This window comes from Idiotropiscis lumnitzeri, chromosome 8 (genome assembly GCF_059441095.1).
Source record: "Idiotropiscis lumnitzeri isolate Australia: NSW breed Sydney's pygmy pipehorse chromosome 8, RoL_Ilum_1.0, whole genome shotgun sequence".
Lineage (NCBI taxonomy): Eukaryota > Metazoa > Chordata > Actinopteri > Syngnathiformes > Syngnathidae > Idiotropiscis > Idiotropiscis lumnitzeri.
Genome location: NC_142398.1, coordinates 3,653,329 through 3,767,333, shown reverse-complemented (window position 1 = coordinate 3,767,333; position 114,005 = coordinate 3,653,329). Strand labels below are relative to the sequence as shown.

At 43.9% G+C, this 114,005-nt stretch overlaps 4 protein-coding genes across 5 annotated transcripts; 3 read left to right on the top strand and 1 right to left on the bottom strand.

Moving 5' to 3' along the window:
- The first annotated feature begins 1,347 nt into the window (after positions 1 to 1,347).
- myo15ab (myosin XVAb) lies at positions 1,348 to 67,201 on the top strand. The gene is made up of 63 exons (XM_088302272.1): positions 1,348 to 1,424; positions 1,498 to 1,561; positions 1,646 to 1,755; positions 2,833 to 2,907; positions 2,999 to 3,089; positions 3,199 to 3,204; positions 3,281 to 3,384; positions 4,003 to 4,066; positions 5,322 to 5,435; positions 5,780 to 5,941; positions 6,784 to 6,900; positions 6,971 to 7,029; positions 8,394 to 8,517; positions 8,644 to 8,739; positions 9,254 to 9,385; positions 9,461 to 9,586; positions 10,326 to 10,403; positions 10,480 to 10,631; positions 10,706 to 10,751; positions 10,827 to 10,951; positions 11,463 to 11,580; positions 11,686 to 11,861; positions 11,963 to 12,047; positions 12,860 to 12,892; positions 12,955 to 13,036; positions 13,147 to 13,277; positions 13,357 to 13,452; positions 14,332 to 14,460; positions 14,545 to 14,651; positions 15,395 to 15,576; positions 16,305 to 16,377; positions 16,535 to 16,726; positions 17,963 to 18,045; positions 18,116 to 18,189; positions 20,078 to 20,180; positions 20,252 to 20,595; positions 21,111 to 21,201; positions 21,277 to 21,372; positions 21,765 to 21,825; positions 21,955 to 22,048; positions 23,710 to 23,827; positions 23,903 to 24,018; positions 24,285 to 24,344; positions 25,234 to 25,309; positions 25,419 to 25,534; positions 40,585 to 40,703; positions 40,955 to 41,208; positions 41,325 to 41,399; positions 42,892 to 43,097; positions 43,381 to 43,496; positions 43,913 to 43,979; positions 44,148 to 44,220; positions 44,694 to 44,767; positions 44,878 to 44,960; positions 45,188 to 45,318; positions 45,626 to 45,720; positions 45,799 to 45,973; positions 46,933 to 47,093; positions 63,671 to 63,804; positions 64,262 to 64,395; positions 65,655 to 65,788; positions 66,700 to 66,840; positions 66,912 to 67,201. The coding sequence occupies exons 1-63, from the start codon at positions 1,360 to 1,362 to the stop codon at positions 67,011 to 67,013; spliced, it is 7,020 nt and encodes a 2,339-aa protein (XP_088158398.1). The 5' UTR covers positions 1,348 to 1,359; the 3' UTR covers positions 67,014 to 67,201.
- Positions 67,202 to 67,587: 386 nt separating this feature from the next.
- On the top strand, positions 67,588 to 72,594 carry alkbh5 (alkB homolog 5, RNA demethylase). Of its 2 annotated transcripts, XM_088303564.1 has the most exons (4): positions 67,589 to 69,383; positions 70,190 to 70,270; positions 71,394 to 71,516; positions 72,123 to 72,594. In XM_088303564.1, exons 1-4 carry the CDS (start codon positions 68,686 to 68,688, stop codon positions 72,280 to 72,282), a joined length of 1,062 nt encoding a protein of 353 aa, XP_088159690.1. In that variant the 5' UTR covers positions 67,589 to 68,685; the 3' UTR covers positions 72,283 to 72,594. The 2 variants fall into 2 exon arrangements, with proteins under 2 accessions (XP_088159691.1, XP_088159690.1); XM_088303565.1 differs by lacking the exon at positions 71,394 to 71,516 and having other exon boundaries at positions 67,588 to 69,383.
- A 2,503-nt stretch (positions 72,595 to 75,097) lies between these two features.
- On the top strand, positions 75,098 to 81,937 carry smcr8b (Smith-Magenis syndrome chromosome region, candidate 8b). The gene is made up of 4 exons (XM_088302449.1): positions 75,098 to 75,571; positions 78,475 to 78,878; positions 79,745 to 81,142; positions 81,304 to 81,937. The coding sequence occupies exons 1-4, from the start codon at positions 75,356 to 75,358 to the stop codon at positions 81,683 to 81,685; spliced, it is 2,400 nt and encodes a 799-aa protein (XP_088158575.1). The 5' UTR covers positions 75,098 to 75,355; the 3' UTR covers positions 81,686 to 81,937.
- A 2,574-nt stretch (positions 81,938 to 84,511) lies between these two features.
- LOC148331764 (uncharacterized) lies at positions 84,512 to 111,458 on the bottom strand. The gene is made up of 25 exons (XM_088302448.1): positions 111,326 to 111,458; positions 109,155 to 109,292; positions 108,975 to 109,083; positions 101,976 to 102,066; positions 101,080 to 101,230; positions 100,924 to 101,008; positions 100,726 to 100,851; positions 100,407 to 100,469; positions 99,262 to 99,384; positions 98,651 to 98,806; positions 98,040 to 98,093; positions 97,730 to 97,953; positions 97,571 to 97,650; positions 94,601 to 94,690; positions 94,432 to 94,509; positions 91,368 to 91,472; positions 90,622 to 90,727; positions 90,447 to 90,516; positions 89,998 to 90,221; positions 89,833 to 89,912; positions 88,249 to 88,335; positions 87,444 to 87,530; positions 87,259 to 87,363; positions 87,033 to 87,135; positions 84,512 to 84,852 (listed from the first exon to the last, which is right to left on the bottom strand). The coding sequence occupies exons 1-25, from the start codon at positions 111,372 to 111,374 to the stop codon at positions 84,782 to 84,784; spliced, it is 2,655 nt and encodes an 884-aa protein (XP_088158574.1). The 5' UTR covers positions 111,375 to 111,458; the 3' UTR covers positions 84,512 to 84,781.
- Positions 111,459 to 114,005: the final 2,547 nt, after the last annotated feature.

Here is a 114,005-nt window from a genome sequence, read left to right as displayed (position 1 = left end):
CGGAAGCCCGTCTCTCCAAGTCTTTCCAATGCTCTTCAGAACCCAGCCCTCAGGAATGCCTCCTTTAACCTGCCGGAGGGAGTTCGAGACCCCAATACACCCATCCCACCAGACTTGTTAAAGGTTTGCTTTCAATCCCGAATTATAATGCACTGACATGACAAATTAGTTGGTTTCTCTTAGGACTGTAAAACCTCAACCTATCTGAATCTTGCTGTCAACCAATTCTGTCAACCAATTCAACAGGCTCTTAATAACCCAGCCTTGAAGGGGGCAACCCTGACCCTCCCTGATGGAACCATGATCATCGACCCAAGAAAACCAAAGAGTCCCACCCTGACTGCTGCCCTTCAGAACCCCTACCTTCAGGGTGTATCGTATGCCCTGCCTGACGGAACCATCATCATTGACCCGCGCAAACCACTCACTCCTGACTTGTCAAAAGTACATAATCCTAACCCCATTTGTTTTCACGACTTTGCAAGTGGTTTAAAAAAATTCAAATGGTTTCTTGCTATTTCTGCCCGGTAGGCTCTTGCTAATCAAAATATTCGGGATGCTTCGTATAAACTTTCTGATGGTTCCCTGGTCATCCCTGGTCAGCAGCCCGCAACTCCAAACCTCACTGCTGCTCTGAGGAAGAACATGGCCCTTCGTTCTTCAGATCTCTTCCACCTCCCTCAAAACTCTGTGTTCACGGGAGCACCAAAACCCGATAGTCCGAATCTCTCCTCCGCCCTGAAGAATGATGAACTGCGTGGCATGCGTTACAGGTTGCAAACCACAGACATAAATCAGGGCATGTGACATTGTTAGCTTGTGACATGAAAGTTTTAACTTCAGCCACGTTTGTCCCGCAGGCTGCCGGACGGCTCTATTCTGACAAGACGATTTCATAATCCCAATCTGGCCAACGCCATCCAAAACCAGCAGCTTCGCTACGCTTCGTATAGACCCCCAACAGCACTATATGGCATGGATAATCGCTACGCTGCCATTCCACCTTATGGTCCGCACTCAGGCCACTGGGCCCGGAATGCCAGAGGTGGCGGCAATACGGGGGAAGACGTGTGGACCGCTGAGAGAGTTTTGCCCCATGGCACGGTTAAGCACCTGACCAAGTGGTCCATGTATAGAGAGACCGGTGTATTGGACGACTATTTACCCATGCCCAACGTTGAGAAGGGAGAGCTTCGGGATACAGATTGGATTCCTGTCCGAGAAAGGGTTCTTGGGCAGAGCTGGTATGACAAGGTAATAGATAGTTCACAGAGAATCATTTCAAATCTGGACCATGATGACTAGATCCTTTCATGCTAACTACACATCATTGCGTTTTAGATCTACTCTATCCTAAGCATGCCAACAACCAGCCACAGGGTGAAACGCTGGGCTGAGGGTATGGAGGACTTGACACAGCTGCCGTAAGCCTCACAATTGTAATATCTTTTTTAGACTCATTCAAGACATTATCAAGATCTTACCCATTTATTTCAGTGAACTGAATGAGACCACCGTACTGATGAACCTCAAGAAACGCTACGATCAAGAGCTCATTTATGTAAATTTTTGACCCTATGCACATGTAATTCCTCAAATGGTTCAAGTTTCAAGAGAATGTCCCTTTGATTTTCTCTTCCAAAAGACGTACATCGGCAGCATCCTGGTCTCCATCAACCCCTACAAGCTGCTCAACATATATGGCACAGACATGGTACTGCAGTACGAGGGACACGGCCTGAGTGACAACCCTCCGTAAGACCCTAATTTTGGTGTACCCTTCTTACAATGGCATTTTTATGTGTTAATATTTTCTTCCGATTTTGAAGTTTGTTAAGGATAATGAAATGCATGCCCAAAAACATCACCTGGCTAGTTTATCAGCGAGATTTATACCAGCTGTCTCAGAGTCATATTGTCGGGAGCCCCTTTTCAATCTGCAATATGTTTCCCTGCTTCATCACACATGATTCAAAGAATCAGCTCATCATCAACCTTTGCAAAAGCCTGTTAACAAACCCCCATTTGAATCAGGTGTGTGAGAGTGAAGGAAACATCGAAAACAGGCTGTATAAGGGCTCCGAGCACCGGACTTGAAGACTCTTGTGTTATACTGTATTTAAAATTCCACCCTTCTCAACACAGTCTGCACTGTTGTTTTGCCAAAAGTACTTACAACCCAACCTACTTCATGAATGGACCGTGTCATATGTTACTAAAACCTTCAACCGATGAGCCAAGTCTCTCTGTTACTAATGTATGAATACAGTGTTGCTCCCTTAGCGGCTACAGTAATGTTTTACGGTAATTTGTAGTCCATGCTGCAATTTTAGCAAGTGATTTAATACATTACATCAGAAATGTATACTCTGCTTGTCTATTGGCAAGACCACACACCAAAGTCCACCTTGTTAGATTGCCAGCTAATGGAATACTGTATTTCACATAACAGTCCAAGCAATTTTAGAAGCTAATGTAATACGAAAAACTCCAGCTGTCTAGGTTAACGGTTACTGTACCAATTTACGTAAAGAGACCTCCATGATGGTTTGGTGGCTATTGTAATATAGTTAAGAACCCACCTTGCTTGCTTAGTGACAAGTGTTGTTCTGTAGTTCACCCTTCGTGACTAACGCATTTTATTACTCCCCCCACCTAGTCGGTGACTATCGTAATAGGTTACTGAAAGGTCCACTAAGCTTGTTGAGTGACTTATGTAATACCGTACTTAAGAGTCCACTTTGCTTCATGTCATATCAATCAAATTATGTTATCAAATAGTCCAACCTGATTGAATGACAAAAGATGGAAAAATGTGTGTCTGTTTTGCAGTCATCTTTTTGCCCTTGCTAATCTCTCCCACACCAACATGATGGATGCCAAAAACGACCAGTGTATTGTGATCAGGTACCAAGTTTGTATCCTTTTTGTTCTAGAATTTGACGCAAATGTTTTAATCGGATATGATTTATCCCATTTTTGAATGACATGTTTGCAGTGGAGAAAGCGGGTCTGGGAAGACGGAAGCCACCAAACTGATCCTGCGCTACCTGACAGCCATACATCACAAGCGCAACATGACCCAACAGGTTCATCTGCCATTTTTTATACATAATTAACCCATGTACTGTGAATCTAAGCAAAAAAATTAGGCTAACTCCATTGTCACTTTTATATCTACTGACCGTGTGCCGCCAGATAGAGGTAACGTATTCAACTGTATTGTTGTCTAGGCTGTTGCGGATTGCCGTGGTAACAAGTGTATTTACATATTCATTAGATCCTGGAAGCCACGCCCCTATTGGAGTCCTTTGGCAATGCCAAAACAGTACGCAACGACAACTCATCACGCTTTGGCAAATTCACACAGATCTACATGGAGGAGTGAGTAGTTTGCAACTAATTTGAAAACATATTCTGATAAAATTCCTACTTTTCGACAATTCCAAGAAAAATAAAATACATTGAATGAATGGAGACATTTTCCCAATTCAACTCATTCTTCTATATTTCTCTACACACTCAAATATTGTTGAAACCAATCCAATTTCAAAATGGTTAACTTGCGTTTTCTTCACATTTCCAAAATTCCTACATTTTACATGATAGAATTCCTAAATTAATGCAAAACTTGTTAAATTTGGACCACATTTCGTAAAACTCACGTTATATGTACGGTATTCTTATTTATTGTTCAACAGACTTGAGCTATTAGGCTAACGAATTCCTTAGTGTGTTTTTTTTTTTTTTTTTTCATATAACCATGAGCTATAGTGAGTCCACAGTAAATACGATACTACACACTCGTAAGGGTAACATTAACGCACCTAGGTGACAAGTTGACCTGTGTTAAAGAAGACCCAAACACATTACACATGCATGGCTTGTTACTTAACTCTCAACTGTATTTGTTTCTGTGTGTGTGCGTGCATGCGTGCGTGCCTGCGGGGGTGTGCGTGTGTGTGTGTGTGTGTGTGTGCCCACTCCCACCTAATTAACCAGGGGTGTAATCAGCGGTGCCATAACATCTCAGTACCTGTTGGAGAAGTCTCGCATTGTCTTTCAGGTAAACTGGACACACACGCACTCGCGCGCACCCCCGCACACCCACCCACACACACGCACACACGCACCCACCCCCACCTACACACACGGCATCTTCTTACAAGTGAGTCATAGTGTGAGAAAGAGGAGATTCATGAGTCAGTCAACATGAGGTGTCAAACATGATGCTGTGTCTCTTTAATCCTGATGTCCATCAAACATCTCCATCAATAGCGTCTGTCGTCTGCAGGACTGAGATGACCTCACACTATGCACACACACGCGCAATGTCTCTTCTGAATCAGATCACACAGATGCACCTGTCCTTCTTTTCCATGTACTTGTCTGATTTCTATTTTTCATGGCGCATTCATCCCATCTTTATCAGCTCTGAAAAGTTCTTGTTGGGGGGGGCGGTTATTACAGTGCACCATGCAAAGTCATCATTCAGCATTCTGAAATTCACTTTGTAGCAGATTTCGTTTGGAACCTGTCCTCTGTTATTTGTGGAACCCCCCCGGTTATTTGTGTTTTCTTTTACCTGCTTATTACCCAAGTTCAGACATATTTACATTTTTTTGGAGTTTTTTTTTTCATGGCAAATGATGATTAACCATCCATTAAAACCTAAATATTATCACTCAGTTGGAGCCTATAAATACCATTTATTTATTTTTAATCATAAAATTCTTGTTATCCTAATTATCTTGTCTTTTTTGTCTTTTTTTCTTGTCTTTTTTTCTTGCCTGCTTTTCTGCTTTGGGGCAAATATTTTCTGTTCTTTTTTAAAATTTTTATTATTATTATTATTTATTTATTTTCTTTACTAAGCGTCCTTTTTAAATTATTTAAACTGTCAATAATTACATTTAAAATTATTATTATTATTATTACTATTACACTGGTTGCAACTACTACACGTTATCCACAGTGGATGACAGGGGCAAGCACCTGATTTTGATGCCCCTAGAGGGTGGATAAACCCCCAGCCCTAACCCCAGGTGGATGCTTGAGACCCCGCCCCATCAACCGTTCCCATTCCACGCCCCTCTCCATCAAGGGCCTTCACTACTAATACAAATATGAAACTTAGTACCAGAGAAACTAAGTTAGCATTTCGCTTAAGGTGAAAAGTAAAATAGCAGTTGTCCACTTCTCCTTAACAGACATGTTTTTACATAACACACACTTCAATGTATTATGCAGCAAGCACCATACCGTTTGTATTCAATACTGAAATGTTCTATATCTTTTTTTATTTTCTGTGTCGTGGTCAGGCCCAATCGGAGAGAAACTACCACATCTTCTACGAGATGCTGGCGGGCCTTCCACCACACGAGAAGCAGTCGCTCTATCTGCAGGATGCTGAAACCTACTACTATCTCAACCAGGTACACACACACGCACACACACACAGAGCATGGCTAATCAATTTCTGGGTTCGCAAATGACTTGTCATCTCTGTGCCAAGGTGACATTTATTCTGCAGACGTTGATTAATGGCCACAAATGTAAAAGTGGCCTGTGTAACCTTTCACTCTGTTTGAAGTAAACCCATTGACATAATGAAAGCCATTCCGGGATGAAGTTAGCCTTTCATCCTCGCTGACTTCGAGAGCGCGTTCTCACATTATTGGTTACCTTATGCGCAGCCATGCAGCACCCAGTGTGAGTTAAGTATTTGTTGACTTTTTTTAGAGGCTTTTTTTTAAGGCTTGCATGCACGTGAGTGCAGGGAGGGGACTGCAAAATCGCAGGAAAAGACGACGGCACGGACTTCCGCCGCCTGCTGAATGCCATGGACATCCTGCACTTCAGTGCCGAGGAGCAAAAGGCCATCTACCGGCTCCTGTCCTCCATCCTCCATCTTGGCAATGTTTACTTCCAGTCGCACCAGGTCAACACTTCACACACGGACTTATCTCAGGCCTACATTTTTGTTTTTGAAACAGAATGAAACGCCAGGTCGTGTGTTGTGATATAAAAACATCAAATGTGCAAAATAGTTTAGTTTCATGATTAAATCATAATACATTATCTTTTTTTTTTGGTTAGCCATTATTAATTAAGGTCTAATTAATTTGTTGAACAAAATAAGTCATTATGGTATAGAAAACGGTTAAAATGTGTATTCAAGTTCTATATGCAATTGTGAGTATTATTAATAATGTAATATTTAATTCTCCTTACTAATTGATTTAATGGTAATTTAATTGGAGTTAATTAACCAATTGTTAATTAAAATACATTTAAAATGTCTCAAAAAGTAACAATGTATATCTAAAATAACACAAATGGTTTTAATTATCAAATGCTGCACTCTCATTTTTATTCATATTGCACTGAAATGCGATTAATTAACCAATTTTTCAATTAAATAAAAAATTTGATTTTTCATCATAAAATCATTTTTGATGTTACTATTTACAATGAAGTACAACGATACTTAATCAACCATTTTTTAATTGTTCATTTTAATTAACTTTTTATTTGATTATTTATAACAAAAAAAACTATTATTGGGTAAGATAAATTAATAAATAGTCACTATCAATACAAATGAATAATTCCTATTTATCAGTCCAAAAATATTATGGCAAAAATTATTACAGGACTCTTGATCATGTAAACCTTCACTGGGCCAAATTCAAGAAGGTAGAGCATGACCCGCTGGCTATACGTTACCCACCCTGTGTTACACTCTTATTAATGATGCTGATGGATCACGTCCCCTTGCAGGCTGGCGTCAATCAGGAGGCGGCAGCAGTCATGAGCACTCAGGAGATCCGAGTGGTCGCCGAGCTGCTGCAGGTGTCGGCGGAAGGCCTGCAAAAGTGTGTCACCTTCAAAGTTATGGTGAGCGCTACACAGCGACTACACACAACCACCACAACGAGGCATGATGGGCAGCATGTTGTGTTTGCAGGACACAGTGAGGGAAAAGATATCAACTCCGCTCACAGTGGAGAGTGCCGTGGATGCAAGGTCAGTTCACGTCCAATTTTTGTATTTACAATATTTTAGGTTCTATTTTGTTCATTTTTTTTAACCATTAAGCATGTCGCCGTTCACCCTTTGCTTTAAGTCAGCAACAAAACTTACAGAGACACTTGCATGAGCTTAACTTGGGCACTTATATAATAGGTTTGCTTGCAAATATGACATCAGTACTAAAATGCTCCCCTCGAAAAGACTCTGTCGTGATTTTTTTTTTTTTGAGTTGAGCTTTACGACAAATTTGCACACCCCCTTTTGGAGTTCGAGTTATTTTTTTCTGGTTTCAGCGTCTACGTTGCAGCAGGGAGGTAAGCGAGGTAATATTGCATGAGTTGTCAGTTTTGGTGTCTAAAACGATGACCAATCGCCACCGAAATGCAAATGCACTTTACAACTCTTGTCCACTGTCCACAACCTTTGAAAGTATAAAAGCATTCTGCACAATAGTTTGGATTTATTGACACCAAACATGAGCTCATGTGATCACCTCCACAAAATCGAAAATACCATCCAATCGATTCTCCATTTTCACAGATTGAAGCCAACAAGAGCATGACTGAGACACGAACCCCGACTGGTTATATTTCGGATGTTTAGCTTCACTAAAGTTGTGTCGACTCGCAGGAGGCTGACAGCAGCCAGCAGAATGGCAGCAGGCGGCCAGCAGGCGGCCAGCATGGGTCTTGATGCATTTTATTGCCAGAAGTTCAGCCTCAAAATGGAACCTGCACCCCATATACCTAAATATTAGAGGTGTGACAATTCATTGATTAATCGACAACTATCGATTATCAAATGGATCAACAATTATTTTTGACAATCGATTAATCATTTGGATACTTTTTTTCAAATTAAGTTTGTCCAAATGCTCGGAATATCAGATTCTCAACAGTAAATATCATTTGATTTCTGAACTTGTGAAAGCAGACTAAGTCATCCAAATAGTTGTTGAATCCAAATGAAACATTTGATTGTCCATTGGAAAATACAGTAACGATCAAGTTTATTGCCTGTTTTCGGACAGATTATGGACCAAAACCGAATTATATTTAATTTACTGTAACTTTGTGTAATTTATATTATTAATATTATTTGTTGGGAGGAACAAAAGTTTTCAAACTCAAATAAAATTGGTCCTCCTAAAACACCCCAGGGGAGTAGATTCCTTCTGATGGAGACCTGTTTGACATTCTCTTCCCATCTTTGAAGGGAGCATGTAAGGACAAAGTATGTGAAGACAGGGGTCCTCTGAGAAGTTGGGGCGCGAGTAGTATCTTTTCAGATGCCCTCTTGTTTCCATAGGAACCAGTTTCTCCTGTTTCCATAGCAACCCTGTTGTGCGTGTCTCGTAGAGATGCCGTTGCCAAGATTCTCTACTCGTTGCTCTTCAACTGGTTGACGGAGCGTATCAACGGACGAGTGTACCCTCGCAACGAGGCACTCTCCATTTCTATATTGGACATTTATGGATTTGAGGTGCTGTTTTTTTTGTTGTTGGTTCGTTTGGTTTATTTTTGTTTGTTTGTTTTTTTTTATTGAACGTATATTAGTCAAAACGAGCACTGACGTTAGCGCCCCTCTCTTATAATAAATCCTTTGCAGGAGCTACAGGTGAACAGTTTTGAGCAGCTGTGCATCAACTACGCCAACGAAACTTTGCAGTTCTTCTTTAACAAAGTCATCATCCAACAAGAGCAGGTCAGGGAAAATCTTGTTTTTTGTACAACTTCTGCTACTTCTATTCTTATTACATTGAACCCTCACAATATTGAGCCTTCCCACAAATAGCCACAAGTAATTGACGCCCTCCTGGACATGTTATACTTGTCTGTATTAAGCCTAAACTCTAAAAATATCACACTCTAGGATCCCGGAACAGTATTGTGTACTAAGAGCCATCTCCATTCTAAACTCTCACACACACACACGACCACCCTTACTTTGCAGAACAGCAACGTGATGTGTTTTAATATATCCTATTCAGTATTATTTTCCATTGCACTAACTATTCTCTTATTTATCCAATTTATATATTTATCTGAATTATTGTTGTATTGCACTGGAGAGTGGAGCTCTCTAATCTCGTTGCACACTTGAGTACAATGACAATAAAGGGATTTCTGATTCTGATTCTGATTTTGATTCTGAAATGGACATTGGTTGACAGTGCAGTAATATAACCAAGATTGTGCTTATGCTGTATGTCTTAAAGGAGGAGTACATGCGCGAACAGATCGAGTGGCAGCAGCAGCCCTTCAGCCACAACCAGGCCTGCCTGGACCTCATTGCCGCAAAGCCTCACGGAATACTACGCATACTTGACGACCAGTGTGGTTTTCCTCAGGTAACCTTTTGCCACCAAACACACCCAAGAACAAGAATCAAATGAGCACTGACCACCTGCTCTTGGGTCAATTAGGCCACAGAGCACACGTTTCTGCAGAAGTGCCATTATCACCACGGTAACGACCCCCTTTACGGCAAGCCAAAGATGCCGTTGCCTGAGTTCACCCTCAAACACTTTGCTGGGAAAGTCACCTACCAGGTACTTTTTCATTGCTCAGAATTCTGGTAACACTCTGTTTACTGTCATTACTTAGAAATACAGTATTGAGACCTAGTAATCTTAAATTTTGGTTGGAAGGTAGCTAGGTTGCCCTGTGGATGACTTGGTAAATTGGAAACCTGATAACCAGGAAGAAATATATAGTTTGGACAAATGATTAAGTACTACGGTGGATTGATACAGCAGTGGTTTGGTAGGTGGATGGGTAATAAAGAAGGTAGGGACGTATAATTGCAAAATAGGTAGGTAGCTAAGTCGAATAAATGGATATATTTATTTAATTGGAGGTTGGTGGTTAAATAGGCAGGTAGGGTACATAAAAGGTATCAAGGGGAAGTTGATCGGACAAATGTATAAGGGGGTAGGTAGACAGGCCGGTACCGAAAGGTACTGGAGATTTGTAGGATGACATCTAGAAAGATATGCAGGGTAGTGGAAAGACACGTAGATGGGTATGTTGGTAGATACAGTAATTACTAGATGGATTAAGATTAGATTAGAAGAAATAGATAAATATGTTGGGAGGTAAATGTAAATTCATACATGGGTGGGTAGGTAAAGCAGATAGATGAATGAAAATACTTTGTAGGTACATACAGTAGCTTAGTCAAAGAATAAGAAGTAAGCAGAAAGGTAGGTCGGTTGCTAAATGACGAGTAGTAGTTAAGTTGGTAGGTCATGCATGTTTAGTTCATTTGTCTAATGTTTTGGGTCCGAGGTGAACAAGTTTCTGGACAAGAACTTTGACACGGTCCGCCAAGATGTTCTGGACCTTTTCATCTGCAGCAAAAACAGAGTCAGACTCGGACTAATTTTACGTCTTCTCCATGTCATCTACCACCGTGCTTACGTGTGTGTGTGTGTGTCACCAGATGGTGTCTGACCTTTTCCTGAAGCATTCCGAGGCAATGTCGCAGAATCGATCCATTGCACGGCGCAGCAGCGCTGCTCGGCGTATTCAGGCGAGCACGGTCAGCGCCAAGTTCCAGAGCAGCTTGCAGGAGCTACTGGAGAAGATGGAGAGGTGGAAATGTACACAAAGATCACTGTCGCTCCATTTTCTCCATTTATTCCCTGTGTTATTCTTTCATTTTCAAGGTGTCACCCTTATTTTGTTCGCTGTATCAAGCCAAACCAGCATAAGGTATCTAACTATGAGCCCACTGCGTGATGTTTTTTAATGAAAAGTGGTCATGTGGGGATTTTTGTGTTGCTTCAGGAACCTGTATTGTTTGACATGGACCTGGTGAGCACACAGCTGCGTTACTCTGGAATAATGGAGACCATCCGGATACGCAAGGAGGGCTATCCCGTCAGATTGACTTTTCACAGCTTCCTAACCAGGTAAGTAGGTCGCTCGGTAGGGAGATGAAACGGGATGAGATTCATGGCTGGTGAAGCACTGGCCGAGTCAGACTTTCAAATTTGTGAGCTTAAAAGGGTGGCTTACTTGCCATTAAATTCGGCAGCATGACATAAAATACTGGTCAGCATTTTCATCACAACAATCACAACTGTGCCAACATATCTGCTCATGCACAGTATGAAGATGAACAAGTCCATTGCATAAGTAGTGAGGTGGCCGTGGTTTATATGATCGGAATAGATTAAGCATTTTGATGCGTTTTTAAGTGTGTAAATTTAGACTTCAATAGTATTAACAGCTTTAAATTAAAGAAAAGGTTAGTATGGGTAGGTAGCCTGGTATGTGCGTAAGTTATTCAAAATTTGTATACTGTCGATCATACAGTCGATGCACAGTATGGCTCCTCAGAGCATCTCAAAGTGGACCAAACAATGCCACGTTATTTACGATGGATATTGAATGATGTTTTATCTTTATCTTTGTCTGCAGGTACAAAGCGCTGCTCTGCTTGAAAGACCCGCCCATGGCTGACGGAGATAACTGCGTTATCATGCTCAGAAAACTGGGACCCATCAAGGTCGGCTCCTACCAGCTGGGAGTCACTAAGGTCCGCTGACACACACACACACACACACGCACACCCCCACACACACGCACACAGGAAGAGGAAGCAGTTAAATGCTTGTGTGTTACCGAATGTGTTTTTGTGCAGATATTCCTGAAGGAGGATCTGCACCAGTTCCTGGAGGGTAAGCGGGACCGCATGCTCAACATTGCTGCCCTCACGCTGCAGCGATACGTGCGCATGTACTTCATACGCAAGAACTTCGTCAAGTTCCGACACTGCATGACGCTGCTGCAGGCCAGATGCAAAGGATTCGTTGTCAGGTGAGCGTTCATGCAGCTTTTGTTATGAATCGCTCCATTGACATTGTCTAATATCAAATAACTCCTATTTTTGTTGTTTTATTTTTCATTTACTCGGACAGAAAGAAGTTTGCTTGCAGGAGGAGATGTCGCATCAAGTTAGGCACCACAATACGAATCATCATCAACCGGCAGCGTTACATGAGGGTATGTATGGGTTTGGCCCGGTTAGCATGGAGGTCGTGGGTTCAATTCCAGCTCCAGCCTTCCTGTGTGGAGTTAGCATGTTCTCCCCGTGCCTGCGTGGGTTTCCTCCGGGTACTCCGGTTTCCTCGCACAATCCAAAATCCTGGGCGGCAGGTTGATTGGACACTCTGAATTGCCCTTAGGTATGAGTGTGTCAAGATGCTAAATGTTTTGGTCGCATTACACTCATTTTAAACACACAAACTAGCAAAAAGAGTAACAAAGCAATGAACGCTAACTTTTGTACTGGTAAGTAATTTAAATTGAATACAAATTTCACTTAAAAAAGAAATAAACAGAATAGATTACAATATAAAATATTAAAATCAGTGTAAATTAACATTTTTTGATGTTAGCTTTTATACAGGTTAAGAAATTCATATTTAAATATGCTTCTTCTAGCCCTTATCCACATATTTGCCAAAAAAAATTAGATTTTCTTTTTTGCAATTTTTCCTATTGTGAAATATTGATGCAATTTCATAATGTTTTAAAAAATAAAAAAATAGAATCTAAATATAAACTTTTAAAATAACCTAATCAAATACTGAAAAGAAATGTACGAAATTACATTGAATCAAAATGTACAATTTAAACTTTAGCCAGATCTGCACCAACAATTAATTAATTTTCCCTTTGCTCATGCTGCTCTCTAATATGAAGTTCCGTAGAAACAGCACAATGCTGCCTACTAATAAACAAAGGGCCATGGAACAATAATTATAACTCATGAACAATCATTTTGACTTTGGATTGTGTTGTCTTTTTGTCAGACGGTGGTGGACCCGGCAAGGAAAGCTGAGGAGGTGAGTGAAAAATATGAGGAGGAGGATGGTCACATGTTGAGACAAAACGTATGTGTGTATAGGACCGCATCAACCGAGAAGTCGTGAACGTGACAATGCTGCCCATCCCCGCTGAGTTGGCGGCGCTGCTTCAGGCAGCTTCAGGTATGCATGGGACAAGACTATAAATAAACATGTGGAGTTTATGGATGTGCGTGGCGTGTGCGTGGCGTGTGCGTGTGTGTGCGCGTGTGTTTGTGCGTGTGCGTTCGCAGGTGGCACCGAGCTGCACTCAGACTGCCTGGCACTGGTCCAGGCTCCCAAAGTTCAGGTTGAACCACAGCTGACCTTGCCCCTGGACATCAACAACTACCTAATGACACATTACGTCCGCACCATATTTAGGGTGAACACACGCACGCATGTGGAAGAGGCAGTGTTTATAGGTTATGTGTATTTTTATTTATTTATTTATTTATTTTTAGGACCCCTACTTTGGGATGCTGACAGTCCCGCTAGAGAACTCGCTGACCCGATTGGATCAGAACTTGAAGCGAGGAGCCCTCAACATCTTTGTTCTGGTACCACACACAATTAGAGGCACCATTCAGAGCAGTATGCACACACACACACACATGCACACAAACAAAAGCATAAAAAACAATCAAACTAGTTTTATGTAGCCGTGCTAACTGATACTTACTGAACTAATTAACCAACCAACCAACCAACTAACTAGTGTTTATGGAACTGACCCCAAGGTGAACCCTCGACTCACTCGCAGCAAATCATACAAGTAATTTACCCTCCAATTGACCTTTTTACTACTTTTCACATATCTATGCTAAGTGACCACCATATAAAAATCACCTATCTAAATAAATACATATATAAATTATGTTTACATCACCATTCAATCTAACAAGCATCTACCAAACACTAACTGAGATGGACACTTGATCCTAGTTTGCCTATCCATCCTCCATGCTGCGCCCGCTACCTGGGCACCCTTCCGTCCTGCGTTCCCGTCCGTCCTCATCGTTTTAAAATGCTTCCGTCCTTGCATTTCTACAGTCCCAAGGGTTGATTACAGGGATGGACGAAAACATTGCTTAGTCTGTCCTATTTAAAAACGGCCCTAAAATGGGACAAACCATTCTCTCCCTTGGATGGAATGCCAATCTCTGCAAACTAACTCAACACGCTAACAACCTAACTACCTTACAGTCAACCAACCAACTAACCATAATACTAACTAAATAGCCAACTCACAAAATCAAAAACTAATTTAACTGTGCTAAATTACTGGCAAAGACATATAGTACTAGCTAACCAACAATACAACTAACAAAAAACTAACTAATGTTTACAGAACCCTAGTGACTAACTGACCACCGATGTAACCAACCCCATAACTAACTAACTCACTAACTTGTTTTAATATAATGTGTCTGTGTCAGATTCTACGTTTCATGGGCGACCCAGAGCTCAACGGCTCTCAGGAGAACCTCTTTGGGAATTACATCATCCAGAAAGGCCTTGCCAATGTCGAGCTCCGAGATGAGATTTTTGCTCAAGTGACCAATCAGGTCCAGACGCCATTCTCTGAACTTAAATGACTGTCGACATCATCTTATAAAATCACACCATGGTCTTTCTTTGTCCTCTTGCAGGTTTGGAGGAATCCCAATATGCTGAATTGTGAGCGTGGTTGGCTCCTCATGTCCTCCTGTCTTTCCGCCTTCCTACCGTCCCCAAGGCTGGCAAAGCACCTGCTCAAGTAGGTTCATCACAGCAACGACATTCAGCAGAGTGCAGACCTCCACTAAAAGGCAATCGCTCGCTTTGACGTGCCACTGGTTGTTCAACTCCAGTCCTGTAGGTCGTGGTAATGCCTACAAAGCTTTTTTTGTCTTGACTCATGACTGGATATGAGTCACTGCCCAATGCATGTTTATTATAACTACAAAAGTTACAATGCATCAGAATTGTGGTCACCACTCAAAACTAACTAACTAACTAATTAACTAACTAACTAGTGTTAGAAATCATGCTCTCTCACCACACATCTAGTTAGTTTAGTTGGTCAGTTTCATGGTTGGTTGATTAGTTCATAACTAACTTACCAGTTCATAACAAATGAATCAACCTGTCATACAACTAGCGGACCGGAGTTTATCATGTCACTCAATACAAAATGACTAATCAACAACCAGCTATTTTTGTGAAATGGTTAAATTGTAGTTAGTTAGTTAGTAAGTTGGTTAGTTGGTTAGTTAGTTAGTTATATGTCAGGTTGATAAGCTAATCGACCAAGCATTCAAATGACCAATAACTATACCTAACAAAGCAACTTGTTTTTATGTAATTTTGTTCACTGACTACCGAACTTGCAAACTAACAAGCCACCTAATAAACCGGCCTTGATATTTTTGAGAATTTAAGTAATGTGTTGTCTGTGATGATTAAATCATTATGTTGTTGTTTTATACTGAGCTGTGTGCACTTGTGTCCTGTTCTCAGATTCGTGTCAGACTACGGGCCCGAGGGTTACGACTCTGTGTGTCAACATACTCTGCTGCAGGCCATGCAGCGGTGCGGCGGCGGCGGGCCCGAGTACATGCGCACCTACCCACCGTGCCTGCTGGAGTGGACCGCCAACCGCAAGAGAGCACACACCCTACTCCATGTACACTCCTTTGACGGTACCAGGCTAATTTATATTACACCATCTGGAAAGTGCTGTGTTACAGCACCAGCTGTTGTGAAATGAGCTATATAAATAAGTTGCATTGTATTGTATTGTATTGAACAAAACTATACCATTCACTTCAGAGTTGGATCATTTGTAACACACACAGAGGGACATTGTCACATGGGCACTGCAGCGGAAAAATCTTTCAATAAAGAGTTCTTCGCTCGCTGGACCAAAGTATTGTCACATAACCCATTAATTAGCTGTGTGTCATGATTTACTGTTTATTATTATTATTATTATTACAGTTTCTAATTAGTTTTTATGTAAATATGTTTGGGCTATTTGATACAGCAGAGGTCTGTTTGTTAGTTTGGTTGTATGTAGGGTAAGTTGTTTATTTTTTTGGGGACAAAACTAACTACTTGGTTGGGTTTGGCTGGCAAGTTAGTTGTTAATTAGTTGGTTAGCTTAATTCCATACAATATAGATACTTTGTTGGCCTGTTGATTAGTTGTTAGTTAGGTCAGTGTTGGTTGATTAGTTGGTTTGTTGTTAGGTGGCCAGTTAGCACAATTATGCGAACCCATATGGGGGGTTGATCAGTGGTTTTATTGGTGGCGAGACGTTTAGTGAGAGCATAACTAGCTAGCCGTGTGAAATACTGAATTTGATGTTGTAGCACAATTTCATCCAAAAGATTATTTAGTTAATTGTTCTACTTGTGTGTTCATCCAGGCGTGTCCGTCCTTTGTCCTGTACACTCTTGGAGTACAGGGGAAAACATGGCCAAAGACATCTTGCAACACAGGTAAAAGAGTAGATTATGGGTTAGTCAATATTATTAAACACCCAGGAAGTTGGTGGTAAGTAGTAGTAGAACAAGTGAGTCATAATGTGGAAGTGAGCATGCGGTGTGTGCGTGTGTGTGTGGGTGGGCGTGTGTGGGCGTGTATGTGTGTTGTCAGGGGCGTAACAGAGGGCCGTCGGGGCTGGTCAGTGCTGCTGAAGGAGTCGGCGCAGTGGGTGGAGCTTGAGGGCTCAGACTATGTCCTAGACCTAATGTCGGACCTGGAGTTGCCTGCCCAATTCCCTAAGCACAGCAGCTACTTCATCATCTCTGCACAGGAACCGGGACGTGTACGGGCCAATGCCAGCATGTAAGAGATGTACACACATTTAAACAAATGTATCCGATCACTTTTAGTTAGTTAGTTAGTTAGTTAGTTGGTTAGTTAGTTAGTTAGTATGATTGTTTGCTTGGTCAGTTACTTGATCAGTTTGCGATTGAATTGGTTATTCACATGATTACATTGGAATTAGTCCGTTAATTAGTTAGTTTGCATGTTATTAGTTAGTCGGTTAGTGTGTGAGTTGGTTGGTTAGTTATTCTGTTGGTTAGTTAACCCCTGACCCTTTATGTTATCAGTTCGTCAGTACTATTATAAACAAACTAATTAGTAAGTTGAGTGGTCTGTTTGACAGTTGGTTGATTTGTTAATTTGTCGGTAGGTCTGTTGATTGGTAGTTAGTTAGATAGGCAGATAGATAAGCAGGTCAATTTTTGTGAGGACTATGCATACTGAGGATGTAGCGTTGCGGTCACCCTCTCTGGAACTCCTCCACGACAGGTCACACGCTGTCCATGCAGTCGGCAATACAGCCGTGTTGCATACAAGTGGGCTGGCCCGTGTGCGTCAATTTCAGATAAATACAAGCCCAAGATGTCAGCTTGTCCAAATGTCAAGGTTGCACATGGAAACATTTGGAGCACCGGACTTCCAGCAATGCCGAATCTTTAGCCGAGCGTAGCCGATAGGAGATAAAGGGGTTGACTTGGAGGGAAGAATACATCAAGCCAACACTTACAGATTTGAATGTAATCTACCTGACCTATGAAGCAATTTAGCTCTCGGAGGCAAGAATAAAAAACGACAGACATAACAGAAACTACACCTGAGCTGCAGAGAGACTGCTCATTTCCTGCTCTTTTAAGTCAGCCATGGGATGGCTAATCGTTTTGTGACGTTTTCAGAGGTTGAAGTGGGCCCAAGTTGAGATGTCCACAAACATTCCCGTTATTTTGACGTTATTAGCAATGTATTTACCATGGACAAATTGTGATTGGTCCCTGGCGTGACTGCCACCAAGACATGGAAGGAGAGGAGGGGGGTCGTGGCCATAATGCTCATTACCAGGTGGCGATTTTGAACTCCTTAGTTTTTCATTCATTTCTCCGAAACAAATTGATAAAATTGTAAGTCCAAGCTACTATCATTTTCCTGATTAAAAAAAAATATACATAAATTTAGCTAGTAGAAAAATTAACCATCCCAACTGAATAACTGCTTTAATCAGAAAAAGTCGTCATGATGTTTTTTCTCTTTCTTCTGTAGAAGTCTGCTGAGTGGCGGCTTTGACGGCGATGACAAATTCATATCATCGCCTAACATTGCCAGTGAAGGCTTTGCTAGCCAAGGTAAGTGCTCATGTGCAGAAACATGCTCACACAAAAATGTTTTTGATACAAGCAGGCATCTTCTCCTTAGACTGGGAACCACATCGAGGAATGGATCGCTACTTGGATAGCTTGTTTGACCCGGTTCTGTCCGACAATAGCGCAGTAAGTTACATACATAATCATAATCCCTTTACGCAGAAACCAGCCAATGTGGGATTGTAGTCGTTGGGTTTTTAAGATGAACACACAAAGGCTTTGAGCCACACTAAAAACCCAAAGATGCATAGTTGCCATAAAAGCTCCCACTAAAAGATGTGGAAAGATTCTTAGTCACCTTGACACCTCAACACTCGATGACTCAAAGATGATTAACTGCCTTTAAAATGCAACTTCTCCGTGGCTCCATCATTCACTTGCTATCAGATGTAGCCGACAGGAATTCACGCGTATCAGATGTGTCGGACAGAGCTCTCTCGGGCCGATTACGTTACCCAGTTACCGCAATTGGCACAGACACCAGATGGCCACGGTGATTTCACTAGACTGGCCAGGCAACGGTGGCAGTGGATCCGCTTACCTGGCGGGAACTGACACTTACCTGATGAAGGGCACACTCACACACACGTACACACACGCACGCACACACGCACACACACGCACACACTACTTCAGTACTTACTGACGCATGTATGCTTTGATTGAAGATGGAAAACAATGTGTCTCATGGTTGGATGATTTTTTTTGTTGGATTAGTACTCATGATGACATACTAACTACTTTGTCTGTTGTTTGGTGGGTTTGTTAGCACAATTACATGCAAGCTAGTTATTATGTTATTTGTTCAAGTCAGTCAGTTTGTTTGTTTGCTTATTAGTTAGTGTATTTTGTCAGTCAGACTTTTTGGTTAATCAGCATGAATATGTAAAATATTTATTGTGTTGGTTTATTAGTAGGTAAGTTAGTTTGTTTGTTACTGAAGGTGATTGGGATTTTTCTGGTTCTTAAACAACATTTATAGTTACATATCTTAAAGTATGTACACAAAAGCATTTTCATCATCTACAAAGTCCACAGGGTTAGTGTGGATTCCCAACAGCACATTTCCACATACAGCACTTGTATTTTAGTCTCCTTTATTATTTATTGCCCTAGTGCTTTCCAAAGCTTTCCCTCAAGTATATCCGACCATGTTTTATTCACGGCGCTGTGCTCTGAGACCACCGCAATACAGTCATAGGATTTGGCCTCCAGTGCGCGCGCTCACCCCGATCTACTTGCGCTCCCATCTGCTTCACAACAGGACCCCTATTGATTTGAAATGATATCTCATGAATGTTGGTCAAGTCATATTCAATTTCAGTCATGTGCTAGCTTTCTGGGCCCATTCTTTTTTTGTCAAGGCAAGAAAATCATTGATGCTATGATCCATTTGAATCAGTACCTTGCCCTTTTTTCCGACCTACTTATTTGTCTTACTGGTTGTCTGTAAGCTACCTTTGTAACCTACTTACCTTTTAATGTTTCTTTTTTAACTTATGAGGGACATGACTTTTTTCTAGACGGCAATCAATTCTGTTACATTTATTATATTTTCACTTTTTGAAACATTATTTTTCTCAGAAACAACACAAATACACAACTTACAGTAATCAATGGTAAACACTTGTTACACTCAACAAATGTAACTTTTAAGATGGAAAATGTAAAATAAATGCTGAGCTGCTGATTATAAGGGACGAGCTTTCTAATTTTCATGATGTCTATTTTTGTAAAACGAATTTCCCCTAAAAAAATATATATAACAAGAAGAATAATACACTTTTTGCAGGTCCAATTAAGAAGGAAAAAAGATATCATGAAAATGTGCCGAATGAGCAAGGTAAAACTCCAATACATGTGGTCATGGTCACGAATCAAAATGCACGATGTGTGAATCCGCAATAAACAACCCGCAAAGTAGCGAGGGAACACAGTTTTTCCTTTTCTTGGCATTTTTCATGTATTTTTCCTCCCTCACTAGAGACAACTCAATGTTTGTGGCCCCTGACAGGAAATGGACTTGGCCCCACTGCTCTCCAGCAGGATGAAGGGCCGTGGAGGAGTCGGATGGCAAGACCAGCGCCCTTCTGGCAGGCCACCGCCTCCACCTGGCGGTCAGACCACCTCAAAATAACTCCACCACTCATTATGTTTTGTGAGACAAAAATGTTTGTGTGTCCTGCAGCTGTGCGAGTGCTTCCCGTTGGGGGTGTGATGTCACTTCCTGTTGCCAGCGTGGCCCCTGTGACGCACACCCTGTCCAGCACCCCGGCCTCGCCCATCATAAGCCCCCCTACCAGCCCTCTACTCCAGCACCCCCCCAGCCCGTACGCTGCCGACATCCCACCGAGTCCCTACGCCAACATCCCACCCAGCCCCTACGCCAACTTCACGCCGTCTCCTTACGCCGCCGCTGGCCTGCCGTCTGGTTCGTATCCTCCGACGTACGAGCCCGAGCCGGACCCTCAAACAGGCAACGCCCAAACCGACAGAAGCGGGTCCACCTCGCCGCCACAGGCTGATGCACAGGTTTCTGCATCAAGACACTCAGTCAGTGATTCCTTCTGAAACCTTAACATTCAGATCTTGAGTTGCCTTCAAAAATCAGCACTCAAACAAATAGGTGACTCGAAATTGCAACACTCAAAGACAGTTTGATTCTTTGCCGCTTTTAATGGTCAGCACTTGGAGATCCTGGAAGTCCTCCTAAAAACTCAATGCTCAAAGATACTTAGTTGCTTTAAAAACCAAACATTCGGTTTCATCGACTCAAATACACACAGTTCCTAAATCATCTTAAAAACTCGTACAACAAATTAAACATTTTTTTTTATTTTTGTTAAATATTCTACTCCTTCCCTAAAAATATATAAGAATTAATTTTCTCCAATATTAGAATGAAACATTTTGTTGATTCTGATATTACATTTCTTTGTTTTCTAGCATTCAAAGTGCTACTTTTTCTACATTCAAACAATGAAAATAGTTTCAATATTTATTATCATGCATTTTTCTAATGCCAATTTAAATGTAATCCTGCACAGGCTGTCTTACATAATGACAAAAAGGACAGCGGTCCACGGAGGAGAGCTCCTGGAATTCCCACCAACAAGGACAAACAACTCAAAAACTTTGGTAGGAATCACAACTCGACCCTCTTCTGTCGGTTCTTTGTAAACGTTGAAAACTTTTGTGTGTTTGTATGACTAGCCCCTGTGGCTATGTCTTCTGCCCCCTCTGCTGGCGAGGTGGTGAAGTACTCAGCACAGATTTCAGAGCAGATCGTGCCAAGTCAGGATATTCAAGGTAAAACTTTTTTTTAAGTGAGGAATAACTCATACATTTATATTTTGTTAGGTTTAAGAGTACATTTTTCAATAAATAATCATTATTTCTTTTTTTTTTTTTTATTAATTATTATTACATTAATAATGACGTCACTGATGGTGGTACATTCGCCTGACTTGTGAGCGGGCAGCGTGGGAATGGTTCCCGCTCGGGGACAGTGGTGTCTGTGTGTGCCCTGCGACTGGCTGGTGAACAGTTCAGGGTGTAGTGTGCCTTTCGCCTGTAGTGGGCTGGGATAGGCTCCAGCACCCCCCATGACCCAGAACAGGTTAAGCGGTGTGGATGATGACACATGATGACGCATGAACAATGCATTGTGATTGTTGATTGTTGGTACTTTATATTCCCAGAAATTATCAGGCGGTACAACTCTCCACCTCCCCCATTGGAGCCAATTCCACCTGGAAAAAGGTACCTATTGTTTATATTATTGTTACACATTATTATTATTATTATTATTATTATCAAAGGAGGCAGAGTGCCTTAAGGGTGTGTGTGTTTACAGTACAATGTAGTGCTTGTCGGGTATTTATTGTTTAGGAGACCGGAGGGTAAATTTAAAAAGAAGCAGACGCCTCGTGATGAAGCTTTGAAGATCTTAAAACCACAGATGGACAACCCTCCTGCTCCACAGGTGCGTGTGCACACACATACTCAAAGACAGTAAGTTACCGAAAAACTTCACATTCAAAGACATTTACTTGCCTTCAAAACATTGGGAGGATTATTGGCCTTGAAAACGTAACACTAAAGGTCAGACACTCAAAGACATTTGGTCGCCTTAACACAACACTCAAAGATGTGTAATCACATTAAACAGTCATCATAGAAAGACATATAGTCGCCTTCAAAGACAACAAAAGATGATTAGTCGTTTTCGGAAAGCAATACTCAATGATACATAGACACATTCTAAACGTTGGAAACTCAATACAGTGAACCCTCGCTACTTCGCGGTTCACCTTTCGCGGGTTCAGTGCTTCGCGGGTCTAAAAAATATTCGGGGGCATTGTAGTTTCGCCGAGCGGCACGACGGGGCGCTGGAGCGGTTAGACGGCCGGCGTGCGGCGAAGAAGAGCGTGGGCGAAGAGGAGAGTGGACGAAGAAGAGCACGTTCCCCCGGGCACGATTTGGGGCGACGTTTCGCGCGGTTCGGACCGTACCAGAGCTCCGGAGGAGGCCGGCCGGCGTGCGTGACAGTTACGCCGAATAGGAGCACCTTCCCCGGGCACGGGCGGTGTCAAGCGGCCCCTAAGTTTAACCGAATGGAAGCTCCGGAGGAGGAGGGCATGCTCGCGTCACAGTTAAGCCGAAGAGGAGCACCTTCCGCCCGGGCACGAGCGCGGCGACATTTCGCTTCGCTCGGGACCATGCGAGAGCTCCGGAGGAGACCGGCCGGCATGCGTGGCAGTTAAGCCGAAGAGGAACAACTTCCGCCCGGGCATGAGCGGAGCGCGAGGCTGTCAGTTATGAATGAATAAATAAATAAATGAAGAATGCCACCTTTCATTTCACAGGGCACACCGGACGGCGTACCAGCAGGTAAAAGTCGAAGTAATTAAATAAATACAAAAAGAAGTAATTGAATAAATACAAAAATAATGGCTGGGGAATAAAAAAATAATAAGTTTTAATAATAATTTTTTTTTTTTTTGTTATAACATGAATTTCACTCTCTCTCTCTCTACCCGTATATATATATATATATATATATATATATATATATATTTTTTTTTTTTTATTTTTTTTTTTATTTATTTATTTATTTTTTTTTAAGCATTTTTGAAGGTGCGCCGCTACTTCGCACTTTTTTTTTTTTAAGCATTTTTGAAGGTGCGCCGCTACTTCGCGGATTTTCAGTTTTCGCGGGTGGTCTCGGTCCCCATTAACCGCGATAACCGAGGGTTCACTGTATTCAAAGACACTTCATCACGTTAAAAACTCAACACTTAGACTCAGATATACTTTTAAGAAGCATAGTCCTGTTGAAAATCCAGACGCTTACTAAGTCGCCTTCATAACTGAACATTGAATGACAGTTAAAACTTACCAGTGAAAGACAAACGCCTAAAGACTTACCACTCACAGGCTTAGAAAAATAATAATCCACACTCAACGACAGAGGTACTCAAGGACACTTTGAAACAGCAGTCAAAATGCTTAGTCACCTTTAAATCTCAAAATTCAAGGACACTTGGTTGCCTTACAAACTCAAAAAAGCTCAGTCTCCTTGAAAATTCAACACTTAAAATAAGTGAACCACTGTCCCATGAAAACATGTCGCTGAATGTTTAGCTCAAGCATCCTGTGGTCCCCCCACCTTCTGCATCTGCCATTACGGAGACCACCTTGCAGCCCACCAAGAGCACAAAGAGCAAGGCGCCGCATCGTCCAGTACCGGTACCGCCATCAGGTCCTGACACCCCCAACCACACCTTGCACTTACACTCCAGGTCACGTGGCTCACGTGAATTTTGAACTACCGTAGTTTCTCGAGAGCTTCCGGTAGAATCGGAGAGCATCCAGACTAGTCTGCACCAGATCCCCAACCAGGAACACTACACCTACACGAACGTTCCCTGGAAACTCTACCTCAGGAAAGAGGTGCATACACACACACGATCAAGCCTTCATTTGTTTGGATTGTCTTTGATGCAATTTCCATGTGACGATTCAAGCAAAATGTCACCATGATATTGTATGGTGAGTTATTCTGGTATCTATTGTAAATGTATTTGCGTTTTAATTTGTGTTCTAATTACCTGCTAATTTATAAGACGCCATATGGAAAGCGCTTTGTTAAAGCTGAAGCTGTTGTGAAATGCGCTACATAAATAAAATTGTATTGTTTTATATTCTCTGTTTGCCAGGTCTTCTATCCCAAAGACAGCTTCAACAATCCACTGGTGTTGGACCTCATTTTCAAACAGGTGACGCAAAACATGACACTCAGACACTTTCTCGCCTAAAGTACCCACCACTCAAAAAAATTCATACACTAAGAGGGGCACCCTAAAAAGTCCACACTCAAGGATGCTTAGTCACCTTGAAATTCAAGGCACTTGGTCAGTTTGAAAACGAAACGCTCCAAGACCTGTAGACTTAAAAAATGAACACTGTCAGTCATAGACACTTAATCACCTAAAATAAACCTCAAGACTCAAAGACTCTCTCAGGCACTTAGGTGCCTTAAAAACGTAACACTCAAAGACTCCAAAATAGTTGGTCACATTAAAAGTCAACACTCAAAGATGCTTTGTCACCCTAAAACTCTACATTCAACCCACTCAAACATGCTTAGCTGTTTTAGAAACTCAGCATTCAATGATGCTTTGGCCCCTTGAAAATTTCAAATTCAAGCAGCGCTAAGTTGCCTCAAATTGTCAAGTTTTTAGGCAGTCTGTCAAAGATGTGCATTTGTCATTAAATTCAACAAGCAAAAATGCTTAGTCACCTTAAAACACTCAAAGACTCTTAGTTGCAGTAATTTTGCCCGCAAAGATGCCTAGTTTGCTTGAAAACCCCAAAAGACCCAAGTACACGCTTGGTTCCATTCAAAAGTCAGTGTTCCGTCGCAACACTCAGTCACTCAAAGACACCTTAAAAACACAGCACTCCAAGCAAAACACCTGCACATAACTACTCCTTTGATGTGGCTGAACGAACCTCACTCAACAGACTCTTTCCCCTATGCTCATCAAACCATCTCCAAATATTGTTTTTATGCGCTCCTTTTGGCTCTGCTTTTTTTTTCTTTCCCCGGCTTGTCGTCACCGCTTTCTCGCCAATGACGTGGTTAATTTGTGCGCTCCTACGCAGATCGTCAACGACACCCTGTCAGAGGCGTGCGTCCGCATCCGGCGCGATGAAAGGCAGCGGATGAAAGCTCTTTTTGGTAGTCCCTCTCATCATCTTCCCACGCGCCTTTTACACACGCTTACCAAGATGACACACTTGTGACACTCAGCAGTGTGTGCGTGTGTGTGCATGTGTGTGACTCACAGATGAACACGGGGTACAACAGAACACGGATCCAGTGGAGGAACACGTGAAGAAATGCATCGTCACGGCCGCCAGGGACACCTGGGAAATCTACTTCTCCCGACTCTTCCCGGCATCGGTGAGAGTGTCTGGAAACGGGAGAAAAATGTGATTTGGAAAAAAAAATCAATACCTATTAGATATTATTTTGAAATCAAAAGGATTTCTGCAATAGAACCATTCACTGATTGGTTAAAAAACATGGCTGTATGAGCTCCGAATATAAAATCGACTTAGAGACACAGTTTTTTCAAGCGTTGTGTGCCTGATATTTCAAAATCACTCCGATCCTTGCTCGAGAATGTATTAAAGGTTGGTTTAAAATCATGGCTGCTCGAGCACTGAATAGAAACTTGAATACATGAATATATTGGAAAAGAGGATGTGCCTACTAGAGTCCTTTAAAAACAGGGAGTTTTTGATAGAGAACATTTTAAAGTTTAGTTGAAAATTGTGACGATTTGCACACAATAGAAACACACAAAAAACTATTTTATACTAATATTTTTGTGAACTGGGTCCGCCCTCTGACCTTTTGACCCAGTGCGTGCGTGACTTCACAGACCCAAATGGGGTCGTCTACAGACTCTGAAGATGGCAATGACAAGCAGGCATTAAGTATTGGTCACTCTGTTTTTATTGTTTTAATTAAAGGAGAAATTAAATGTCTGAAAGGAAAAACCACGACAAGCACACTTCACAGCCAGAAAGTCAGAGATGTGACTCGATGACACCATATCCGCCTTCTCCATGCTTTCACTGTCGCGCTGACCGCGGCCAAAGGATTTTCAAAGTGTCATGCTTAGGGATGTCACGATTCACTCAAGCCTCGATTTGATTCGATTTTAAGTATCAGGTATCGATTCGATTAATTGTTTGTTTTTTTTAAACACTTGCCATGCTTGTCTCAGTCCGCTTGTGTGGTGCTGCAGCCAAAAAATCGGATTGATGTAAAAAATTCAGTGTATTTCGAATTGATCCAAAAATTATACACAAAATATAATAATACACTACTTCCCATGAATATTAAAATAAATACTGAATCATACTTCACTTAACTTGGGCACCAATCCATTTTTTTATGTAGACGGGACTGAAATCATATGAATACATTTAGGGTAATGTACTGTGCTAAATAAAACTAAAATAAACACTTGAATTAATTTTTAATTTAGTTTTTATTGAACCGTAATACAAAATGTTTTGTTTTGCTTCTCTAGTATGCATAATATAAACTACACATACAAAATGCGGTATTACCTAAAGGCCAAAACCTCCCCCAACCCAATTATTATTTTTTTTTTAGCACCATCCCTTAGTATTTTCTAACGCCCTGGGGAGGTACTGTTGTATTGTTAGGTGTTGCCATTAACGGCTTGTGGCAAATGGGTCGTCATGTTGTGTTTATTTCAGTACTGACATTTCCGAATTTATAAACGCAACACATGGTACGTGGTCACCGAGTGACCGTAATAGCATCATAGCACATGTGTATTTGCTGTTCGATAAACACGGGTATACAAAAACTGATTTTTGGTTTTAATAAACGTGATTTTGCTCACTAATGCCACCATAATCCACAGTAGACACTACAATATGTTAGCGTACCACAACAGGACATCGCATGCGGTGTTCGATGAGACGCACACGGTTTATCACCGCCGTGCTGCTATGAAGAGGAAGGTTTACATTGTATAAAGTAATTTGGTGAAATGCACCCACTTTCGGATTCTGTTCCTAATGCTAACGCTAACACTAATGCGGTTTAGTCATGAAACTACACTACCCACAACGCTTCTGCTTTGCATCACGGATAACTCGGAAAACCACTAATGCGCATGTGCAGTCTTTTTGCAGCAGAGGCATGAGAGTGTGGCGCTGGTGAGGTAAATTTCCGCTGTTGATGTGCGGGTCTGGCTCAGCTCCCCTCCGGACAGGTCGCCAGGCAAGGTTGGCTTGGTGATGGAAAAAACTTCTGACACACACCGGTGGTTGGAAAAATAGTTTATTGATCTCAGCTGATGTCAGAAGTTCCCAAAAGAAAAAGGTGTCCCCTTCTCGCGCCTTCCCTTCTTATAGGGAAGGCAAACAAAGGACATGAATATCTAATTTTCCCTTATTGCATATGCATTTTATCCAGCTGTCTCTTAGCTGACTCCTCAAACTGCCCCCATGGCTGCGGGGCACAGACTCTGCGAAGGTGCGACTTCCCGGCGCCAGACCCCTCTTTTGTAAACCCCCTCCTTGGTACGCAGATAACCCCTGTTCTGCTTCCTGACCCCCCGTAGATAAAGTTAAAGTCTCGTGCCTCTCAGGGCGGCAATCTACGTGTCAAAGGGGGAGTCAGGAAGCCCTGAGGGAGTTCAAAGCAACAGTTGTCATGGCCATAAAATAAGTTGTCTATGTCAGACCTTGTGAAAATACACTACATAATCCCCCCTTCGAGGCAAATCCAGATTGCCTCGACACTTAGTTAAGATGAACCAAAAACGACATCAGCATGAACCCAAAAATCTCAATCCAACATTTTATGCCAATCCCATGTCTACAATTTGAAACCCTATTTGTCCAGATCCTAAATGATGCTCAAGGCATGTTACTTAAGGTTAACTTTAGACTAGGAAAAGCTAAACTAATAAGGCCAAATCACTCCCTGATGGCACCCTAACACCTCCCACAGGACTGCACACCACCGCAAAAATTTAAAAGATCTCATATCAACCACCCCGGTCGCATCAAATTTACCCCTTGACTGGTAATGCTTTTAGCAAACCGACATTAACATTAAGCAAATTTTGATGCAGTCCATACGGAAGTGTGAGGGACCCACCGAGCCTCCGTCGGAAAAAACCCCCTCGTGTAGAGAGTGGGGAAAAAGAGGGAGGCCCATACTAAGCAACAAACAATGTTTACAGATTGCCACAAATACAAAAGCCATGAACATGAAAACGGATATGAAGGCTTCGTATGACATGCTGAAGCACCACCGATATAAATGAAAGAATAGTCATGCAGCAAATACAAATGATATCAAAACACAGTAAACATGTTCCACCGTTCCGTGCCTCCTGTGTGCGTAGTTGCGTGCTTGTGTATGTGTTGTACAGTCCATTGCACTGATAGAGAAGTGCGCCAACAAACAGGACAATACTGGTAAGGGCCCGCAGCCCATAGTCATCGGCCTCGCACCAACGTTTACAGTCCCCTCAACGGTCTGCAGGACCCTGGCCAGTTCCTTAGTGTCCTGTAGCAGTAAAAGCATCATAAATCTCCTTTGACCCCCCTTGGATCCCATCCAACCTCACAGCCATATTCAGGACATGATTGACTTGCTCGGGCAACACTTTAGGAAAAAACAGATCTGATGGTCGCATCCTCCAACACTCATAGGAGTCCTCCATGTCACTTGCTCCAAGCGGGGTTCCAATCTGCATCCACCTCCAGTTACACTCCACCTGAAATACAACAAGCAGAAACACTCCACACAAAATTGAGCACCTGAGGTGCCAAATGAAATAATTTTCAACAAGAAAAACAGGCACATTCCAGGACATGGATGGCTCCAAGGCCGCTGCAGTCTTCAACACAGCCATCATCTCCAGAATGTCCCCCTTGGCCCCCAAACTGTACCAACACTGACTCTGTCAAATAGGGGAGGGTGCAGAGACAGAAAAAAATTGGGGAAGCCGCGGAGCGGAGCCCAACATCAGTCGAACTCCGGGTCCACAACCCCTCCGGCAGAGATGCAAACAAGACTTTCGCTTCCGAGTGACCCATTCCCTGTCCCGCATAGTGTCGAGAAATTTGGTAATGTTCCAAAACAAATGAATTTGTAATGGGGCAGAAATACGCTACCCTGATAGTGAAACAGAGTATTCAACATCTGAACTGAAAACCCGTCAGTCGTCTTCACCATGGGGCCTAAGTCTTTAGTATGATAATGCGCGCCGTCAGTTAACGTGATTTGTGGCAGGCGAACGTAGACCATTCATACTGTCTCCTCTGCTCCGGAGCAAGGCGCACATGCAAGGCAACGCCGGTAGACATAACAAACACATAATCATCATGCAAGATCTATTTCTCACCCTCGATTTTGGGTGAATGCACACTGGCAAACCAAATCATCATAACTCAGTGTTCAATGCAAAGTATCAATCGGTGGTTTGAATGAGTGGCGGCGGCTACGCCACACAGACCTGAGCAGAAGCAGGACGTACAAACCGCGGGAGGATGGAGACCCTGGTTTCAGAGCTGCCCAGTCTACTGGAATGGAGGAGAGCACAACGTATGCGTCCCCCGGCGGATGTGCATAGTCAAATTCAGTCCCATCTGGTAATGCCACTCAAATACCAGTGTCAGTTTCATTTGTGTGGTGTCGGTCCACTGCAGTGACTCGGGCAATCTCCAGAAGTCCACAAGGGTTGACAGTCTTGTTGCTCACTGCGATGTGCAGAGGGAGCTTGTACAGCCGGGAATATCTTGTCCCACCATCAAAAACTGTTGTCCATCTACCGTCACCGGAATGCCGGGACCTGCCAGTCCTTGAACTCTGAGGCTCCTCGGGCACCCCTATTGCGGAATTGGGGTCCCGATCTGGTTGAGGAGTCAAGTGTACTTTGAGAGGCCATGGAAGCGTTGTCATAGGAGTGGGTAGCGGTGGCGCCCCCTCGCTGGTGGAGCTCTTTGTGACAGGCATGGCACTGGACCACAGGATGGCACCTTTCAGGAAGTGTCTCAGTATGGACAGCTCATCACCCAGTGACCCAACACCCCACAGCAAGGGCACGTCCCACTCACAACCCATGTCTATAACCACTCCTACTTTTGTTACGTGACCTTGCTGACCGTCTGGCGCGGACAACAAGCCTGCTGTGGCGCTGCATCACCAGAACCTGGCGCAGGAGCAGCAGAAACGGAAGGCGCAAGCGCAGTGGGAGCTGTCTGTATTAGCCGCAGCATTCGCTGCCCCCCCCTTTATTTATTTTTCCTCTTTTTTTTTTTTTTCCTTTCCATATTCTTTATCCTTTCCCAATGAATTTGCACTCTTGGCCCTCTGGACCCGCAAATGTAGCAATTCTTTTTCTACATCCAAGACAATATTTTCTTTCATCGATGGCGTACAAATTGACGCAAAAATGTGTGCACTACTCAAACCGATTAGCAGTTTCTCATTGACGGACTGTTTCGCATGACGTCAGTAACGGGAAGGGGCACGCCCTTAAGGACGGCCACCTGGAACAGCTGTGTGGTGATGACACTATTGGACGGGTCACTGGCGGAAGTTTCAATCCATTCACGTCTCGCCCTGGCAACCTGTCTCCCATAAGAGCTCACTAACCTAATCCCTCATAACTATGACTAGATGTAATCAACTCACAATTAACAGCACGTGTCATCTATAAATTATTTTAAATTATATTGAATCCCCTAAAGGTCTGTCTTGTAAAAACAAAAATTCCTGGCTATTAATCATCCAAACCTAAATTATTTCTCCCAATAGGTATCCTCATCATATTTTACCTATTCCGATGCCAATTGGTTTTGTCTTCTATTTATTATTCCCTTTTAATTCCCATGAACACATCAACCATAATTTAGCTATTCTTTTTCAGCTAACTCTTATATGACCCCGTTTTCCTCAACCAATGAGTCACTAGCCTTTAAACTGGATTATCTGCAGACTAAAAACTTCTACTTTACTGTATATCAAAAGTCCCCTCATAACAAGACAATTCGTCATATTCCCATATAATTACTATCTCAAAATGCCGTTCCATTCATTGAATTACCTCAGTACAACCGTCACCAAACTGGAGCATGCAACATTAGACGTATTTTGTTTGGCATGACCTCTAACCTTGCGTGTTCTGTTTTAGCTCAATTGTATCTCTTATCAGTATCGCTGTTTCATTAGTTGCTGCCGGTCGTAAAAAGGAGGGGTTCAGAGTGGAATTTCACTCTCAGGGGCAATCCCAAACTTATGTTTCCAGTACATTGTGACACTCTAAGCTGGTTTATTATCCTTCTTATTGCAATTTTACTGCATTCAGTTTTCCTCAAGACTGAATACATTATAGTTTTTCTCTCATAGTTAATCGTAGTTTGTCACTTTAGCTTTTGCGCTTTTCATATTGCCAAGTCAGATTCTACGCATCATGCCTTTATCCTTTTAAGATCTTGGATTTCTCTCTTTAAAACACCCCTACTTGAATCTAAGATTAATTTCACCCCCATGATTTTGTAGCCAATTATCTTTTTATCATTCTAATTTTGCTTTAGTTATTATCCAAAATTTTAAATATATTTTATGCTGCATCTTTCAATGCAAACTACGACGCACACGCGTTAGCTTTTTTGATAAACTGATGACACTGCTTAATAATGCAATCGCCTAAGGACACATGGGTTTTTTAGAAGGGGCACTTCTGACTACAAAGGACCTTGCACTGGTTTATAACTAGAACCCCTTATCTCCTGCGTGGGGGCTGCCTGACGTCCTGGTCCCACAGTAGATTGAGGTGAGACCCCAGCGCTCTGCTTGCATTCTTCCTGCTGGGCCCAATCTTCAACTCTTTCACCTCAGCATGATCATTGTTGATATGTCCTGTTAACACTTAAACATCTTTACAGGCAAAAACAATTATGTGAACAAAATACTGCATCTATCTCCCCCCTTTGACACATGCCCCACATGTGTCAACACAAATAACAATAAAAACCGACAAACCAGCAATTCCAGACCATCCTACCCGTGACGAACCAGACTTAATTCGTTGACCAGCCATCTCTCCTTCTGGAATGGACACTTACTTGAATGCTGAAACACAACTGGAAACAACTCACGCAAACAAATTCACTTTCCATCCAGTAGCTGCTCCCGCAACGTGCCTGACATGGAAACGGCTCTAACAAAACACACCTCAATAAACAAACACCCACTTACGACAACAAACCACATCATACAAATCAAACACCACACAATCTCGGAACTGGAATCAGCAGCGTCCATCCTGCAAATCAGCCTGAATTCATCATCAACAAAATCAATCAAACATGAAAAATAAAGGGTTAGGGTTAAAAAATCAACAAATATAGCATATCATCCTCTCAGAAGGTGATCCACAACCAGCAAAATTAACATAAATCATATAACCAACACAGCGTCTGTTCCTTTAGCAACGGCTGAGCATTCAAGCTGAAAAGAAAAAGGTTAAAAAACAAAACATTTCATGAAGTCACAATTGTCTTATGGTCTCAGTCTCTGGCACGAATGCCATATGTAGGGTCACTGTCCAAGTTACTTCGTCCCATTGTCAACATCTGTGTCACCCCTCATACAGTCCAAAGTCATTCACAGCTGGTATAGTTGTGTCCAGCAATATTTCCGCAATAGGCCTTCTCCATTTGACTAATTTGGTTGTCAAATGGTGCCATAAGATGTACCACTCCCAAATTATTCGTCCACACAGATTTGGTCAAGAACCATCACCGATCAGTCGGTGTATCCCATTTGTTGAACCGCACAGTTCATGCAGTATATAGTTCCAGGTGAGAGGAATTTATCCTCTTAACTTGATCACATCATCTCCATCTCCCAATGAACTTGAACATCTTCACACATGCCTCTTCAAGCATGCTACCCTTTATCAATTAAACAATCCCCCATGTGGTTGATTGACTCCCATTCTCAATATATAGTCTAAGTGTATTTCAATGGTGGCCACCCACACACACACACACACACACACAGCGCACTAGTGACTGACACATTTCCATCCTCTCACAAAACCTGCAATCACACGCAAATGAGTTATTTCACAGAATCAGAGCTAATTTTCTTCAATCAACAGCTCCAATCCTCCATTACCAGTATTATTGCTTTCCCCAACTCCTTTCCAACTAATTGTAGTCCAATAGATTAGATGGATATCAATTGCAAGACCTAATTTACCTTGAAAACAACTCCGCCTCCTCATTGGCTCTAATCTCCTCAAATTAATCCTAAAATGAACATTGAATTGTATGTTAAAAGTTATTCCCATAGCCTTCCAAATTACACCTATAATCCTAGAACATGGTTCAAATCCCCTCTTTGTTTGCTTCAATTGTTTAAAAAAACCTTCACACCTAAAGTTGTGCTGTACCTTCAAGTTCTTCTGTTTAATACCTCTTGGATTACAACTGTTCTTTTTTCTTCCCACGTCCATGTGTTTATCTTCTCATCTGTTGTCATCCCGAACCTCTCTTGCAGGTTGTCAAACTCTATTTTGTTTTGTCTTGATTACTTACTCGTTTATTTAATTATTTGTATTTCCTCAACGCCAATTTACTACGTTCATGCCTCCCCTTTTTCTAGTTCATTTTATTGTTTTCTGTGTGTAATTCCTTGGTGTCGTCACATGATCTTAATTACAGTAGTTAAATGTATATAATTTCTTCCTGTTTTGTAACCTCCTATAAGATTTCTCCGACTAAAAGTTTGTGGTCATTCAAATTCACTGTTCGAGCTGCAAATTGTTCATTCCTAATCAATCTACGAATGCTTATTTCCTCAAGAATTAATCCGTCTAGCTAACTATGGGAAGCCTACAATACCCCCCTTTAATGATGCCTCAAATGAACAGTTTGTTTTGTTTTGCTTTTTTTTATTTTTATTTATTTATTTGTTCATTCTTTTCACCAATTCAGAGCTTTGAGGGTGGTAAGCACAATTATCCTTTAAATCAATGTGAAACATCATTCCTATCTCTTTCACAAGTTAGTTAACAAAATGGGTACCATTTTCACTGTTTATTATTTTCAGGAATACCATATCTCGGAATGATATCCTTACAAAGTACTTTTGCCACTGTCAATGCATCTGGATTTGTTGGTTAGAAAAGGTTCTAACCATTTCGAATTCACATCTATGATGACCAAACATTTATTTTCTTCTTTTTTTTCTTTTACTTTGGTTTAGTTCAAATAAGTCCATATGAATAATTTGAAATGGATATTGTGGTGTAGGAAAGCGTCCTCTGCGTGGACTCAAATTACCTTGTGCATTATGTTTCGCACACGTTAAACATGTCCTACAAAAATGTTTCGAATAAGCATTAAAGCCGTAAGCCGTATAATAACGTAATATCTGATGCACCATTTCCCCTGTGTTATCCCATGACTCAATATAGCAGCCCATTTGTAAAGATTATTGTTTGGTCATACACAGATCACGTAGCGATGTTACGCCATTTTCCTCCAAAGCCTTTGCCTAACTTTGGGACTTTGTTGTCGCTCATTTCATCATGTGTCGTTATCAAAATTTGCGTTATCATCTAGTACTAGCGTATGTGTCTGGCCTGCGACTGCCGCTTTAGCCATTTTGTCTACAAATGCATTCCTGAGGGACACACTGTCCGTGCGCGATGTATGTGCCGCACATTTTAAAATGACTATATGTGTAAATAGTAACACAATTTACTCTCTTTAGTTCAGACGGTTTTGTTAAAGTTACTAATTTTGCTGCAAGAGCTGAGTAATTTGAGGGCTAACTGCTTGGCTCTTTTTCAGTGTCATTCGTTACAACTACAGTATTTTATTCATTTATTTTATTTATTTCTCACAGATGAGCCATCTACAAATAGTACTTCTCTGTTTTCCGAAAGCGAATCTTTTTGATGCCTTTACTTTTGGTTACTTTTTTCTACTAACTCCTAACAATCTAGTTTTGTACCATCCTCCTGACATAATAATGACAGAGCCGGGTTTAATGTTGTACATCCCTCTATAATCAGATGTGGTTACGATAACAATGTATTCATACACTATAAATGTCCCGCTGGTGACAAAAACTTCATGTTCATCTGCAAAAGCAATGCAGAAACCGCACGTGGTACTCTCAAAACCAGAGGATGGAACAAAACTATGGTTGCACTTGTTTCTGCAATTTCCAGATTGTGGGACTAATAAAAGACCATCTTTATCTTAATCTTACAGCAGTAATTTCTGCATAATTTGGAACTCAGATTTTGCAATAATTTGTTAAGCTTAAACATCTCAATTTTATTTTATTTCCTATTTTTATAACTTTATGACTCATTTACTTCAACCCGTTCTACCTCAAAGTGAACAAGTATCCATCAATATTATTTGTGGCCTCTAATTTCTTCTCTGCTTTAATGTAAATACTAGCCCTTCTAATCAGATTACCATCTTTTTACCTGTGTCATTTCTATCTGTGAATTTCATTCCAATTTCTGGTATAACTTAATAAAAAGATCATCAACTGAAGTATGAAACATAAAATATTTATTTCTTCAATTCATCCTTACAGCAGAACCTAATTCTTATCCTTATTCATTTGTTCAAGTCACACCTTCTTCAATCACCAAACTCTCTCTCTGACTTCCTCCCCCTACTTGGGAACGAGCATCTAACTTCAAAGAGCTGTTAAGTCTTTGTTACAGCACACTCATGATTTACAATCACACCTGTACATATTGCCTTCTGTCAAATTTTCCTCACTCTTTTTTTTTTTTTTTTTTTTTTTTTTTTTTTTTTTTTTTTCCCCCATGCCGCTGTCAACCGAGAAAGTATTGATAGAAATGTATCGCCTAATCATCTGATCAAATCTGGTGATTTATCATTTACCACTGGCTAATTTCCAACTCTGCTGCATTAAATCCCTCTGTTAGTTGTCGCCACGTATATATTTTCCTTCTATTTTAACTTAATTCCATATGACTGCTACTCTTCTAAGATGTAACTCACAAGTATTTTATAAATCAGTTGCCCTATACAAATAGTTAAATAGTTTCCTCTTACTAGAGTTCGTATAGTTGGATTGAGTGATTTAACGGTCCATCCTCCGGCAGACTGAATTGAAGACCGCTCAATTTCCATTACATATTCTGAGTTTCCCAATCAGGCCATTTGTACTCTGCTTCTTGCACCCAGGCTTTATGAACCCACCTCGGTGGGGGAGGCTGAAATCCCCCCTTTGAAACTCCTCCTTGTTCACTACCTCAAAGCAAAGGCCGAAGACATCTTCTGTTGGGGTCGGAAAAAGGAGGTGAACGCAGGATTCTGGATCTGCCTGCTAAAATATTTAGACACAATGTTAAGTAACATTCTATTTATTAAAGTCATTAGTTATGGCTAGCCTACTTGTAACTGTATTTTCCAATTCATGGAATTCCATGTTGTATACTCTAGTATTTCTGTAGTGCTGTATGGTTCTGGCCATATTTATCAAACATCTTCCTGCCCCCGACCAATTAAATCTCTTGACACCACACGTAACTTACTCACTTCCCCAAATTCCTTTTCTGACCGTTCTCACTGTCTGTCAAGAAAATATTTCACTGAATCCCTTCATTAAGCATTAATTTTCTTTCGTTCTTCCTTAAAACAGTTCCTCATCCTTCATTTTGCACTTCCTCATTCCTTCATTTTGCACTTCCTCAATCCTTCAAACGTCATACATTTTCCCAATCGTACACTTCCTTAAAACAAGTTCTCAACCCTTCATTCATTAATTATGTAAATTACTCGTCTTCTCCTTGGCCGCCCTCGTGTGCAAGCCTATCCTAGACGCTCACAGCAGAAAAAGAAGGGAAGGGGGGGCGCCTCACTGTTCATACGCCGATCACGCGGCCCCCGGGTTACCAGGGGTTACACCCCCTACCAAAGGCTCCAGTTTACCGGCCACTCCTCCCTGCCAATTTACGAGCAGGCAATCTCAAGCCAATGGCAACAGCTCCTTCCCCCTAAACTTTCCACTCGTTCCAATTCACTTACGTTTTTCTTACTCAACCTACCTTGCCTCTCAGTTAGAGAACCAAATTCTGCCCCCGCACCTCAGGTTTGACACCCCTTAAAATTTCACATTTTTTGTTTTTCAAGGCACAATTTTGATAGAACATTCCTTATCGATCTCGTGATGCCCCCCTTTAACCATTTAATGACTCTTTCCCCACATTTTGACACACAAACAGACGCAGACAGACACAGACACGGGCCCACTCCATAGAAGACAATGTTCACGAAAAGAACAGACACAAACAATAAACTGACAACAATTCAATCTATTTCATTTTGGCTTATGATAATTCTCGTTTTGATGGCTATTTTTCTCGAAGCTATTTCATGTACACAACCCTCTAAGGTTGGCGGCCAACGGCCACGCGTGCACGCGTTCACGCGCAGCGCAAGGACGTGTGCGCGTTTTGGATTTTCCTATATTCAATCATTTTTGCCATCCTTATTTTCTTCATCCTTATATTAATACAATCACATTATAGTTAATATTATTCTCGGTACGTCTCTATTGATTTTCAAAGCGCTTGTATATCATTATCAATACTTCTGCAGACTTTCAAACATTTCTATTGTGTGCCCATATCATTCATATACTGGTATACCATTATTAAACCCCCTAATTAGGCCTAATTTCCACGTACCCATATCACTTCATAAACCCCTGCGTACATCCTTAGCCAAACGTGGACCGCAGCCAGGTTCTTGATTTTGCGTGGCCTTGACCAGAGCGCATTTGATCACCGGATATGTCTCAAACAGCGGAATCGAACCGGCTTGACAAGGAACCTCCGTAACATACCAACCACAACGACAGCTCCTGGCTCCGCGCCGTCAACACTGAAGTGCGTCTCGTGCCTCAAATGCGCTCCATGCCTCGCTTGCCCAAACGATACGTGATAGCGCGCGTCTCTACTTCTGTTCGGATTTCTCTCATGCCAAACTGTCCGAACTTCTCATTTCATCATCTCTTCTATTTCATATCTTCTCTTCTTATCTCATTAGTGGTCTTTTCCGCTCATAATTTCCTGCAAAAATTTACACCCTGGCCAGGGTCTGTACTCAAACTAAGCCTTTCACGACTATATAATCCATAGTTCGCTTCTTAGCTTTTCAACAGCAGTCTCGGAGCTTTCCACTTCTTGTTTCTCATCTCTTTGACCACTCCCGCACAAGTCTCTTTACTTAGTTTCTTTCATCATTTTTTTTATACTTTCCTAATGTTATTGCATAGTGGGTTACTCCGTGTCCCCTCACTAAGGCTCCATTTACTTAGTTTATTTCATCATTTTTTTATACTTTCCTAATGTTATTGCATAGTGGGTTACTCCGTGTCCCCTCACTAAGGCTCCATTTACTTAGTTTATTTCATCATTTTTTTATACTTTCCTAATGTTATTGCATAGTGGGTTACTCCGTGTCCCCTCACTAAGGCTCCATTTACTTAGTTTATTTCATCATTTTTTTATACTTTCCTAATGTTATTGCATAGTGGGTTACTCCGTGTCCCCTCACTAAGGCTCCATTTACTTAGTTTATTTCATCATTTTTTTATACTTTCCTAATGTTATTGCATAGTGGGTTACTCCGTGTCCCCTCACTAAGGCTCCATTTACTTAGTTTATTTCATCATTTTTTTATACTTTCCTAATGTTATTGCATAGTGGGTTACTCCGTGTCCCCTCACTAAGGCTCCATTTACTTAGTTTATTTCATCATTTTTTTTTATACTTTTTCTAATGTTCTTGCATAGTGCGGTTACTTTGACCTTTTCTCATGTCTTAATCCTTACAACGGCCTTTCCTACTCCAAAAACCAAGACATAGGGACAGCATTTTCCATGACCAACCAACCAGCAGACCCACACGCACAAGCTCTCTTTAACTGCCCCAGAACCCCCGACCGCTCAGACACAGGCGCCCAACATCCATTGTGAGTAAAAGCAACTCACCTCTAGTTCAGCCGGCCGGCTGTTGAACGCCTGCACCCCAGCACCCGGAGGCCCTCACTGGAGCACGAATCCTGTTCGTGACGCCAAAAATGAGGTAAATTTCCGCTGTTGATGTGCGGGTCTGGCTCAGCTCCCCTCCGGACAGGTCGCCAGGCAAGGTTGGCTTGGTGATGGAAAAAACTTCTGACACACACCGGTGGTTGGAAAAAGAGTTTATTGATCTCAGCTGATGTCAGAAGTTCCCAAAAGAAAAAGGTGTCCCCTTCTCGCGCCTTCCCTTCTTATAGGGAAGGCAAACAAAGGACATGAATATCTAATTTTCCCTTATTGCATATGCATTTTATCCAGCTGTCTCTTAGCTGACTCCTCAAACTGCCCCCATGGCTGCGGGGCACAGACTCTGCGAAGGTGCGACTTCCCGGCGCCAGACCCCTCTTTTGTAAACCCCCTCCTTGGTACGCAGATAACCCCTGTTCTGCTTCCTGACCCCCCGTAGATAAAGTTAAAGTCTCGTGCCTCTCAGGGCGGCAATCTACGTGTCAAAGGGGGAGTCAGGAAGCCCTGAGGGAGTTCAAAGCAACAGTTGTCATGGCCATAAAATAAGTTGTCTATGTCAGACCTTGTGAAAATACACTACACTGGTTAAAATGGTGCTGCAAATCTTTTCAGCAGTTTAAATCGAAATATCAAATTTTTATCAATCTTTGCATTCTTCATCCGCAACATGGGCAGCGTTCCATCATGACACCTCCGTCCTTATTCATAAAAATGAGTGCCCTTGGTTGTTGTCTGTCTTTGTCCTTTTAAAGCGTTTCCATCCTTGTGTTCTTGCTAGGGAATGGCTTGAAAGTTGGTTACAAATTTGGGCTGCTCTAGCACTGATTAGAAACTTGTAGTAATTAGACTCCAGCTGTCAGTATTTACATTATATAATTATACTTGACTTGGGTATCTGGTAGAAATTACATTTTTGTATTTTTTAATTTGTAGTGTCTTGATAGAGAACATTTGAAAGTTTGCTCGAGCGCCGAATAGAAACTAGGACCGTCATTAAATGGAAACTGTTTTGTTAAAATGCCTAATTTCCAAATGACTGTAAAATGTTTTAAAATCATGACTATCAGAGTGGCAAATAGTGTCTGACGGCTATCATTTGCTCTCAAACTCGTTCGCGGTTGTTTAACAAAAATCACAACGGTCCAGCAGTGATTACAAAGTTAATGATGTACTAATTTGACGCCGCCAAATTCTGGTTGTGACCAAAATAAATTTGAATTGATATTTCTACTGTGTGCAACACTGGAAAAGTGGATACCATTTGGTGCTCCATGATCAACGACCCGCAGGTCCGATTCCTCTCATCTACTTCCGTGTGTGTGCAGGGCAGTGTGGGAACAGGCGTGCAGGTGTTGTCGGTATGGCAAGGCGGCATCAAGCTGCTGAAGACGGTGAAGAGCAGTGCTGCAGCACCAGACTACTTCAGAGTACTCAGAGCATACACGTATGGATCCCACTTCTGGCACCAAAATTTGGTAGCCCAATTTTCAATTAAATTGATCACATATCGCCTCTTATATGACTGATTGAGGTCGCAAGATGTCCCTCAATGAAAAAGATAACTTCTGACAAGAAAAAAAAAAGATTTACACCTCTCATGAGGTTGAGCAAAGTTTGAGGTCATGCAATCTCTCTTATTGGTGGCGGTATTGCCTGCGGGATTCCACTTCTGACACCCAGCTATAACTGTGTCAGTTATGCAGACATCTTGTTTGTGACCATCACCTCGGAGAACATGCTGGAGTTCAACCTGAGCCAGGAGAAGCTCATCTTATTCTCGGCCAAGGCGGCGCAAGTGAAGCACCTGGTGGACGCTTTCATAAGCGAGATCAAGAAGGATTCGGAGTACGTTGTCGCTGAGTGCAACTTTGTGGCGGAGCAGCGCCAAATGCTCAACTTCCACAAGGGTGACATCATCCGGTTGCAGGTGCTGGATGGCCTAGACAAAGGTGACTGCAAGAACTTTCACGCTTGTGGATGAGGGAGGGTGTGGAGTTCATGTCTGTGTGTGGGTGTGTGTGTGTGTGCGTGCGTGTGTGCATTTGTGTGTATGCGTGAGAAACAGGTTACAGTTACGGCTGTGTGGTAAAGAAGAAGGTGATCTTCTTGGAGGAGCTCAAGAAGGACTCGCAGGACTTTGGTAAGTGGTGATGATCACCATCAACCTGTCAACTGGTTCTGTTTTTCCCTCACTGACATCCATTCAAATCATCCTCCATATGTCGACTAACCTTGATCCATCCTTCCCCATATTCATCCATCACCCATCCGTCCATCCCTCATACATCTATTCCCTCATCATGGATGATGATGATCGCCCCTCCATCCATCCATCACCCATCCATCCATCTCAATTCATCCATCCCCACATCCATCCATCCATCTCAATTCATTCATCCATCCATCCATCTCAATTCAACCCCATATCCATCCATCACCCACCCATCCATCCATCCATCATACATCCATTCCCTCATCATCACCCCTCCATCCATCCATTACCCTTGATACATCTTTTGTCCATCCATACATTCCCATCACCCATCCATCCATCTCAATTCATCCATCCCCACATCCATCCATCATCACCCATCAGTCCATCATCCATCCAACCCATCTCCATCCATCACCCATCCGTCCATCCATCATACATCCTGTTATGATCCTCCAGCTGAGCTGGAGGATTGAGCAGGACTCTCCAAACGCGCACACGGGAAAAAAGGTGGTGATACAAAGATATTTATTATAATCACAATATAGTCAGTATCCAATTACAATCTAGGACTATGAGGGTCTATCGGCTATAATATATATAATACCAATCCATCGGCGGAAAGAACATAAAGCGCTGGTGGAAAAGGGAATAACTATAGAACGAAAAACGCTTGCAAAAGGCAAGGAATGACTAACGAAGATTGCTTACCACCGAAGGATAAGAGGAGACCAATCATCGACAGAAAAAGAGAACAGAAAACGAGCCGAGCTGTAGCTGATAACGAAATGAAAGAAAAACGCGACAACAAGAAACACTTGAACAAGATAACGATCGAAGTACGGGACCGTGAGCATGAGCAAGTAGGATAACAAACCGACGCCAGGTAGTCAGTGTAGGTGGATTATATAGTGAGTGTAATCAGTGAGTGAATGGGAATCCGGTGCGGGGCTGGTGGGCGCGTCTCGCAGCAGCTGACGGCATGGTGCGAGACGATCGCTGGAGGAACGCCCACACAGCTGAGAAAACAAAAACACACGCGGCATGACAGGCACGGATCATGACACATCCATTCCCTCATCATCCACCCATCATCCCTCCATCCATCCATTACTCTCGATCCATCCATTGTCCATCCATCCATTCCCACACCCATCCGTCCATCATCCATCCATCCATCCATCCATCACCCATCAATCCATCTCAATTCACCTATCCCCACATCCATCATCACCCATCAATCCATCATCCATCCATCCATCACCCGTCCTTCGTCCATCCATTCATCCATCATACATCCATTAATAATAATAATAATAATAAATAATCAATCCATACATCATCACCCATCAACCATTTATCCTTTCCTTCCATCAACCTCTTTTCCACCCTTTCATTTATCCAACTCTCCGTTTGACAGGTTGGAAGTTTGGCGCGGTGTTTGGTCGCTCTGGCGCCTTTCCATCCGAGTGCGTCCACCCCGTCGCGCCTCCCGACTTCCTGACCCTGCCGTTGGACCGCAAGGTGGAACCCCGAGGCGGCGCCAACCAGTTTGCCGTGTCATCAGCCGTGGCCGTTGCCGTGGCATCCACGATGGCCGCGCACGAGATAGACCAGACCATTGAGGTCTGCTCCTCCACCTACACCCCGAATTGAAAGACTCTCAGGGCTGCAACCTCCTCTCAAGACTAAAACATTCTCTCAGTACTAGAAACCTCAATCCAGACTAGAACTTTCTTTCGTTGATTTGATGCTTACCAATATCCCAAACATATAGAGAGGAAACATAATCATCAGACATCTTTCCAAATCTATTAATGAATGAGAGGCATTAACGTGGTGAACGTTGTAGCTTTTCACTTTAACGATGAAGGATCGACAGCGTATCGGTTATCTTTGGTTTGGTCAGAGGGTTTCTCTGGACGGGTTTGATGGAGTTGTGGATGAGAGGACTCTGCAGGACAGTAAATACGACATGCTGGAGTTTGCCAGGAACTACTTCAGACAGGCCACCTCTGGGAGAGGGTGAGAATCATACTGAATAACACGTACACACAATTACACGCACACACACAAGTTTGCAAAGGTACATGCATACTGTAAATGGAAATTCAACATTAAGCTTTGTTCCCCTTTGTTGTGCTCTTATATTTCACATATATGATAGTTTAGATTGATGATTGATTGAACTTAAATAGTTTGTAGTTTAGTACATTTTAATTATTTTTTAATAATACACATTTTATCATGTTCGATAACATGTTTATCATATTGTGTGTTTTTATTTTTATATTTCAATTGGGTATTTGTTTCATATTAATATGTTTTATTAACACATTTCTTTTCATTTGACTTATATGCCATTACCATATAATCAGTATCATTAGCTTGACATTTTGTTCATCATTATCATAATGATAAATGTTTTAATGTCTTTAAAGTGACTCCCTGAAGAATAAGAGCAAGAGCCGAGCCAGGGAGCCAGAGGAAATGATCAAATTCTCCAAGGTGCACCAGTTACCTCGTTGATAACACGTTATTTTTGTACTGTACTGTTTCAAGTGGGTTTTTTTTGGTTTGGTTTTTTGCTATTCTCACATTTTACTGGTTAAAATGAACACCTCTTTTGTGTTGTGTTATGTTCTTTTTTGCTATGTTGTGTTATGGTCTCTCCAGATTCCCCTGTGTGAGTCCCTCATAGAGTTCACGGATCCAGCCATGAACCGAGTGGCGGCGGACCTTTTCCTTTGTAAGTCCTACACTCATGCAGTTAGGCGCACCGGTTTCACTAGTTTCAAATGAAGAGGTTTATTTTTCATTTTCCATATAGAGAGCGCACTGTATTACAAGGTGCATTACAGCATATTAGGGGAAACAAACCAGAACAGCAACTGAGTCAAACTGTATTCAACTTCAGTTCAACATCCACACATAAGGTGCACCTAATTATATGCCGCTCTGTAATTTTTTGAGAAAATAGAAGGATTTTCAGTGCGTCTTCTAGTCCGAAAAATATGTTACTCTTCGACAAAGATCCATACTCCGCATCCGGGAAGCATTCACTGCCACTTCAAAATTAATTGAGTGCATTTTGGGACAAAATGACAAAATGCGGAATAAGTGATGTACTGTTATTACTTTTTTGGAGGATCATGTTGTGTGACAAATACATTTTTGCCTGGATAATGGATGGCTGGATGGATATTCATGTCATTTGTGTAGCGGTGATGCGCTTCATGGGGGACTCGCCGTTAAAGGGGCTGACAGACCAAGAAGTCGTCAGCACTTTCATCAAGGTACGGTCAAGCTGACTAGACGCTTTATTAGGCACACTGGGATGCATCTTCAGATGTACGTTCCAGAATAAAGTTGATTTAACATTCATTGTGTGCGTATATGTGTGTAGCTGGTAGGAGAGTTCACCTTGATGAGGGATGAGGCCTACTGTCAAGTTGTCAAACAGATCACAGCTAACACCAGCTCCAAACCGTGAGTTTCACTGCATGTTACACACTGAACATGCATGAGTCAGAAAATGTATTTGGATATTTGGCAAATTTTGCCTTCAGGGTAACCTTGAACATGAACACAATTTTCACTTTACAAGTTGTGCAAAAATACTGAATGAATGAATATTTGGACATGCTTTAAAAGTTTACATGTGGTCAAACCTGTATAACGTGTGTGTGCATGCTTGCGTGCGTGTGTATTTGTAGTGACAGCTGCCTGCGAGGGTGGAGGCTTCTGTACATCCTGACGGCGTTCAGTCGCTGCTCTGAGGTCCTCAAGCCCTTCCTGCTCAAGTACCTGGCGCAGGCCTCCATTGGTGCTGGGGTGCAGTATAAGGGTAACACACACCACGCACACGTTTGCTACATGGATGCTACTTGCAAATACACTTGGTGGTAGAATTAAGACTCTACAATTGATTCAATGGAGAATGAGCGTCAAAACACCAACCAGTCAAAGGCTCATCTTCCATCCAAGATCCGAGCCACTTAGCCTCACAAGGGTCGCGGCGGTGCTGGAGCCTATCCTTGCTTCCTTCGGGCAGTAGGTTGGGTGCACCCTGAACTGGCCAATTGCATAAGGCTCATCTTGTAAAAGATTAACTGACCAATAAGGTGTCAGTGGCCCAATGCTTTTGTGTGCAGGGATCGCCAAGGCGTGCCAACAGAACCTGAAAAAAACTTTCCAATACAGCGGCCGCAGCGTCACCCCCAACAACATGGAGCTGAAAGCCATGATGGTAAAATAATTTCAGCATGTCCACACTCTTTATTCACTTCCACTCTGACGCCGTCCTCCTTTGTTTGGACATCTGCAGGCGGGCAGAAGCTCCAAGCGTCAGTTGTTCCTCTTTCCAGGCGGCCTGGAACACCATGTGAAGATCAAAACATGTTCTGTTTCGCTGGAGGTGAGGGAGGAGCTGTGCTCCGAGATGGGCCTGCACAGGTTGGAGGCCATCGAGGAGTATGCCATCTTTTTGGTCACAGACGGAGGTGCGTGTAAAGACAAAAAAAAAAACACTTGCAGTTCAGTTCAGAAGGGTCCACAGTGGAAAGTGAAGATATTGTCGCTCTTGGGCGGAATCCCCCTACTGTCAAAATGACTGGAGGTAAAAAATAAATAAATTAATTAATTAATTAATTAATTTAAAAAAAAAACACCAACTTGTTTGAGAACCCAGACACTGCTTTGTTCAAGTAGTATTACATTTTATTATTGCGCCCTCACGTCACCATAATACTACCTAGAAAATACAAAACATGCAATCGCTAATTTATGTCTTTCATGTCGGCATTGATTAAGGCATTACAAACACAACGTAGGCGTCTGGCAAATAGTTCAAAGTTCGCGATCCTGTGAAGGCCTCACTTTGGAAAAAGTCTTTGAAAACGTCACAAAAGCAAACGTCTACGCTACAAGATCTTCACAAACGGCGTCTTAAGTGTGTGTGCGTGTGCGTGCGTGTGTGTGTGTGGGGGGGGGGTGCATGTGTGTGTGAGTGTATATAAATATATATATATATGTATATATATATATATATATATTTATATATATATGTATATGACTCAGTTGCAAACAACAGGTAGCCATGATGACACCCATCACTAATGACCGGGATCACCACGGCTGAGCATGTGCGCCCTAGACAGGCATATACAGCCAGCGAGGAAAGCGCAAAACGAGGCAGTTTCATGCGAAAAGCAATGCAATAAATGAATATATAAAAAAAACTATATTTAAATTAATTGTCGACAATTTTGATCGTTGACGTTGTCGTGATTAGTGGACTAATCTTGGCACACCGTTTGTTATGCTAACAAGAACTACAAAATACATCAGTTATGATAACAAGTAGCCACCTGACATTGGGATGTCAAGGTTAACCCTTCTGAACTCCAACTGGTCTGGAAACATTTACTGTATGTGATAATAAGTCACACATGCTGGTCAGGTCAGAATGTGCGACCTCTCAACAAACACGAGTACATCCTGGACGTCGCCACCCAAGCTGAGCTGGTGGACAACAACTACAGTTTCTGGTTCCGACGCGTGGTCTGGATTCAACCTCTCAAATTTGACAACGAGCTCTATGTGGCCATGCACTATAACCAGGTATGGCACATTTGCAAATGGTACACACAGGTGGAGAGAATTATATATTATACTTTTCCAACTAGTCGACAGTGTCAGCACAAAACCTTCAGGTTTATTCTGGAGCGCAAAACCATGTCAAGAAAAGCCCGCGCAAAGATTAACTTTTTTCAGGCTTGATCAGAGGCACTTTCAATTCTGGCAGGAGTGTGCTGATGCCAACGTCTGAATGTGGTAGTTAATGTAAAATCCTCTGAATAGTACTCATTTCTCAAATCAAAGTTCTGTATTACATAGAGCACTTGGGAAATTACATTTTTTTCACGTGATTTACATGTTTTCCAGTACGGAGGCAGTACCGAAGGGTTGCCAAAAATAAACATTTATAAATAAAACAAACATTATAGTTTTGGTGCATTTGATACACAATGTATTAACTCATTATCCTTTGCATTTCACCAATTTAAAGTACAGATCATAAATGTTTTAAGAGATTTTCAAGCATATAAATAAAAAATAGCTTTTTTAAAATTACTAAGCAAGAACAAGATTTGCAATCATATGATTTTAGAAATGCTTTGAAAGAACCTAATCCAATATGGGAAAAGAGCATCGCCTTGACACTGAATTGAAAAGCATTTACACTTTATTGCTATGTTTTGAATCATTATTCATTCATATTAGGCACTCTGATGATAAAAAATGCCAGTAATTAGAGGGACTGTATTATACACAGGTCAGTGTTGAGCAAGTTACTTCCAAAATGTAATATAGTACATATTACATGTTACTTGCATGTGAAAGTAATAAATTCCTTTACAATATTACTCTGTGGTTACTCAACACTTAACTTAGTTTTAAATTACTTTTATTTTTTTAAATCAGTTGGCGGGGTGGCTCTGTGGTAGAGTGGTTGTTTCAGAACCGTGTGGCCGATGGACGTATCCTTGAGCAAGATACTGAACCCCCAGTTTCTCCTAATGGGTGTATAGTCTGGGCTGTTTTGACTCTCGTGTGGGAGATCACTACCTTTGATTAATATTGTTATGAATGAGATTTATTTTTTTAATGTTACTTCTGAAAGTGATATTTTGTCCAGTAAATAAATAATCCCAGACTGTATACCATAAAATATGGTCGCCGACTGGTTCGCACGACGGCCTCACATTGCAGAGGTTATGGGATCGCACCATGCTATAAGCTACAGTTAAATATATATATATATATATATATATACATATATATATATATATATATATTAGGGATGCAATGATACGTGTATCTGTATTGAATCGTTCGATACAGTGGTCACGGTTCGGTGCGCACTGGATCGAACAATACGCAAAATGTTATGACGATGAGGAGCAACGCTGCCTACTCGACCTTTTATATGCTGGATTGGCGAGCTCAGACCCATTCACTGTACGTTACTGCCCCTCCCATATTCATTTTGGCTCAAGATGCACGAAAAGCATACCTGAAGCGGAAGAAGCTCCACCAAACTTCACGTCTAGCGTTTGGAAGTAATTTAGTTTTCAAGTATGCACCAGATGGAAAGCGTGTTGTGGACTACAACTTCAACAGTAGGTCGCAAGTGTCACACAATGCTAACTACGTCGGTGGAAGTGCAACAAACATGGTCACATTTACGCTGAAATCACTTCAATGTGAAAATGTCTGGAACGTTCTAAGGTTCCTGCGCGGACCTATTTCACCAATACTGCAATACCAATACTGCAATTTCTGATTTGTACAACAAGACGAGAGTCAAAATAGCCGCAGCTTTGTCAGCAGCCCCCGCTGCGCCAGTTGACCGTTACGGCACTTAACGTCACTGCGGAGTGGGACATCAAATGCAACGTTATTCAGACACAGCTGCTCGAAAGTCACACGACTGATGATTTAACCAGAAAAGTCTGAAAGAAGTTGCGGAGGATGGAAATTAGTGCGCCTAAATGCAACTATACCTGTTTTATTTTATTGATTTAATTTAAAATATTTTGTAGTTGTACAATGCACTCCAATACATCTTTATTTGTATACAAAGTACAGTGGTTTAAAAAAACAATTTAAGGGATAAAGTGTTTAGTTTCTGCCTAAAGAGGTTATTTTAGATTCCTTTAGTTTCTTCTTATTTTCGTTGTTCAACTGTCGCGGTTCGGAGAACCGAGAGTTGGGGAAGGAGGACCCAAGAGCGACTGTGGTAGTAGGAACAGGGTTTATTGACAGAGGAGGCGGCGAAGCGGGCCGATCGGAGAATGCGGCTGCGAGAGCGAGGATCGGCGGGCGGGCGTCGAGGCGACGAGCACCGGGAGTAGATGGCGGGCTGGTGGAGGAGCAGCGGGAGCGGCACGGAAGAGGCAGGTGAGCGGCGCGGCGGGGGGAGCGCTGGCGAGACGAACGCCGATCAGGAACTCGGAGACGGGCGCGGGTAGCTCAGGTCCGGACGGGCACCGGACGGCTGGAGGGGGAACAAGAAGGCACGGAAGTCAGACAAGCACGGGAGGCGACAAGATCAGACAAGCCGACAGCGTGTCGGGACATGAGCCAGTACCACATAAGAAGACGGGATAATCCGGCGTCTGGCTCCTGGCGAGGCTGGGTCTTATGCTGGCGGTGATTGCCGCTGATGAGCAGCAGGTGCGCAGGAGCCGACGCCCACTCTATCCGGAGGTGTGCCTGGCTGGAAAACGCTGAGAACCTGCAAGCAATCACACTCGCCAGGCCCCCCCCAAACCCGAACCGCCACAGTACCCCCCCTTCAACGGACGCCTCCTGGCGTCCTACCCAGGTTGTCCGGGTGTAGGGCGTAGAATTCCCTGATCGGGGAGTCGTTTAGGAAGGGCTTGCGAGGGATCCACGAGCGCTCCTCAGGGCCATAACCTTCCCAGTCCACCAGGTACTGGAACCCTCTACCCCGGCGCCGCACATCCAACACTTTGGGCACCGTGAATGCCGGGTGGTCGTCGATCATCAGGGGGGGTGGAGGGGAGACGGTCGGAGGGCTCAGAGGGCTGAAGGAAACAGGCTTGACAAGAGAGACGTGAAAGGTGGGATGAATCTTAAGGGAGTCGGGGAGCTTGAGCCGGACGGAGCACGGGTTAATTATTTTCGTGATTGGGAAGGGGCCGATGAACCGGGGAGACAGCTTACGCGAATCCGTCTGCAGTGGGAGGTTGCGGGACGAGAGCCACACCATCTGGCCGGGTTTGTAGTCCGGGGCCGGGGACCGGTGGCGGTCGGCCAAGCGCTTGTTCCTCTGCGCCGTGCGAGTGAGAGAGGCTTTCACCTCGGCCCAGACTCCTCTGATCCGGCGGATGTGCTCCTCGACGGAAGGGACGGCCACGGCGTGCTCCTGGTCACTGAACAGAGGGGGTTGATAACCGAAACGGGCCATGAAGGGTGACATACCTGTAGCGGCGCAGGAGAGGGAGTTGTGGGCGTACTCGATCCAGGGTAGGGCCTCGCTCCACGAGACCGGGTTACGGGCCACCACGCACCGAAGCGCCGCTTCCAGGTCTTGGTTGGCCCGCTCGGTCTGCCCGTTAGTCTGCGGGTGGTAGCCGGAGGAGAGACTGGCCGTGGCTCCCACCGCCTTGCAAAACTCTCTCCAGACCAGCGATGAGAACTGGGGGCCTCGGTCGGAAACGATGTCCACCGGAATTCCATGGAGTCGGAAGACGTGCTGTTAGAGGAGTTTGGCCGTCTCCAAGGCGGTGGGCAACTTGGGAAGGGGGATGTAATGCACGCACTTGGAGAAACGGTCGATGATGGTTAAGATGACGGTGTGCCCGTTGGAGGGAGGAAGGCTGGTGACGAAATCCAGGGCGATGTGGGACCAGGGGCGACTCGGGATGGGCAGGGGACGGAGGAGGCCGGCCGGGACCGAGTGAGAGGCCTTACCTCGCGCACAGACTGAGCAAGCCAACACGAATTTGCGGGTGTCCTTTGCCATGCGGGGCCACCAGAAGTGCTGCTGGAGGAAGCGGAGGGTGTGCGCAACGCCCGGATGGCAGGTAAGCGAGGACGAGTGCCCCCATTGGAGAACCTGAGACCGCGCGGCATCGGGTACGTACAGGCGGTCGGAGGGGTCTGGCCGGGGGTCCGGTTGTTTCTGCTGGGCCTCTCTGACGATCCGCTCGATTTCCCAGGTGGCCGCTCCCAGGAGGCAGGAGGAGGGTAGGATGGGTTCGGGTGTGTCTGGGCTGGCGGGGGACAAAAACAGGCGGGAGAGGGCATCAGCCTTACCGTTGTTGGAGCCGGGTCGGAAGGAGAGGGTGAAATTGAAGCGACTCAGGAAGAGGTTCCAGCGAGCCTGGCGAGGGTTCAACCTCTTGGCGGACTGCAGGTAGGCCAGGTTCTTATGGTCGGTCCACACCAGGAAGGGGGTCGTGGTACCCTCAAGCCAATGTCGCCACTCTTGGAGGGCCCACACCACCGCCAGCAGTTCCCGATTTCCGACATCACAGTTCCTTTCCGCCGGGGACAGGCGCCTGGAAAAAAAAGCACAGGGGTGAACCTTCTGGGTTACGGGATCCCGTTGGGAGAGAAGGGCTCCCGCCCCGGTGTCGGAAGCGTCCACCTCGATGATGAATTGTTGCGAGGGGTCGGTGTGTTTGAGCACCGGGGCACTGGTAAAGGCCTCTTTGAGATGGGCAAAGGCTTGGGATGCCGCCGGAGTCCACTGGAAAGGGGTGGCTGTGGAGGTGAGCGCGGTGAGAGGGCTGGCTACCTTGCTGTAGTCCCGGATGAAGCGGCGGTAGAAATTGCCGAACCCCAAGAAGCGCTGTAGCTCCTTGCGAGTCGCGGGCGTGGGCCACTCCACCACGGCTCGGATCTTGGCGGGGTCTGGCTGGAGTTGCCCCGGGGCGATGATGTTGTTGTTGTTGTTGTTGTTGTTGGGCTAGCGCCTGCGCGGGACCTCAGAGCAAGGATTGCCCAGCTAGTGCAATCACCTTCTGCGTCTCAGTGGAGAGGACGTTGTAAGGAGGAGGTGCATCGCCGAAAATCTTCTGCCGGAGGGGGATGAGTCGGGGGCACCGCAGGAGCCAGTGCTGGACTGTCTGCGGCTCCCCTCCACATAGTGGACATGTGGGGTCGGCTGTAGGGCAAAGGAGGTGCTCCTAAGCCCGGAGCTTGGGGTGGTGGCCCGCACGGAGCCGAGCAATGAGGACGGCGTCCTGCCTTGATTGAGCAGCGGAGCTGTCTGCGCGCCAAGAGAACCCTTCATAGGCGGCTGCGGTCCGCTCGTGCTTAGGGGGATCGTCACGGATGCGGCGTTTGATAGTTGTCGCGGCTGCGCGAAACGATACAGGACGGAAGGCTTCGGAGTGGTTGGAGGCGGCCTCTTTGGCTCGGGTGTCGGCGAGTTCGTTGCCGGGCAGAACGCAGTGGCCCGGGATCCAAAGAAGAGAGGTCTTGCCAGGGCGCGCATTCAGCAGTTGCCGGATGTGGGCGGTGTCTGCGGCGCGGCTCGAGATGGCCTGCAGAAGGGATTGACTGTCGGAGCAGATTGTCACCTTCGTGTGGGCGTTTGAGTGAACGAGCCACTCGAGGGCCATCGTCATAGCTTCCCTCTCTTCTTCGTAGGACGACGTGAACTCGGCGCCCCTTTGCATAAGCACCGTCGTTGGTTGGACGTCAGCTGGGTCCCCAGAGGCGGCAATCATTGCTGCCCCTCCATTCGAGACGCCTTCCGTTGCAGAGCCATCCGTGTAAATGGTCAGCTCCGGCTCGGTGGCACGAATGGCCGCAGTGGCCAAGTTGCGCAGGACAGATGGAGCGTCTTGTTTTGTGGTCATCCCGATGGAGGTTGACACCGTCCAGAGTCCGGAGTCGTTCAACCATGGGCATTCCACTGGGACTTGGAGGGAGGCTCTTGCCGACAGCCCAGCTGGGAGCGTCGTGGAAAGTTTATTGGCCTCAAGTCGCCAACTGGAGCGTTGTAGCCGATGTCTCACGTTCGCAGTCAGGATCTGGGACCTCGGGTGTGTGGACGGCAGTCGCGCGGCTTTCTCGTAGGCGATGGCCGTGAGTTGGTGCGAGTGCGTCTTATAGCTGCTTACACCAGCTTCGAGCTGAAGGGCTTCAATCGGTGATGAGCGGAGTTGTCCTGTCACTAGGCGCAGCGCTGAGTTCTGCGCTCGTTCCAGGTCGGCTCGGCAAGTGTCGGAGAGGAAGGGTTGCCACGCAGGAGCCGCGTAGTCCATCACACTGCGTTGGAGGGCGGTGAAGACGGAGCGCAGGCTGACTTTGAGCCAGCAAAATTTCGACCCACTCAGACAGGCCAGTATGCGGTTGCGGGAGAGGACTTTGGATGTCACCGCTTTCACATGGGGGCCAAAGCTGAGCGTTCGGTCCAGGGTTACACCGAGGAACTTCGGGGTGGGGTTGTGGCTGAGGGGTGAGCCGTTGAGGGAGATCGTGGGAGACCAGGAGGCCTCGTGGGAGTTCGTTGAGAAGAAGGCCACCTCGCTCTTGGTGGCGTTGAGCGCCATCTTCTTTGTCCGACTCCATTCCCCCACCGCGTTCACCGCCGTCTGGAGAGCGGCTTCCGCCTCCTCCTTATTGTTCTTCTGCGATAGCAACGACACGTCGTCTGCGTATAGTGCGAGGTCGACGCCTTCCGGGATGACAGACCGGAGGCTGTTGATGTAGAGCAGGAAGAGGAGGGGGGCGAGGACGGAGCCCTGGGGTAAACCCTGCCGGAAGAGCAAGGATTTCCTGCGTTCCCCGTTGATCTGCACCCTAGCTCGCCGGTTCGTGAGGAGGCTCCAGACCCAACGGACCGTCCGCCCCGGTACTCAGAGTTCCAGAGCGGACAGTAGAAGGTCCTCGCGCCATACCCTGTCGTAGGCCTTGCTGTAGTCCAACAGGGCCATGACTCCCCGTTGCGGGCGGGCTTGTTGGAACCCGTCGCTGATCCTCTGTGTGAGATAGAGTACCTGGTCCTCACAGCTGCGGAGCTTCCTGAAGCCGGCTTGCTCCTTGCAGAGCCACTCCCTGGATTCCGCCAGGAAGTAGAGGCGGTTATGGACCATGCGCTCCATTGTCTTCACAACGCAGGACGTGAGGCTGATCGGGCGATAAGAGGAGAGTTTGCTCCCAGGTTTGCCGGCTTTACGAAGTGGCAGGATGGTCGCTTGTCTCCAAATTTGTGGGCATACACCGGATCTGAAGGAAGAGTTGAAAATCTCCAAAAGCTCCGTCCTAGCCTCCGGGCCCAGGGCCTTCAGGAAAGAAGGTGGGATGTCATCTGGGCCCGCCGCGCCGTTGGGCTTCATCTGAGCGATGGCTGAGTCAAGTTCTCCCATGTGGAAGTTGCCACAGCTATCATCGTCTTCTGAGCCAGCCACGTCAAGGCGTTTCTTGAGGGGAAGATGGCAGCGGAGTCGGTCGTCTCTCGTGATGGGTAGACGGCTTACTGTGGCATAGTGACGCGCGAAGACGTTGGCCTTGTCCACGTTTGTGGCGAAGAGTCGGCCGCCGATCTGCAACGCTTCGTTCTGTGCACGGCTGTCAGGGGTCCCACTCAGAGACCGGATCACCCGCCATGTCCTGCTGGTGTCTGGGTTGTGTTCCAGGTCAGCCAATAGGGCTGCCCACTTAGTGTCTTTGGCGTCGCGAACAAGGCTGTTGACTTCTTGGCAGGCAGCGATCCACTCCTCCCTGTTGACGCCGATGTCGCGGCGGAGACGGTTGCGCCGTTTGATCGCCTCTTTCACCTCTGGGGTCATCCAGGACTTCGTTGTGCGCCCCTGTGTGGATTTCCCCACCACAGTGTTACCTGCATCGATCAGCGCCTTGTTGAAGCGAAGTAGACGGTGGTGTAGCGAGGGGATTTTGTGACCGCGGAAGCCGCTGATGGTGGTCTCCACCTGGTCGGTGAAGGCGGCCCAGTCGACGTCACGGGAGTTCCATCGGGGGCGGTGAATGGGCGGGCAGGTGGGTTTTACTTCAAGCTCCACTTCCATCAGGATGGGTATGTGGTCTGAGCCCAGGTCCTCCGTGACAAGCCATGTCGTCCGGTTCGCCAGTTGTGGGTTAGCGAGGGACAGGTCCGGGGAGCTCAGGCCCCCGGTGTTCCGGTTGACCCGGGTAGCGGCGCCGTTGTTGAGGACGCTCAGGTGTGATGACACAAGCCATTCCTCGATCGCCTCTCCCCGTCGGTCGCTCGGTTGTGTCAGGTCCCAGAGGGGCGAGTGCGCGTTCAGGTCACCGGCCATGATGGTGTCACCCGACGCCGAGATCCAGGAGAAGTCCAGGTTGTCGGCGTCGTCGTTGGCGGACTCACGGCGTGGTAGGGCATACAGGTTGTGTAGTGTCAGCCATCGGCGTCGGGAGACGCGAACATTGACTGAAGAAGACTCCAGGAGGCCATAGCAGGCATGGCCCAGGACTTCAAAGGGTAGGTCCTCTTTGATCAACGTGAGTAGGCCGCCCCCTCGCTGGCCGTTGGGGCGGTCCACTCTGACGGTCGCGTAACCCGGGAAGGCTGGGGTGGCAACTTGAGGTCTCAGCTTTGTTTCCTGTAGCAGACAGATGTCCGCTTTGAGGTCCCGGAGGCGGCCCTCCAGTTCACCAGACTTGGTGCTCAGGCCGTCGGCGTTCCATTGAAGGACACGCAAAGCCGGTCTGAGCGGGGCGTCGCTGGTGATGTGGGTCGTCTTGGGCTTGGTCGCCGGCGGCAGCGGGCCCGGGAGATTGGGCGCTGCACAGCATCGCGGGCAGGACCAGAGCTGAGTGAGCCGGAGTGCTGCGGCTGCGTCATGAGTGGCGCCGGAGCACTTCGACTGGAGGTGGAATTTCGTCTCACAACTGCGGCAGGTCAGCGGATTTGCGACGGTGATTGCTTTGTGGCAGGCACCGCAGCGCACCCTCTCCACTGGGCCTGATGGTGGATTCACTGTTAGTGTTGTTATTGGTCGGCCGGCTATCGTCTCGGTCCGGCTCCGGTGATCGGGGCAAGACCAGGAGGATGTGGGTGCTGGGCCACGGCATCGGTTCCCCCTGTGGCAGAGCGTCTCGCATTCAGGCTGTTGACATTCGAGGGCAAGGATACCCCGCTGAATCGTCTGCTTGCAACCACAGCAAATCCGCCCTGACGTTGGAGGTGACGGCGGGGCCGGGCCACCGTGAGCCACGCACTGCCAGGAGCTGTCGCGCCGCAGCCTCTCGCGAGTGAGGCCGCTGCATTTCAGCTGATGGTGGCAGAGGGCGGGGCAATTGGGGGCCCGGCACCGCAGGGGAGATGATTTCCGGATCGGACGGCCGCAGGAGTAGCAGGAGTCCGGGCCCGGGTTCGTCTCAATGTCTCCGGCCAGGATGAGGAGAAGGGAGGCCAAAGCCGGAGAGTCGACCTCCCATCTCAAAAAGGTGGCAGAAGATAGTGGCGGCGCCCTCTCCCTGACCGGTCCTTCGGGCCGAGTCGTGGGGTGATGTGGGTGCCGGCAGGATACATTCGTCGTCGACGGGGGGCCGCCGACTCGTCCGGGAGACCACGTAGAGGTTGTATCCTTGCTCCCGGGGCGATGATGTAGCCCAGGAAAGGCACCGAGGGGACATGGAATTCGCACTTCTCGGGCTTGACGAACAGCCGGTTCTCCAGGAGGCGCTGGAGTACCAAACGGACGTGTCGGCGGTGATCTGGGAGAGAGCGGGAGAAGATGAGAATGTCATCCAGGTAAATGAACACAAAGCGATTCAGCATGTCGCGAAAAATGTCTGTCATCAGGGCCTGGAAGACTGCTGGTACGTTGGTGAGGCCGAAAGGCATCACGAGGTACTCAAAGTGACCCAGGGGAGTGTTGAACGCTGTCTTCCACTCGTCGCCCTCACGGATACGTACCAGGTGGTAGGCGTTTCGGAGGTCCAGTTTGGAGAAAACCTGGGCCTCGCATAAGGGCTCGAAGGAAGGGTCAATGAGGGGAAGCAAAGACTTGTTCTTGATGGTGATTTGATTCAGGGGCTTGAAGTCAATGCAAGGACGGAGCAAGGAATCCTTCTTCTTAACGAAAAAGAACCCAGCTCCCAGGGGAGATGAGGAGGGACGAATGAGCCCGGTGGCCAGGGAATCGCGGATGTAGCTCTCCATCGCCTCCTTCTCCGGCCTGGAGATGTTGTACAGGCGGCTGTTTGGAAGAGGAGCGCCAGGGAGGAGGTCGATGGCGCAGTCGTAGGGCCGATGGGGAGGGAGAGTGCGGGCGAGGTCCTTGCTGAAGACCTGGGCGAGGTCGTGGTACTCGGGAGGCACGGCGGAAACGTCGGGCGGAGGAGGAGCGGGGGAAGGAGATGAAGGAGCCGGATCCACGGAGCGCAGGCAGTGTGAGTGGCAGAACTCGCTCCATCCGGTGAGGGAACATCTCCTCCAGTCAATGGTCGGGTTGTGGGTCTGGAGCCACGGGAAGCCCAGCACCAAGGGAACCTGGGGGGAGTGGATGAGGAACAGCTGGATGGACTCCCGGTGGTTGCCCGAAACGATGAGGGTCAGGGGGGTGGTCTGCTGGGAAACCTGGGCAATAAGGTGTCCATCCAGCGCCACCAACCGCCGGGGGGAGGCGAGGGGTTCCATCGAGACCCCGAGTTGGCGTGCCAGGGTTAGGTCCAGGAAGCTCCCGTCGGCCCCCGAGTTGATCAGCGCGGTGACCGGGAGAGGGTTGTGTTTCCCCAGCACCCGTGCGGGGACCGACATCCGGGATGAAGAGCCAGTGGCGGACACCAGGAGGTTCGACGTTGGGCTCTCCGTCAACGCCGAGCCTGCTCTTTTGGTTTGACAGGGCAGGTGGCGAGATAGTGTCCGGAGTTGCCGCAGTAGAGGCACAGTTGCTGGGCAAGGCGTCGCTGACGCTCCTGGGCGTCCAGAGCAGTCCTTCCCAGTTGCATGGGTTCGTCCGGGCCGGCGGGGAGCTGGGCCGGAACCGGAGGGCTGGCCTCGGCGAGAGGGGTTGCCGGGCGAGCGGCTGGCCTGGGCGGTCGCCGGGACCGGTCGGCCTGCCGGTCCCGTAACCGGTGGTCGACCTTGATGGCTAAAACGATTAGCTCTTCGAGGGTCGAGGTTTCGTCGCGCACGGCCAGCTGGGCCGGAACCGGAGGGCTGGCCTCGGCGAGAGGGGTTGCCGGGCGAGCGGCTGGCCTGGGCGGTCGCCGGGACCGGTCGGCCTGCCGGTCCCATAACCGGTGGTCGACCTTGATGGCTAAAACGATTAGCTCTTCGAGGGTCGAGGTTTCGTCGCGCACGGCCAGCTCGTCCTTGAGGGAGTCGGTCAACCCGTTTAGGAAGACCTCGCGGAGAGCCGGCTCGTTCCATCGGCTCTCGTGAGCCAGGATGCGAAACTCGACAGAAAAGTCGGCTGCCGAACGGGAGCCTTGTCGAAGAGCGAGCAGTCTCCGGGATGCTTCGCGTCCTCGGACGGGGTGATCGAACACGCGTCGCAGCTCTCGGCAAAATTCCGGGTAGGACGACATCGCCGGTGACGAAGCCTCCCACAACGCCGTAGCCCATTTAGCGGCGCGGCCGCGGAGCAGGTTAATCATGTAAGCTATCTTCGCCCGGTCGGAGGAATTGGCTGCAAGAGCCTAAATCCCCGGAGTAGGGCACTGGCGTGGGGACGTGGGGCTCCCGGCTGCCCGGGAAGGACGTTGCGGGAGCGGGGGAAGCCGGGGAAGAACCGCCCGGGAGATCGGAGAAAGGAACGAGCAAGCCCACCTGGTTGGAGAGGTGCGTGAGTTGGCGGTGGACTGCCTGGAAGGAGCCCGGGAACTCCTGTAGCATCCTCTCGTGGCGCTCGAGCAGGCTTCCTTGGAGGGCGAGCGCCTCCCCGAGGGAATCCGGGGTCGCTGGGTCCATTGGAATGGCCGGATTATTCTGTCGCGTTTCGGAGAACCGAGAGTTGGGGAAGGAGGACCCAAGAGCGACTGTGGTAGTAGGAACAGGGTTTATTGACAGAGGAGGCGGCGAAGCGGGCCGATCGGAGAATGCGGCTGCGGGAGCGAGGATCGGCGGGCGGGCGTCGAGGCGACGAGCACCGGGAGTAGATGGCGGGCTGGTGGAGGAGCAGCGGGAGCGGCACGGAAGAGGCAGGTGAGCGGCGCGGCGGGGGGAGCGCTGGCGAGACGAACGCCGATCAGGAACTCGGAGACGGGCGCGGGTAGCTCGGGTCCGGACGGGCAACGGACGGCTGGAGGGGGAACAAGAAGGCACGGAAGTCAGACAAGCACGGGAGGCGACAAGATCAGACGAGCCGACAGCGTGTCGGGACATGAGCCAGTACCACATAAGAAGACTGGATAATCCGGCGTCTGGCTCCTGGCGTGGCTGGGTCTTATGCTGGCGGTGATTGCCGCTGATGAGCAGCAGGTGCGCAGGAGCCGACGCCCACTCTATCCGGGGGTGTGCCTGGCTGGAAAACGCCGAGAACCTGCAAGCAATCACACTCGCCAGGCCCCCCCCAAACCCGAACCGCCACATCAACGTCTTCATGAAATGGCGAACAAAAACAACTTTTTACGCTTGAACAAACACTGATGGCCGAAGCACGGTAAAAAGACCGTGTTGCTCCTTCGCCATCATCTTTATTTCTTCTTCAACCAAATAACACTTTCTTCTTCGTGCATTACAGTAAATAAAGAATTGCGCCCGAGAACGTTGACACGTTTCACTCCATAAAATCTTAATAATTACAAAAGACAAAGAAATGTATAATTTCTTCTCACAAACATACAAATGGTAAAAAACAAATATTTGCAATTATTATCCATAAAAATTGAAACATTTGTGAAATGGCGCTTAAACTGCCTATTCTGAAAATACAGTCAAGCACCCACTCTGATACACTACTGCATTTGGATGAGTTTGTGTTACATTGATTCAAATTTTTTTTTAAAAATGATGTTTCAAATTATATGATATTAAGGAAGATAATTGTTTTTTATGTATACTCGACTGATAAATATGAATTGCAGAAAAATATTTTTTAATTTAATATAAAAAATAAAGAAATTGTCTAATATATTATTTTTTAATACATATATAGCCAATATCTTTAACCCAAGAGTTTAAGTTCAAGGTCCTGTTTTTGTTTAATAAGTTAATGGTGCTGAATATATACTTCACAAGATAAGTATAGTCTAAATTGTATTTGTTCAGGAGCTGTCTACTTCCCAAATATACTGTAATCTGTTGCTTAGAATGCACCACAGAATATGGGTCATTTCTCAGGTAATTTATTTTGTATTCGTACAATTTTCTTGTTTTTTTTCATGGTGCTGTTTTTTTTAATATGTTGCTAAGTACGCGCAGCAGAAAACGAATCAGGTGTTGCTTAGATTTAATGAAATGAAAAAATGTGTGCTTTTGAGTTTAAACAAATGTAAGTAGCTTCAATAAACTATCAATTTAAAAAAATTGTATCAAAAAAATATCAAACTGTGACACTAATGTATTGAATCGAACCGAACCGAACTGTGAATTTTGTGTATCGTTACACCCCTAATATATATATATATATATTATATATATATATATATAGATTTTATATATATATATATATATATAATATATATATATACATATATATAGAGAGAGAGAGAGAGAGTGCACGGCCCGCCACTGAAATATAGGACCCCTTGCTTGATCTCATTTTAATAAGCCTTAGATCCATTGAACTTGTGAGCTCTAGAACTGTGTCAGGTTTAATTGCTTTGCAGGATGTTAGAATAGTGTCCCAGAGTTGCTACTTGGATATGAATTGTCTCCCACCCTCGTAGATCTTTTGCTTGATGATGCTCCAGAGGTTCTCAATAGGGTTTGCGATCAGGAGAAGATGGTGGCCACAGCATCAGTTTCTCTTATCCTATGGCCACATCAGCCAGTGATTCAGTGGTGTTCTTTTCAATGGTAAATGGGCTGTCACTTGTATAGCACTTTTCTACTCTCGGTACTCAAAGCGCTTCACACTATTACCTCATCTACCTACTGATGACACACCATCAGGAGCAACATAGATATGACTTAATTCTTCGCAATTTATATGCTGAGTTTTACAAAGGTTACTTCCTGCTTTTATTTTGAGGATGTGTTTTGCATTTTATTTCATTGAACCATGACTGTGATTGGTGTCACACACAACAACTTCTCAGCCAATAAGGAAGCAAATCATCATACAAATGCAAATGAAACCCTACATAGAGAGTTCAATAAGAAAACACATTTATCCGCACTGCGTCGTAATCGCAGGGAGCCAAGGAAGTCTTATTGTGTAATAGTCTAATTGTTCACTTTGTAATTTACCAAGGAATTGAGGAGGTACGCTGCACTTCCTTTCAAAATATTATATTAAAATCATGTTGGTGTCCCGAAGTTTGAAAAATGCTACCAGACTCAGTAAATGTAATAACATTACAAATAATTTGAGAGTAACTGATTGTATTACTTAGTCACTGAAAAATGTAATATATTACTGTAACGCTGTTACTTTTGTAGCCTGTTACACGCAACACTGACACAAGTACAGACAAAATAACACTTCAAGTGTGATTTTAAGGAGGGCATATAATGCAGTGTTAATCATGGGGTTTTCCATTAACGTTGAGTTCTATTTAGGCCTGCACGATATGCCATTTGAACATCGCGATCGCGATGTCCACATGCGCAATAGTCACTTCGTAGGACGTGCAATGTTTCTATCTTTTTTTTTCTTAGAACACGGAAACTTTTGGTTTGTTTTATAAAAGCAGCACGCTACACTATGCTATACATTGTAGAGACTACACAGATTGTCTTGCACACCCCCCTGCCAATTAGTCAAGGTACAATGACAATAAAGGGCATTCTGATTCTGAAAATTATTATTATTATTAGTAGTAGTAGAGTAGTAGTAGTAGTATATTTGTTAAGTATTATTATTATTGGTCTGATTCCACCTCCGGCCTTCCTGTGTGGAGTTTGCATGTTCTCCCCGTGCCTGCGTGGGTTTCCTTCGGGTACTCCGGTTTCCTCGCACATTCCAAAAACATTCATGGCAGGTGGATTGGACACTCTAAATTGCCCTTAGGTGTGAGTGTGAGCGCGGATGGTTGTTTGTCTTTGGGTGCCCTGCGATTGGCTGGCAACCAGTTCAGGGTGTACCCCTCTGTCGCAGGTTCCTTTTCGACCTCCTCCAAAATAAATGGCGCAGCCAGAATATGTGCAACAGTGATGTTTATTTGTGTCAGCCCTTCCAAGGTGCAACACAGTGAAAAGTCCCCAAAAAGTCCAAAAACCCAGAAAAATTGTGAAAATAAAGTAATTTACAAAAATAACGGTGTCTATCTATATATTTACAAAACCACTGAATGGAGTTCAACCACAACTACCTTGTGAGCTACGTTGCAAAATGCGTCTCTGTCTCGCTCTCCAGCACTACCTTCATTGCAGCACCTCTCCTCCTCTCTCCCCTCTTTCACAAACAACCCCCTCTATATATGCTTCGCCCCTCCCCTTGGGCATCATCTGACATAATTGTCGCGCAAAACAAACATATTTAAGAAATGCGAAAGCTCCCCCTCTGTTTGGTCTTCCTCTATGTCGTGTCTGTTGTCTGCCGCGTCTCGTGACTGGTGAGTGTTAACTTGAACGTGCGCCCGTATGTGGGTCCGTGTATGCTTCCATCCATAATAAAACTACCAAGTGTGCACCCTCGGTCGCTCTATTAAAACTGTGACTGACGTGGTATTTGTCAGGATTCGATCGCCGGTGGGCGAGGAGGAGGTGGACCCAGAATGCGAGGAAGCAGGGAAAAGGGTAAACTAAAGGGAATTTATTAAATTAATCAAACGAGGACAAACAACGTGGCGTGGACAAACAAACGTGGCAGGGTGCAAAATGACAAAGACAAACTAAACGTGACTAAACAGAACAAAAATGACAAGTAACGAGGACCGTGACAAACACTGGGGATCGTGGGCATGAGCGAGGGCGAGGGCGAGGGCGAGGGCGAGGGCGAGGGCGAGGGCGAGAATGAGAGTGGCCGTGACAGTCCGTAAAGGGAGTAACAGGGAACAACAAGGGACATTGACCCGACACTGGGTTGATGGCATGGGATGCTTAAATAGTCCGGTAATCAGGGGAGCAGATGGGGATCAGGTGTGTGATCGTTAACGGTGAGCAGGTGCGTGACTGGTGAGGACGAGGTGCTGAGGGGAAACGCCGCTACTCAGCTGATCAAAACAAAAACACAACAACATGCACACAAAAACAATAACAAAAACCTGTCATGCCCGACGCGGATCATGACAGTATTGATGTGGTGCCACGTGGGTGCGTATGTATTAAACGGGATGGACTTGAATGCATCAGTATGGGAATGTGCGGTGCATGCGTGTGCGCAATTGCGTCCCCGGGACCATGCTGTACCGCCCTTATTGACGGTACTGCTCCGTCACAATATCCCTCCAAAAAATGGCATTTGAACAGGGGTGTGTCGACTTTTTATACCCACTGCTTATATTTTGAAAATTGTAAGCACTGTGGATACTTTCTGTTGCACTTTATGATAATACATTTGCACTATTTAAACTGAAACACGTGCATGCCTAACCGTGTTTTTCGCCGATGTCGCTAGATTCTTCCGGACTACCGCAAAGGTCTCCTGAACATTCTCCCACCAGGCAAAGTTAGTGATCAGCAATTCCATCAGATCTCCAAGCTTGCTGCCTTGCAGCACAGAGCCAATGATATCGTCTTCATCCCAAGCATGTGAGTCATTGGTATTTCCTTTGTCGATTGAAATGTGACGAGCAACAATTGAGTATGACGCCAAGTGGTCAACGCAGCCGACAAATTAATTATGTTGACTTTTTTTAAAGGGGTCCCAACACTTATAGCATTCTTCCAGTTTAAGAGGTGTCCCAACACTTGTTTTTCCTATTGAGCTTATTTTAGCATCACCATGCAACACTGAACAAGCATGCTGGGAGAGACTTGTTGGCAGTTTCTACATCATCATTTCAAATTTCCCCATTGTGGGACTAATAAAGGACATCTTTATCTTCATCAGTTGCACTAGTAGTGTGTCTGTCCCCTTATTAGTCGCTGTCTTGCTGGCGTGGTTGAAGCATCAGTGGAGCAGAGAAGCTCGGCGACTTGTGTAGAGAAAAAAAAACTAGAGTTGAGATGAGTTGAGTGAGTGAAAAGGTATTTGTGTCTCCCGCAGACACGAGCTGTCCGAGTACGTGGCTGCACCGCTCTTCAAAAAGCAGCCTCCGCAGCAGTGGGTTGCCATGGCAACGCAGCACATGCAGCAGGTCCAGACCCTCAGCCCGCATCAGGCCCGAGCACAGTTCCTAGGTGAGATTAAGATACAGCATGCAAAACATCAGTCATCTGTCAAAAACTGTGGGGAGCTCACCACCATAATTAGTCGGCTTCTTAATTTTCCAAATTTAATGACGAACCAACTTGACCTTGTATGTCGATTAAAGGAGGAAAAAAAGAAAATGAAAACAAAATCCCCATCTTGGGTTCCTACTTTCATATTGAACAATAAACATCAGTCTTTAATTTTGCAGGCAGTGCATTAGTGTCATGGCGCGAAAAACGTTCAACCTTGATCTACGTATCAGAGCAAGGCTCGCCGCGTGTGTTTACCAATTTGCCAGCCGGGGCTATGCCCAGCTGAGCGGGCAACTGCAGCAGAAGGTGTGTCTTGGAGTAACAATTTTTTTGGCGACGTCAATGAAAACTTTACTCCTGCTCGGACTGCGCTCGGCATTCTCCACGTGACCACTTCAGACAGATGTCCTTCCATCATATTAAGACTAATGTGCGACAAGCCCTCCACGTTTTAAGGAAATAAAATAAATTGCTTTAATTGAACAGCACTTAAATCATTTGTGACCACTCTCACAGCAGCACAGCCCTTCTTCCCGCAGAACCGCCGGCCTGCAATCATTTGGAAAATGACCAACAACAAGTCTGGTCTTATCCACCTCCATGTCTCGCAGAATTTATGCTACTTAGGAAAATAGAGCCCAAAGTCGTGGCTGCTCACACGCTGTAAAGTAACTTGATTTGAACGCAGGTATTTCAAAATTACATCAGATCAATGACATTTTAAGAAAAAGCTCTGGAGAGAAAATAGGAAACAGGCCCTAACTCTCTTCAAACTAGCTTGAAAACCAACAGAGTTCTTGCTTAGGTCCCCCTGAAATTTGTAGTTATTGATCTGTTTGCTTCTGAAATATTGTCACAGAATGGCTTGGCTTCTTTTTTCATAGAGAGCAGTGGACAGAAAGTCGTAACTGCTTGAGTGTCGAAAAGAAACTTGATGGTTTGCCAGTTGGACTCCATCTGTCTTCAATCACATTTCACTGGAATATTTGACTAAAAGTGCTGGGGAAATAATTTACCACTTTGGTTCTTGCTAGTTTGAACGCTTTAATAAAGGTTGGTTGAAAATTGCAGTTGTTCGAGCGCCAAAAATGAATCCTGATAATGATGTTGGATCGCCCCTTATTATGCACATGGGATAGGAGGAAATGTGAATGTTAATCTTGTGCGTGTGTGTGTGTGTGTGCGCGTGTGCGTGTGTGCGTGCATGCATCCAGGACTGGTGAGCGCATTCCAAATGTTTGGCTCGTCCTTCTTCTACATCCACAGTAGCAGCTCTACCTCCTTCTATGCCCCCTGCATCGTCGCGGTCAATCAAAACGGTCTTCACTTCCTGCACAAAAGCACTCACGTGAGATCACACACAAATACACATGTGAAAAGTATGAAATTCACTTTTTTTGAAGCAGTGCTGGATCTAGAAATAGCCAAAGTAAGCATAAAGTGGCCACATCAAACCAAAATGGCAGATTTCTTTTCGCTTAGCATGCATGCACGCTAAAAAAATAAGCTATCATTCATGCTAGCATGTGTTTTTAAATAGACAGAGGGAGCAAAACTGAGTTTGATTGTACTTTATTGAAGTATTTCACAAAGTACTCAGGTTCTTTTTTATTTTTTTTGGCATCCACAAATCCATCAAAGTCCTCATCTTCTGTATCTGATATGAACGGCTGGGCAAGTTCTCCGTCAAACACGCCAGGTTCCCTCTCGTCATTGTCAGAGTCAGTCTCGCTACCGTGCGACCCCTGAGATATGATGAAGATGATTTAGTGAACGCTCGAACAACAGTGCAAGTAGACAAATTGGCCTGTGCTTCCACAATCCACTCACAAATTGTTAGTCCAGCAGAGCGCTCATGAAAGTCACACATTTATAGATTATACCATACTATGGGCTTATTAAAGTGATATCGAGCAAGGGGTCCTATACTATGCCACATTAGAAGAGCGCCCCATCCATGATGGAGAAAATTTAAGACTTTTAGGTGCGCCTTATCGTCTTACGGTGCTAGCATTCTAATTGTATACAGTACATCTCGTCCACAGTTTAGTTTACAGGTCTCGACTTTAATTGTACTACATGTATACTCATTTATATACTAGTAGTATACAAGTTGTATACTTCTAGTCATTTCTACTCATGATACATATCCCTTCCAAATTTCATGTTGCTGAGTGAAACGTGTTCCAAGGGCTGAATTTCCAAAAACAAATCTGGGGAGTACTACTTCGCCATTGATGTGATGTTTGCCCCGTGCAGGAGGTGATGGCAGTGGTACCCCTGATGGAGGTGCAATCCAGCCGCACTCAAAGGCCGTCTGCCGGGGCCAGCTACCCGTACGTGGACTTGGCCCTGGGCGACATGGACACCCAGCGGGTCATCCAGCTGCAGCTCGAACAGGTATGAACATTAAGAAGATGAAGAAGTCATGCCACAGGATTTGTTGAATGGTGGTGGTGTTTCTCCCGCAGGGCCTGGAGCTGTGTCGAGTGGTCGCCATGCAGGTGGAGAACATGATGTCGGTGCGCGAAAAGCGGCTCACGCTGCCCCCCAGCGAGATCACCATGTTATAACGCTCCTCATACGAGATAGCTGGGTCCTATTTGTTGCTCAAGGATCAAGTTTCATTTTTAAAACACGTCAATGGTCGTTTGTGAATGATATTTGTTATTTTTTTATGTGCAACACTGTATTTTACATTACGTGTTTTGTATGGTGCCAGTTTTTTGGTATATATGTTTTTTTAATTCTGTCAACTGTTCAAAAGAAAATGTGATGGGTTTGTTGTTGCATTGTATATATATATATATATATATATATATATATATATATATATATATATATAAAAGAGATAGCATTACAATAAATCAGTTGCAAATCAGCACCCCATAGTTAAAATGTCATGTCAGTGCATTGTGGTGCATTGATGCCAAAAATAGTTTGCATATTTAGGACCTTAATAGAAATTAAGGGTGAATGTGTGTTCTTTTCTTTGTCAGTAAACATGAATACAACAATAACGAAAAAAACAATAAGCGGTTAGTTTATTTTTACATTTATTTTGGAGCATAATTAGTTTGATCATTTCTGTCCCAAAATGGCCTCGACGTCTTCGTGTGACACGTGACTGTCCTGCTCCAATATGGCTGCATATTACTGCGCACGCGCGAAGATCTGGCAGGTTTACACGAGTTTATTTCCATGTTTTTTTCCTCCCCCTCTCCAAAGACGAGCTTTGGTGTTTCCCGAGGAACGACGGGGTTTTCCTCGGATTCCACAAAGTCGATCCGGGTGGACACGCCATTGTGAAATATAGCGGCGACGTGTCCTGAGATGTTGCGGCGTATTTTATTGGTGGCATTTCTCGGCGGCGGCTACGGAGCGGCCAAACCCGGCTAAACTAAGCTACGTTGTAGTCACGAAGGAAGTTTGCGAACGTTACCCTAACTGAGCTACCACCACGCCAGCGCGGATTACTGTTTGACGTCATCCAGCCCAGCGGTTGGGACACAGGCGGAAAAATCTAGCGGACTCTAATAATGTCAACGTATCGAGCTATCATCTAGCTGAACCACATTCACCAGCACACCATCTGAGGTTAGCCTACCGTGCTAATAAGTCAGCGAACGAGTCAAACTTCCACGACCACGGCCTGTTTTTTACGTCACCCTGACCAGCGGTGCATTCTAGCGGACTAGCTCCTTTGGCCTTGGTGAGCGATCCGAGCCACACCCGCACCAGCGTGGATTGTTTTCCAAGTCAACCAGACGGAAGAAGCTTTAGCGGACAAGCTAATGTTAGCCAAATTGAGCGCTGTTGATTGATTTTGACGTCACCCAGTGCAGTGCTTTAGGCACCGGCGGAGGGATTTAGCGGACTAGCTTGTTTTAGCCTGCGGAGCCTCATCCGCTCGAACTCTGGTTGATTTTTGCCGTCAACCTACAGGGCAAGCTAGCGAACTGGCCAATGTTAGCCTAGCGCGCGAGCTGAGTCATATACATAAGAACAGGGACTGATTTTCAGCGTCACCAAACGCGGCGACCGGGGCAGCGGCTGAGGAATATCGTGGATTAGCTCGTGTTAGCCCAATTGAGCTATCGGCTAACTAGTGATAGCCGAACGGAATCCGCACCAGCACGGGCCGCTTTTGACGTCGTGTTTGCCGACACATGACATCCGCCAGCTAAACTTAGCAGCCTGTCCCCCCTCCCCCGCACCACCGCGGCGTTGGTTTCTGGAGCGTAAATGGCCACCAGCAGCTTCTCCGACCTGCGGGACAAGCTCCGGTCGATGCCGCCGCAACGGGACGACTACCGGACGAGTAACGGCGGCGCGGGGCGAAAGCGACGCCGCCGCGAGTCGGACGATGACGAGTGCGATCACAGCGATGACAGCGGTGAGCTCCGCGAGCTGGAGGCCGACCGAGTGCGTAGCAGCGTGCTCCAGAAGAGCATCTTCACGCCGGAAGAGTGCGCGCGCATCGAGGAGAAGATCGACGAGGTAGTGGCCAAGGCGGAGGCCGGACTTTACCGCGAGCACACGGTGGATCGCGCACCGCTGCGCAACAAGTACTTCTTTGGCGAGGGCTACACATACGGCGCGCAGCTGGAGAAGCGCGGCCCGGGCCAGGAAAGGCTCTACCGCAAGGGGCAGGTGGACGACATCCCCAGCTGGATCTACGAGCTGGTCATCCAGCGGTTGGTTTCCGCTGGCGTCATCCCGGAGGGCTTCGTCAACAGCGCGGTCATCAACGACTACCAGCCGGGCGGCTGCATTGTTTCCCACGTGGACCCGCTGCACATCTTCGCGCGGCCCATCGTGTCAGTGTCCTTCTTCAGCGACAGCGCGCTCTGCTTCGGTTGCCGCTTTCAGTTCAAGCCCATTCGGGTGTCCGAGCCCGTCTTTGTGCTGCCCGTCCACCGCGGCAGCGTCACAGTCCTTAGGTAGCTGCCACTTGGCACTCACCGTTCATTTTCTTTTATTTTAAACTAAGTCATTTAAAAAAGGGAGGTAATTTAAACCTACATGTATTTCTTCATGTAAATCAGATTTGAACAAAAATAGTTAAAAAAAAAAAAAAAAAAGCAAATCATTTGTGCTTAAACTCTTAGATATTTTAATGCAATCTGATTTTTTTCAATCACATTTAAAAATAATAATAATAAAGGAATTGTCAGATAAAAACAATATCTAATTTATTATTCAGATTTATTTGAATCCGTTTTTTTTGTGCAAATTTAATTGCATCATTTTAAAATTTTAATATGCCGTTTTAGCATATTAAAAACATCTCTTTAATGCCTGCGTACATATGATCATGAGAAGCAGGTGCCACTTGATTTACTAATCAATAAACATGTTTTTGATACATTAGCATATCTAATCAATAAACCTTTTTGTACATTGGCATAACTAATACCCATTAATAGTTGGGGCAGCATGGCCTTAAAACAAAAAAAAAATACTCTTGGGGTAGCAATTTTTTTTTTTTTTTTAAATTGTAATTGAGCCCCCTTCGCTTTTAGATCATGTAATTACAATGACATTATTACGTTGATTAATATCACCATGCTATTCAAATTTCAAACATATTACTGGTGTATGTTCAGAGTCTAATTTTGTTTCAACTATTGAGACTGCAGAATGTTTTTTTTTTTTTTAGGTGTGTATTTTTTCAAATGGACTTGATTTAACGTGTGTTAAAAACAGCAGTGAACAACTATGGCCTAACATGTTATTTGTGTCTCAGTGGCTACGCTGCTGATGACATCACACACTGCATCAGACCTCAGGACATAAAGGAGAGGCGAGCGGTGATCATCTTGAGGAAGTGAGTCCAAAAGCACCACTCTATGATTTGTTTTTTTTGACAAATGAAGCCTAGCCCAAGCATCAAATAATAAACTGCACATTTTTCACCCTTTTGAACAACCTGCTTGAAATCAGCCAATTTGGGGCTTGTGGCTGTCCTGTGTGACCCAACTGTCTCAACGTTGCTTGTCCAGCCCTTCTCTTGAAGGCTTGGAGAGGGAACAGGATGGAAAGTTGCTCTGTGATATTATGTCTAAAACTTATCGCCCTTTCCCAACTCGACCAAAAATATGAGACAGTCATCCAAAATTAAAAAAAACTCCAATCAAAGGCAATTCATACGCTTCCTGTTTCATGATGTAAGCTTGGGGTGGTGAAATGTCAAGTAATAACCATGGAACATTAGCCAGTACGAGGGACAATTTAATCTGTTTTCAGGAGCAGATTTTTTTTTTTTTTTGTGATTTTTCTGCCTGAGTCTCATTTGGGTGAATTTCCTGATAGGAGTTTGTCTCACCTGACTTAAATGGCTGTCTTCCTGGTCAGTCCTGGGTCCTTAAGAATTTTTGGTGCATATTGATCAACATGTTCACCCAAATTGATGTTGATCACTAAAACTGGTGTCTGAGGTTTAATTATTTTATTTATATATACATGTATATATGTGTGTGTGTGTGTGGGGTGGGGGGTGCGTGTGTGTGGGGGTGTGTGTGTATATGTGTATATATATATATATATGCGTATATGTGTATGTATATATTTATATATAGATTTTTATGTATATATATATATATATGTGTGTGTGTGTGTGTATTAATGTGCGTGCGCACGCACACACACTTTTATTTTCAAGCTATTCCCAGAGTACAAGTTTGTGGAAATTCACTGCCAGCCTGTTTAATTCTGGACAGTCTGCCTGTGAGACTTTTTGATGCATTCAGCCAATTCCATACTGATCCGTGAAATGGCTATCAAAGAACGCCCCCAAAAACGTTCCAGGGGCCGCTACTGATTGTGTTTTTATTTAGGATTCTCAAAGCCCTTGAGAAAAGTGTGTGAACTAGAACACAGCTGCAACTTTTGATGGCGACCTCCCCTGTTTGTAGTCTTAGACATGACGCAATATTGACTATTTCTTTCAGAACCCGACCCGACGCCCCTAGACTGGACTCTGACATTCCTTTAAGTTCGACACCGGTTGAGCGGCCGCCCCCCCTCAAAGCAAAGCGTTCGCATCGCAAGGCTGATCCAGACGCTGCTCACAGGTCAAAATTGCAAAATCCAATCTTATTTGAATGTGCATTTGACAATCGCAAAAGGCTGAAATGATGAACTAACAACTAATCCATTATCAAATGAATCAACTATTTGGTTTTTTTAGCCATTAGCGGAAAATTGTGTAAATGCGCTGAATTTTAGCCTCTTGGCAGTAAATATTCTTTTATTTCTGTCGTCCTCCTTGAAAGCAGACTGATTGTCAAAATAAGATGTTTGTCAACAACATTTTTGCTGTTTTTCTGACAGATGTTATGCAGCAAACCAGTAACTGAAACATTACCGATTTCAGTCTTGTACTGTCTGCTCTGTCAATTTGAAACTGAGCACCGTTTTGGGTTTTTTTTTATTTTTTTATTTTTTTTTTTTTTATATTATATAAATATCAGGTTCATCTAACCAATAATGGACAGTTTTCTTGCAGCCCTCTAATTATAAAAACACTTTTCTGACAAATGCAATTTCATGATACATCTTGTGAATTTTTGGGGGTTATTAAATGAAAAAAATACTCTTTCAAATTAATTAAAATGCAGTGAAGTAGCTCAAGCAAATGCGGTGAAGGTGCCATTGCTGACGTGTGCTTGTCGGCGCAGGCCCCGTGTGCTGGAGATGGACAAGGAGGAGAACCGGCGGCCGTCGTCTTTTGGACAGCGGCGTCACAGTTTGTCATCCGATGACTACAGGAAGCGCGAGGCGGACTACGACAAACACCGCGAAAGCTCATCACGCAAAGTCAAAATGCGCCGCCACTGAGGAATGGCGGCGCTGCCGCCGTCAGCTTTCTTTTTACTTTTGGTTTGTGTTGAGCAGACGGGGCATGTTTGTATTCTGAAGATGTACATACCTTCAAAAGCTGCTTGTACATAAGGAAAGCCGAGCTGTACAATAACATTTGTCTTAGTCTTGAAGCGATTTTGTCTTCTTTTCTGCGTATATTTCTCACCTTTTAGGTTTGTTTCTCAGTCTCAGCCAGTATAGGAGGATTGAAAACTTTGGCCTCCTTTCTTTAAGAGCACTAGAGGCCATGTTTTGCTTCTTTTCTCTATTAAAGCACAACGCTCCTCACTGTTTGTTTCCTGCTTTCACACGGCCGTTTTGCGGCCCCCGCCTGCCTGTTTCTTTAGTTACACATCGACAGGAATAACCAGGCCACGCGCAAGATAAGACTTTTGGGGGGGAAACAAGTCATGCTTGCTAAAGTGCCAGGCAGAGAATCAAGTTCAGCTATTAATATTTAACGGCACAAGAGGAGATGTTGCCCGAGTCAACAACGCAGATGACCTTTTCAGTACAAAATAAGTTTCTGGGGTGGTAAGCTGCATCTTAATTGAGATTTTTTTTGTTGTTTGTTTGGTTTTGACTTGTTGATTTTGTTTCAGTTAGGTTTAGCTTTTAGAGGTTTGTTAGTTTTTGTTTTCAAAAATGCTTTGTTTTAGTTTAGATGTTAGTTTTTGTTTTAAACATAAGTATTTTTTCAAGAACAAAATCTAAAAAAAAAAGGGCATGAAGCATTTTCTAACAAAGCAAACAATTCTTCCTTTTGCAACTATGGATTTACAGCAATATGCATCTGTATTTGATTTATTGACCATATGAACAGATTCCAAGTTAGAAAGAAATATCCATAAATCTCATAGTAAAATGCAGTTTATATGTTCAAAGGGAGTAAGAAGTATAAAAAGGTATCTAGTCCTATTCCTTGTTCTCCACTCGTTTCATATCAGGTTATGAGACTAGTATATTTATACACAAAAAAGATTCAAAAGTAAAAAAAAAAAAAAATCCAAAACACGCTCCTCTTAACACAAGCATGGCTTGTGAACTTATTCAAATATACATGTGACATACAAAAACAAAAAGCTGTAATACATGCAGCGATACTCTTATAATCTACACTTGTATAACAATTGCATACAGTAATTAAATTTAAAATGAATGCAGAAACTGCATTTTTTCCATTTAGTTAATCTCTTTCGTATTTTTGTTTTTCATTAAGTAAAATAACTGCAAATTTTAATCACTTTCAAATTGAGTTTGCATGTGTTGACTGAATGATGAAACGTCAACTCTTATGTATACCTAAAATATTTATATACCTTAGAAATTTAAATCTTATTTCTTTAGTTTTTTGCTAACTATATAAGCTTGGCAGCCACACCTGAATAAGTGATACGATTTCATCCATCCATTATCTGTACCGCTTCTCCTCACAAGGGCGTGCTGGAGCCTCTCCCAGCTATCTTTGGGCTGTGGGCAGGGGACACTCGGAACTGGTTGCCAGCCAATCGCAGGACACACGGAGACATGCAAACTCCACACTGGAAGGCCTGAATCAAACCCTGCATCTCTGTACTGTGAAGCCATCGTGCTAACCAGTCGCCCACCGTTGCCTCACTAACTTACTAATTAAATAAATGAAAATAAATAAATAAATCACGTGCTAGTATGTGACTTGAACTTTTTACAACAATTAAAATCAAGTTTAGAATGTTTAGGTTGGGATTTAAAATATTTACATAAATCGAAAAAAAGCATTGAGTTGTTTTCCAAACGTGACTCATAAAGATGTTCTAAATATATCCGATCACTATTGGTGTGAGTGAGTCAGCCATTTATTTTTTGGCTGGTGGTGGTGCTATAAATAGAGTGTAAGAAGAGCGCTGCCACGAGTGGATGGCTTTCATAAAAACTGACACAACAGGTGCCCCTTTTTTTTTTTTTTTTGCCAAAGTGGACAACAAAACTAGTATGCTTTGCTAACCCGTTTTAGACGGTAAACCCTCAACGTCAAGTACAAACGAGAGGTCAGGTTTACCATCGTCATTTCTTCTTATCAAAACTACATTGTATTATATTAATCATTGAGATACTCAAAGAGCATGTTTGTTTTAAGATTCATGTTTTATTTGAGCGACAGTTTTTTATTTCTGCGTTTTGAATTTTAATATAGTTTGTGTTTTTTATTTTAGGGTTGTCGTTCATGTTTTTTTAAACACTGATGCCCGTCATGAATGTACGATTGTCAAACCGAGATGACCCGAAAAACCTTTGTTGTCGAGGGAAGCAACTGTGGAGTCACCCCTTGATTTGAAACCCTAATCCCACTTTAAACCCCTACTTTGATACACTAAACATAGTTTAAACCCCTAATTTGAAACTGTAAACCCATTCTATAACCCTAGTAAACCTTACTTGAAACCCTACCACTTGTTTAAAACCCTACTTTGAAACGCTAATCAAAGTTATAAAATGTTATTTGAAATCATATCCCGAGTTTAAACCCATAATTTGAAACCCTAACCATTGTTTTGAAATCCTGTCATTTACAACCCACCTTTGAAACCTTAAGCCTAATTTAAAACCCCAAATCGAACTCTTAACCTTTGCTTAAAACACTAATCCTACTTTAAAACCTTCAAACCACCCATCCATCCATCATCTGTACCGCTTCTCCTCACATTGCTTCGAAATGTTCGATTTTATTGTGATACATGAATGGATGTCGCAACTCTTGCTCTTTCTTTAATTTTGAAAGTGTCCATCGGAAATTGGACGGCCCTGAGCACGTGTGACTTGATGGCAGCAACAATTTTGTCGTCGGTGAACATTTTGGCACCCAAAAGCTTTCAAACCACAACCGTCACACTGGAACGGCTGAATGCGTGACACTTGCGGCGAATTTTTTCCATTGTTTTTCTTTGCTGAGAAGAAGAAGTGACTCCCGGGAAGCGTGTGACTTACTTCTCTGGCGGTCACATGACTCTCATGTCAGCTGTTCAGATGTGATGTCGACCAGAGAAGTTCCGAGTTTTGCCGGTTGCCGCCGATGATCTCCTCCCCGGACTTGCTGCCGTTCACCGGGCCGGAGGGCTTCGGCAACGACGAGGACGGCGAGCGCGGAACGGCGTGGGGGTTTCTTCCCGAGGAGCTCTCCGTCCCGCCGCTCCACTCCGCCGTGGGGGGCGGTGGCCGTGCTCACCCGTGGAGCTCCGCGGCAGGCTTCCACAAGGACTTCGTGCTAGTGGCCGAGTTCTCCGAACAGGTCGGTGATGAGGGGTCGTCGTCCTGGCTTGGTTGCTGGATGAATTGATCTCTATGATTATAAATAATATACATGGGAGGTTAATTGAACTCTAAATTGTCCAAAAGTGTGGTTGTGAGGGTATATTGAGATGTGCCCTGCGATTTGCTGGCAACCAGACCAGGTTGTACCTTGCCTACTGCCCAAAGACTGCTGGGATAGGCTCCAGCACCCCCACGACTCTTGTGAGGAGCAGCAGCTTATAATGGATGGATATTTAAGTGCATTTATAAGGCAGTACAAGTCAACTATTACTGCAAACATGAATAACAGCAGATAAAGTGACGCCCCCCATCCCCCCCGCGAAGAATTCATCCGTGTTAAATAACCCTGTTAATGAAAAAAAAACGTAATTGAATCTCTTTTGTACGTATTTTTGATATATTACAACACACTATAATACTATACTGCGTGAACACACACACTCGCACGCACGCACACTCCCACACGCACGCAAACACCCCCTCAAGCACACACGCACGCACACACACACACACACACACACCAAAAATGGGGCTTATTGGACACTCTAAAATTGCCCCTAGGTATGAGTGTGAGCGCGAATGGTTGTGTTCGTCTATGTGTGCCCTGCGATTGGCTGGCAACTATATATATATATATATATATATATATATATATACATATACATATACATATACATATACATATATATATATATATATATATATATATATATACATATATATACATATATATATATATATATATATATGTATGTATATATATACATATACATGTACATATATATATATATATACATATATATATGTATATATATATATATATATATATATATATGTATGTATGTATATATATATATATATGTATGTATGTATGTAGGGGTGCGTGTGTGTGTGTGTAGGGGTGTGTGTGTGTGTGTGTGAGGGTGTGTGTGTGCGTGCGTTTGTGCGTGCGTGCGTGCGTGTATGTATGTATGTATGCGTGCGTGTATGTGCGTGTGTATGGGGGAGTGTATGCGTGGGTGTGTGCGTGCGTGTGTGCGTGCGTGCATGCATGTATGTATGTATGTATGTATATATATATATATATATATATATATATATATATATATATATATATATATATATTTTGTTGAACTTAAAGGGGAAGTCAACACAAACATTTTATTTACAATAATATGTTATATGCAGCCGCACTCGTCGTTTGTTATATATGAGTTTAGAAGCTAAATCCACCTGTTTTCTAAAGCTGAGCCATAATTGGTTGTTACCTCAGCCCTGAGCAACTCTGATGTCATTTTCAATTGACAGAAAGTGACAAAATGGCCGCCCCCTGAGATGGCTAAAACCGTGAGGCGTTTACTATTTAACTCATTTTCCACAATATCAACCAGAATGCCGTGTTTAGACTAGTAGAGCTGCATAGAACATATTATTGGATTAAATATTTTTGCGGGCGGCACGGTGGCCGACTGGTTAGCACGATGGCCTCACAGTGAGAGACAGCACTGGGCGTGGGTTCGATCCCGGCTCCGGCCATCCTGTGTGGAGTTTGCATGTTCTCCCCGTGCTTGTGTGGGTTTCCTCCGGGTACTCCGGTTTCCTCCCACATTCCAAAAACATGCATTGTATGCCGATTGAACACTCTAAATTGCCCCTGGGTATGAGTGTGAGCGCGGATGGTTGTTCGTCTTTGTGTGCCCTGCAATTGGCTGGCAACCAGATCAGGGTGTCCCCCGCCTACTGCCCGAAGATAGCTGGGATAGGCTCCAGCACCCCCCGCGACCATAGTGAGGAGATGCGGTATAGATGATGGATGGATATATATATTTAAATAGAGGGGTGCAACCTTCTGGGGGTTATGCAGACACATAAGAGGCGCCAAAAAAAAACCCATTACTATTAATAACATTTTGGGGGGAAGGTCACACTTATTTCAAACTTATATTGAATGTAATATATATATATAGGGCTGTCAAAATTAAAGCATAAACTCAGGTGATTAATCCCAAAAAAATTAACTCAGTTAAATATTTTAACTCAGTTAACTCAGTTTGATTTACTTAAAAAATAATTTGCATACTTTGCGAATATTGTGCCATATTAGCTGTCTTTAGCACGTCTCAGAACAAAGCACTGTGTTTAAGTTACCACTGGGCCTTCCAAACCAACACTGCTGGAGTGTGGCGCTTGTGGGTAGTTTTGAGAAATGTTTTGAAAATAAATGTCTGCAAAGATGTCTCCATTTAGATTGTATTCAATAATCCAAGAAAGCTATTAGAAAAGTCTTTGAATTAAATAATTGGTATATTTGGTGATTTTGCATCGATTCCAAGATATTATTCAAGTAAATATCTGTCATAAGCTTCACAAAAAATAGTAGTTGAAAAATGTGTTTAATCATTATTAATCATGGATTTTTTTGTGATTAATTAGTTCAAAAAATAATCACTTGACAGCACTATTATTACTATTTGTTTCAGCTACTATGTAACTGCAGATTGTGTTGGTGTTCAAATAAATTGATAATTTAGTTGAACAATATATTGGATAAACTGCTCGGAAATTATACATTTTCTGTAATCAATGATACGTTGAGGTATTGCATTTTCTTATTAAACCCTTATTACAGTAACTTGAGCAACATTTGGACAAACTATTCTTGACTTCTGATTTCAAAAGTAGTTAGCCATCAATTTGTTTTGCACTGTATGTCAAATATGAGAACGCAAAGAAACATTTGCTTTCCACATTAATAACAGCCCTGCAAAGGAAACCGTAACTATAATTTGGCCGGCGGGGAAAGAAAAAAAAAAAAGACTTTGACACCCCTGAACTACATGAAGGCATTTCTTTGTGTATTAATGCAGTACTGTCCAGCAGGTGGGGCCCACACCGGTGATGACCATACCCGATGAGGCGGGCGCCTCTGGCTCTCTAGACCTGAACCACTTCTCTGTGCGCATCATGTCGGTGGACTACCAGGCGTCGGGCCCGGGAGGCCCCTCCTCGGGGCCGCGCCTCAACTTCAACGAGGACTCCGAAGTGGTCCTGGGGGACTCGGCTGACTGGGCCTTCGCGTACGTGCGCCACGTGACCCTTCTGGACTTGGCGGCCCGCGGCATGGTGCGTCCCTTTTGCATGGCCTATGTGTGCTCGCAGCAGGCCAAGATCATGGACAACTTCGGACAGCTGTCGGCTGGATTCAGCCGGGCGGCTGACAGCCTCAAAACGGGAAACCGGCAAGCCTTCTCTTTGGAGCTGCACCGCAAGTTGCACCAGCTGCAGTAAGAAAGTCCAATACTTAGCATGGGGCTTCTCACTTCCGTTTTTTGTCATGTTGTCAGCAAAGACCTATAAAAATGCGAAAAGATTCAGAGCATTCAACTCTAAGTTAATGTGGGAAACATTTTGCATTTATGCTGAGAGACAAGCATTGTAGTTGCATGAGAGCTGAAAGATGATTGTGTGAATGCTGAAATACAAGCATTGTAGTTACGTGTAAACGCTAAGAGATGGGCTCTAGTTTTGGGTGAATACTGTGCGACAAGAATCAAGTTCTGCAGGTGAATGCTGAGCGATGAGCATTCTGCTATACTTATTGTCCACCCAATATTTTTACGTGAATGCCGAGAGGCAACCATGTCAAACATTCTTGAGTGAATGCTGAGATTCAAGCATTCTAGTTTTGAGTGACTAATTCGAGACAATCACTCTCGTATGTTTACTCATCATCATAAATTTTTTTGCAAATGCTGAGAGACAAACATTCTACAAGCGGAGAAGTGTCAATGCAGACACCAGCATTGTAGTGTTGCTACTGTCCATCAGAGCATTTTTGTGTGAATGCCAGGAGACGAGCGTAGTAGTTGTGTGAATGTTGACTGAGAGGCAAGCATTCTACTCTAGTACTCCATTTCTGTGTTGTCAACATTTTGTGTGATTGCAGTGTGACAAGCGATATTCTTGTAGACCAATTGTTACCATACGTCAGAAAATGTGCAGTGTTTAAATGCTGCGAGACAAGCATTCTCGTATAGGTACCTATACCTATCAGAGAGTTTAGTCTTTTTTTTAAGTGTGACTACATTACTGAGATACTATTGTAATTACATCATCTCTGAGCATTCACAGTGTGACGTGACCGTTTCAGGTATGAACGTTTGGCGCTGCAGCAGGATGACGGCATTAGCTGTGCGGGAGAAAAGCATGAAGAGCTGGTGTCAGTGGAGCAAGCCATTGAGATGCACAAAGAGCTCCTGCGGCAGGTTACTTCCTACCCCAACAGGAAGTTAAAGCAGCCCAACTTCCTGCCCTACGAGCCGGCCGACACCTCGACAGATGCAACCGCCGTACCACCTCACCTCATGACCACCGCCGGTCGAGTCTGCTCAGAGGATCGGCTGAAGCCAATACAGGAACTCTGCAACGCCTACTTCCTGTCACTGACGACTGAGCAGCTGGCGCAAACAGAGGCCCGCCTCCGCGGCGATGTCACCGCTCTGCGCTGCGCCAACATCATGCGCTCGCTGAACAGGAAACTCAGATTGACCAACTTTCTGTTTGAGAGACCTGAGGATGATGAGAAGGAAGAGGATGAGGATGGAGAGGAAGTGGTGGTGACAGAAACGAGAAGTCAGCCGAGCTCAGAGTACTGCACGGAGGCAGAAGGAGTACCGAGCGGTGAGATGACGGGAAGCATCAGTAGTGGAGACAGCATACAAGTGATCGGAACTGAGAGATCCTACAGGACGCTCGCTTGTCCTGGGGCACCTCTCGCCTCGTCCAATGCGCCTCTTGTATCATCACTCCTGCTCGCTGGGTCCTCCGATGTTTCATCGATGGCCACCCCTCTTGCAACCCACGAAGAACCTCTAAACGCTAACGGTGATGTGCCGATCGGGCCCCTCGAACAACCTCTCGTGGTCCCTTTCGCCACCACCAGTGTTTCACCTGCCACCCATGACACACCTCTCCCCTCATTCGATTCGCCTCTCGTGACCTCCTCGGACCCAGGACCTCGACGCATCAAAGTCTATGCCAGGAGGGCCAACAGCGAGGACAGCATTGAGGTCCTTAGCACCACAGAGTCCATCATCCCCGAAGACCTTGCCGCCATCACCGAGGAAGATCAGCCGACCAATGTCAAAAGGCACATCACGCCAAAAAACACTCAGGCAGAAAGCACTTATCAGATGTTGCCCAATCTTCTGGTCGAGCGAAGGTCTTCGCCACAGAGTGTGGACGAGGCGTCAGATGGCGCAGCGGAGACACACTTGCCCCACCGTAGGGTCGGCGGCGTGCCCTTGGACAAGGTGGCACTGCGAGCACAGCGCTTCATGAAGCAGAACTCCTTCACTCAGCAGACCATCTTCTGCCTGCTGAGCGGCCGTCCTCTGGTGCTGCTCTCGGGAGACAAAGACAAGTTGAGGAAGACTGTGGATGCCCTGGCTCTCTTTCTGCCCGCTGCCGCTGGTGCGGTCATGCCGTGTTTGAGCGCACCGCTCCAGCTCAGCGACCTTCTCACATGGAGGCTTATTGGATTCCACAGGTGAGGCGACGTTCATGCCTAATTTGAATTTTATGTTAAATATTATTTTTAAGTATTGTTGATGTTAGGCCAATTCCTTATCCTGCCAAAACCAGCACTGAATGGAATGTGAATGAAACAAACGTAATTTATAAAATTGTCATTCGCCACCCCGCGTTAAGGTCTCTCTCCTCGGGCCCGCTTCACTGGCTGAGTCGCTACCGTCGCTACCTGGGAGTGCTTGACTTGGACCAGAGGACACTGCGCTGCCCGTCCTACTCGGGTTCGCTGGTGGGCTCCCTGGTGTGCTCAGCAGTGCCTGCCAGCGCCTTCCTGCCACACGTGCAGAGCGGCCTTACGGTGCTGGCAAAACGGGCATTGCTCTTCACGTTTGCCCGGCGAGGAGACGAGGACAACGGGCTGGGCGACCAGGACGACAGCGACCTGAGCGTGTTGCGTTTCCTCTCAGACCTCATCACGCGCCGGCACATGGGACGCAGACCGCCAGCGTTGCACTTCTCCTACGTGGCGCTGCACATGCACAAAAACACTACTGCTGCATAAGGGTGGAACATTTCCAGTGTGTGTGTGTGCGCGTGCATGTATAGAGCAGTGCTTCTCAATTATTTCCTGTCACGCCTCCCCACCAAGAAGAAAACGATTTGCGCCCCCCCACCACCATTTTTTTTCTTTCTTTGTATATTGATGTTAGATTGTCAATGAAATATCCCCTAACAAAGCTAAATTGATAAGAAATATAATTTTGAGAACTATTATTGCGAGGATCTCGAAACTCAGAACTCTGTTGTACAACTATTGATGAGACAATAAATATTTACGATACGTTTTTGTTTAGTTTTTTTTAACTTTATTAACATGAACAAACCAAACAGTTATTAATACGGACATAATATAGAAAGTACAAAAAGAAGAGCCAGGGGGATTTTAAACCAAAATTCAATATAAATAACACAAAGCAACAGTTTTAATATGTTTACTGTACGTTTTTTTAAAAAAAAATTATGGTTACGATACATTTTTTTTTTTTTTTCTTTATTGCAAACTGCAGAAAATACAACAATTAGACAAATGTAAAAGTCAATATAGTAAATCGAACAATTGAACAAGAAAACGATCATGAATATAGTGGAAAAGAATAATATAACTATTAAGTAAAAATACAGATAGATTAACGGAGAAATAGAAACAAATAAAATAAATAAATAAAGAATAAATAAAGATATTAGGGAACAACTTGCTTGGGGCAGAAAAAATAGGACTATATAAACACCTTCAAGTTTTTGCAGATCTCTATTGTTTTATGAGCCTTTTGTTTAAAAGAATATTTGATGGAATGGATGTACTGTTGAAAATCGTTGTAAAAAACAATAAAGCATGGTTTCTTTCTACGAAATTTACAGGAGTGAATATGGTATTTTACCATTATAATCAAAAGATTTATCAAATAATATACATCTCTTTCGTCCATGTTATCTTCAAAGAAACCAAACAATACAATTTTCCAAGCAATTCTTATATCACTTTCAATATTATTATGTATAAAATCACATAATTTCTGCCATAACAAATGAACATAAGGGCAATACCAAAATAAGTGAATAACAGATTCAGGGCATTTGTTACAATAACTACAGTCCGTGTTAATACCGATCTTAAATAGTTTGTTTATATACATTTTGGATGGGTAGAATTTATGTATCAATTTAAAAGATATTTCTTTAATTTTGTTTGTGATTAGATATTTGCTTGATTGGAGCCAGACTTTTTTCCACGGTATATCATTAACAAACATATTCCAGTGTGGAATAACATAGGGTAATGTTGTAACGTCTTTCTGGTTACGATACATTTGACATGGGACCTCTTCGTCGTGATGACGTCAGTCATTTCCGTGTTCCTCTTATTTTATGTTTCGATACGTAATGTTTGCAACACAACATTTCTGTTCATAGCTGCTGGCTCTCCGCCCAAACGCGGTTCGAGTCAGACTTCTGTTAAAAGTCGAGTGCGCATCGAAGCAATTCATTTTAGCGATTAGCACGCTTTGCGCCTCCTTGCTCACCTCCTCGTTTAGAACGCTACTTGTTAGTGAAGTCGTTTCTTTGTCATCACGTAGCTTGTTGCTGCTGCAGTGCACAGACTTACATGTAGTTCAAATAAAGTCCGTTCTGCTGCGGCGCAAGACATCTTGGCGCAGGGCATTTAAGTAGCGGCGAAATAAATCACTTCCGGTGTTCTGAAATTCTTTCCTACCCATGGAGATGTCATACGAAATCACTGTCGACAGTGATTTCGTGGGAAGTTTGGAGCTTTTTGTCCCACCTGTCGTTTTTTCGATTAAAAGTGGGGAGAACTTAATATTTTTAATTTCATTGAGACTTATTTGAATTTTCCATTGCCTCAAAATACGCTGACGTGTGTTGAGCACATTACATTAGTCACGCGTAAGCCACACTCGTTTGATATCGCCAGTAAAAGTTGTTTGTAAACATATCTATGCATATAAACTGTCAGGACGTCCTACCTGCTAGCGTCTACGTGTATTTTACTAAAATATATTTTTGTATGTGTCAGGTTTAACCACCGAAGCATTCACTGAACACAGGCACAATGAATGAAAGGAAGACAAGAGTTGATCTTTTACTCGCGAGGAGAACGAACGGAGTGTGCTCAGTTACTTCTCCAACTTCGTTCTGAAGCACACTCCGCCGAGCCCTATATTTCATTTGGGAATCCCTGGGTAAAACAATGCTTTCGGCCCTCAGGAATTAAGGGGGGGGGGGCAGCAGGAACATGTAAACATTTCAGACACGAGAGGAAAAACAGACATCAATGGCAGTTGTTCACTGATTGCAACGGCAGATATGCCTTTTATAGTGCTCTCGCACTAAAGTCTCAGTCCTTTTATTTCAGAGGTGTGTCTCGGGCACACATCCTTTGATGTTGCAGCTATTGAATCCAGTCTTCAGGCATCCGCTTCTCTTGAAGTCTTCGCATCCATATGGTCAAACATAGGTCACTCTGTGGAAGAATTCTTTTGCAATACTAATAGAGTAAAATATGGGATCAAATATATATTCAGCCTTAACAGTGTGTGTGTGCGTGTGGGGGTGCGCGTGCGTGCGTATGTATGTATGTATATAAACTAACAAAACCCCAAAATGAACATTTTTGTTTAAAATAGCAAACATCAAACAAATAAAAAAATAATGGCAACAAATACAATCACAAAACCAAACATAACTTAAAGTAGCAGACCAATAACAAAAAAAGTGTCCACAAAAACAAAATATTCAGTGGAAAAAACCCCCAACAAGAACAAACATGCACAAAAAAAAGAAAATGTTCTATTGAGTTAAACAATCTGCGTGTGTGTGGTTTGTACGCGCCTTTAATATATTCAACTTTGACTACAAGTGGAAAACATGAAAATAATCAAGGCACAAAGGGTGTAAACTGCTTACATGTGTTCAGCAATCATTTTTTTCAGTGTTTGATAAAGTAAGCACATTCATGTCAAGTATTCACATGATTACAAACATACAACGAATACTTTATGCAGGTCATTTTGTTGTTTTTGACTGACAGTTTGGCTGAGGGTGGTCCTAATCAAATGCAGTGTGTCCACAGTGACATGACTTATAGGTGCCAGCCTTTGCTGGAAGGATCTAGCAGGTGACGGACGGACTGAAGAGAGACGGCACCATTTCCTAATGACAAACGCAGGACACAAACAAAGGTGGCACTCAATAACACACTGAAAATGGGATACACACTCGTTTACAGACCCCCACACATGTATGCACGCCCGAAGTGACAATAAGGACACACAAATCGACGCACATATCCTCGCTGATTGACCAAGTCACATTCTGCCCGAAGCACACACATTGACTGAGACACTCACAAACTGACACGCATATGCACACACACAAACCCCAAAAGGCAAACCCAGAATAATTAATTCATTGGACCAACGATATTGACTAGGGCGACGTTCACACTGTAGCAGTGTTGTTTTCATCATCGATGAAAACAATATTTTGTTAACGCCCCTTTTTTTTCGCAACGATAACGAGACGATGACATGCTCAACGTGGCTCTTTGATGACGAAAACATGACGTGACGGACATGAATTGTCGTTGACGAGACAAAACAGGACTAAATTGTTAGCGTGTGGTCTGTCAGACGCGTTAAAAAATTCTGACATCCCTTCCTAAAAATGCATTGCCGGTGTTTCACTGGTGCAACCTTCTTTGGGCACCGCCGCCACCGGGACAACACGCAGGGGCGCATGCGCCGGACACACCGCAGCTCACACCAGCACTACAAAACACGTCTGCGGTCATTCCAAAAGAAAAAAAACATCTGCGGTCATTCGTCTTGGCTCGCACACACTGACGTGCTTTTCTTTGACGGGCCATGGCGACAGTGACACTCGGTAGGTTACTTTGTTGTTGTTACGCCCCTTGTTTCTTGCGTTAACTCTTCCATCTTTTGGTACTAAAGTAAATGGACTAGTGTCCTGCTCGTTCCTCATCGGTGGCGTGGTTTTCTGCTCATTCGTCGTGGGTGGACTGCTTTCCCGCTCGTTCCTCGTTGGTGGACTGGTTTCCCGCTCGTTTCTTATGGACCGCCCTACCAACGAGCTCCACCTGTGCAGCTGGGACCAATAAAAGGACCTCGGTTCTGCTGCTCAGGGCGGCTGGGACTTAAGAGTACAGTTTGCCTCACTTTTGCTAGTCGTGTCTCTTGCTATGTATGGACTTTAGTTAATTTTGAGACACTTGCTATTGTTTACTCATATACATTTGTGAAATTGGTTAATACCTTTTTGTTAAACCCGTTGTTCGAACCCTACCTCTTTTCTTTCACAAAAAATAAATTGTAAACTCTATGTCCAACCTATTTTACAACTTGGTCTATGTTACTTCCCTAGCAGAGCTGGTCGTAACAGTTGCGATAACACCAAGCTGTTACAAGTAAAGAAGACATGTTTGATAGAGTTTGGACTTGTGCTACTGTACTAAAACAAGTCTACTACAAGTCTATGTTGTTAAGATGTTTTTATTTTGTTATTTATGTTGCTTTAAAGGCACAACAGTTGACAAATAAAATGTTTTGATTCTCGGCTTATTTTGGAGCAATGAGCATTGACCACTTTATCTGTTTGTAATGCATAATACTTAGTAGTCGAACAGAAAGTCTTTGCTATTGGGTGGAAATCTTGCATGCCTCGTTTTAACTAAAATGGACTAAAAACTTTTTGAGTTTTCGTCGAATAAATTTACAAAAACGAGAAACTTTTTTTTGCCTTTTCGTCCACTAAAACCAAATCGGAAGGACTAAATGTGACAAAAAATAATTAGCATTTTCGACCAAATGACTAATATTAAATCTAAAATGCCGGCCAAAAACAACACTGCACTGTAGGGCGCTGGTATCCAATTCAGATTTTTTTTTTTTAACCAAATGCAATCTTTTTATGTTGTATTTCACGTTAAAACTTTGCAGATCAGTTGTCTCCCAAGCATTCCCTCCCGCCCACGTCGAGGAAATATTGAGCTTTAGATGATGTATAGGTTGGATGTGTGTGTATGAACGTTCATACTGCAAACGCATTGCATACATATCCGATTTATATCCCCAAAAATAAACGGAATTGTATAGTTTGCACTGTATAAAAAAAAAATCTGATACATGTTGCACATGTGCCCCCCCCCCCAAAAAAAGGAAAAAAAAATCTGAATTGAGCTGCAGTGTGAACATAGCCTCAGATTAATCGTTGCACCTGCATTGAATTTACATCAATACACACCCGCACACAAAGACAGAAAGTGACACACATATAACATATTCTTGTTGACATGACAAGAGCAGAGCACACACCTGTTGTTGGACGCAGCTCATTATGGATCTTCTCCATGATGAGGGCATTTTGGCCATCATTGGACAAGTATTGCCAGAACCAGCGCAGAGCCCACAGACACTTCTGACATTCAGAAACATAATGAAGAGTGTCCATTGTGTCCACTTATAGAAGCATGTACGTTGGATTCATTGATGAGTCAATACTGATGTGCTTTTTATGTCGGACTCTATTGCATTTGAGTACCTCAAAGGTGCAGAGAATGGGGATGATGGGCGTGAGAGCAGGATAGAGGATGACCTGCCTCAAAGCTTTGGTGACCAGCAGCAACATGGCCTGATCCGCGTAATGCTACAGAGAACAAGCATGCACCCGTTAGTGTAGTGCTTCAAGTAACATGGATGCCACGTATGTTACGTTGAGGCTGGTACCGGCAAAAAGTGTGCTGGAATCTTCAAGTCAGTGATGGGGCCCTTGCAGCAGGAGAGCAGAAAGGAATCCGCAAATACGATGGCTTTCTGATACCGGGAGGAAATAGCAGCAGTCATCACTTATACACACACAACCTCCAGACACAGGGACACACACACAAACACTTTAAACTAGTGCTTCTCAAATAGTGGGGCAGGCCCCCCTTGGGGTGGCGCGGTGCGATTCTGAGGGGGGCGCGTGTGGCCCTGGGGAACATGCTTTTTGTCCGCCATACTACAATGAAGTGTAATTGCACTTCAACTCCAGCAGTTGGCAGTGGAGCGCTCATTGCCCATTGCGTGCAGCACGTAATAACTCCACGATGTAGGTTTGTTTTGCCACGAAAATGCTATTTATAATTGCAGCGGAGAGTGGGTGGTGGTGGGGGACGTGAATTGTTTTCTTCATACTAAGGGGGGCGTGACAGAAAATAATTGAGAAGCACTGCTTTAAACTGACATGCATAAACAAACACACACACACACGCACAGTAGTAGCAAAACTGACATCCATAAAAAAACAGAACAAGAAATACAAAAAGACACACAACAAAGACAAAACCAACATTCACGAAGGATCAAAGACAAATAAAAGAATCCCATGATCCAAAACATACACAATGTAGATGTTACCTCACCGCACTAGAGGTGCCTAGACCGATTATTTGAGTAAATGGAATAATTGATAGGATAATCGATTCTAATTGCCACCGATACACAAACGCACACAGAACATAAAATCCATAAAGATACACTAAAAACATACTTGCATGATGTCTGGACTTGGTTCTGGGATGCTGTAGATTGATTCTGTTACTTTGACCACATTGATCAAACTGATCCAACAATGGCCCTGAAGAACACGCACATGGAAACACAGTCGAACAAAACTTGATCTGGTTTGGAGTGACGGGATGAATAAACAGAGGTGCCTTGAGAGACAAGTGTGCCAACATTCGAGTTTTCCGAGATAAGAGCGGTTGTTCTGCCTTTCTCACTGCATAGCAGTAGCAGCAGTATCGCAGTTTCCGGTTTTCCGGACGATAAGCCACACCTGTATAAATGCCGAACCAACTCTTAAAAAAAACAAAAAACAAAACAACAAATAAATAAAAACGATATCCAGGACGCACCAGACTATAAGCTGCAGTTTTCTATGTTGAAAAAAACGAGTTGTTATGCATGTACAGAACAATTTTGTACTGTGAAACTGTGAATGCACATAAAGGTACATAAACAGATTGTTAAAACAGTGACTTTTAACAGGGCAACTACTTTGCAAATTAAAACAGAACAGACCCAAGAGAGAAAAAAATAAAAGATTTTGCATATTTTCTGAACTATAGAGTGCCTCTTATTCTGTCCTCAGTGTGTGTCTGAACTAGGGCTGCACGATATTGGAAAAAACTGACATTGTGATTTTTGAGGTTGCGATGTATATTGGTCATTTGGTGACTAATTAGCAGGGGGTGTGAGCAAGACGGTCTGTGTAGTCTCTACAATGTAGAGCATAGTATAGCGTGCTGTTTTTATAAAACAAACCAAAAGTTTCCATGTTAAAAAAAAAAAAAAAAAAAGAAACATCACACGTCTTACGTAACTATTGCGCATGCGCACATCACAATCGCGATGTTCAAATGGCTTATCGTGCAGGCCTATCACAAGCGATGCTTTTTTCAGCACAAACAGCGAGAAGAAATGGTGAGAACATGGGTGGTGAATAACACATAAATGTAATGGCCGCGTAGCAGACTATGTGCGCACTATGAACTGGAGATGTCATGTGATTAAATGTGCCAATAAGACAAGTTAGAAACTATGCTAAAGCGTCGGTAGAGGGAGACAAAGCAACTTAAATACAGGTCAGCTATAACAAGTCATAACACCACTACTAGTGAAAGAAAAAAATCCAAGCCACACCGTTGTATTAGCCCCATGGTTCAAAATCTAGGAAAAAAGTAGCGGCTTATAGTTCAGAAAATACGGTAGTTTATTCTTCTTTTGGGTCATGGGAGCGCACAGCCACCCCAGTGGTAAAAGAGAGCACGACAAATTGGATCGCAGCACGAACTGATGATGATGATGATGATGCGCAAACTGTTGCTGGATGTTCTATGCAATTGTTACGCTAGGTTTTTTCAGTGCAATATTATCGCGTACTACTTTTTCTGATTAAAAATTAAAAACAATCTTCTGAGGAACGGCTGCCTAGAACAGACAAATGGCATTCCATTTCACTGGTTTGTATGGGGGAAGGTGATTTGAGAAATCAGATTACGAGCGTGGTCGCCGTACAAATTAACCTCTTACCTCAAGGCAGCACTGAAGAGGAAAACGAAGTGGAACTTACGCTGTGACAGCAAGCCGGGTTCATTTTGAGGACCTTGAGTGCAAAATGCACCAATTGTGAACGCATCAGTGGGACCGCACCTGGACAATGCAGTCAATATTGAAGGACGAATGGCAGGAAGGAAAGGTAATGGGGCACGGGGCGTGTGCACAAACACAAATGCACCTTTAATGCAGCTCCAGGTGTTGCCATGACCGTATAGCTCCCCTGTGCAGGCGATGCTCATCTTGGGCGCCATGGCGGAGCCGAGCAGGCGGAGGTAGAGCGGGAAGTTGTGGGGTGTGGGGTGCGCGGCGGGGCCTTCCTCCGGGAAGAACATCCTCAGCGCCACGCCAATTTGTCCCTCCAGGCACAGTAGGAACGGCAGGAAGTCCTTCAGCTGCAAAAGCCTACAAAACAACACAGACTGACAGGATCATTATTCACCTTCGGGCATCTAGTGGAAGAGCATTTCGTTGTTCTGCCAGTCACTATAAATCATGGCCATTGATATTTTGATTCTATTTACTTTAGATAAATGCAACCGATACACATTACGTACAGACTAAATGTCTTGAAAGTTAAAGGCCCAAAATGGATGCTTGAAAGGTTCAATTAGTGTTAAAAGCTCTTACTGGTCACAATTCATGGCAGCGGGCCACAGAACCTGTCTGCTGGACTGATAATATCTTGAACCATCTTTCACTGAGAGGGAAAAGGGAGAAAAGGGGCCAAGTCAGAGCCGAGAGCAAAATCAAGCAATGAGCGCAAGGGAGATGTTGATTGGAGACGCTGGCTGCGTCATCGCACCTGTTCGATTCTCCAGCTCCTGATAGATCTTGTGCAGGATGGCCACGCGGTACTTGGCGACAGGTAACAGGTCCCTCCAAAACCAGTGCAGAGCCCATACACTCTTCTGCCATACCAATATGGGTCACACATTGACCAAAAAAGACATGAACACAGATTGGGTCGAAACTGCCATTAATTAGTATGCAGCAGAGGTGAACTTCAGTTCGTCAGTATTTCCGTCCGATCCACGTGGGCCCAGCCCATCCCTCCTCGGTGAAAGCCAATTGGCGTCGAAAACAATTTCCATGTCACATGCAGTTGGCACACAAACAGACACACAGCCAAATAAAGAGAAAAAAATCTAAAATAAAAACAACAACAGAAACTAATACACGGTCAGTGTGGTGATTTACGAAATAATAACAATATGGGACACATACGTCAGTGGGACGGAAAGGTATGCAACAGCGTTGAATTTTTTCTTTTATTTGGCTGCATGTCAGGAGTGCAACACCTGCGTGTGACGTAGTTATCCATTCTATCAACACCATTTGTTTGATTTGGGCCGACTGGGCGGGCCTAAAATACTGACGAGAACTCACAGACGGACTAAAGCGCTGATGAATGCCCACTTCGGGCATGCGGGTCCCAACGGCTCACATGTAAACATTGACACGCGCAAGTTACACAACGGGAGCGTCTCTTGCTTCATCCTGTTAGCTGCTAATGCTAAGATTGTGTCCAATAGGCACGTTTGTTGATACCTGAAATGTGCAGAGAAGCGGGATGATGGGACTCAGAGAACGATGGAGGATGATGTGACTCAAGGCCCCCGTGACCAGCAGCAACATGGCTTGATCTGGGAACGCCTGCCGGCACAAACGCACACAAACACACTAAAGTAAATGCAGAATTGCCAACCAATAAAAAAATTCACTCCCAGGACATTTGATCAAAATTTCCATGTTTTCAAAAATCTATAAAAAAAAAATACAGCGGGACAATTATCGCGGTGTATGAGTGTGTACAAGCAAACAGTATGTATATGCATGTATGTGTGTACCGTAATTTTACAACCACTGGGCGCATCTAAAAGTCCCAAATCTTTGTCCAAAATGGACGAGGCGCCATATAATGGAGCGCCTTATGTGTGGACAGAGTTCCAAATCTGTACGTGTAGTGTGACTTTCAGTCTTTTGGACAAAAATGCTTATTAGTCTTCGTCACATTTAGTCATTCCTATCCATGATAGTGTGAGATGACAAAAACTCAAAAATGTTTTAGTCGACGAAAACCCCAAAAGGTTTTAGTCTAGTTTTAATCGACGAAAACTAAAAAAAAAATTGTTTTAGTCTGGTTCTCGTAAATTTAATCGACGAAAACTCAAAAATGTTTTAGTCCATTTCAGTTAAAATAGGCACACAAGGTTTCCACCCACTAGCAAAGACTTTCTGATTAACTACTAAGGATTATATATCACTAACAGATAAAGTGGTAACAGTGGAATCATTGCTCCAAAACAAGCCGAGCCCCAAAACATTTTATTTGGCTTTATATCCTTTTAAAGCAACATAAATAAAAACGTTTCATAGACTAGTTGACGTCTATAATAAAGTACCACAAGTACAAACTCTCTCAAACATATGTTTTCTTTACTTGTAACAGCTTGCTTTTATCAGAACCTATTAAGTGTCACTGTCGCTATGCCGTCAAAGGAAAGCGTGCCAGTGTGTGTGAGGCGAGACAAATGACCGCAGACGTGGTCGTGTTTTGTTGTGCCGGGGCGTGCGACGGTGCGTGTGCGGCACATGCACCCTGCGTGTTGTTCCGGTGGTGGAACAAACGAGGATGGGTTAGACCTGCATCGCAATTTTTGAATGACAAATTTCATGTACAATAGGAAGGGATGTTATAAAATTTCGTCTGATGGATCACGCTAACAATTTTGTCCAGTCTCGTCGACGAAAATGAATTTACGTCATGTCATGTTTCAGTTATCAAATCACATCTCTGTAACCAGCCATCTGATTGGCTAGGGTTGAAGCACTCCCATAATGCTTTGCACCACTTGGGATATGAATGGCATGAGAGATATATGTTGATTGCCTTTCTTTGTTCCTTGTTTTCGTTGTCTCGTTGAAGGGCTGCATGATTTTGAAAAAAACCCCAAAAAACCTAATTGCAATTATTCAGACCAATATTGCGATTACGATTTGATTACGATTAAAATGGTACTGTTATCCGTTTCTGCTTCGACTTGCTTTATTTTATACACTCTTCAACTTTTCCCTTACAATTCTCTCATTTCCTCGCTCGCCACTGCAGCATATCCGATCATCTCATCCACTGCACTCTTCCTCACGCATGCGCACACACACCCACACGTCACACAAGCTTGTCACAATGCTCGCAATACTACGATTGTGAGTCAGTTTAGTTTCAGACAAAGAATTTGATCAATAGTAAAATACAAATCACTAATGTCACCATTTGATGAAAAGTATAAGGCGCTCTCTTCTGGCGATTATATTGTATTCGTTTTTTGGGGGCTAGAAAAAGCAGCAAATTCACAATTGCTAGTATCAGTCATGCACGATCACAAGTTACAATTTTGCCATTCGTGCTGAAAAGACACTCTGCGAGGTAGCTTGTCGCCCGTACGCACAAATACGAGATAGTTTTCCGATGCCAATTTTTTTCATAATGTGAATGCTACTGTTAGCGATCTTAGCTTACCACGTGAATGACCACTAGTTGTTGCCTCCCCTTGATTTGTTTATTTCGAATCTGTTTGACAGACTTCATTCATACTCAAATCGGTGGTGGCGTTTTAAACGTTGGAATACGTTGATCGTGTAGGCTCTCGATCTGATGCTTTTTTTTTTTTTTGGTTCATTTTTGTCGAATTCGCCATCCATCCAAATAATAGACGTACCGCCCGAGTACGAGCATCTCCCTCTCCTCATCTATGGCGACAGAAGTTTACTTCCAATACATCCACTTCGGTACATGGCAATCACAGAAAAAAACTGAGGCGCACATGTAGTGTGTTATTGTCGGACTGCGCTAACTGTAGACACCGGAGCACAGACTCACACGTGTTAGCCAACAACACTGATTGGCCAGCGCCATTAAGTCCCGAGCATCGACAATTCTGGTTGGCTAATTCATCTGTCACTCAAACTCCAATGGTTGGGGGAGAGAGGAAAACAATACAAAAACCTCACTGTTTTGCGATTAGATAATCGCATTACGTCAAACCTCAATGTCGATTAGATTTCGATTGATCGTGCAGCCCTTTTTTCGTTGGGTGCTAGGATGCTGTTTAGTTTATGTTGGGTGATAGTTCGGGTTCTGATTTAACACCGTGACCGTACAAAAGTGACTTGCGTGGTGTCTGGTTTGGTGCTTGAAAAGCACACAATGCATATAAAGAGCATAAGGAGATAAGTTCGAACAAAAAAGAAAAAAAAAGCCTGAGGGTTCAAGGTACGGCCAAATCCTTTCGGAAGAGCCTCACAGAGTGCACACACGTTACATTGCATATGCCAGGTGCAAGGACCGATTAAAAAACTCCATAAAGCACCACACATGCAAGTTGTGTGTAAAGTTGGGTCTGTAAGCAAGCACCCTGAATGCAAAATGTAGATTGCGTAGCATAGTGTAGCGTATGTGATTCTGTCGACCCAGAACATCCTTTAAGCTGTTCAATGACACCCAGTTGCATTTGTATTTCTGTCCTTGTGCGTCTGTTTCTGCATGTGCACATGTCTGTCAATAAGTGTCTGAGTGTGTGCGAGCATGTTCATGAGACATGAGCGTACGTACCGACACAAAGTGCTGCGGGATCCGCAAGTGGTCAGAGGACTCATCTGCCAGAATGTCACGGACCGTGTGTACAGCTTTCTGGTTGAAGAGTAGGAAGAAAAAGAAAATAACACGATGAAGTAGAAGAAATGAAAATACAAGAATGGGTTGGTGGGAAAATCAGAAATACTTGTAGGAAGGCCGGACTGGGTTCAGGGAGACCAGCGGGTGCCTGTTGAGTCACGTTGACCATTCTGAGCAAGTGGATCCAAAAGTCTGACTAGATTAAGAGCATGTGGTACAAATGTCAAGTATGTAAAGACAACACAGGGATATTTAGGGTTTAAGATTCACGATTAAGGTTAGTTAGCACCTTAGCATAACATCTAAATGCATTTTAATATCCGCGGACACCACGGGTATAAATAACTTAAGGGAAAAAACCCACTAAATATCAAACAGCTTTCCTTTTGTGTAAACAGAAAAAAAATGCAAAATGCAATCTGTCATTTCTCCAATAAACACCGCTCACAAGCAAAATGAATACTGTGTATTGACTGTACTCAAAAATACTTAATGCTTAACTCTTTCCTTTTTAGGAAAGTGCACCATCAACAGTTGAAGACGGGCAATTTAAAAGGCAACAGGGTGTTGTGTTTGGGGAAAAGTAAACACAGAAGCACAAATAATATAATGATTTTAATTTTTTTTGTGTTTTTAGGAAATGGATATGAGGACATAAATGTAGCGCAAATTATTTTTGCACAAAACTAAATATTTAATCACATAATGACTACTTAAATGATTTTGAAGCAAAGTGCTTTGTCAATAGTTTTTATTTTAGGAAACCAGAGTTTTGCACACCATATTAACACACGGGCATGCCGCCCAAGTAAACTGACAGCCGCCCAAGAAGAAATTAATAAAAATCTTTAAAAAAGGAAAAAAAAAATTCTTCCCCTACCCTCCCCCCAAAAATAAATAAATGAATAGATAAATTGGTAGCAACCGGGGATACCGCATGTTAGTTCGACGGCGAAGTTAACTTAAGTCTGGTTCATATCCCTGCAGCACGTAGCAAAAATTGGACAATCGTCGCTCTTGGGGGCGCTTCATCATCACCATCAGGTAGGGCTGAACAATTGATCGTTGAGGGACCGAAATCGCGATCTCAGACAATGCAATTTTGAGATGGTCAAAGCTGCGGTTTGTGCCCCACGCTCATGAAGGAGGTCACACAAACCAGCGCCATACTGATATAAAAAAAAAAGTGTTGCGGTGTCATCCGCAGTCCTCGCAGTAATTTCTTTCGCTGCTGCTTGAGTGCTCGGCACCAAGCTATCTTGCGCCATAGCAGTATGGATTTTATTTGTACTATATGCAAGTCTGTGCGCAGCAGCAGCAACGAGTTTATGATGACAAATAAACGACCCCACTAACAAGTAGGTTTTAAACGAGGAGGCGAAGAAGGGGTCGCTAAGTGCGCTAATCGCTAAAGTGAAATACAGCGTAGAGAAGAACCCGAAAAAAGTGCTTACGTGTACAGTCGACTCAAAACTGTGATATCTGCGTTGGCACACTTGTCTCTCAGAGAGCCAGCAGCTATGAACGGAAATGTTATATTTCAATCAATACGTATCGAGCCATAAAATAAGATGACGGCTACATTAGAAATTTAGCAGACGCTCTCAAATCGGAACACGTAAACAGTCATCATGACAAAGAGGTTCAATGTATAACGTATATTAAATATTTATTGATCTCATGAATATTTGCGCTACATAGTACTGAATTTATCTACACAATAATAGGTGTCAAAATTATCAATTTTAATAAATTTAGCTTTGCTGAGGGACAATAATTTTATTGACATAATTATATACATAATTATGCATGAATCCAAAATAATACTTGACAGAAATTAGTTTTTAATACTTGAGAAAAAAACTGCCCCCCCCCCAAAAAAGCCTCTTTTAGCGTCAGCATTACTGCAGCAATAGCTTTTATAGTTTTTAATGGTATAATGCCCTTTTCTGACATGTTTGTAACACACAATGTACATTTTAAAGAAAATCGGAAATTAAATCGTAATCACAATATCTGTCAGAAAAAAAAATCGTTCAGGGGAAATACAGACAATATGGTGTTTATCTCATATTCAAAATTCGTACACACCAGCCACATCGACGAGCTAGTTCTGGTTTCATATGTGATGTTTGCCGTCTTTGTGGCACTTTCATTGATGCAAGTAAACCCTTTGAAGTCGAAGGAAGATCACATGACTTTTTTTTTTTTCAACAACATAGAGGCAAGATCCGGCCTTGCAGCGTTTCCATTCAAACTTCTGTCAAAAGTGTAAAATCTCAATAATATACGATGTTTGAACAACAGTTGATCACGCCATACTTTCCATCATTATTTTTATTTCTTATTTTTTTGCGTTATCATTATTACAATTATTTGTCTGTCGCCAGACTTTGTGCACTTCATGCTGGATTGTGGATTAACATCTCAAACAACATGGTGTTCAATGTTTTAAGGCTTAGTATGTTTGTTTTTTTGCTGTCCCCATCCATTTTTTTCTCTTACGATCCAATGACAGTCTTATTTTATTAATATTTTTTTTTATTTGAATACAAAACAAGTGCAAAAAATGTGGTGTCTCTGAGTAATGTGGTAATTTTTTTTTACACTGAAAATTAACAAGAATGCACGATATGAAGCGTAAAATAATAATTAAAAAAAAAATTGCCCCACCCCCGCCGGTGTCCACCCACCCAAGTAGATTTCAAATCTGTGAGAAACACTGAAAGCATGCTATTGCAAGGCAGTTGGAAGTTGTGTTTTTAAAAAAAACATTCAGTCAAATACTATAATGGCCGAAATGTTTTCCTTTCAAGAAAGTGCACTATCAATAGTTTGTCTTCTTTTGAGGAAAGTGTGCCCAAAAGCAGTCAGAGTTTTGTCAATGAAAATATGTAAACATACCAGTAAAATCTATTTCCTTTTTAGGAAAGTGCAGTCGGAGCACAAACGTAACATGTAATGGCAAATGCTACCTCTTTTGAGAAAGTGCAACATCAACTGCTCGTCTTCATTTGGAAAACGACTGACAAGCACTGAAGCACAATTTCAAGGTCACATTAAAGCTTGCACTTACATTCATGTGGATGGCCGGGCAGTGCTTGTGCACTTTGAGAGCAAAGCGAACCAGCGGTAAACGTGCCAGCGGCACAGCACCTGAACCAGAGAGACGCAACTCAAACTTTTATGGGGATGATATCCAAACAAAGGTCACAGAGACGGAAGATTGACTGACCTTGGATCGCACACCACTTGCTGTCGGTGAAGCGAAGCTCCCCCGCGAGACCGAGGGACATCTTGGGCGCCGTGGCCGAGTTCAGCACACGCAGCAAAATCAAGATGTCGGAAACGGTGACGCGTGAGGCCTTTTTGCCCAACTGAAAGAAGCTGGTCAGTGCAGGGTTGAAGTCGCCCTCCATGCACAAGAACAATGGAATGAAGTCCTTCAGCCGCAGGAAACTAGACGAGACGCACGCTAAGACTGAAATATTTGTCACAGCGCCACCAAGTGGTGTTTGGCCGGTACGGTATAACTGCACACTCACCTACTCAGCTGGTTAGTTCGCACGACTCGTAGGTAGCGACTCAACTCTCTGAACCTGCAAGACATTCAGGATAGCAATCAACCTCCTGACAAGTTTCTGATTGGTCAAGGGAGGGCTTCACTTTCATGGGAGTCATTTTTCCAAAGACCAGCTAAAGCCAATTAAAGGGACACTTGGATGAGCTTAACATTGGCACTTATAAAATAGGTTTGCATGTAAAAATGACATCCAGATCAAAATGCCCCCTAATTTCTGTTTTTTATCTTGGCTGGCTAGATCCTTTAAACAAATTTGGCACCATCAGGTGAAAAACTGTCCAAATTTCTTTCACAAATTGATACTATTGGTCAGTCGTCGCCAGATGGCCCGACAAATTTTACAAATTATTGACCAATTTAAAGTGTGGAAAATGGTATTTATAGTGTTAATGGCTCAATAAAGATACTTTTCTTTTTCCCTGAAAATATTTGCTTGTGAGGACTCTTGCCAATACCAAGTGCCAAAACAAAATGAAAAATTAGGGCATGGGAAATTAATTAGTCGGTATTATCGAGTGTCACCAGTGTACTGACGGAAACGGTGCATGAATCCAGGATGGTTCCAGTGTGTACCTGTTTTGGTCCAGCAGTCGCTGCACCCTGAGCATAACGACATCAATGTCCTCAAACAGAGTGTCCGTCTTGCCTTTGTTGGTGCGCACGCCAGCAACGTTCTGCCCTTTCAACACTGACACCAGGAGGATGTCCTCCCAAGGGCGTATGTCTAACCTGTGACAATCACACAAACACCTGTTGCAGTGCATTGACGGACAGGAAACTAACTAAACACCACACCTACACAAATATATAGACAAACACATGCTGCCGCCCTCCAAAAAAAAAAAAAAAATCCGACCACGAGGGCTTTGCAATTAATCTAAATTCAAATAGGATTATTACACTCGACGGTTACAAAGTTATGAGCATAATCGTAAAAAAATTATTAAAACTTATAAAAACTATTAGTATATACAGTATATTTTATATACATTGTTAACGGTTAGGGACTGTTAAAGGGATGGACGAAAACCATGTCCGTCCTAGCTTAGTCTGTTCTTTTTTTTTTAAAAAGCTTCCGGCATCCACCCCAAAACTGGGCGTCCGTCCGTCCGTGGGACAGAATGCCCAGCTCAGTAGACAACACTAAAAATGCCCTGAAACAAACAAAACACGCACGCACGCACCTGAACTGGATGTGTTTGAGTTCAGGAGGAAAACTCAAATTCCTGTAAAAATCCTGTAGTTTTTGTCTGAACTCTGGTGTGAAATCATCCATGACCATCTGCCTCTGCAGCTCAGACAACAACCTGGCACACACAAACACAAACATGAGCACACGCATATTGTATACTAGTGATAGACCGAAATGATTTTTTTTTTAAGGTCCAATACCGATTATTAGTAGTCATGGAGGCTGATAACCGATTTTTGGAGCCAATATTCATATGTAGAAAGAATGGATAAAATGGTGTCAAAATTCTGCAAATTAAAACTCCAAAAGTTGACTTATTTTAAATGCCTTTAAGCACATGTCTGTAAAACAACTTTAGTGATCTATTTTCTGACAAATTGTAGGGAGCGCCGATGCTCAGCTGCATGTCTCATAGTTCAATGAAAACAAACACCTCCTTAAAGTTTAATACGTCAAAGAGTTATCAAAAAATCCACTTTAACTGAAATGTTTCTAACAACTTTGTTTTAAAATTTAAAAACAGAAAAGTGCTTCTTCAACGCAGCGACTAGCCAGGAAAAGAGACATCTCGAACGCTCCTGTGTCTCCTCTCCACTGCTTTTTGTGGGTGTTCTATCAGCCAAAACGCAGGAAAAATTTGACTTTTTTTGCACAAAATGTTTTGTTCACTTGCAATACTCTGCCGTCAATTTTTGCACCATGCAAAGCACTTCGTATGGAGCGTTGGTTGTTTTAAAGTGCTCTATTAACAAAGTTGAGTTTCTTACGTCTATCACCATTTCCCTATCAGCATTATCCTCAACTACTAATCTCCGGAGCCATGTTCAAGTAGCAAATTACCTCTGCAATGTGATAATGGGGGAACGATTACATTGAGCCTCAAGGCAAGGCGGATGGTGCTGTGGGCGGGCCAATCTGCTTCTGCAGTCAGAGGCGCGAGCGAGTGAGAGCGAGACAGCGAGAGAGAGAGAACGCCGGCAACGAGCCAAAATGAACCAGCCTTTTATTTGTCAGCATTTAAATTTTTTTAAAAAAGGCTGACGCCGATAATCGGCAAAATGCCAACTATCAGCCCGGCCGATAATCAGTCTATCATCATAACATACATTACAAAAAGGCCACACAAGCACACACCACCTGCGTATTAATATCCATTTGCTTTCTGTGGGAGGGAAGGAGGGCGATGACGGGCAGCAGATCCTGTACAAAAGGCAAAGGGGGAAAAAAAAACCCAGATTATACATATTCATTAAAAGCGCACGCACACATACACACACACACACACCCACACCCACGCACGCACACACACAAACACAGTCAAGAGACAAAGCAACACCCATACACAAAAACAGACATGCAGTCACACACAACACTTCAATAAACCCACCTGCCATCCAGACAGCTCAGAAAACGTGCAGGTGTACCTAATAAAGTGTCTGGTGAACATTGTTCATACCCTTTAGCATAGAAAAGTTGAAGAAACTCCTGAGCGGCCGCCAGCCTCATGATGGCCGCCGCTCGGCTATCTTGTTGGTCGGCTTGATTCAAGAAGGTCGTCACGTACTTGTAGGCAGGCCTGTAGCTGTGGGAGGGAAAACAAAACTGTCATCAGCTCCAAAATGCACGCGCTGTCTTAAATGTGGGCGCTACTCACTCGTAAGAGACGCCCGGACGCTTGTTGGCCATCAAGCACTCCATCTGAGCTCTGAGCTCCACTTTGAAGAACTGCAGCATGGACTCTGCGTCACATATTCAAATTGTTATGATCAGGTGTCGGAATGCGAAGAAGAGATGTCAAGTTTACAAGTACCTGCTTGACGCAGGTGATTGTCAACCTCTGACAGCGTGATTTTGAAGGCCGCCAAGTGGCCCAGCAGCATGTCGTTTCTCAGCTGGTTCCACATGTTGCTCTTCTTGTGGCTGTTGCAGTGGCACACGTTGCTCATGTGCCACTTTTCACACTTGCAACAACAAACAGAACTCACTGAATTAATTTCACTGGAGTCTTCATTTCTAACAGTCACACAAACCATAGTACCTACCATACTATTTAGTTTGAATTCAAATAAGAGAAACCACACGTGCAGGCTGAAATGCTGAATGATATAATATAGATATTGAACGATACTGAATGGTATGACGGGAATGATATGGAATGACAAGGAGCAGTTTGATGTTGGAACGGTTCGAATCGGTCAAGAATCATGGACGTTTGAGATAAATATGTAAATCGGGCATTTTTCTTAGAAGCAATTCTCGAAACTTATACAGTACATTTAGTTAGATTCCCACACTACAGCAGTGTTAGTTTGCAAGGCCCAGTGGTAACCTGAGGAAGGTGTTTTGTTCTGAGATGTGCTAAAGATGTACACCTAATATGGTCCAGTATTTGAATTTGGCTTTGCAAGATATGCAAATTATTTTTATAATAATATCAAGTTAACACTTTAATTTTGACAGCCCTAATTATATACAAATTATAACTTACGATTATGTCAATTTTATAATCGTTGGGTGTAATACTTTTAATCAGAATTGAATTTCAGTTAACTGCACAGCCATACACCTGCAGAAAGCAGACGAAGACCGGATCCTGCCCGACAAGCAGCTCCCTTTTGACCCTGAACAAAAGGTCAATCTGAATTTTGATCAAGCGGGAAATGATGACCAGTGTTATAGAATCCTACTAGCGCCTCAGTCACATACCTTGGCTGCCAGTTTGTCGCAGATGTAACAAAAGCACTGGTCACAAAGACGCTGGTTCTCAGACACGGGGTGTCCGCACTCATCTGTAGCACTGAGGGGTAGAAGAAGACTTTTGTGACATGGAGGTCGTTGGTCAAGTATACAACTCGTCTTATTTTGATTCATTCTTGTAGATATACAGTTCATAAAGATGAAGATAAAGATGTCCTTTAATAGTCCCACAATGGGGAAATTTGCAGTGTTACAGCAACAAAGATAAAGATCACAGAGGCGGCAGCGTAATGTAGCCGTTAATGTATAACATTAACAGCAGAGATTCATAAAAGCATGCGAATATACAGAGTATATACATATATACACAAATCCCCATGTATATACACTAGTGGTGGGACGATACGGGTAACTCACGATTCGATACTGTGACGATATGTGGGTCAGGATAACGATATCACAACACACAATCTCTACGATATTCAATATATCATGCTTCACGAATATCAAAGATTTATTTATGAAATTGCAAGTATGCAAAAATAATGTAAATGCAAATGCCTAATAAATGGAATTGGACAAAATTAGTTTGACAGATCAGTGTCACATGACCCTGTCAAATGTTTCCTGCAAGTCCACTAGGTGTCAGTATTTAGCAACACAGTGTCAATACAGTGTGTCACTGTGTCGAAACGATACAGGATGCCTCATCTACCCATCACTAATGTTTTATGTAAACCAACACACTGCACTGCTTTCTGAACCTGAAATGTCAGTATCAACTGTCATTAAAGTGCTTTACGGAAACCCGTCCAGTGGAAACATCAAGGCATATTCTTCTTGAGGAACACCAACTGTAAAACATGCTCCGACGTAAGAGCACACCAAAGGGAAACTTTGCTTTAAAAGCAGTAGTGATTGTCGGCTGTCTTGGTTCGCCTTTTTTTATCACCTGCGAGTAGTAACCTTGATAGCGAACGAGGTGGCTTTGCAGATTCGTAGTGTTGAGGTTATATTTTACCTTTGCAAAGCAGTTCTTGCAGATTGCATATTCTTTATCCAGTGTTCTTCCGTCACCGGTCTCGTAAAAAGCGAAGTGTCTCCACACTTTCGAGTGAAAACTCTTGAAAATTGATTTGTTTTTCTGGGTTTTCCGCCATTCTTGCATTAGTTCTTTTTCTATAGTGAATTCTTCACACTCTTCCCCGGCCGCTGATCCCGGCAATTTTAGAACCGTTTGCGGCATTAGCGCCCCCACAGACAGGACAGGAGAGATTAAATACGGACGGTGATGACGAGGTAAATCCATTATATATATTATTATTATATTGCCGCCAGGCTATCGATTATTTATTGCGACAGAGTTAGCAACAATTTATTGCAATATCGATTTTTTTTTTTTTTTTACATCGCACAAAATATACAAGTGTAAGGAAACACTCCAAATGTTTGTCCATGGTACAGAGGGGAAATAAATAAAAATGCGGCAATGATAAAAAATACTGCAATGATAAAAAAAATACTGCAATGATAAAAGTACTGCAATGTTAAGAATACTGCAATGATAAAAGTACTACAATGATTAAAAAAAACTTCAATGGTAAGAATACTGCATTACTGCAAAATACATCATTAGTCAATATTTAAGTACACCATTTGATAAAGTACAGTAGTAGTGTGTATTGCATCCTAGGAGTGCACAATTGCACTAATGCCCGCCCATCGGTAGGCTTGACCCAATGTTCTTGTTAAAAAGTCTGACAGCAGCCGGCAGGACGGAGCGGCGAAATCTCTCCTTTGCACAGCGATGGTGGAACAGTCTATCACTGAAGGAGCTGTGGAGTGATGTAAGAGTGCCATTGAGGGGATGGACTGGGTTGTCCAGCATTGATGACAGTTGTGCCGTCATCCTCCTGCCCCCCACTGAGTCCACAGAGTCCAGGGACTAGCCCAGGACAGAGCTGGCCCTCCTCACTAGTTTGTCCAGTCTCTTTTTGACCCGGCCCGAGATGCCTCCTGCGCAGGAGACCGCTCCATAGAAAATGACCGGTGAAACCACAGAGTCATAGAAGTTCCTGAGGAGTGGCCCGCGAACGCCAAAGGACCTCAGCCTCAGTGGGAAGAGTCTGCTCTGACCCTTCCTATAGAGAGCGTCTGCGTTGTCGCTCCAGTCCAGTTTATTGTTCAGATGAACACCCAGGTAGGTACCTGTAAGTTGAGACCCTCTCAACGTCTGTTCCCTGGATATTCACTGGTGCAGGTGGAGAGTGTCGACGGTTGCAGAAATCCACCACCAGCTCTTTGGATTTTCCAGCGTTGATTTGGAGGCTGTTCTGCTGACCCCAGTCCACAAAACCCTGAGTAACCCCTCTGCACTCCCGATCGTCTCCGTTAGTGATGAGGCCGACAATCGCAGAGTCATCAGAGAACTTCTGCAGGTGACAGGTGGAGGAATTGTATTTGTAGTCTGAGGTGTAGAGGGTGTACAAGAAGGGAGCCAGAACAGTTCCCTGCGGCGCTCCCGTGCTGCAGAGGAGCACGTCAGACACACAGTCTTGTGTTCTCACGTACTGTGGCCGGTTTGTGAGGTAGTCGTGAATCCATGTGATGAGGTGATGGGCCACTCCCGCCTGCTCCAGCTTGTCTCCCAATAGGGTGTGCTGGATGGTGTTGAAAGCACTGGAGAAATCAAAAAACACGATCCTCACAGTGTTCCCCGCCTTCTCCAGGTGGGAGAGTGAAGTGTGGAGCAGGTAGATGATGGCATCATCCACACTGATGCCAGGCTGGTATGCGAACTGGAGTGGGTCCATCGAAGAGCTCACTAGGGGGTGTAGATGGACGAGGACCAGTCTCTCCAGGGTCTTCATCAGATGAGACATCAGCGCCACTGCTCTGAAGATGTTGAGCTCCTTCGGATGGGGGGGTCTTTGGAACCGGAACCAAGCTGGATGTTTTCCCAGCTTCAGGCTCAGATTGAACATGTGCTGGACGATTCCACAGAGCTGGTCTGCGCAGGATTTGAGGAGCTGGGAGCTAATCCCATCTGCACCCGCTGCCTTCCTCGCCTTCATCTTCCTCAGCTGGTTCTTCCCTGAGATGTTGTGAGGAACAAGGCTGAACAGGAGGAAGTGGTGGTTGTCTGATGTGACTGGGAACTGGCGACTGTGGGGGGAGGAGGGAGGAGGGTGTCGTTCACAGTAGCAGGAGGGGTGGTGGGGGCTACAGCAGGGGAGACTGAGCGGGGGCAGGCATCTGATCGAACCTATTGAAAAATAGATTCAACTCATTCTCCCACTGAAGGTCCCCCCTTTCTGGGTCTTTGGTTGTCCGTGACCTGAGATGGTCTTCAGGCCCCTCCAGACTTCCTTGGCATTATTATTCTGCGACTGTTCCTACATCTGCATCCTGTAGGACTTTTTCCCCTCTCTGATCCTCCTTCTCAGCTGACCTTGCACTCTCTTCAGCTCCTCCTTGTTGCCTGACACAAAAGCCCTCTTTTTCTCCTTCAGGAGAGCTTTAATGTCCGGTGTGATCCAGGGTTTGTTGTTGGAGAAACATCTTACTTTCCTGATGGGTACGGTGTTCTCCATGCAGAAATTAATATAGTCAGTAAGTGTGTACATTAGGCGATAAATGTCCTCTCCGTGGGCGTCGCTGAATACTTCCCACACAGTTGTGTTGAAACAGTTCTTTAAGGCCTCCTCGGCTTCTCCGGACCATCTCTAAACTGTGCGTGCCACAGCTGGCTGCCTGCGGACCAGAGGTTTGTACACAGGCAGGAGAGCCACCAAGTTGTGATTAACTTTGCCAAGCAGGGGGAGGGACACTGATGTGTACGCCTCCTTGGTGTTGGCATTGAAAAGGTCCAATATTTTATTGGCGCTGGTATGGCAGGTGACATATTGTGTGAATGAAAGCAGAGCGGAGGAAGGAGAAGCATGATTGAAGTCACCAGAAATAAGGAGCAGGGCATTTGGGTGGTGTGTTTGTAGCCTGCTCACAGCTATAGTCACTACCTCACAGGGTGTCTCACTGTTAGCAAAGGGGGGTACGTACACCGCCACCGCGATCACATGACTGAACTCTCGCGGGACGTAGTATGGACGCATGCTAACAGCTAGCAGCTCAATGCCTCGACTGCAAAGTTGCTCCTTAAAAGTGATGTGCCCAGGGTTACACCATCTATCATTAACAAACAGAGCTAGCTCTCCTCCTTTCCTCTTTCCGCTGTCCAGTGTCCTGTCCACACGTAGGATTTGGAAGCCAACAAATTCTACGAAGGCGTCCGGCAATAGCTCTGTTGGCCACGACTCCGTGAACATCAGCAAGCTAGCCTCCCGGAAGTTTCTCTCGTGCCGGGTTAGCGCTGTTAACACGTCCATTTTATTGGGAAGTGATCTAACATTCCCCATAATAACGGACGGGAGGACGGGGTGGTATAGTCACCTCTTTGCCTGGCTTTTAGCCCTCGCACGACAACCCTCTCTCTTCTTCCTCAGATCGCGGGGGATATCAGGTCTCGCTCCGGGAGCCGGAGCGGGGTTAGCACAGAGTGCTAACAGCTGATCGCTCGTCAACACGATCAATCCGTAGCTCAGTGTTACATCTCCAGACACGGTCACGCAAAAGAACTAGCAGCAGTAAAACCACCACAAGTTGGATATCAATTGCTGCGATGAGGTAAAATAAATAAAACAAGGTAAAGGTAAAAACACACGAAAACGGCTCAATGGTGAGCCGGACCTGCTGAAACAGACTGCCACTCGTGCAGCGCCAAAACCGGAAGAGGACTAACTGAGTAAATATGCTATTATTATCTCGTTTGGGATCCAAAACGAGTCCAGATAAACAGTACTAACTGCAATTCCTCTTTCTGCTTGTATCACTATTAGTGTTGGGGAAACTTAACTCATTTAATCCATAAAACATGTGTATCTATCTATCTATCTATCTATCTATCGAGAGAGAGAGAGAGAGAGAAATATACCGCCCTACCGACGACGTATTTATACGTCTTGCGTTCTTTTTTAAACGCAAGTGTACAGGAGGGTCTCTACTTATTAAAACGGATGCTAGACAATGACCTGCACCCCAATTTCCCCAATGTGAACTGTGTGAGTGCATGCGTGTGTGTGCCTGCATGTGCGTAAGGGAGAAAGATGTCAATCTGTAGCAACAAATAATTTTTGCACGCACACATGCACATGTGTATATAGCTCAGTTCAATAGTTTTGAGCTGTGCAAATAAATTATTTTGCAAAAGCCCCTTTTTGTGCTGTTATTTGTGTTGTTTTGTAGAAGGAAATTATTATTTTGATGTTTGAGCTGTCGCAGTAGCAGAAATAGCAGTGTCAAAAACTCAAAATTGAAATTGTGCTTGAAATACATAGTTTTCCAAAAATCTCATTACTTCCCCGAGAGACTGTAATTTTGATGAAATTCAGCTTTAGTCTAATGCTGATTGCTGAAGAATGGAAAAAAAGAGAAAGTTTTTTTTCCATCGTAAAGAAGAGATTCTCATCTATGTATATATTTATTCCATGTATATATACTAGGGCTGGGCGATAAACCAAAAGTTTACCGTTACCAAATTTTATTACAATGCCCATATCGGTAAATTCGATGTTTAAAAAAAAAAAAAAAAAAAAAAAGAAAAGTCGTTTCCGTCTGCGGCAAAGTTCACACCCCTTTAAGACGGCTACAGCGCGTGTCGTCACGTCACTCCACCCATTTGAACAAGAAAGAAAACAGATGAAGCGGTCGTAGCTGACGATTCATATCAAGAAGCTGCAGACACGGCTGAAGACGAAGTAACATAAGTTGAAGTTGTTCCTGTCGCGCTTGTCCCGAAAAGAAATTTGACATCTGTCGTCTGGAAATGTTTTTGTTCAATAAAGACGATGTTTGAGCAAAAGAACATGAACTACAAAGTGCGTCAAAACAGTGCGTCCAACCTTTTCTTTTTCACCACCCACAACACAACCATGCTGTTGACTTGGAGCTTGTGCTAAAAGTTCAAAGTGGGAAGCAAGGTTCGACCAGTGACAACAGCCCATAAGGGAGGCGACACCACCCGAGAGAACGCCTAAGAGGTGGACGCGATAGCCTAGCACATAGCTAAAGATATAGCTTCTCTAGCTACAGTGGAGCGCAAGGGATTTAAAAGGTGCAAGAGGTACAAAAATATTTTTCGCAAACCATACTTCCCAATATGGACAACATCTGGACGGGAGCTTAGACATGTCAAGTATTTTGCGCCCACATTCGACTTGTTGTCGAGTCGCAACATGTATCCCTGTTTGAGCCTGACTGTGCATTACATAGACGACAAGTGGCGACTGCGCATCAGAGTACTCGAGACGGTACATTTTCCTGATGATGCAGACTTGTTTATTTGGCATTGGCATTTCATTGACATTTTTTCATTTTATTTAGCATTTTGTTTACAGGCGACTAGCTCCTTTGCACATGACATTTTTTATATTGTTTACAAGAGTCCTTTGCACATGGCATTACAGCATCTTGGCGCAATCTATTTGCAGAAAAAGATTTTGCGAGAGCTACCCTTTTTCTCGTGTTCATTGTGACATTGTTCAAGTCATGCAAAGCAAGCTATTTGGAATGTTTATCCAAATGATTTTTGCGCTTATATTTTTCATTGAAAGTAATGTGTACCAGTTGGTCAATAAAAAAAAGCAGTTAATACGCATTTCCTGCATTTATTTTGATTTTGGTCCACGGAGGGAATTTATCGTGCATTTATCGTTAGAGGTAAAATTGCTCAATTTATCGCAATATTGATTTGAGGTCATATTGCCCAGCCCTAATATATACCAATCTGTGTGTATACCAACACAATAATCGGCGGGCTTTGCAAATCAGTCAAAATCCAGAAAAATGCTGGGATTGATGGGGTTGCTGCAGTGAGAAAATAGCTGGGAATAAATTAGTTAATCGTATCAAATTGGGTAGAAATCAATAATAGTAAAAACTAAAAGGTCTCACGTAAAAGGATGTTTGGGGCAGTCAAATCGTGCATGGGGCAACAACTCAGCTGGACGGGAGAAGGTGACAACCAAGTCTTCATCCAACTTACTCGGAGACAGCGTACAATCTAAAAAGACACAAAACGTAATGGTTTAGTGCACACATAGCGTACAGACGACATAATGGAAGTGTGCATACCCTTGTGCTGCATGTCTTGCGGCTCCATGATGATAAGTGACGATTCGTAGCAGGAATTGTCCTGATTGCAGTTGTCGTCATCATCATCGCTGATGAGGATGATGCTGCCATTGTCCTCGACTGTGCACATGACCAAGTCTTGGAACACAACGGCGGACATTTAATAGAAGTAAAAAAAAAAAAAAAAGAAATATCATGGGAGCGCTTCTTGGGAAAAGGGGAAAATGCCTCATGACACTGACAAATAAGAATATTATAGCAGCCCTACTTTGCCAAAAATGTGGCAACAGTTTTGCAAACCCCATTGAAGCTTTGAAAATTGCCAAAACAACAAGTGAATATGTTGCTTTCATTGCCATTTTATTATTTCCTATATTTTTCAAGTGTAATTTTATGCAATGACATCTCTCCCAAAAAAAGAAAGGTTTGATCACACCACTTGCCTCCCTGCCACCAAGAATGACAAAGAATTAAAAGCACATGCGTCTTACTAAAGATTTAAAATTAAGTTAGTGGCTTCTTTTTGAGTACAGATTCTTACCAAGTTCCCAAGGGAGTACATTTTATGTAAATTATTTACGCACAAATCTTTATTAAACGGGACATGATTGATTGATGTTAACATTGGCACTTACATAATAGGTTTGCATGTAAACATGACATCAGTTTTAAAATGCTCCCCCCAAAAAGACTGTAGTGATTTAAGTTTTAAGTTTTTTTTTTTTTGGTGATGAGATTTACGACAATTTGGCACGACCGCTTTAGGAGCCTGGCTTGTTATTTTTCTCCGGTTTCAGCGTCTACGTCCCGCTAACAGTAGGATAACGGCGTGGCTAATAACAGGATGGCCGAGTGGCTGCCAGGATGGCCGAGTGGTCTAAGGCGCCGCGTTCCGGACCCAGTCTCCCCAGGAGGCTAGGGTTCGAATCTCGTGGCTGCCAGGATGGCCGAGTGGTCTAAGGCGCCGCGTTCAGGACCCAGTCTCCCCAGGAGGCCTGGGTTTGAATCTCGAATTTCCCCATTGTGGGACTAATAAAGGCATTATTAATTAGCTTCCGGACGTTAAAAAAAAAGGCGTTAGCAAAACAAAATTAGCACCTTACTATCCAGCTTGCCGTTTCATGTCGCGGGGTTGCCTCACATGCAGACGCATGTGTTGTCAGACACCGCTTGCAGCCGGCAGGTTCGCCGTGAGAGTGAGTGGGCCTGAATCTCAGATTAAGACTTCATCGAACACCAGTTTTATAGTACCGTGCGCCTCGGGAGCATCAATGTTCAAAAAAGCAGTGTGAGCTCCTCCCAGCAAACACAGATGTTCCTCTGCTCACTTCCACAGTTCCTCATTCTCATATAAATCAGCCACGGAGAGGTTAATCATTTTTTTTATATGTTGAAGTGGTCATTGGTAGGGCTGGCCACATGAATTTTGGTGCCAATTGCTCACTGTTTTTTTGGACGTTATAAGCAATGAAAGTACAATGAGTTCCAAAAGAGAGTTTGTAATTGGGTCCTTCAGTGATCAGAGCGCAGAGGAGCGCGTGGCCATATTCATCATTAAAAGTAGGCGTCTTGAAAGTCATCACACTTCCTAATTTCTCCAAAATTAATGGATAAAAAAAGAAAATGATAACTAATTTCAGTTCCCCGATCAAAAAAATATATGACCTGAGCTTGTTAGTGAGCATAGGGCTATTTCGACTGGACAAGTACTTTTAAGTTATCTCCTTTTTTTTCTTATATATTTTCATTTTAAGCACGACTACAAATTTAAGTCCAGAGTGTAATAAATTAGACACTGATGGCACGTCACTTTTCCCCCCAAAAAATATTGCTTGGTGTTGGTTAGTGGGTACCTGGTTGAAAAATATCTTTGAAAAAAAGTTGAGATCCAATGCGCAAGGTGAAATCGGCCGGCGCGTAAAAACAAAAACAAAAACAAAGAAAATGTAAAAACGTTCGAGAGTCGCTGATCTTTCTCAAGTAGACAACGACATAAATCAGATTTGACACAAGTGGCATGAAGACACCGACTGTCGAAATGAAAGCACTTTTCAAACAGCCACGCAAGGTTGTCACGATACATAACGAATTTAACATTTTGTCTCGCATGACGAGGCACAAAAGTGTTAAATTGAGTAATTGTTAAGAATATTAGCGACTTTTTTTCTTACCAATGTGACCAACCTTTCGAAGGAATAGATTTTTTCGCGCCGCTAGCATATGCACTTCCTGCTTTTTCTTCTTCTTTTGCGGTTAACGCCGATTGACATCGATTGCGCTGCATTACTGACCTCTGTCGATTCTTCTGTGCGTTACACTACATTTCCAATCTCTCTATCTTTTGATATCGTCTTCATTCCAAAAGTCAAGGATTGTTTTTAAGTATGTATATAGGTATCTGAGTCCACTTCACGTTATCCCACATTATCCCAATGTTCTTTTCCTGTTCCACTTTTCATTCCTTCAATCATTTCGTTTTTTCCTCAGTACATTTTTTACACCTGGTTATTACACGTTCCACTGTTTCTTTTTCCTGGCATCTGTCACAAAACCCTGTCGGTTTTTCAAAAATAAATCGTGTATGATTAGCTTTGATTGTCCTATTCGCAGTCCCACAATGGGCTGATATTTGTGCCACTAGAAACTGAAATCTGCATATTAGCGATTTGAATGTGAATTGCTTAATTTGAATATTTGAATTGAAAACTGAATATTTGAATTGAAAACTGAATTATTGAATTGAATACTAAATTGTATGCATAAACATAAATGGTATATTTCTTGTTTAATTCGAATCTGAATATTTCCATTTACAATTTATGTAATTCAATAATTCAGTTTTCAATTTCAATTTGGTGCAATGTGTGTCTGGTATGTGCTGATATTTGTGCCGCTAGATACTGAATCTGAATATCAACGATTTGAATGTGAATTAGTTAACTCGAATATTTGAATTGAAAAATTATTTATTGAATTTAAATTTGAATTATTGAATTACATAAATTGCATAATTGTTTAATTTAAATCTGATTTTTTTCCATCTACAATTTATGTAATTCAATAATTTAGTTTTCAATTAAATAATTACATTTTCAATTCAAATATTGAAGTTAAGCAATTTACATTCAAATAGATATTCAGATTCAGGTTCTAGTGGCACAAATATCAGGCCACAGGGGTGCCTCAAGGATGAGCAATGCATTCCAAATACATAGATCTCCTCGTCGGCCAATCTGGCTTTAATTTTGACAGCCCTAATATAGTATATAAAATTTGGGGTGAACAAATCAGCAACCAGCCTAGCAAGTGTCCGACGCTTGGCGCCCTCCAGAGGTCTCTTTCGGTCCTGCAAAATCACAATCAAAGTAACACATGGTTGTTGTTTTTTTCTCCTTAATTTCCTTACTCCTTTTAATAGTAGAATCTCTCACTTTAAATTTAAATAATTCCCATTTCTCAATCGAGTCCATTTCTTTCGCATTAAAAATATCCTTAGCAAGTAATTCTACACGTTCTTTAAATTGTTTTTCTTTCAAAATATTATTTAACTTCCAATACCCTCTAATATTTGTCTTTTCTTTAGAACCCTTCAATCTTAAATGTATGACTTCGTGGTCAGACAGCGGAGCATGGGCATTAGATACGTCAGGGTCGCGGGGGGCGCTGGAGCCTATCGCAGGTATCTTTGGGCAGTAGGCGGGGACACCCTGAACTGGTTGCCAGCCAATTGCAGGGGACACAGAGACAAACAACCATCCACACATACTCATACCTATGGGCAATTTAGAGCGTTCAATCGGCCTGCCATGCATGTTTTTGGAATGTGGGAGGAAACCGGAGTACCCGGAGGAAACCCACGCAGGCACGGGGAGAACATGCAAACTCCACACCGGATGGCCGGAGCCGGGATTGAACCCACGCCCGATGCAGTCTCTCACTGTGAGGCCATCGTGCTAACCAGTCGGGCCACCTTACCGCCCTATACTGTAAACCTTTCGAGGATAACAACCAAAGATCAATCCTTGACTTACAGATCTAAGTAAGAGTCAAAGACAAAGTACTTGTCCAGTCTTTTTCAGGCAAATTGTCATAATCTGCAAACTCTATTTCAAACTATCGATTCTGCACTTAAAACCCGACAGCCAAATTGCACAGACTCGTCCCCTGAAATGTGTAATACATTTTTGCAGTATTTTCTGGAGAAGGTTGTACACGTTTCTTGTTCTGCAGCGTTAGATTCCTTTGACGCGATCTCCTTGTCCTCTTTAGAGGATGTGGTTTGCCATATTAAGCCATCCGGTTCACCACCTGACGCCGTCCCTCCTCATTTCTTTAAAGAATTCTCCCAAGTATTGACAAATCGGTTTTGGCCATTCTCAACAGCAGTCTCTCTTCTGGTGTAGTCCCCCAACATTTTAAACATGCTGTGGTGGAACCACTGCTTAAGAAACCTGGCCTTGATCAAGGTGTACTGTCAAATTTTAGACCCATTTCCAAATTGCCTTTTATTTCTAAAATCTTGGAAAACATGGTGCACATGCAGTTAAGATCCTTTTTGGATGAACACAATGTCATGGAAGTTTTCCAGTCAAAATGCTGCCGCTCACCTTTTAACTGGCGCTTGGAAGACGGATCACATCACCCCAATCTTAGCCTCTCTTCACTGGTTCCCAGTGCACATTAGAATTCGCTTTAAGATACTTCTGTTCGTCTTCAAAGCTTTAAATGGCCTCGCCCAAGCATACCTCTCTGAGCTCCTCCATCCCTACGCACCTGCCCGCTGCCTCAGGTCTGTGGACCAAATGCTGCTGGAGGTGCCTCAGGGGGGATCGTGCCTTTTTTGTTGCTAGT

Excerpts from the sequence above, each read along its gene's own strand:
- smcr8b (XM_088302449.1), top strand. The coding sequence starts at position 75,356 with ATGATCTCCTCCCCGGACTTGCTGCCGTTCACCGGGCCGGAGGGCTTC. Across the intron at positions 75,572-78,474 it reads TGGCCGAGTTCTCCGAACAG|GTGGGGCCCACACCGGTGAT; the intron begins GTCGGTGATGAG and ends ACTGTCCAGCAG. Across the intron at positions 78,879-79,744 it reads CGCAAGTTGCACCAGCTGCA|GTATGAACGTTTGGCGCTGC; the intron begins GTAAGAAAGTCC and ends TGACCGTTTCAG.
- myo15ab (XM_088302272.1), top strand. The coding sequence starts at position 1,360 with ATGCCAACAACCAGCCACAGGGTGAAACGCTGGGCTGAGGGTATGGAG. Across the intron at positions 10,632-10,705 it reads CTACTGGAGAAGATGGAGAG|GTGTCACCCTTATTTTGTTC; the intron begins GTGGAAATGTAC and ends TTCATTTTCAAG. Across the intron at positions 63,805-64,261 it reads ATCGTCTTCATCCCAAGCAT|ACACGAGCTGTCCGAGTACG; the intron begins GTGAGTCATTGG and ends TGTCTCCCGCAG.
- LOC148331764 (XM_088302448.1), bottom strand. The coding sequence starts at position 111,374 with ATGCTAGCGGCGCGAAAAAATCTATTCCTTCGAAAGGTTGGTCACATT. Across the intron at positions 102,067-108,974 it reads TGCCCCAAACATCCTTTTAC|TGCTACAGATGAGTGCGGAC; the intron begins GTGAGACCTTTT and ends TCTACCCCTCAG. Across the intron at positions 99,385-100,406 it reads AAATGGATATTAATACGCAG|GTTGTTGTCTGAGCTGCAGA; the intron begins GTGGTGTGTGCT and ends TGTGTGTGCCAG.
- alkbh5 (XM_088303564.1), top strand. The coding sequence starts at position 68,686 with ATGGCCACCAGCAGCTTCTCCGACCTGCGGGACAAGCTCCGGTCGATG. Across the intron at positions 69,384-70,189 it reads GGCAGCGTCACAGTCCTTAG|TGGCTACGCTGCTGATGACA; the intron begins GTAGCTGCCACT and ends TTTGTGTCTCAG. Across the intron at positions 70,271-71,393 it reads GCGGTGATCATCTTGAGGAA|AACCCGACCCGACGCCCCTA; the intron begins GTGAGTCCAAAA and ends TATTTCTTTCAG.